General features: G+C 45.0%; 1 protein-coding gene across 4 annotated transcripts; it reads left to right on the forward strand.

Annotated features, from left to right (window-relative positions):
• Positions 1–34,236: 34,236 nt before the first annotated feature.
• On the forward strand, positions 34,237–119,846 carry LOC141145580 (cytochrome P450 2C14-like). 4 transcript variants are annotated; one of them, XM_073632404.1, is made up of 11 exons: positions 34,237–34,270; positions 60,361–60,544; positions 73,084–73,246; positions 77,995–78,135; positions 79,382–79,542; positions 102,021–102,194; positions 106,892–107,030; positions 107,654–107,841; positions 114,849–114,990; positions 115,696–115,779; positions 119,461–119,846. In XM_073632404.1, the coding sequence occupies exons 2-11, from the start codon at positions 60,365–60,367 to the stop codon at positions 119,655–119,657; spliced, it is 1,569 nt and encodes a 522-aa protein (XP_073488505.1). In that variant the 5' UTR covers positions 34,237–34,270; positions 60,361–60,364; the 3' UTR covers positions 119,658–119,846. The 4 variants fall into 4 exon arrangements, with proteins under 4 accessions (XP_073488505.1, XP_073488504.1, XP_073488506.1 ...); XM_073632403.1 differs by having other exon boundaries at positions 34,257–34,312; XM_073632405.1 differs by lacking the exon at positions 115,696–115,779 and having other exon boundaries at positions 34,257–34,312.
• The last annotated feature ends 24,333 nt before the right edge of the window (positions 119,847–144,179 follow it).

Below are 144,179 nucleotides of genomic sequence, written 5' to 3' on the forward strand. Positions count from 1 at the left end.
TTTGCTCTCCAAAACTTCCTCCAAAACATCTCCCAGGAACGCTCAGTCTGTGGCACTGAAATATGAGAAAATAAAAACTTGGACGTATTCACGATTCCGTCTGTAAAATGTTTATAAACGGAAATTATATTTATAGTTTGTATCTGATGGCAGACTATTGTCCTCTAAGAGGCCACAGCTGTGTTTTTTGGTGCAGGAAAATGCAATGTAGCTGTATTGTTAGCGTACTCTTCTAGCCTTCCTAATAGTGACCTGCCCTGTAGTTACACCCAAATAACTCACTAACCCAATGACCACAACAGACAGACGTCTGGACCTAGGAAAAGAAAAAAATCCCTCTATACCACAGACTTCTCCAAGAATTTTGAAGGCACGGGCAGGCAGCTATCTTCCTATTTCTTGGGCCTCTTCCATAGGCTAGGGTAGATTCTGTAGGCCAGACCAGTGGCTACCCTCCAGTTTCTTAAGCTTCTGCCACAGGCAAGGTTAGGATTCTTTAGACCTCTGCCACGGGCCCAGGACGATACTATAGGCCCAAATCTTTGGCAACCTTCCAGTTTCCCTAAGCTAAGTTGAGACTTTGTAGGCCTCTGCCATAGGCCAGGTTAGTTTCTGTAAATCCAAATTGTTGGCAACCTTCTAGTTTCTTTGGCCTCTGCCATATGCTAAGTTAGTACTCTTTAGGCTTCTTCCACAGGCCAGGGTAGATTCTGTAGGCCCAAATCGATGGCAACCTTCCAATTTCTTCAGCCTTTGCTACAGGCTATTAGTACTCTTTAGGTCTTTGCCACAGGTAAGAGTAGATTCTGTAGCCCCAGATAAGCGGGCTACCTCCCAGTTTCTCAGGCCTCTGCCACAGGCAAGGTTAGGACTCTTTAGGCCTCTGCCACAGCCCCAGGAGGTAGATTCTGTAGGCCAAAATCGTTAGCAACAGTTTCTTCAGCTACGTTGGGACTCTTTAGGCCTCTGCCATAGGCCAGAGTAGATTCTGGAGACCAAAATCGATGGCAAACTTCCAGTTTCTTAAAATAGGTTGGGACTCTTCAATCCTCTGCCATGGGCCAGGGTAGATTCTGTAGGCCCAAACTGTTGGCAACCTTCTAGTTTCTTTGGCCTCTGCCATAGACCAAATTAGTACTCTTTAGGCCTCTGCCAGAGGACAGGGTAGATTCTGTAGGCCCAAATCCATGGCAAACTTCCAGGTTCCTAAGCCTCTGCCACAAGCTAGGCTAGGATTCTTTAGGCCTCTGCCCCAGGTAAGAGTAGATTCTGTAGGCCCAGATCAGTGGTTACCTTCAAGTTTCTTTGGCCTCTGCCACAGGATAGGTTATGACTCTTTAGGCCTCTGCCACAGGAGAGTTTGGTTACTTTGGGCTCAGGTGGAGATAAAAAACCTTCTTGGCTCTACCTCCCTCCTCCATGTATTGTCCTTGTCACTTGTTATGAATTAAAGTGTCCCAGATGTGTGTATATTTTGTCTGTAGAAATAAACCTTTTTACCCTAAAACAGTGCTCATGAATTCCCCAACAGATATGTATAAAACGTGGGCAAATTACACAGTGCTTCACATATTGTATAATCAGTCCCTGTCTACCTTCCAATCTTCCAAGGTCTTTATCCCGTATGCATACACATACTGGGGCCAATGTAGACAGGAGCCAATTAACCTACCAGCATGTCTTTGGGTGCAGAAAGAAAACCATGCAAGCACCAGGAGAACATGCAAACTCCATGCAGGTAGTGTGCTGGTTGGGATCCGAACCAAGGACCCCAGTGCTGCAAGGAAGAAGTGCTAATCACGATGGCACTGTGATGGCATCCTTCTGAGTTTATAGCACCCATAAAAAATGATATATGTGTGCTTTCATGTTCTGATGTGCAGGGAAAAATCAATTGTTTATATCTGCGTTCTGCCTTCTATGGAATGACTGACCACAGGCACGGCAGCCTTTTTGTAATGGTGGGGGGTGGATTTTCGCAGGACTTAGGTAGCTGCAGCAACGAACAAGAATGAAGACTACTACACTACGCAGCTCGTTCACAGATTATTTTAAGTTTTGTAAAACAAAGGTTTTATATCGATAGGGAATTAATATGTATGGAAGAGCCCTGGGGCCATCATAAAAAAAAAAAAAAAAAAACTGAATTCTGACTTTGAAACTCAGAATTCTGAGATTGAAATTCAGAATTGTAAGTTAAAAAAAAAAAAAAAAAATTCTACAGAATTCTGAGATTAAAAGTCAGAATTCTGAGAAAAATTTTTTTTTTTTTTTTTTTTTTTCAAACTCACAATTCTGTATTTTTTTTTTTTTATGATGGGCCCCAGGGCTCTTCCATACATATGTATACAAAATCCATATGTGAAATAAAAATTGACCCCAAACCATTATGGTTTTATCTTTTATTTCTATAAAGTGCAACTTCACAAACTTGCACTAGATGTCGCTCTATTACACATTATATTATATGTGATCTGTATTTTCATGGGGCTCTGCTGGTTTTTGGAAATTGCTGCACAAGATCAAAGTGTTGTAGAGTTTATGTAAATGAGTGAAGAAATTGGGTGACATTGTTGCTGCCTTTGAGAGGAAAATTGATGGATCGATGGGCTGGCCATACACCGGTGGAATTTTGTTCAAAGTTAGTGGTGTCAATACGACGATCGTTCTTGACTGTAGTGAAGAGGAAAAACAAAGGAGAGGGATGGAAATTTTTTTTTTGGAACAAATGTAATTATAACAGTGAAAGTGGTTTTCGCTCGGGAAAAATCAAATTTATTACCATGTGCAATCTCTGTGTGTTGGATTGTCCCCGTCAGAGACACTTTATTAAATAGGAAAGCGCAAGTGTGTGTCAGAAGGCTTTTGCAGAAAGCAACAAATGCTGGACACCCAGCACGGAGAATTGCGGGGTCACCATAGAATGGTAGCATTTTTGCCTCCCATATCATTCGTATGGACACATGCTTAGATACTGAAACTTCGCAGTGGACAACGGGATCGTGGGAAGGGGGTATTAGCGGGAGTATGTGGCTCTTGAAGTATCTGTGTTCTTATCTCCTTGCCATTACAGCCATTTTTCTTCCAACCAGATCACCAACATTTGATCATTATAGGTGATATCTGATGCCAATCTGTGTGCCCACCACTGAGCAGAAGGATTCTCAGAGGGCGCAACCTACTGTGCTTTATCTCATCTTTTTCCGTAAGATGTATTATTATTATTATTGTTAATAATATTACGTAGCCCTGTGCTGCCTACATGCACTCAGTGTTTGTTTGCTCCCGGTAGTCCCTGCTGCCCCCTTCATACCCTCCTTCCCCCTGGTAGTGCTGTGTGATCAGAGGCAGCTTTTCATGTGATAATTAGACTCTCCTGACTGCAGTGCCGCCTCTAGGTACAGTCACATGTCAGCTATGCAAGGCATGAGATGATTGGAGGAAATCAAAGAAAAACAACTGGCCTAGCTGAGTGTACATGTTTATGTGACAGGCAAATAATGAGCCGTTTAAAGTCTAAAAAAAAAAAGTCTGTAAAAAATCTTTGCAAAAATTCTTGCAAATCATCTCATGTGCCTCCTGCCGGGTATAATTCATCTAGATAAACTTTCTAAACAAAGGGACAGTTTACTGTCCTACAGACTTTGGGGGGGGGGCAGCAGACTGTGGCCATCGGGAGTAGAAAATGTCCTGGCATCAGCGGGCGTAAACAAAGACCCATCATTGGTGTTAGCAAGAGGAATTGTGCTCCATCGTTGGTGTCATTGGGAGGAATTGTGCCTCATCATTGGAGTCATTGGGCCCCATTGTTGCTGTCATTGGGAGGAACTGTGCCCCATTGTTGCCCCAAGTCCTACAGACTTTGGGGGGGGGGTTTGGGCAGACTGTGGCCAACGGGAGTAGAAAATGTCCTGGCATTAGCGGGAGTAAACAAAGTCCCATCTTTGGTGTCAGTAAGAGGAATTGTGCTCCATCGTTGGTGTCATTGGGAGGAATTGTGCTCCATCGTTGGTGTCATTGGGAGGAATTGTGCTCCATCGTTGGAGTCATTGGGAGGAATTGTGCTCCATCATTGGTGTCATTGGGAGGAATTGTGCCTCATCGTTGGAGTCATTGGGAGGAACTGTGCCCCATTGTTGGTGTCATTGGGCCCCATTGTTGCTGTCATTGGGAGGAACTGTGCCCCATTGTTGCCCCAAGTCCTACAGACTTGGGGGGGGGGGCAGACTTTGGCCATCGGGAGTAGAAAATGTCCTGGCATCGGCGGGAGTAAACAAAGTCCCATCTTTGGTGTCAGTAAGAGGAATTGTGCTCCATCGTTGGTGTCATTGGGAAGAATTGTGCCTCATCGTTAGAGTCATTGGGAGGAACTGTGCCCCATTGTTGGTGTCATTGGGCCCCATTGTTGCTGTCATTGGGCGGAACTGTGCCCCATTGTTGCTGTCATTGTGCCCCATTGTTGGTGTCATTGGGAAGATCTGTGCCCTACCGTTGGAGGGATTGGGAGGAATTGTGCCTCATTGTTGGTGTCATTGGGGCCAATTGTGCCCGATTGTTGGTGCCTTTGGGCCCCATTGTTGGTGTTATTGGGAGGAACTGTGCCCGATCGTTGGTGACATTGGGCCCCATTGTTGGTGTTATTGGGAGGAACTGTGCCCGATCGTTGGTGACATTGGGCCCCATTGTTGGTGTTATTGGGAGGAACCGTGCCCCATCATCGGTGTCATTGGGAGGAATTGTGCCCCTTTGTTGGTGTCAGTGGATGAAATAGTGCTCCAAGGGCCAGATAAAAGCAAGCAAAGTGCCACACCCAGCCCCTAAGCCGCAGTGTGTAGACCGCTGACATGGATCAAACTTGTTTTGCACCATCATGTGAGGCCAGAGATAATACATTTAGAATCCTGAATCTGATTGCTCATGCATAATCGAAGGCCATTCCTCTACTTTCTATGGAAGCAGAGAAAGCCTTCAATTGGGTGGATTGGGAGTTTCTCAGTTTGGGCCACATAGGCCTTCTACATCACATGATGCAATAGATTCAAGCTCTATACTCACCCACAGCTGGGATCAAGATTAACTGCACTCCTTCCACCACATTCACCATTGCCAATGGTACCTGGCAGGACTGTCCCCTCTCCCCAATTATTTTTATCTTATCCCTAGAGCAGGGGTCTCCAAACTTTTTAAACAAAGGGCAAGTACACTCACCTTCAGAGTGTAGGGGACTGAGCTGAGGCCAGTGGGAGTAGAAAAAGGCCTGGTGTCAGTGGGAGTAAGCAATGCCCTATCATCAGTCAGTGGTAGGAATAGAGTCCCACTGCTGGTGTTATTTTGAGGAATTGTGACCCATTGTTGGTCTCATTGGGAGGAATTGTGCCCCCTTATTTGGTATCATTAAGAGGAGACATGCCTAATTGTTGGTGTCAGTGGATGGAATAGTGCTCCAGGGGCAGGATAAAAAACAAACAAAGGGCCGTATCCGGCCCCCCAGTTTGGAGACCAGACCAGTTTGGAGACCATTGCCCTTAGACACGTCAGATCACATTGAGATATCTAAGGGTTGAAGATCAGGAATACCACCCATAAAATGGCAGCCTACACTGATGACCTATTGTTTAGCAATAATAAATCCCCTTATAATACTCCCTTCCTTGAGACCTTCCACTCACTTTCCAAATACAAAATCAACTTAGAAAAATCAGAGACCTTAAATGTAACTCTGCTATCAGAACTGGAGGAATGCTTGAAACCTCAATAATGGTCTTCTTCCAGCTACCTACGAACATGCATCCCTGCAGATCTATCCTGTTTAGTTGAACTAAATGTCCTCCTTTCCTCTGTACCCGTCGGAAACTCTTTACTACTTGGGAAAAATCCATGATTATTGGTTCAGTAGATGCAATATCCAGACTGCTTTACCCACCACAAACCTTACCAGTACATTCCCCAACACTTACATAACACTAGTTGATCAGAATTTATTACATTTATATGGGCAGGAGATTCATCTTGAATCTTAACCACTTCGTATCCGGGCCATTTCTGACACTTCGCTCCTACCTCTGGAGAGCAAACTCTCAGAGACACATGTCTGCCCCTATCTAACCTCCAGTTGCCCCCTGACTCCTTCATACAAAAATAGGACATCTAAAGCAGTGGTTCTCAACCTCTGTCCTCAAGTACCCCCAACAGGCCATGTTTGCTGGTTTTCTTTTATCTTGCACAAGTGCTTTAAATCAGAGTCAATGGCTTGGTATTTTGGACAGCTATTTTATCTAAGAGAAATTCACAAAACTTGGCCTGTTGGGGGTACTTGAGGACTGAGGTTGAGAACCACTGACCTAAAGGACCTACTATAAATACATCCTCCTCTGGGGAACAGACAGAACACTTAATAGTCTTTTCCCACAAAGCCTCCGTTTGTATTAAGTATCAAGAACTAAATTGCAAGTTCCTGACCAGAGGGTATAGGACCCCCCTAAGTCGAATATACCTGAATGTAGATGACAAATGCTGGAGATGCGGCACTACCAAAGGCACCATCCCACACAATTTTTTTTTTTTTTGGATTGTCCTAATCTAGATAGATTTTGGCCTCACATCCATGAAGTTATCTTTTAATTTACAGCTTTTTTGTTACATCTCACGCTAGTTCCAAAATCTAGATACATAAAATATTTACTGAATCACCACCTTGCAGTGAAAGCATGCATCCCATGCGACCAGAAGCAATGTAGACCCTTGTCTATAGCTCAATGGTACATCTAGGTCCAAGTCGATAGCTCAGTGGTACATCTAGGCCCCTGTCGATAGCTCAATGGTACATCTAGGCCCCTGTCGATAGCTCAATGGTACATCTAGGCCCCTGTCGATAGCTCAATGGTACATCTAGGCCCCTGTCTATAGTTCAGTGGTACATCTAGGCCCCTGTCTATAGTTCAATGGTACATCTAGGCCCCTGTCTATAGTTCAATGGTACATCTAGGCCTCTGTTTATAGCTCAATGGTACATCTAGGTCCAAGTCTATAGCTCAACAGTACATTTAGGCCCCTGTCTATAGCTCAGTGGTACATCTAGGCCTCTGTCTATAGCTCAATGATACTCTAAGGTCGGGGCTCCATGTCTGAATGGATACACGTAGCTTTGACTCGGCTTGGGTGCCCCCTGTAGCAAGCTGCTGGCTGAGGGACACTCAAAGGAGGGATGGGCTAGGAGCAGCAAAGAGGGACCCGAGAAGAGGAGGATTGGGGGCTACTCTGTGCAAAACCAACTGCACAGAGAAGGTAAGTATAACATATTTGTTATTTTCTTTTTTTTTTTAAACGAGCCTTTACAATCACTTTGATGGAAGGTTGACTGCAATCTTTAAAGACAAGACAGAAACCTTTGGGAAAACTTGGTTTTATTGGATACAATACAAATTCCCCCTATAAAGCCAACTCAACCCTCCATATGCAGAACCGTTAAAAGTGCTTATACCCAGTAGGGCCCCCCAACCCTCTAAAAAACTTTTTTTCTGCTCATGCATGGAATCTACAAGTAAGAATTCACCACTCCTTTCCCACTCCCCTTCCTCAGACTGGTTACAGCCTACCCCCTTTTATCTGTGGCCTTATAGAGAAGGTAGGAGGTGTAGAATCCAAAGCTGTGAGTTGTGGACAGAACCAGGGGAAGGAACTTTTATGTACCTCAACATTTCTAATGCAACATGTGTCAATGCACTATGGTCCATTACTGTGATTTGTGCCCTGCTGCACTACATGTGCATTGCCTTATGCCCCGTACACACGGTCGGACATTGATCGGACATTCCGACAACAAAATCCATGGATTTTTTCTGACGGATGTTGGCTCAAACTTGTCTTGCATACACACGGTCACACAAAGTTGTCGGAGAATCCGATCGTTCTGAACGCGGTGACGTAAAACACGTACGTCGGGACTATAAACGGGGCAGTAGCCAATAGCTTTCGTTTCTTAATTTATTCTGAGCATGCGTGGCACTTTGTCCGTCGGATTTGTGTACACACGATCAGAATTTCCGACAACGGATTTTGTTGTCGGAAAATTTTATAGCCTGCTCTCAAACTTTGTGTGTCGGAAAATCCTATGGAAAATGTGTGATGGAGCCTACACACGGTCGGAATTTCCGACAACAAGGTCCTATCACACATTTTCCATCGGAAAATCCGACCGTGTGTATGGGGCATTAGTGTGTTGGGGTGCAATTCAAAATGAATGGCACTGCAGTGCATGTACCATGCGTTGCTGCGCATTGACTCAACATGGTCCTGCAATACATAGATATAAATGGGGCCCTAGAGCTATGAAACATCAGAACTTTAAAATGAAGCTGTAAGGGATTAGGAGGTGATGGTGTGTGTGTGTGTGTGTGTGTGTGTGTGTGTGTGTGTGTGGGGGGGGGGGATATAAATCCTATAAATCCCCTTTAATACAGTTTACTTAACTTCAATTTACTTTTTTAATCCCTTAAGAACATAAGAAATAGACATTCCCCTGTGAAGGGTTCTTACCTGAAAAATATTCAGTTGAACCCATAAAAGCCTTTTTTTTTTACCCCTCTTATAATAACATTTAAAAACAACAAATGCAATTATCTTAAGAAGCCGTTCTCAACCATTTGCACCAAAAAAGTATAAAGAATATTAAGATTGTTTTTCCACTCTATTTTATTGTAGATCATTAATTTCAGTAATTAATCATTAATTTAAAATGAAAAAAAATAAGAAACACCCCAAAAAAACTTTGGAAAACCCAGTGAGAAGAATGTTCCTTACATTGGTGATCAGTGGGAAGAATGTTCCTTACATTGGTGATCAGTGAGAAGAATGTTCCTTACATTGGTGATCAGTGGGAAGAATGTTCCTTACATTGGTGATCAGTGAGAAGAATGTTCCTTAAATTGGTGATCAGTGAGAAGAATGTTCCTTACATTGGTGATCAGTGGGAAGAATGTTCCTTAAATTGGTGATCAGTGAGAAGAATGTTCCTCACATTGGTGATCAGTGAGAAGAATGTTCCTTACATTGGTGATCAGTGAGAAGAATGTTCCTTACATTGGTGATCAGTGAGAAGAATGTCCCTTACATTGGTGATCAGTGGGAAGAATGTCCCTTACATTGGTGATCAGTGGGAAGAATGTTCCTTACATTGGTGATCAGTGAGAAGAATGTTCCTTACATTGGTGATCAGTGGGAAGAATGTTCCTTACATTGGTGATCAGTGGGAAGAATGTTCCTTAAATTGGTGATCAGTGAGAAGAATGTTCCTCACATTGGTGATCAGTGAGAAGAATGTTCCTTACATTGGTGATCAGTGAGAAGAATGCTCCTTACATTGGTGATCAGTGGGAAGAATGCTCCTTACATTGGTGGTCAGTGAGAAGAATGCTCCTTACATTGGTGATCAGTGGGAAGAATGCTCCTTACATTGGTGATCAGTGAGAAGAATGCTCCTTACAATTGGTGGTCAGTGAGACGATTGCTCCTTACATTGGTGGTCATACAGGCACCATTTTGGTGGGTTAGGCAGCCTATTCAAATGAACGGACTGCCTTACGCACCACACATTAACGTGATGACACTAATGCACCAGAATAGCGTGAATGGACCCTAAAGGCCCCTCTTGCTTCTCCAGTCTTCAACTCAAAGGCAGTTTGTCTAGATCAGCCATTCTCAACCAGGGTTCCGTGGAACCATTGGGTTTCTTCAGAGGTTGCTAGTGGTTCCTTGACCCATGGGCTGATTGACCCCTGCATAGTTCCAGGGTCAAGGCCAAATATTTTTTGTTGTCTGTACAGGTGGCATTTTGACCACCACTATCAGGGGGACATTTTCCCCTTTAACCACTAAAGAATTGGTTTTAGTAAGGGTTCCACAAAACCTGAAATTTTTTCCAAGGGCTCCACTGGTGGCTGATCTAGACTATATCAAGTCTGGCTTTTTTTTGTTTTGTTTTTATTTTTTGTTTTTTTTTTGGAGTATTTGTAACCATTCTAGACTTTTTTTTTTAACGATTTTCCAGTGTAAACGTCTTAATGAATAAATACAGTACTGTGCAAACGTTTTAGGCAGGTGTGAAAAAAATGCTGTAAATGAAGAATGCTTTCAGAAATAGAAGTGATAATAGTTTATTTTTTATCAATTAACAAAATGTAAATAAACAGAAGGGAAATCCAAATCAAATCAACATGTGGTGTGACCACACTTTGCCTTCAAACCAACATCAGTTCTTCTAGTGAAACATTGGTGGAGCTATACAACAACTCACATTAGAGCATTGTATTGGGCTTCAGCATCAGTCAGCAAGGGCTACCATCCAGAATGCATGGCACCGCATTATTATTTATTATTTCAGGTACTTATATAGCGCCATCAGTTTACGCAGCACTTTACATATACATTGTACACTCACATCAGTCCCTACCCTCAAGGCGCTTACAATCTCAGGTCCCTAACTCACATTCATATACTAGGGGCTGATTTAGACAGGAGCCAATGAACCTACCAGCATGTCTTTGGAGTGTGGGAGGAAACCGGAGTACCCGGAGGAAACCCACACAGGGAGAACATGCAAACTCCAGGCAGGTCATGTTGTGGTTGGGATCAAACCAATGCATGTAACGTGTCTTGCTGTGCCTAAACGCAAAGCCACAGTGTGAATTGGGGGGGCCCATATGATTTTGTTATGGGTCCCAAAAACATGAAGTTACATCCCTTGTGTATATTATCACCAACATTTTCTGAAAATGTAAAATTGATTTCATAAAGTGGCAAATTTTTGCTTAATTGTTTTTCTCTAATTTTAAAAGATGATGGATATTTTTAATGGACGGATTGCTGGGAGCAACTTCATAATGGATGAAACAGCTGTCAATATAGCTGTCAATATTTGTAATACAAGAGATCACACAGAGGCTTTCTATTGCTAGACTTTTGAGTTTATTTGTACATATATATTGAATTCTTCCTTGGGGTTTCTCAGGGGTCTCAAAACTACGGCCTGTAGGCCACAAGCAGCTGGCTAAAAGACATTATCTGACCCACAGCTGATGTGCACAGTCTCTGCTCTGATAGGGTCCCTGATGTAAGGGGGGGACTGTGCTGTAAGGAGGCATTATGATGGGCACTCTGATGTAGGGAGGACTCTGATGGGAGCATAGTGGGCTCTGATGGGGATCCTGATGTAATAGGGGGCTCTGATGGGGATCCTGATTAATAGGGGGCTCTGATGGAGACTTTGATGTGAGAGGGGATTCTGATGTGGACTCTGATGTGAGAGGGGATTCTTATGTGGACTCTGATGTGAGAGGGGATTCTTATGTGGACTCTGATGTGAGAGGGGATGCTGATGTGGACTCTGATGTGAGAGGGGATTCTTATGTGGACTCTGATGTGAGAGGGGATTCTTATGTGGACTCTGATGTGTGAGGGGATTCTGATGTGAACTTTGATGTGAGAGGGGATTCTGATGTGGACTCTGATGTGAGAGGGGATTCTGATGTGGACTCTGATGTGAGAGGGGATTCTGATGGGGACTCTGATGTGAGAGGGGATTCTGATGTGGACTCTGATGTGAGAGGGGATTCTGATGTGGACTCTGATGTGAGAGGGGATTCTGATGGGGACTCTGATGTGAGAGGGGATTCTGATGTAGACTCTGATTTGAGAGGGGATTCTGATGTGGACTCTGATGTGAGAGGGGATTCTAATGTGAACTCTGATGTGAGAGGGGATTCTGATGTGGACTCTGATGTGAGAGGGGATTCTGATGGGGACTCTGATGTGAGAGGGGATTCTGATGTGGACTCTGATGTGAGAGGGGATTCTGATGTGGACTCTGATGTGAGAGGGGATTCTGATGGGGACCCTAATATAGGAGGAGGCTCTGATGGGAACCCTGATCTAAAAAGGGACCCTGATTGGGACTCTAATGTAAGGGGGGACTGTGATAGAGACTTTGATGTAAAGGGGACTCTGATGGGGACCCTGGTGTAAGAGAGGGCTCTGATGGGGCCCTCGAGGAAAAGAGGGCTCTGATGGTGGCCCTGGTGTAAGAGAGGGCTCTGATGGGGACCCTGGTGTAAGAGAGGGCTCTGATGGGGACCCTGGTGTAAGAGAGGGCTCTGATGGGGACCCTGGTGTAAGAGAGGGCTCTGATGGGGACCCTGGTGTAAGAGAGGGCTCTGATGGGGGCCCTGGTGGAAAAGAGGGCTCTGATGGTGGCCCTGGTGTAAGAGAGGGCTCTAATGGGGACCCTGGTGTAAGAGAGGGCTCTGATGGGGACCCTGGTGTAAGAGAGGGCTCTGATGGGGGCCCTGGTGGAAAAGAGGGCTCTGATGGTGGCCCTGGTGTAAGAGAGGGCTCTGATGGGGACCCTGGTGTAAGAGAGGGCTCTGATGGGGACCCTGGTGTAAGAGAGGGCTCTGATGGGGACCCTGGTGTAAGAGAGGGCTCTGATGGGGACCCTGGTGTAAGAGGGCTCTGATGGGGACCCTGGTGTAAGAGAGGGCTCTGATGGGGGCCCTGGTGTAAGAGAGGGCTCTGATGGGGGCCCTGGTGGAAAAGAGGGCGCTGATGGGGACCCTGGTGTAAGGGGGGACTCTGATTAAGACATTGCTGTGAGAGGGTACACTGATGGGTACCCAGATAATGCCGGTGGCTATGATGAGGACCCTGCTGTAAGGGGGGGGGGACACTGATGGAAACTTTGATGTAGGAGGGGGCTCTGATCGAGGCCTTGATCTAAGGGGTAACTTTGATGGGTCTCTGGTGAGAAAAGTGCTGACTAAATGTATTTGTCTTTGACTTTCATTAATGGTTCAAATTTATTTGGGTTTTCACGGCTTTATTTTACTGCAGTTCTTTCTCTGTTCTGAATCACATTCTATTAATTACAAAAAAGCTTGAATAAAACATTCATTCACTTGCCCCCCATTGAGTTTTCTTCACACATAGAATATTTATAGGTTATAACAAAGGGGGATGCTCATTTCTTATGTATGAGGTTTGTAACGTAATAACGATTTCCATTCTTCTAAAGATTCCTGCGGGTGTATTCCTTATAGTCGGAATTCCTGGGCTTGTGTCTCCTGACAATGGGAGGTTGTGATGCTTGGGAGGGTGTGACGTTTGTACATTGAAATACATGCCTGCCTTCTGCTTAACATGCTCTGTTTATAAACAAACCAAGCTTATTCCTCAGTGGGCCACCACACACCTGTGGTCCCATTTACACTCATGCATTACATGTCCACAGGCATGCTTACATACCCTCCCTTGCCTCTTCATTACCCCACCCTCTCCTTCACCTTTGCTCCCTACAGACTGGAGCCTCTTCCAGGATCTTTCTACTCACCGGTGGCCTTTCTTGACGCCCTCTGTTGGGGAATTCTTCCCTGGTGGCCGCGCCTGGGGTGGCACTTTGGCCTTGCGGGTTGTGGACCAGGAGCAGGACATACCTCTACATCCAGTGGTGTTACGTCCCCCCCAGGACCTTCCCCCCCTTTTTAATATGTATGCAGCATTTGACACATGCCCTCCAAGCAATACTATATGGTTAGTAACCGTTGTGTTTGTTCATATATATTTTGTATACTCATATTTTAATCATTACCTTCTTGATACATTTATGTTCGTATATATCATTGATGATAACATCCTTACAATTGGTTCATAATTGTTTTTTCAATTTATAGACATACCCTTGCTCGCTGATTCCAATCTGATACCCCTGAGGAAGAGTATATCTCGAAACGCGTCGGGTACTCCCCGCATATGTGTTCCATGTGTTTTGGAGTTCTATGATTGTGAATTATCCTTTGCATTTTGTATTGCTTTTCTCTTGTATGTATCACGTATGCTGCACATTTTCCCCATGTACCACAGATCCATTTAAAGATCTATACTACTAATAAACACTCTATCATACAACTTTTGTTATCTCCCACACTCTTTATGACCTGTGAGTAGGTGTTCCCTCAAAAGTCCCGTAAGAGGATCAATTTCCATGTAGCTAGTTTAATTTGGGATGTGGGTTCACCTACCCCATAGACCAACTCAGCACCAACCCCTGTCCAATAAACAAACCAAGCTTCAGACCTCATTCACTATTGTTGGGGCTGTTGAGAAGTAGATGAAGGTTGGAGTCACACGGGGGATGAAGGGTTGATGGGAAAATATCAGGAGAACAATGTGGGCCTGATGAGTTACTTAAGGCTTCTATCATGTGCTAATCACTGTAAACAGGGTTCAGATTGAGAAGTGAGACTCCTCCAGGCAAGAAATGGGAAGTCACTTTCATATGTGTCATGGGACTGATAACCCTAATGCCCTGTACACACGGTCGGACTTTGTTTGGACATTCCGACAACAAAATCCTAGGATTTTTTCCGATGGATGTTGGCTCAAACTTGTCTTCCATACACACGGTCACACAAAGTTGTCGGAAAATCCGATCGTTCTGAACGCGGTGACGTAAAGCACGTACGTCGGGACCATAAACAGGGCAGTAGCCAATAGCTTTAATCCCTTTTATTTATTCTGAGCATGCATGGCACTTTGTCCGTCGGATTTGTGTACACACCGTTGGAATTTCCGACAACGGATTTTGTTGTCGGAAAATTTTATATCCTGCTCTCAAACTTTGTGTGTCGGAAAATCCGATGGAAAATGTGTGATGGAGCCCACACACGGTCGGAATTTCCGACAACAAGGTCCTATCACACATTTTCCGTCGGAAAATGCGACCGTGTGTACGGGGCATAACAGTAATAGTGTCAGGATCGTCACATTAGCCATCGATATTTCTTGTTCTTGTGTGATGGTGAACTGAGAATACTCACATTTATGCCCCGTACACATGATTTTCCGACAACAAAATCCATGTTTTTTTTTTTCCGACGGATGTTGGCTCAAACTTGTCTTGCATACACATGGTCACACAAATCTTGTCGGAAATCCCGAGCGTCAAGAACGCGGTGACGTACAACACGTACGAAGAGCCGAGAAAAATGAAGTTCAATAGCCGGGTGCGGCTCTACTGCTCGATTCCGAGCATGCGTGGAACTTTGTGCTTCGGAATTGTTTACAGGCGATGGGAAATTTACAACAACGGATTTTGTTGTCGTAAAATTTGAGAACCAGCTCTCAAATTTTGTGTGACGGAAATTCCCATGGAAAATGTCAGATGGAGACTACGCACGGTCGGAATTTCCGACAACAAGCCCTGATTGAACATTTTCCGTCGGAAAATCTTATCGTGTGTATGGGGCATAAAGTTCAACACATTTGTTACAATCTGATTGTACAATATCCTTTAGATCCACCAACAACTACAGTATTTACTGCAAGGCCCTGACTGATTGGATACAAATTGATTGGGTAGATCCTCATATTATAACGTTTTGGTAAAAGGGGATACTGGAGACCTATTTTTTTATATCAGATACATTACTATGCATGCAAAGTACTTGTGAGACCTGAACCATACCTAACTCCACCATGGTCGCCTGGCTCCTGGTGGTATCCTGTATGTTACCAATGGCCCCTGCGTAGGTGACCGCGTCTTACATTGACCTTTTTGGTTTTATTTGCTCTGCTGTCCTTGTTTTATTTTTGTTTTTCTTGTCTACTGGATATGTTAATAAAAAGATATTAAAAAAAAAAAGAAAAAAAGTTGATTGTACAAAGATTGTATGGTCATATTGTAACATATATAGTGATCCTAACAGTGGCCATTTTATAAGATTAATGATCAGTAATCCATAACTTCCCATAAGACTCTTTGACAGTTTATCTGAGTTATCAAATTCCAACTTCAACCAGAAGAAGTGAATATAAGGCTACTTTCACACTGAGGTGCTTTACAGGTGCTATAGCGCCTGAAAAGCGCCTGTAAAGCGCCTCTCCTGTCACTCACATGTGAAAGCCCGACCAACAGTGCGCTGGCAGGACGCTATACGCTATATACACCACTCCGAAAGCCCCCCCATTGAAATCAATGGGCAGCGCCGGCAAAGCGCCGCTGCAGTGGCTCTTTGCAAGTGCTTTAAACCCTTTTTCAGCCGCTAGTGAGGGTTAAAAGCGCCCCACTTGCGGTTGAAAAACGCCGCTAAAACGACGGTAGAGTGCCGCTAAAAATAGCGGCGATTTACCACCGACGCCCCCAGAACCTCAGTGTGAAAGTGCCCTAACAGAAAAAACTCTAAAGATCGTAAAAAGATGGTAAAAAAAGGCTGCGCTGCAAATGGAAAGTCCATACAATAGTTCTTGGATGGATGATATTAATTCAGTCAAGTGACGAACACCCAGGTGAATCAGAGTGATAACAAACGTGCCACCACCTGATGAAAAACCTGCTGACCAGCTGACAGGTAAAATCGGGCAATTGGCTTATACCCAGCCAGGGCCTTTCCTCATAAGGGTGATCCGCTGACGGACTGGAGGTTGGATGCAAGTTGAAATGGATAGGATACTCAAACTCCTCCTAGCAGCACAAGACCTTAACCAGACCACGAGACCCAGCCACATATAGAGGAAGAGAGACCATCCATAGCGTAATACTGTCACAATTTATAATTTATTAAAAAGTAATGCACTTACATGGGGTTAAAATATCACAGATTCAAATAGGGAGCTGGCCGGCTGTACACAAAATCCCGTCCTCCTAACGTAGGAGCGTTAGGAGGACGGGACACCTGTTTGCCTTTAGTAAGTCAACCCCATTGTGTCCAACTCTGGAGACCTCCTTTACAAAAAGATAATGTCAAGCTAGAACAGTCCAGAGATGGGCAACAACAACTATGAAAAATCTGAGGTATAAAACATATCAGGAGAGACTTCAGGAACCTAATATGTTCACCCTATAGGAATGAAGGAAATGATGGACATGACTGAAACCTTTAAATCCATGAAGGTGGTGAATAAGGTTCAGGAGGACAGAATTTTCAATATGAAACCAAGATCAAGAATGCGGGGACATGACCTGAAACTAAAGGAGGAAAGTTCAACACTAACCTTGGAAAGTATTATTTTACCGAGAAAAGTTGATGTTTGGAACAGACTTCCAGCAAAAGTAGTGAGTCAGTCAACAGTAAAGTAGGCCATACACGGTCGAATTTCGAACAAATTTTCTTTTCAAAATCAGAAAGTTTGTTTTTTTTGTGATCCGATGCCACCATTGATTTTCGAAATTCGGCCGACCAAGCCTTCAATTTCACCTCATGTTGCTACAGAAAAGAATTTTAGTGGCCGGGAATCTTCTTTTCTCTCCATAAATTTTCCTTTCTTATTACACTTCAAAACTGACCCCCATTACCCTTAAACCAATAAGTAGTATGTCATATTTAATTTTCATTAATATTAAATATGTAATCATCATTACGTAAGACTTCCTATTTAGTATCAATAATAATCACTTACTATGTATTCATAGTTTTTACCCTTTCAATATTCATTTGGTTATTAGTAATGAACCTTCCACGTTTAATAGAGTCCTAAATATTACTGAGTTTGTTTTTACTGAGAAAGATTTTTCAACACATTGCTCGAAATCATCATCTTAACATAAAAGAATTAATCTACTTCTAAATTATAATCTAGATTAATATAATATAATATAATATCTAAATATGTATATTGGTTTTATTATAAATAATCACAATCAATTTGCTTCTACAAAATATAATATATATTAATATCTAAATATTTATATTAGTTTTATTATATGTAATCACCTTATATTTGCTTCTTCAAAATATAATAATATAATCTAAAATAATGTTCTAAATATTTATATTGGTTTTATTATATCTATATATTCACCATCAATTTGCTTTTACCTAATATGATATATAATATAATTGAACATAATATTTTAAATATTTATATTGTTTTTATTATATATATATTCATCATTAATTTGCCTCTACAAGTTTATTAAATACAGGGAACTTCTAGAAAATGGGCACCACCTAGACAAAAAGGCTTAAAACCATCTGGAACAACAGGAACATCACCAGCAAATTTGAAACATTGAATTCAATTAATAAATCAAACAGACAGAAAAAAATATGCAAATGTATGTAAAAAAGGCAATTCTAATTTAATAAATATGCTCCTTAAAGTAGAACTATGGGCAAAACTTTTTTCTTTCATTTCGGATAGAGCAATGCCCCATACACACGTTCAGAAATTCTGCCAGCAAAAGTCGGATGTGAGCTTTTGGTCAGAAATCCCGACCGTGTGTATGCTCCATCGGACTTTTGCTGGCAGAATTCCAGCCAGCAAAAGCTTGAGAGCATGTTCTCTATTTTTCGGTCGGAAAAAGTTCCTATCCGAAAATGCGTTCGTCTGTATGCAATTCAGACGCGCAAAAAATCACGCATGCTCGGAAACAATTCGACGCATGCTCGGAAGCATTGAACTTCATTTTCTCGGCTTGTCGTAGTGTTGTACGTCACCGCGTTCTTGACGGTTGAAAGTTGAGAGAACTTTTGTGTGACCGTGTGCATGCAAGGCAAGCTTGAGCTGAATTCCGTTGGAAAAACCAATAAGGGAGGGTAATAACCCCTGTAAGATTTTTTTTTTCGCTATCTCTGTCCCTTTGCGGAGATTTCCCTACATTTCTTGTCCCATAGCCAAAGAGGAAGTGAGAGGATTTCTCTGCAAATTAAAGGAATTTTTTGGGGGACCCCCAGCTCACCAGAACTAGTGTCCAAATTGGAAGAGATCCCATCTATTAATTTTCTGGGGACAACCCACATTTTTTTTTTTTTTTACTTTCACTTTCAATGATAATGGTAAACAGGACAAATAGAGAGGGTGAATGTCCTTAACAGGAGCACAGACCACAATAAAAACTGACAGGGGCTGTAATCCCTCTACACTCTGTCTAAAACTAAAAAAAAAAAAGTTTTGCCTTTTAGTTATACTTTAAGTTATAAGATTCCCCCAACAAATTCATCTTTCTAAGTTTAAAAAAATAAAACTAATTACCAAAATGCAAAATGAGTGAATTAGACAAATAAAGTTATTAAAAAAATAATATAAAACTATTTTGACAATGAAAATTCTGAAGTTGAATATTTGGAACAATGAAGCCTTGAAAGTACCTCAAATTCAGGGCTGAAGGCGTTGATTGATTTTGATGGATAAAAAAAAGGCAACATTAAAATAGGCTATTTATGCCACAAAAAGTAATTCTGAGCTTGGTGATTGTGTCTATAATTTTATGCAAAACGTAGAAAATGTTACATTTTTAACAAATATTTGTTTTTTGAATTAGTAAAAAATCTAAATGATGCATGTGATATACAAAAAAATAAAACTCTATATCAACCAGTATACACACATGCTATATACAAAACTGAGTATATGTAAATTATATACGCACCATCAGCATATAGTCTACACAACATATACATAACAATCCCCCCCAACATCTCAACCCTGAAACCCTTTTATCAAATTGAGTATATATAACAGGGAGTTTGGGACTTTAAATGAAGCAATTTGAAATGCGGAGGATTAACATTGTAATTTTATTAATATTAGTAAATATATAGTAAAGGAATTTCATGTGTATATACAGACATACATATATAATTGGCACAAAATTATAGGCATATTAGAAGGAAAAGTATAAGCAATAGAATACATAATTAGACTGGATAAGTCATGATCAAAGTAATGTTAGTATAAAAGAGCTTATAGCCTATAGGTGCCAAGGATGGCATATCCAGTAACTGATAATAAAATTGCATAGCGAGATGATATAATCATGATATTAATAAATTGGTAACATCAAGGTAACAATGGATAGAATTCTGGCATCAATTGTAGCTCGACGCGTTTCGTGGATGATTTTGTCCACTCATCAGGAGCTGATGCATAGTAATCCTGTAGGATATATACAAAAAGTCAACCTCAATCCGTATAGAGAGGAATAAAACAAAACAAAAAATGCTGGAAAGATTTTGGCCAGACAAGCACTTACCAACCCTGACACTGAGCGTGGCACGTGGCAGATGGTATGGAGTGGGCCGGGGGCAACAAACCCCGTAGCGGGAGCTGAGGCAGCATGTAATGTCTGGATGACATCAGGTAATAAAATGACAATGTATAGGTAGTGAAGTGATCTCCATGTGGCAGCAATGATAAAAATGGATTGTCAAAGTAAAAATACCTGAGGATAAATGTTAAAAAATATAGTATATCAGTATTCATTCAAAACAGAATAGGTTATATTGAGTATTATATAGTATAAATAATGTATACAAAGATACTTGTATATGAAGATTACTGATGAGTAATACAATAGAAGTCATATAATAAAGGAGGTCTGATTGAGGGAATGAGTGTAACAATAATGATGGGGCATGGCTTGTCAAAAAAAAAAAAAAAAAAAAAAAAGATATCTGGGAATAAATATTGAAAATGGTGTATATTTGTATATTAATTAAAATAGAGCAAATTGCGTTGAGAAATAATATAAATGATGTGTCCAGAAATGCCCATGTATGGAAAGTGCTCGTAGATAATACCGTGAAGGTTATATAATAAAAAGGGGATCTGATAGAAGAAATAAATAGTGAAAAATCTGGGTATGTGTGAGTTAATGGGTAGGGGGAATGTAAAAAATTGTGTAAAAAAACTAGTACAAGAAACAAGGTGTAAAGTGCAACAGAGCGGAAAGCATGACAGTGAGGGTAAGCATAGACATGAAAGGGTTTACCTGATGCTGTATAACATGCACAGATAGTGAGATGAAATCAGCTAGTGTGCAGAGACCCCAAGGGGAGACTGGCCGTGTAAGCAGCTGGCTCCGATTGGGGGACCTATATATACATGCCGCCAACACCACGTGCGTGAGCCTGCGGGAGGAGGGGAGCGGCTTCCGCACCTGAGCTGGATGACTGCTCAGTGTTTGGCGCCACAAACCTCCCCCCAACGGTAATCACGCAGATGACGCTCCAGACGTCGGCGCGGTGACGTCATGATCAACGTCCCGTGTAAGACGCAGGGAACGTGGCGCCGATGCGCCGAGGGGTATCCATCCAGACCTCCTAAAGGGGAGGGGGAGGAAGGATCCACAGGGCGCATCGCAGCTCCCGCGCCGAGGAGAGACAAGCCCCAACGCAACACCACGCCAAATGGACATGCTGGCTCAGAGCAGTGGCAGAGCAGTGGGAAGTAGTGAATGACAAAACATAAAAATATTGATAATAATAACAAATAAAATTATATATAACAACCAGTGCTGGAAATGCCATCAATGCTAACATTGTGTAGAGTAAATGAAGGCATACATAATTTTATCAAATTGAATGAATGGTGAGGGGCCCTCTGCAGTAAGGGAGGTGTCGACTCTTATGGTTACAGGTGCATTTACATTATAAAGCCCAGGGTGGGGATCCCAGCACTATGTATACCTGGCTGCCCCCATACACACAACACACCTGACAAGCCATGGATTGCCCACAACATTCAAGGGACCCCCTCTACAACCAAGTCCCTGAGCCAGACAGCATAGACAGGATCCTGGCCGACATACAGAATTTTCTTAGGGAGGCCAACGGAGGCCCCGAAGAGCCCGACACCACTTATGAGATCGTCAGGAAGAAGAATTATCAACGCTACGCCCTACTCCTACTTGGCCATGATCATCTTGGTCATCCAGACTTCCCCCAAGAAGAAGCTCAAACTGTCCGAGGTAACCAACCTTCCATTATGGGGCTTCTTGGGGCTTTAGGGCAGCTAAGGGCAGAGGGAGGGGGTGATACTAAAACCAGCTCAGAATAAGGACTTGCTCAGGGGGAAACTCTTTATTTTCAGCAAAAATGTATACAATTATATGTGTATTTTTTTAATATAATTTAAGCTTCTGACTGCCTCTGTTATATCTGCAACATACAAAACTCAGATGACCACATGCTGAATTCCAGGAAAAACTTGTTTGTTTTCCACCTCAAATTTTTATGTATATAATATAGTAGCCCAAACATTCTTTTGATGAAGTGGGTCAGATTTTTGTTGCCTTTGTATAGTGCAATAAGCCTTAAGCTGTCCTTAAGTATAATATTCACAACAGTTCAGTTATACCAAGTTTTTTTTCCAAACAAAATATGGGAAGAAAATATAAAGAAAAAACAATGAATTCATATAAACATTCATAAAAAATACCTAAGATGGTTTATTTAGTTGTTTTATTGTTTGTATTTTTGTTGGTTATGCAATTTCTTTTGTGTGTTTTTCTTCCAAATTTGTGGGTTCTTTTTATTTTTTATCTTCCTTTTTTATTTTATTTTTATATTGTGTTTTGAGAATAATGTTGATACAACTGAACAGGTGTAAATTATATATGTAAGGACGGTGCAGCTAAGGCCTTCATTATTATTGCTCCTATTGGGCGTAACCAGTGCTTTGAGGGAAAATACAAAATATTGGGTTGTCACCAGAACAGGAATAGAAGGGAAACCTTTCAATGAGGACAATTCACCCTGTGGTAACTGTATAACTTAGGATTTACCTTCATCTCCCTTGAAGGCATGGGGAAAGGGAAATTTCTCCAAAGAGCCAATGACAACATTAGAAGAACCAATCCCTACTTCATGAAAATGTAATAAGTTTTGTTTTTAGATAATCCTTACTTTCCCAGTTATGCGCCCTTGTTTGAGAATTTGATTACAGTGTCCAGGGCAGTGATGTCCCTTTCATCCCCATACAGGGGCTGTCTGTTTTTATCACTGTCTGGAAAAACTTTCTGGACAGAAAACATGGAGGCTTCCAACACCAAACTTCTTCAGAAAGTGCTAGCTGCCTGCCCAGTTCAATACAAACACGCACAGAGTGTTCTGTCTTTACCCTTACATCACTTTCTACATGCCTCATTTAGGAAGTATTCTATGACAGATGGGCTCCTGGAATATTCAGGAGGTCTACAGTGAGGTCTCCTGGTGAGGGTCAAAGCTGAAAATGGAGCAATGTATTACTTATATAATGTAAGAGGTATTATGTATTGGGGCTTATGGTCATGCTTCATTCACTTACAACTATATTTTCTTCCTGGCAGATCCTCCAAGACATCAGCACCCTCTTTCCTTTCTTCAAGGGGGATTATCAGGGCTGGAAGGACTCTGTTCGACAGGACCTCTCCTCCAATGATTGCTTCCGAAAGGTAAGAACTTGGTGCTCCTGGGATGTGATGGTGGTGGTGGTGATGATGGGCTCTTAAGGTTTTAAACCTGCAGGATAGTCCTCATAACACAATATAATGTAATAATAGGAGAGTGTACTGAGCTATAATTTGGAGCCGTGGTGATAAACTTTTTCCAGTTTGCTGTAGTATTATGTAGTATGAGCTGGGCACATGCAGAGTTTATCAGTGGCCAAGACTGCACTTTTTACATCAAGTGTCATTTATGCATACATGTAATATACATGTAATATAAATATAGGAATTTATGAGATTCCTCTAGGCCAGTGGTTCTCAACACCAGGCTCTTGCCGTGGCCTCCCTCTTACCGGGCTTCCAGTCAGCTATAGATCCCTTAATCTCCCAGAGTGCCACCCCCTCCTCCCACAATGGCCCACACTGCCCCTCAACTTCTCATGGGCCCCCTAAGAGCCCTCCTGCCCCCAATAGTGCAGTGCCACCAACCTTCAACAGTGTCCCACAGTGCCCTCCAATCTCCTACAGTAAACCCCAAGCCGGCTACAGATCCCTTAACCTCCCAGAGTGCCACCCATCCTCCCACAGTGGCCCACAGTGCCCCTCAACCTCTCACAGTCCCCCCAGAGCCCCTGAGAGCCCTCCTGCCCCAATAGTGCAGTGCTACCAACCTCTAACAGTGTCCCTGAAAAGCCCCCCCGGCCTCCTAGAGACACCCTCAGCCTTGCCATCTACCCCCAGTTCCCTCCGGGAAACCTCATTCCCTACAAGGCCATCAAGTCCACGCAAATTTCCTTCAAGTTTTTATGGGACATAATTTGACACTTCATAAAGACCTCCAAGTGGGAACTTCCTTTAGGTTGTTCTTTTTATGTTCAAAAAGTTTTTTTTTTTTTTTTTAACTTCAAGGACTTTTTTTAATTTTTATTTTTTTAGGCTAGTGTTTTTATACATAGTCTCTGGAACTGTCTATTTGAAATGTTTGTGAACTGAGAATAGCAGCATAGCAAATACCATGAAAGGGAAAGTAGGGAAAGTAACAATTTTTCCCTTTCATTATTAATAAGCCCGCAGATTTAAGGAGACTTACATTATATTTTACCCAAACATAAAGATTATTTTGCTAATTATTTTTTTAGGTTCTCCTACTGTGGGCTCAGTGTCTCCAGTCCTGCTGAGTCACACAATGGGGGTCTGTTGTCACTGGGTAATGTGTGGAATTGGTTGGGGTTACAGACATTGCCCCAGGCTGACACACCCCGTATGACACAGTAGAGGGAACTTCATTTGCAATCAATATTTTCAAAGAAAATTCTTCATGCCAGAAACACAAAAACAGAGCCAGAGAACTATTGTATCCACTTTGTATGTGCTGCTGTCCACATCTCTGTTTTTATACCATCTTCACCCCCCCCACCTTTCCATTATCCCAGCTTGATTCTACATATTGCATCATTATATTCTTCCATATGGCCACTCCAAGGTAATGTCCCCTCAACCACAGGTCATTGCCACCACCCCTAATGCAAGTTTGGCCCATTCCTTTCAGGGCTGGAAGGGTACTGTCTATTCCCCCAGCGCAGAGCACTGTCCTTTCTCCTGGTGCAGGGAATTGCCCCTCCTGCAGCGACCCATGCCCCACTAATCGCCTCAAATTTTCAGATCACCAGAAGCACCACAGGAGGAGCAGAGACGACACTTCAAGGGGTTAATTTTTTGTATTTATTTACATAGAATTATATACAATTTTAATAAAAAAACAACTCCAGCTAAAACCTTAGCACACACTCGATAGAGAACCCAACAATTCCCTACTCTATATAAAGCAAAGAAGAGCTTTCTGGTTGGAGTTTTACTTTAGTTAAACCAATTTTCATCGCTGTTAGACTTTCATTATTTGCTAATTTTCTACATACCTTAACCAAATAAAATATATCAATTTTGAAAAATAGGGACAGATCCGGGAAAATTATTTTCCTGATCATTATAAATAGGTCACAGGGTTTTGTTACCCTTACCTCTGATAGATTTGCGTGAATCTGTTGTGCCAGCTTACACCTCTAACGTCTTCTCCCTCTTTGCAGGTCCTGAAAGATCTGCTGAAGCCGCAGGCTAAAGGCAACTACTGGACGGTGGATGTGGGCCTGCTTCCCGTCAATGCCATGAAGCAGCAGAATACAGCGGTCACCCGTCAGGAATCCTACCCTCACGACCTGGCTCCTTATATCCTGCATGGACTGCCCTACATACCTTTAGATTTTCATAACCCTCATCTTTCAAATGAAAATACAGCAGTCAGAGGAGAAGCAGAGGCTCAGTCCCCAGTAACAACCCAGCCCCCTAGTATACATCCCACCTCAATCCCTAAAATGATCTTATGGAACCTTCCACTATCATACCCAAAATACCCAAAATGCGTGGCCCCTAATGTGGTAGCCCCTCCCAGCATACACCCTCTCCTACTTTACTCCAACTTTCCCTCACTCTCTCTGTGTAATGACATGCCTTCCCCATACTCAAGCTTCACCTATCCAGATTGGATGGATGTCTACCCTCCCGATCTGAGACCTCAAATGCCTCCCGTGCCTAGACCCTCTGAAGCCAGGAATTCCCTGTCATATTTCCCTCCCAATCCAACAGTCTTTTATGTCCCTGTATATCCCCCACATGGGGGCTACATGTCACCACAAAACATGTATGGGCAGCATTTATCTCCGGCTGGGGCGTATCCATAATACAGACCCAACGGTTACTGATTGGCCAGGTGTTGAGACAAGGCTGGTTTTGGACTGTTCACTTTTGTTCCAAGGACTAGCTGCACTTGAATCCTTACCCAATTATGTTGGCACCCAGCTCGGCATGTGGCCCAGCAGAGGTGGCACCAAACAAGACATACAGTCCAAAGGCATTAGACCACATGTATATATCACAATCATTTTGTATTCACTTCAAATAAATTTGAATTTTTTTTTTACTGAAGTTTGGCATCAGTGTTGCAATTCTTTCATGAATGTCAAGATTAGAACTAATAATATACTCTGTAAAAAGTATATATCAACTGTATAGTTCTAGAAGGGTCAGTCCACCCAAAACATTTTTGTGACAGCTCTTTGGATCTCATATTGAGAGTTGACAGCAACAGAACCTTTTATCTGCTCCTTGTAAATGGGATAATGAGGGAATAACACACACCTGGCCATGGAACAGCTGAGCAGCCAATTGTCCCATTACTTTTGGTCCCCTAAAAAGTGGGAGGCACATATACAAACTTTTGTAATTCCTACACCGTTCACCTGATTTGGATGTAAATACCCTCAAATTAAAGCTGAAAGTCTGCAGTTAAAGCACATTTTGTTTGTTTCATTTCAAATCCATTGTGTTGGTGTATACAGCCAAAAAGATTAGAATTGTGTCGATGTCCCAATATTTATGGACCTGACTGTAGCCTTCAAAAAAAAAATTGTTAATTTGATAAGACAGGAACAAAGCCCAGTTCACGGCCAAAGATCTGATTTAACACCTATCTCTACAATATAAAAGATAAATCCAGACTCACCCTGGACTTTACCAGAGTGTACAACAATGATGAAGCAGTCTTCTCGTATTTCTATCGCCTCAAGTAATCTTCTTTTTTACTTTGAATGACTTGTTTATTTTTTAGTGTCTCCTAGAGAGACAAATATATCAGTGACTAGATCTGATAATCATGAATTTATTATTTGGCTCTAGAAGTCACTGACACTGCAAACTATTTTTAATCGTATTTTTTATTGGGTTTTCAAAAATTAACAAAAAGATTTGAAAATATAGTCATATAAAACAATGACAAGTGTAGAGTAAATACGTGAACTGGGGTCCAGCCCTGACCCCAGAACACTCAAATAGTAATAATGTAAAAGCTTTAGAAGAGTAAGACCCCTTTCGGACCATGCATGGGCAGGCTGATTGTACTCTAGTTGATTGATTGATCAACTTGAGTACAACCAGCATGTTGAGTTTTCATGTGATTATTGCCAGCCACTAGCAATAATCACTCCCTGCGCCCCCCCCCACTGGGGGAGCACAGTGGCTCCACAGGAGGGATTCCCATGGTTGCAGGAAAGAAAATCACACCGTCCATGACCGGCTTTAGTGTGTCTCCAATTTTGGCCATGAGATGTTTGGTTCGTCTAACATCCGCAATGATATCCAGAAGTTGAGACTGAGATGAAGTATCTCCACACAACCAATGTAAAGGGATAACCCTCTTGGCAGCAGTCAAAATATGTGAAATGTTTGAGGTGCTTACAGATATCAGGGAAGAATAAAGCTAGAAGATAATGAACCGGATCCAATGGGAGGGAATGATCAAGGACTGAAAAATGGATATCACATGGGCCAAAAAGAAGTGTATACGAGGACACCCAGAGCTACTGGTATATAGACCAGATACATATTCTCTCTCTCTCTCTCTTATATATATATATATATATATAGCGCCATTAATCATACTGAACATCCAGAGCCTCTGGTTTATACACCAGATACATCCTAAATATAGAACCATTTATCCAACTGTAGATTCAGGGACGCTGATTTTTAGGCCTGATATTTTCAAAATTTAGAACCATTTATCAGATTGTCCATCCAGAGCCTCTGGTTTATAGACTGGATACATCCTTAACCTCCCTGACGGTATTCCCGAGTGTGGCTCGGGGGTTAAATTTCAGCACCATTAGCGGTAAACCCGAGCCACACTTGGGATTGCATTGCAGGATCCTGGAGCGGTATACTTACCTTGTCCCCGGGATCCTGCGATGTCCCCCCACTGTGTCTGCGGGCTCTGTCCTCCTCCCGAAGCCTCTCTGTGCCAGGCTTCCTTCCCTGTGAGCGTCGCAATGCACAGGGGCGGAGCCTGGCGGCAAATTAAAAAAAATGTAAAAATCATAACACATACAGTACTGTAATCTTAGAGAATGCTTTGTCCAATGCCCTGCATGCAGTTTTATATTATATACACTGTTCTTTCTGCCTGGAAACTTGAGATTGTCCATAGCAACCAAAAAGTGTCCCTTTACGTCAAAAGTGGCTTTAGACCAGCTAGAAAACAGCAATAATAAATTAGAACACTTGCAGAATTAAGCGATAGTGAATAGTGGGGAAATTTATTTTATTAATACTATATTATTATTTTTTTAAATTATTTATTTATTATATTATAATTTATGATTTTGTGTTTCAAACTTCATCATACCCGGGATATCTACTAGACTCTTGGTGGACAGATCTAAGCATGTTATTGCTAAGAATTACAGACCTACAATATAAAACGCCAAATTTCTATGCAAAATAATTGTACCGCTTTGAGATGCAAAAATCTGAAATAATCATACCGCCAGGGAGGTTAATATACAGGCATGTATCTCACTGTATATCCGGAGCCTCTGGTTTATAGACCAGATACATCCTAAATATAGAGCCATTTTTTCAACTGTACATCCAGAGCCTCTGGTTTATAGACCAGATACATCCTAAATATAGAGCCATTTTTTCAACTGTACATCCAGAGCCTCTGGTTTATAGACCAGATACATACTAAATATAGAGCCATTTTTTCCAACTGTCCATCCAGAGCCTCTGGTTTATAGACCAGATACATCCTAAATATAGAGCCATTTATCCAACTTTACATCCAGAGCCTCTGGTTTATAGACCAGATACATCCTAAATATAGAGCCATTTATCCAACTGTCCATTCAGAGCCTCTGGTCTGCAGACCAGATACATCCCTAATATAGAGCCATTTATCCAACTGTACATCCAGAGCCTCTGGTTTATAGACCAGAAACATCCTAAACATAGAGCCATTTATCCAACTTTACATCCAGAGCCTCTGGTTTATACACCAGATACATCTTAAATATAGAGCCATTTATCCAACTGTCCATTCAGAGCCCCTGGTTTATAGACCAGATGCATCCTAAATATAGAGCCATTTATCCAACTGTCCATTCAGAGCCCCTGGTTTATAGACCAGATGCATCCTATATATAGAGCCATTTATCCAACTGTCCACCCAGAGCCCCTGGTTTATAGATCAGATATATCCTAAATATAGAGCCATTTATCCAACTGTCCATTCAGAGCCTCTGGTTTATAGACCAGATACATACTAAATATAGAGCCATTTTTTCCAACTGTACATCCAGTGCCTCAGGTTTATAGACCAGATACATCCTAAATATAGAGCCATTTATCCAACTTTACATCCAGAGCCTCTGGTTTATAGACCAGATACATCCTAAATATAGAGCCATTTATCCAACTGTCCATTCAGAGCCTCTGGTCTACAGACCAGATACATCCTTAATATAGAGCCATTTATACAACTGTACATCCAGAGCCTCTGGTTTATAGACCAGATGCATCCTAAATATAGAACCATTTATCCAACTGTCCATGCAAAGCCTATGGTTTATAGACAAGATAAATCCTAAATATAGATCCATTTATCCAACTGTCCATCCAGAGCCTCTGGTTTATAGACCAGATACATCCTAAATACAGAGCCATTTATCCAACTGTCCATCCAGAGCCTCTTTTTTATAGACCAGATACATCCTAAATACAGAGCCATTTATCCAACTGTCCATCCAGAGCCTCTTTTTTATAGACCAGATACATCCTAAATATAGAGCCATTTATCCAACTGTCCACCCAGAGACTCTGGTTTATAGACCAGATACATCCTAAATATAGAGCCATTTTTTCAACTGTAGATCCAGTGCCTCTGGTTTATAGACCAGATACATTCTAAATATAGAGCCATTTATCCAACTTTACATCCAGAGCCTCTGGTTTATAGAACAAATAAATCCTAAATATAGAGCCATTTATCCAACTGTCCATCCAGAGCCTCTGGTTTATAGACCAGATACATCCTAAATATAGAGCCATTTATCTGACTGTACACCCAAAGCCTCTGGTTTATAGACTAGATATATCCTATATATAGAGCCATTTTTCCAACTGTACATCCAGTGCCTCTGGTTTATAGACCAGATGCATACTAAATATCGATCCATTTATCCAACTGTACATCCAGTGCCTCTAGTTTATAGACCAGATGCATCCTATATATAGATCCATTTATCCAACTGTACATCCAGAGCCCCTGGTTTATAGACCAGATACATTCTAAATATAGAGCCATTTATCCAACTGTCCATCCAGAGCCTCTGGTTTATAGACCAGATACATCCTAAATATAGAGCCATTTATCCAACTGTCCATTCAGAGCCTCTGGTCTATAGACCAGATACATCCTTAATATAGAGCCATTTATCCAACTTTACATCCAGAGCCTCTGTTTTATAGACCAGATACATCCTAAATATAGAGCCATTTATCCAACTTTACATCCAGAGCCTCTGGTTTATAGACCAGATACATCCTAAATATAGAGCCATTTATCCAACGTTACATCCAGAGCCTCTGGTTTATAGATCAGTTACATCCTAAATATAGAACCATTTATCCAACTGTCCATTCAGAGCCTCTGGTTTATAGACCAGATGCATCCTAAATATAGAACCATTTATCCAACTGTCCATGCAAAGCCTCTGGTTTATAGACCAGATAAATCCTAAATATAGATCCATTTATCCAACTGTCCATCCAGAGCCTCTGGTTTATAGACCAGATACATCCTAAATATAGAGCCATTTATCCAACTGTTCATTCGGAGCCTCTTTTTTATAGACCAGATACATCCTAAATATAGAGCCATTTATCCAACTGTCCATCCAGAGCCTCTGGTTTATAGACCAGATACATCCTAAATATAGAATGATTTATCCAACTGTACATCCAGGGATGCTGGTTTTTAGACCTGATATTTTCAAAATATAGGACCATTTATCCATCTGTCCATCCAGAGCCTCTGCTTTATAGACCAGATACATCCTAAATATAGAGCCATTTATCTGACTGTACACCCAAAGCCTCTGGTTTATAGACTAGATATATCCTAAATATAGAGCCATTTTTCCAACTGTACATCCAGTGCCTCTGGTTTATAGACCAGATGCATACTAAATATAGATCCATTTATCCAACTGTACATCCAGTGCCTCTAGTTTATAGACCAGATGCATCCTATATATAGATCCATTTATCCAACTGTACATCCAGAGCCCCTGGTTTATAGACCAGATACATCCTAAATATAGAGCCATTTTTCCAACTGTACATCCAGAGCCTCTGGTTTATAGACCAGATACATCCTAAATACAGAGCCATTTATCCAACTGTCCATCCAGAGCCTCTGGTTTATAGACCAGATACATCCTAAATATAGAGCCATTTATCCAACTGTCCATTCAGAGCCTCTGGTTTATAGACCAGATACATCCTAAATATAGAACCATTTATCCAACTGTCCATCCAGAGCCTCTGGTCTATAGACCAGATACATCCTTAATACAGAGCCATTTATCCAACTGTCCATTCAGAACCTCTGGTTTATAGACCAGATACATCCTAAATAAAGAACCATTTATCCAACTGTCCATTCAGAGCCTCTGGTTTCTAGACCAGATACATCCTAAATATAGAGCCATTTATCCAACTGTCCTTCCAGAGCCTCTGGTTTATAGACCAGATACATCCTAAATATAGAACCATTTTTCCAACTGTCCATCCAGAGCCTCTGGTTTATAGATTATTATTATTATACAAGATTTATATAGTGCCAACAGTTTACGCAGCACTTTACAATGTATAAGGGGGACAACACAATTACAGTACAGTTCAATACAAAAAGGTATAGGAGGGCCCTGCTCGTAGAGCTTACATTCTAAAGGGAGGGGGTGGTGGTACAAAAGGTAATAGCTACAAAGAATGATTTGATGGGGGTGGCTCGGGGACAGTTATGTGGGTGTGGGATAGGCTTCCCTGAATAAATGAGTTTTCAGGAATCTCCTAAAGGTGGACAGGGTAGGGGCTGATCGGACATACTGGGGAAGGGCATTCCAGAGGATGGGAGAGGCTCTGGAGAAGTCCTGAAGGCGAGCATGGGAGGAGGTAACAAGGGAGCTAGAGAGCAGGAGGTCCTGGGAGGAGCGGAGGGGGCGATTTGGGCGATATCTGCAGATGAGGTTGGTGATGTAGATGGGGGCGATGTTGTGAATGGCCTTGTATGTTATGGTTAGCATTTTTTATTTTACACGGTGGGGTAGGGGAAGCCAGTGAAGGGATTGGCAGAGAGGAGCAGCAGTCACGGATCAATTAGTGAGGTGTATTAGTCTAGCAGCGGCATTCATAATAGACTGAATATAGATCAGATACATACTAAATATAGAGCAATTTATACACTAAACATCTGGAGATGCTGGTTTATAGACCAGATACTTCCTAAATATTGAACAATTTTTTTCCCTAATCATCTTCCAGGATATGAGAAGCTCTGCCTACCTAAAACAGGAAACACATCATCCACAATCAACAAAAAGACACAGTCACCTCCTTGCCTCAGTACTTGTGTTCCTCTGGCCCATCAGGAACATCAGAAGGGTTTGTAATTATCATTGTGGGTGCAGAGGCTCTAATGGATCTCTCCCTCACATTTGGTCAGGTTCTGAGTCCTTTTCTGAGTTTCTTCAGGAGTGAGGCAGGTAGGAGCCCTCAGTGGCTGGCTGAGCCCCTAATGTAAACTGCTGATTGTTGGGGATGGACCATGATTGCTGACCTCCCTAAATCCTTGGGGGGGTGGGGGCGATATGCATGGCTAAAGCAGATTCATGCTCTTCCTCTGTCAGGTCACCTTGAGGCTAGGTGACAGATGCACACCGTTGGGATCAGGAGTGCGCCACAAGGTAGTGGCCTTTTCGGCTGACTGCTGCGGATGGGAGTCAGGGTGGTAAGGAAGGCAGGTCAACTGGAACACCAACACGGATCCCACCGGGGTTAGCGCGTAAGATTCCTTGGGGCACGGAGTCTAAGAGCCAGCAGGTGTTCACCAGAGCCTCTAGTGGTGAGGATGGACGGGGCTGCAACTGGCTCCAGGTCGTGTCCCCCAGCTCACACCCACAGTAGGGTGCCCCCACAAAGACACAAGCCTAGAGTTCTGCGTCTAGCATGTTCTTCGGGGGTTAGTCTTGTCCGGCCCAGCTGCATAGATTCCTCAGCAGGCAGAGGATGCTCCACAGGGCAACGGGGGAAGAGTTCTGGCTGACTAGGACCTAGGGGGTGCTGGCGTCTTTTTTCTAGGGACCTCTCCTGGAAACGAATATCAATCTGATTGCACAAAGAAATTACATCGTCCAGACCGGCGGGGATGGCTCTTCCTGCTAATTCGTCCTTCACTCGGTCAGAGAGACCATGTACAAAGGTTGCGACCAGGGCCTCATTGTTCAAGCTCAATTCAGCTGTGAGGATACGGAACTGAAGCGCATATTGTCCCACTGAATAAGATTCTTGTCGAAGGCGTAAAAGGGCACTAAGAATCCTGAGCTGGCTCCTCGAAGATATTACGAAAGAGCTTCAAGAAGTCGGACAGGCTGGAAACCACTGGGTCATTCTTCTTCCACAGAGGGGCAGCCCAAGCTAAAGCTTCACCAGAGAGGAGCGATCCCACCAGGGTTAGAGCGTAAGATTCCATGGAGTCAGAGCCAGCAGGTGTTCACCAGAGCCTCTAGTGGTGAGGATGGACTGGGCTGCAACTGGCTCCAGGTCGCGACCCCCAGGGTCCCCCAGCTCACACCCACAGTAGGCAACAGGAGGATAGGGATAGTAAGGGAATAAGCCAAGGTCAGGGCCACAAGTAGACAAGGACAACAGAGTTCACGCCAAGGTTCAGGGTCAGAGGCAAACAGGGATAGTCGGGGAGACGCCAAAGGTCAGGGTCACGAGAAGACAGGAATAGTTGAGAACACGACAAGGTCGGTAACAGAAACAAGCATAGAGCACACAGCAGACAGGAAGCCAAAACACACAAAGGTTGATCAGCAGGGCTGGCCTGCAGTGCAGAGGTTAATATAGAGTTCTCTAATAGGAGCTGGGGTGGAGTCATGCTAGAGGAGAGATTATAAAAGCAGTCAGGTGAGAGTCAGCTAGTCTCTAGAAATTAACACATGGAGACAGGTAAGACAAAACTCTATTGCATAACCATGACATCCTCCCTGGGTGTCAGGTTGGAGCAGAGGCGTCCGGCATTTCTGATTACTTCAGATGGGTAACAAACTTCCAGTCGGTGGGCCAGGATGGAATGGGGCCCTCTATGTCGCAGGTCTCCCTGAATGGACAGAATTGTGGTGGGTTTATGGGTATACCTTGCTGCCGGCATCCATAGACACCAGGGAGGGAGTGCAGGCGGGTGGGGGATGGAGCAGTAGCTGGTCTTAGATCTTCCCAGGAGTATTGGTGTGATTTCCTTTGGTCAGCAGTGCTACACCATGCAGTCTGATTCTACCATAACAGCTGCTGTGAATCTGGCATATGGCTCCAAGGCAGGTTAGTTGGAGTTTGTTTTTCTCATAGATCTCCTTCTTACTTTATCCATAGTGTGGGGAGGCACAGTGTGGGGTACTCTTGGGAGCAGGTCCTCCTTTTTGGGAATTGACATGCTTCTTACATGCGCCTTGGTGTGTCATGTTGGATGCACCTTACACAAGTGTGGGGGGGGGGGCTCTGTTGGAGCGTGCCTCCTCAGTGGGAAATCTGTCCACCGATCCCCCACTGAGCAGGCGGATGGCTGGTCTGTGCCCGCTCTGATATGCAGACACAGACCGCTTTCCTCTATGTGCGGTTGCATGTAAACGGACCACCTGTGTTCCGATCTGATCCCCCATCTGTCTGTTTTTAGCATACAGGATTGGATCGGATGTCGGCGGCTGTCAACAGACACATGTCCGTTGAAACCGGCCGCTCAATAGAGGAGACTGGAGGGTCCACCTGAAAAAACTGACTGGCGACTTGATCGGTTCACCCCTGTGAAAGGGCCCTAACACGCCTCAAGCTGCAGTGGAGAGTGCCACCTAAAAACGTGGGGCGGTTCTGCTGAGATTGTCCAGCGATTAAATTGTGGCAAACCGCATCCCGTGAAGCTTGTCGCCCAAAAAAAGTTCAGGAGCTACTTTTGGGCAGCAAGCTTCACGCAATGCGGTTCGCCGCTATTGCAACCATGATTTATCACTCCGGAACTGCATCGTGTTTTTAGCTGCCATTGAAATATATGGCATCGGAAATTCTCATTGTGCGATTTGTCATTTTTACTAGAGTATTTTGAAATTACGGGCAGAATTTACGGCCATTCTGCCCGCGATTCAAAACGCCCAGGTGTGAATGTAACCTAAAGGATAAATTCACCTTTTGTAACCTGTTACACCCATATTCAGTATTCAGGGTGTAACGTAACATGCAGAGCCCCCCAAACACCCCCCCTTATGTTGAGGGCATATGGTATGGTTCAGGAGGGGGGCGCTCGCTCGTTTGTCCCATCCCTTTTCTAACCTGCTGGTCTGCATGCTCAGATAGGGGTCTGGCATGGATTTTGGGGGGGGGACCCCATGCCATTTAAAAAAAAAAAAAAAATGTTGTGGGAGGGGGTATGGATCTGGGGGGAGAGGGACCGCACATGTTTGTTTTTTCTTTTTTTTTTCTTTGTGTGAACCAGGGTTTAGGGATAAGACATTTGGCTGCTGAGACCTGACCGTGGTGTTCTTACGGAATGTCTCAGGACTTGTATATGACGTTCACAACCTATTACATTTATTTATGTGATATTTGTTATTCTAATCTTTTTGCAAAAGGTTCTGCTTGATTTTGTTTCTTGCATGAATACAGTTTAACATTGGCCTTGCGTGTTGTACGGGATACTTTCATTTTATGTATTTTGCTTGCATGATATTTAAGTTTAGTTCTTTATGCATGTATCACTTTGATTATATTCAGTGTGTGTCAGTATACACTATATTGTCAAAAATATTGGGACATCTGCCTTTACACAGAAGCCAATTTGTAAGGTCAGGCGGTGGCGTCACTAGGGTTGGTGTCACCTGGTGCGGTATAACATTGGTGTCATTCCCCCGGGCCAATAATTTTTTCCCCCCATATAACACTGCCCTGGGGACAGCAGACAATGGCATCATTGGCATTGACGATTTGATTCGGATTTCGGGAACTGACCTGCTGACGCTTTTGGGTTTATTTACTAAAGGCAAATCCACTTTGCACTGCAAGTGCACTTGGAAGTGCAGTCGCTGTAGATCTGAAGGGGACATGCAAGGAAAGTTTAAAACAGCATTTTTGCTTGTACATGATTGGATGATAAAATCAGCAGAGCTTCCCCTAATTGCAGATCTTCCCTTCAGATCTAAAGCGACTGTACTTCCAAGTGCACTTGTAGTGCAAAGTGGATTTGCCTTTAGTAAATCAACCCCTTTGTGTTGCTTGCTGGACGGGATCTGAAGGCTGCAGGGAAGATGGCAAGATGCTGTGTCCTGCCGACAAGGTGAGTTGCTTGCTGGACCGTGGGTGTGGTGGACGGTATCTGCTGGCTGCAGCCAGGGAAGACGGCAAGATGCTGCTGTGACCTTCTGCTTGCTGGACAGATCTGATGTGGGTCACTGTCTAGCTACACCTGGGCTGACGACACACCACACCCCCTTAACAGACCAGCTTAGGGTGGCTCAGCTACTATACATGGGTGGCGGACACAGCGGCATCCCCCCCATTCCTGGTTATCAAACCATCTCAGGGTGGGCGGCTCAGTCATCTACTATACCTATATACGTGGCCGGTACAAGGCAGGGGCGGAAGGGACACGTGCCCTGGGCTATACCATTTGCTATAGGAGGGGGGACGCAGTCCGCAGGTGAAGTTCTGCCACGGCCGCCGCCCACCAGTGTGTACTACAAATGACCTATGTCAGCGCCCAGCGGCACTGTACAAATTGCCGAGTTCGTGCGCTCCTGCATCCTCCCTTCCCTCAGCACAGCTTCACTGTTTCCTACTGTGTCACAGTTTACTCCACCTACGGAGGAGTCTCGTAGTCCCTAATACAGTGTTGCCAACCTAACAGATTGAAATTTACTGACCCGACATCCAAAATTTACTGGCGCAGCCAAGTTTTTACTGGCATTTCCAAAAGTTACAAAATTACAGTTTTAAGTACAAATTTCACTATTTAGGCTACAAACAAGTACAATATGTAATTAGCAATGTGATTTAAGGTAGCTAATATGGCAACAAACATATTTCTTATTTTATTTTCGATATAGTAAGTAACTCAGGAGAGCAAGAAATTAGAATGGGCGGCACACACAAGAAATTGACTTTCACAGTGATACTGACAGCAGTGTGCAGCAGTACAGATTACTGACACGACACGTCCCCTCCTGAGTCACAGTGACAGTTTCTCTCCAAGCCCGGTGGTCCCTCCAGTCCATACAGCACTGAGGCTCCTGGCCTGCCTTGCTCCCATCCCGCAGACCCACACACAAGGCTCTGGCCACTCTGCTTGGGTCCCTTGCACCATGACATCACAGGACATGCTCAGGTACCGCCTCCAGAGCTGCCCAAATACACTGTAGCAGGCACTCGTATGGTCTCGGCTGGCTCCGGGCCGAGCGTCACAGCCATATTTTTTACTGGCAACCTTTTCTTTTTACTGGCAGGAGAAAATTGACTGTTTTTTACTGGCTGCCAGTAAAAATACTGACAGCCCTAATACCGGGGGGAGCCACCAACCCTGACCTTGGGGGGGGGGGGGGGGGGCTGCTGCTGTACAGCTTTAAAGAAAATATATGTGTGTGTGTAAATGTGTATGTCTGTTTGTTTTTTTTATTTTTATTTTTTTGCTGTCGGAAAATTTAAAAAAAACCTTCTTTTACGGCAAAGACTCACTACATGCTTTTCTGCAGCTTCTTCATTGAAGTCTCTTGACCCTTTCCAAAAATGGTGCGGCTGAATAAAGCATAGATGTGAACGTGTCCCATAGAAAACCATGTTGAATGGACTGTAGTGCGTTTCTGCAAAAAGCACAAAAACGCACAGGTGTGAACCAGGCCTAACATAGGGCCAGTTTATTGTCCTTCAGACGTTTAAGGGGGCTGGGCTGTGGCCTGCAGGAGTGGAAATATTTCTGGCCGCAGTGGAAACAAACATCACCACGTTTGGTGTTAGGGGAAGTTATATTACCCCATTGTTGATGATATTGGGAGAAAAAGTGTTGTCGGGTAGTAGAATAGTAATTTGTATCAGTGGGAGGAATAGTGCTCCAAGGGCTGGATAAAGGCAAGCAAAAAAGGCCTGCAGTTTGGAGATCCCTTAGGTCTCTTGCACCCTACAGCTTGCAAAAGCTCAGTACAGCTCAAGAAGCCTAATAATTAACAGATGAACTCCCTGTGCCCGAAACTGATGGGGTTAGAGAACTTGGTTCCAATCATCTACCACTGGAGGAATTTTTGTTTTTTAAAAACACTTTTAAACATATACCTCATGCAATAACTTAGGAGTTTTCCTCATCATATCTTATTGTATTCATGTAGTTCTTCCTACAATGGAGGCCTTTATGGTATAGCATAATACATACCTCCCGACTCTCCCTGATTTCGAGGGACTGTCCCTGATTTGGAGCAATATCCCTCATTCCTCCTCATTTGCCCCTCATTTTGGTCTCTGATCTATGTAAATCTATATAAAATGCACTTTTTATCTATACAAAGAAAAATAAATTGGGATGCAGAATGTGAGTACGCCCCAGCCACCATCTTTTCCTCTAGGGAAAGAGGTTTTCGGACTTTCCCATTATCTTCCTAACAAACAGGTTAGTATCAGACCGCATCTATGAAACCTGTTGAACTAGTTAATAACACTAAACTGCATATGAGCGATTTACAAGGACAATCCGAGAATATACTAAAAAGGGGGAGTTTGGGACTTTAAATGAGATATATTGGTCACATGTCTTCATCCCTAAATCTGCGAAAAGAAAGGGGGGGTTTTGGGACTTTAAATGAGGCGAGTACACATGGCTAGAAGGTGAGTAGATATCAAAAACATGTTTTTATTGGTGAAACATGGACCATGGCAAAATGACATGCATGCAGCAATGAATAAAATTGTCAATCATATATTACAGACCATATATAGAAACAAACATTGGTAGCAACCAGCCAACCACTGTGTGGTATGGAACAAATCCTGGATGTAGTAAAATAAATTAAAATTACATGGTAGATGGAGAACTCCATCTGAGTAGGGGTGTCTGCATAAGAATAAGTACATCCAAATTAGATCAACGCGTTTCATGGGTAATACCACTCTTCAGGGGCAGGTGCATGCAAATCTATAAAAAACAAAACATGAGTAGACCAGTATGTTTCTATATAAGGTCTGTAATATGTGATTGACAATTTTATTCATTGCTGCATGTATCATGTCATTTTGCCATGTTCCTTGTTTCACCAATAAAAACATGTTTTTGATATCTACTCACCTTCTAGCCATGTGTACTCGCCTAATTTAAAGTCCCACCCCCCCCCCTTTCCTTAATAAGAGAATATACGTCTTGTATATAGGCATACAATGTCTCTATCCCCAAACAGATGCAATGACAATTTACACAACCAGTCATGCAAGGAGTTTAGACTATTTTATATAGAACATAGACCCTACAAAAGATAGTGCCCCCACAATCCTCAAGTTAAGGGCTTAGTGTTGTAATTGATGTGGCTTCATGTATTATGCATACCTCCCAACTTTTTGAGATGGGAATGAGGGACACCTATCAGCAAACGTATGCAGGCATAGGACACACCCCTTGCCACGCCCACTTAAAAGGAGAATTGTACAAAAAACAAACAAGATTGGTTAAACCCACAAGTGCTTTTTTTTTTTTTACCAGGACTATTTCTTTATATTGGGTTTTGGAATTTACAAATGCAGCAATTTAGAAATCAGATGAAAGGTTTAGCACTGGGAAACACTTTTTGATAGATAAAAAGTGCATTTTATAGACATCTATATAGATCCAGTGGCGTAGTGTGGGGGGTGCAGGGGGCGCCGTGGCCCCGGGCGCGATATTTAGGGGGGCACCAGTATGTGTCACTGGCTGCCTCCTCCTAATTTCTAATTCTGTGTCCCCGGGCTCCGGCCGCCATGTTAAGTGTCCGGCGCCCTGTGATTGGGTGTATGGGGGTCATGTGAGGCGTAGGGCTGGCCTGTCCTCGATCACTCCTGAAGTCCCGCCTCCGCACATGACCCCCCATATGCCCAATCACAGGGCGCTGGATACTGAACATGGCAGCAGGCAGAGCGCAGGGGAGAGAAGAAACAACGTGAGCCGCCGCTGTCTCCTCCTCCTCATCCGGATCGATGCAGCCAGGATAAGAAGGTGAGTGAGAGACTTGTTACTGGCCGGGGGGGGGGCGCGAGAGAGAGACTGTAGGCAGGACAGTGTAGTGTAGTATAGTATGGAGGTCAGTGTAGTGGTCACTATGGGGGGCAGTGTAGTGGACAGTATAGTGTAGTATAGTATAGTATACTGGTTAGTATAGTGGTCAGTATAGTGTAGTTTAGTATGGAGGTCAGTGTAGTGTAGTGGTCAGCGTAGTATGGTGGTCAGCGTAGTATGGTGGTCAGCGTAGTATGGTGGACAGCGTAGTATGGTGGACAGCGTAGTATGGTGGACAGCGTAGTATGGTGGTCAGCGTAGTATGGTGGTCAGTATAGTGTAGTTTAGTATGGAGGTCAGTGTAGTGTAGTGGTCAGTGTAGTGTAGTGGTCAGTGTAGTATAGTGGACAGTGTAGTATGGTGGTCAGTGTAGTATAGTGGACAGTGTAGTGGTTAGTATAGTGGACAGTGTAGTATAGTGGTCAGTATAGTGTAGTTTAGTATGGAGGTCAGTGTAGTGTAGTGGACAGTGTAGTATGGTGGTCAGTGTAGTATGGTGGTCAGTGTAGTGTAGTTTAGTATGGTGGACAGTGTAGTATGGTGGTCAGTGTAGTATGGTGGACAGTGTAGTGTAGTATGGTGGTCAGTATAGTGTAGTTTAGTATGGTGGACAGTGTAGTATGGTGGTCAGTGTAGTATGGTGGTCAGTGTAGTGTAGTATAGTGGACAGTGTAGTATGGTGGTCAGTATAGTGTAGTTTAGTATGGAGGTCAGTGTAGTGTAGTGGTCAGTGTAGTGTAGTGGTCAGTGTAGTATAGTGGACAGTGTAGTATGGTGGTCAGTGTAGTATAGTGGACAGTGTAGTGGTTAGTATAGTGTAGTTTAGTATGGTGGACAGTGTAGTATGGTGGTCAGTGTAGTATGGTGGACAGTGTAGTTTAGTATGGTGGACAGTGTAGTATGGTGGTCAGTGTAGTATGGTGGTCAGTGTAGTGTAGTATAGTGGACAGTGTAGTATGGTGGTCAGTATAGTTTAGTGTAGTGGACAGTGTAGTATGGTGGTCAGTGTAGTATAGTGGTCAGTGTAATATAGTGGTCAGTGTAGTATGGTGGTCAGTGTAGTGTAGTATAGTGGACAGTGTAGTATGGTGGTCAGTATAGTTTAGTGTGGTAGTCAGTGTAGTATAGTGTTCAGTGTAGTATAGTGTTCAGTGTAGTATAGTGTAGTATGGTGGATAGTGTAGTATGGTGGACAGTGTAGTATAGTGGACAGTGTAGTATAGTGGACAGTGTAGTATGGTGGTCAGTGTAGTATGGTGGTCAGTGTAGTATGGTGGTCAGTGTAGTGTAGTATGGTGGACAGTGTAGTGGTTAGTGTAGTGGACAGTGTAGTATAGTGGTCAGTGTAGTATAGTGGACAGTGTAGTGGTTAGTGTGGTGGTCAGTGTAGTATGGTGGTCAGTGTAGTATGGTTGTCAGTGTAGTATGGTGGTCAGTGTAGTATGGTGGACAGTGTAATATAGTGATCAATGTAATATAGTGGTCAGTGTAGTATGGTGGTCAGTGTAGTATGGTGGTCAGTGTAGTATGGTGGTCAGTGTAGTGTAGTATGGTGGACAGTGTAGTGGTTAGTGTAGTGGACAGTGTAGTATAGTGGTCAGTGTAGTATAGTGGACAGTGTAGTGGTTAGTGTGGTGGTCAGTGTAGTATGGTGGTCAGTGTAGTATAGTGGTCAGTGTAGTATAGTGGTCAGTGTAGTATGGTGGTCAGTGTAGTATAGTGGACAGTGTAGTGGTTCGTGTAGTGGTCAGTGTAGTATGGTGGTCAGCGTAGTATGGTGGTCAGCGTAGTATGTTGGTCAGTGTAGTATGTTGGTCAGTGTAGTATGTTGGTCAGCGTAGTATGTTGGTCAGCGTAGTATGTTGGTCAGCGTAGTATGTTGGTCAGCGTAGTGTGGTGGTCAGCGTAGTGTGGTGGTCAGCGTAGTGTGGTGGTCAGCGTGGTATGGTGGACAGCGTGGTATGGTGGACAGCGTGGTATGGTGGACAGCGTGGTATGGTGGACAGCGTAGTATGGTGGACAGCGTAGTATGGTGGACAGTATAGTGTAGTTTAGAGGTCAGTGTAGTGTGGTGGTCAGTGTAGTGTGGTGGTCAGTGTAGTGTAGTATGGTGGTCAGTGTAGTATGGTGGTCGGTATAGTGTAGTTTAGCATGGAGGTCAGTGTAGTATAGTAGACAGTGTAGTATGGTGGTCAGTATAGTGTAGTATAGTGGACAGTGTAGTGGTTAGTATGGTGGTCAGCGTAGTATGGTGGTCAGCGTAGTATGGTGGTCAGTGTAGTATTGTGGTCAGTATAGTGTAGTTTAGTATGGAGGTCAGTGTAGTGTAGTGGTCAGTGTAGTATGGTGGACAGTGTAGTATGGTGGTCAGTGTAGTGTAGTATGGTGGTCAGTGTAGTATGGTGGTCAGTATAGTGGTCAGTGTAGTATGGTGGTCAGTGTAGTATGGTGGTCAGTATAGTGTAGTTTAGTATGGTGGTCAGTGTAGTATGGTGGTCAGTGTAGTATGGTGGTCAGTGTAGTATGGTGGACAGTGTAGTGTAGTATGGTGGTCAGTATAGTGTAGTATGGTGGTCAGTATAGTGTAGTTTAGTATGGTGGACAGTGTAGTATGGTGGTCAGTGTAGTATGGTGGTCAGTGTAGTATGGTGGTCAGTGTAGTGTAGTATGGTGGTCAGTATAGTGTAGTATGGTGGTCAGTATAGTGTAGTTTAGTATGGTGGTCAGTGTAGTATGGTGGTCAGTGTAGTATGGTGGTCAGTGTAGTATAGTGGACAGTGTAGTATAGTGGACAGTGTAGTGGTTGGTATGGTGGTCAGCGTAGTATGGTGGTCAGTGTAGTATAGTGGTCAGTATAGTGTAGTTTAGTATGGAGGTCAGTGTAGTATGGTGGACAGTGTAGTATGGTGGTCAGTATAGTGTAGTTTAGTATGGTGGTCAGTGTAGTATGGTGGTCAGTGTAGTATGGTGGACAGTGTAGTGTTGTATGGTGGTCAGTGTAGTATGGTGGTCAGTGTAGTATGGTGGTCAGTGTAGTGGTTCGTGTAGTGGTCAGTATAGTATGTTGGTCAGTGTAGTATGGTGGTCAGTGTAGTATGGTGGTCAGTATAGTATGTTGGTCAGTGTAGTATGGTGGTCAGTATAGTATGGTGGTCAGTATAGTATGGTGGTCAGTGTAGTATGGTGGTCAGTGTAGTATGGTGGTCAGTGTAGTGTAGTATAGTGGACAGTGTAGTATGGTGGTCAGTATAGTGTAGTATAGTGGAGAGTGTAGTGGTTAGTATGGTGGTCAGTGTAGTATAGTGGTCAATGTAGTATGGTGGTCAGTGTAGTATGGTGGTCAGTGTAGTGTAGTATAGTGGACAGTGTAGTATGGTGGTCAGTATAGTTTAGTGTAGTGGACAGTGTAGTATGGTGGTCAGTGTAGTATAGTGGTCAGTGTAATATAGTGGACAGTGTAGTGGTTAGTGTAGTGGACAGTGTAGTATGGTGGTCAGTGTAGTATGGTGGTCAGTATAGTATGGTGGTCAGTGTAGTGTAGTATAGTGGACAGTGTAGTATGGTGGTCAGTATAGTGTAGTATAGTGGTCAGTGTAATATAGTGGACAGTGTAGTGGTTAGTGTAGTGGTTAGTGTAGTGGTCAGTGTAGTATGGTGGTCAGTGTAGTATAGTGGTCAGTGTAATATAGTGGACAGTGTAGTATGGTGGTCAATGTAGTGTAATATGGTGGTCAGTGTAGTATGGTGGTCAGTGTAGAGTAGTATAGTGGACAGTGTAGTATGGTGGTCAGTGTAGTATGGTGGTCAGTGTAGTGTAGTATAGTGGACAGTGTAGTATGGTGGTCAGTATAGTGTAGTATAGTGGTCAGTGTAGTATGGTGGTCAGTGTAGTATGGTGGTCAGTGTAGTGTAGTATAGTGGACAGTGTAGTATGGTGGTCAGTATAGTTTAGTGTAGTGGACAGTGTAGTATGGTGGTCAGTGTAGTATAGTGGTCAGTGTAATATAGTGGACAGTGTAGTGGTTAGTGTAGTGGTCAGTGTAGTATGGTGGTCAGTGTAGTATGGTGGTCAGTGTAGTGTAGTATGGTGGTCAGTGTAGTATGGTGGTCAGTGTAGTGTAGTATGGTGGTCAGTATAGTTTAGTGTGGTGGTCAGTGTAGTATAGTGGTTAGTGTAGTGGTCAGTGTAGTATGGTTGTCAGTGTAGTATGGTGGTCAGTGTAGTATGGTGGTCAGTGTAGTATGGTGGTCAGTGTAGTATGGTGGTCAGTGTAGTATAGTGGTCAGTGTAGTATGGTGGTCAGTGTAGTATGGTGGTCAGTGTAGTATAGTGGTCAGTGTAATATAGTGGACAGTGTAGTGGTTAGTGCAGTGGTCAGTGTAGTATGGTGGTCAGTGTAGTATGGTGGTCAGTGTAGTGTAGTATAGTGGACAGTGTAGTATGGTGGTCAGTATAGTGTAGTATAGTGGACAGTGTAGTGGTTAGTGTAGTGGTCAGTGTAGTATAGTGGTCAGTGTAGTATAGTGGTCAGTGTAGTATAGTGGACAGTGTAGTGGTTAGTGTAGTGGACAGTGTAGTATGGTGGTCAGTGTAGTATGGTGGTCAGTGTAGTATAGTGGTCAGTGTAATATAGTGGACAGTGTAGTATGGTGGTCAGTGTAGTGTAGTATGGTGGTCAGTGTAGTATAGTGGACAGTGTAGTGGTTAGTGTAGTGGACAGTATAGTATGGTGGTCAGTGTAGTATGGTGGACAGTGTAGTATGGTGGACAGTGTAGTATGGTGGACAGTGTAGTATGGTGGTCAGTGTAGTATGGTGGACAGTGTAGTGTAGTATGGTGGTCAGTATAGTGTAGTTTAGTATGGTGGTCAGTGTAGTATGGTGGTCAGTGTAGTGTAGTATAGTGGACAGTGTAGTATGGTGGTCAGTATAGTGTAGTATAGTGGACAGTGTAGTGGTTAGTATGGTGGTCAGTGTAGTATGGTGGTCAGTGTAGTATGGTGGTCAGTGTAGTGTAGTATAGTGGACAGTGTAGTATGGTGGTCAGTATAGTTTAGTGTAGTGGACAGTGTAGTATGGTGGTCAGTATAGTGTAGTTTAGTATGGAGGTCAGTGTAGTGGACAGTGTAGTATGGTGGTCAGTGTAGTATGGTGGTCAGTGTAGTGTAGTTTAGTATGGTGGAAAGTGTAGTATGGTGGACAGTGTAGTATGGTGGTCAGTATAGTGTAGTTTAGTATGGTGGTCAGTGTAGTATGGTGGACAGTGTAGTATGGTGGACAGTGTAGTGTGGTGGACAGTGTAGTATGGTGGTCAGTATAGTGTAGTTTAGTATGGTGGTCAGTGTAGTATGGTGGTCAGTGTAGTATGGTGGTCAGTGTAGTATGGTGGACAGTGTAGTGTTGTATGGTGGTCAGTGTAGTATGGTGGTCAGTGTAGTATGGTGGTCAGTGTAGTGGTTCGTGTAGTGGTCAGTATAGTATGTTGGTCAGTGTAGTATGGTGGTCAGTGTAGTATGGTGGTCAGTATAGTATGTTGGTCAGTGTAGTATGGTGGTCAGTATAGTATGGTGGTCAGTGTAGTATGGTGGTCAGTGTAGTATGGTGGTCAGTGTAGTGTAGTATAGTGGACAGTGTAGTATGGTGGTCAGTATAGTGTAGTATAGTGGAGAGTGTAGTGGTTAGTATGGTGGTCAGTGTAGTATAGTGGTCAATGTAGTATGGTGGTCAGTGTAGTATGGTGGTCAGTGTAGTGTAGTATAGTGGACAGTGTAGTATGGTGGTCAGTATAGTTTAGTGTAGTGGACAGTGTAGTATGGTGGTCAGTGTAGTATAGTGGTCAGTGTAATATAGTGGACAGTGTAGTGGTTAGTGTAGTGGACAGTGTAGTATGGTGGTCAGTGTAGTATGGTGGTCAGTATAGTATGGTGGTCAGTGTAGTGTAGTATAGTGGACAGTGTAGTATGGTGGTCAGTATAGTGTAGTATAGTGCTCAGTGTAATATAGTGGACAGTGTAGTGGTTAGTGTAGTGGTTAGTGTAGTGGTCAGTGTAGTATGGTGGTCAGTGTAGTATAGTGGTCAGTGTAATATAGTGGACAGTGTAGTATGGTGGTCAATGTAGTGTAATATGGTGGTCAGTGTAGTATGGTGGTCAGTGTAGAGTAGTATAGTGGACAGTGTAGTATGGTGGTCAGTGTAGTATGGTGGTCAGTGTAGTGTAGTATAGTGGACAGTGTAGTATGGTGGTCAGTATAGTGTAGTATGGTGGTCAGTGTAGTATGGTGGTCAGTGTAGTGTAGTATAGTGGACAGTGTAGTATGGTGGTCAGTATAGTTTAGTGTAGTGGACAGTGTAGTATGGTGGTCAGTGTAGTATAGTGGTCAGTGTAATATAGTGGACAGTGTAGTGGTTAGTGTAGTGGTCAGTGTAGTATGGTGGTCAGTGTAGTATGGTGGTCAGTGTAGTGTAGTGTAGTATGGTGGTCAGTGTAGTATGGTGGTCAGTGTAGTGTAGTATGGTGGTCAGTATAGTTTAGTGTGGTGGTCAGTGTAGTATAGTGGACAGTGTAGTGGTTAGTGTAGTGGTCAGTGTAGTATGGTGGTCAGTGTAGTATGGTGGTCAGTGTAGTATGGTGGTCAGTGTAGTATAGTGGTCAGTGTAGTATAGTGGTCAGTGTAGTATGGTGGTCAGTGTAGTATGGTGGTCAGTGTAGTATAGTGGTCAGTGTAATATAGTGGACAGTGTAGTGGTTAGTGCAGTGGTCAGTGTAGTATGGTGGTCAGTGTAGTATGGTGGTCAGTGTAGTGTAGTATAGTGGACAGTGTAGTATGGTGGTCAGTATAGTGTAGTATAGTGGACAGTGTAGTGGTTAGTGTAGTGGTCAGTGTAGTATAGTGGTCAGTGTAGTATAGTGGTCAGTGTAGTATAGTGGACAGTGTAGTGGTTAGTGTAGTGGACAGTGTAGTATGGTGGTCAGTGTAGTATGGTGGTCAGTGTAGTATAGTGGTCAGTGTAGTATAGTGGTCAGTGTAATATAGTGGACAGTGTAGTATGGTGGTCAGTGTAGTGTAGTATGGTGGTCAGTGTAGTATAGTGGACAGTGTAGTGGTTAGTGTAGTGGACAGTGTAGTATGGTGGACAGTGTAGTATGGTGGACAGTGTAGTATGGTGGTCAGTGTAGTATGGTGGACAGTGTAGTGTAGTATGGTGGTCAGTATAGTGTAGTTTAGTATGGTGGTCAGTGTAGTATGGTGGTCAGTGTAGTGTAGTATAGTGGACAGTGTAGTATGGTGGTCAGTATAGTGTAGTATAGTGGACAGTGTAGTGGTTAGTATGGTGGTCAGTGTAGTATGGTGGTCAGTGTAGTATGGTGGTCAGTGTAGTGTAGTATAGTGGACAGTGTAGTATGGTGGTCAGTATAGTTTAGTGTAGTGGACAGTGTAGTATGGTGGTCAGTATAGTGTAGTTTAGTATGGAGGTCAGTGTAGTGTAGTGGACAGTGTAGTATGGTGGTCAGTGTAGTATGGTGGTCAGTGTAGTGTAGTTTAGTATGGTGGACAGTGTAGTATGGTGGACAGTGTAGTATGGTGGTCAGTATAGTGTAGTTTAGTATGGTGGACAGTGTAGTATGGTGGACAGTGTAGTATGGTGGACAGTGTAGTGTAGTATGGTGGTCAGTATAGTGTAGTTTAGTATGGTGGACAGTGTAGTATGGTGGACAGTGTAGTATGGTGGTCAGTGTAGTGTAGTATAGTGGACAGTGTAGTATGGTGGTCAGTGTAGTGTAGTATAGTGGACAGTGTAGTGGTTAGTATGGTGGTCAGTGTAGTATGGTGGTCAGTGTAGTGTAGTATAGTGGACAGTGTAGTATGGTGGTCAGTATAGTTTAGTGTAGTGGACAGTGTAGTATGGTGGTCAGTATAGTGTAGTATAGTGGACAGTGTAGTGGTTAGTATGGTGGTCAGTGTAGTATGGTGGTCAGTGTAGTATGGTGGTCAGTGTAGTGTAGTATAGTGGACAGTGTAGTATGGTGGTCAGTATAGTTTAGTGTAGTGGACAGTGTAGTATGGTGGTCAGTATAGTGTAGTTTAGTATGGAGGTCAGTGTAGTGGACAGTGTAGTATGGTGGTCAGTGTAGTGTAGTTTAGTATGGTGGACAGTGTAGTATGGTGGACAGTGTAGTATGGTGGTCAGTATAGTGTAGTTTAGTATGGTGTTCAGTGTAGTATGGTGGACAGTGTAGTATGGTGGACAGTGTAGTGTGGTGGACAGTGTAGTATGGTGGTCAGTATAGTGTAGTTTAGTATGGTGGTCAGTGTAGTATGGTGGTCAGTGTAGTATGGTGGTCAGTGTAGTATGGTGGACAGTGTAGTGTTGTATGGTGGTCAGTGTAGTATGGTGGTCAGTGTAGTATGGTGGTCAGTGTAGTGGTTCGTGTAGTGGTCAGTATAGTATGTTGGTCAGTGTAGTATGGTGGTCAGTGTAGTATGGTGGTCAGTATAGTATGTTGGTCAGTGTAGTATGGTGGTCAGTATAGTATGGTGGTCAGTGTAGTATGGTGGTCAGTGTAGTGTAGTATAGTGGACAGTGTAGTATGGTGGTCAGTATAGTGTAGTATAGTGGAGAGTGTAGTGGTTAGTATGGTGGTCAGTGTAGTATAGTGGTCAATGTAGTATGGTGGTCAGTGTAGTATGGTGGTCAGTGTAGTGTAGTATAGTGGACAGTGTAGTATGGTGGTCAGTATAGTTTAGTGTAGTGGACAGTGTAGTATGGTGGTCAGTGTAGTATAGTGGTCAGTGTAATATAGTGGACAGTGTAGTGGACAGTGTAGTATGGTGGTCAGTGTAGTATGGTGGTCAGTATAGTATGGTGGTCAGTGTAGTGTAGTATAGTGGACAGTGTAGTATGGTGGTCAGTATAGTGTAGTATAGTGGTCAGTGTAATATAGTGGACAGTGTAGTGGTTAGTGTAGTGGTTAGTGTAGTGGTCAGTGTAGTATGGTGGTCAGTGTAGTATAGTGGTCAGTGTAATATAGTGGACAGTGTAGTATGGTGGTCAATGTAGTGTAATATGGTGGTCAGTGTAGTATGGTGGTCAGTGTAGAGTAGTATAGTGGACAGTGTAGTATGGTGGTCAGTGTAGTATGGTGGTCAGTGTAGTGTAGTATAGTGGACAGTGTAGTATGGTGGTCAGTATAGTGTAGTATGGTGGTCAGTGTAGTATGGTGGTCAGTGTAGTGTAGTATAGTGGACAGTGTAGTATGGTGGTCAGTATAGTTTAGTGTAGTGGACAGTGTAGTATGGTGGTCAGTGTAGTATAGTGGTCAGTGTAATATAGTGGACAGTGTAGTGGTTAGTGTAGTGGTCAGTGTAGTATGGTGGTCAGTGTAGTATGGTGGTCAGTGTAGTGTAGTATGGTGGTCAGTGTAGTATTGTGGTCAGTGTAGTGTAGTATGGTGGTCAGTATAGTTTAGTGTGGTGGTCAGTGTAGTATAGTGGACAGTGTAGTGGTTAGTGTAGTGGTCAGTGTAGTATGGTGGTCAGTGTAGTATGGTGGTCAGTGTAGTATAGTGGTCAGTGTAGTATAGTGGTCAGTGTAGTATGGTGGTCAGTGTAGTATGGTGGTCAGTGTAGTATAGTGGTCAGTGTAATATAGTGGACAGTGTAGTGGTTAGTGCAGTGGTCAGTGTAGTATGGTGGTCAGTGTAGTATGGTGGTCAGTGTAGTGTAGTATAGTGGACAGTGTAGTATGGTGGTCAGTATAGTGTAGTATAGTGGACAGTGTAGTGGTTAGTGTAGTGGTCAGTGTAGTATAGTGGTCAGTGTAGTATAGTGGTCAGTGTAGTATAGTGGACAGTGTAGTGGTTAGTGTAGTGGACAGTGTAGTATGGTGGTCAGTGTAGTATGGTGGTCAGTGTAGTATAGTGGTCAGTGTAATATAGTGGACAGTGTAGTATGGTGGTCAGTGTAGTGTAGTATGGTGGTCAGTGTAGTATAGTGGACAGTGTAGTGGTTAGTGTAGTGGACAGTGTAGTATGGTGGACAGTGTAGTATGGTGGACAGTGTAGTATGGTGGACAGTGTAGTATGGTGGTCAGTGTAGTATGGTGGACAGTGTAGTGTAGTATGGTGGTCAGTATAGTGTAGTTTAGTATGGTGGTCAGTGTAGTATGGTGGTCAGTGTAGTGTAGTATAGTGGACAGTGTAGTATGGTGGTCAGTATAGTGTAGTATAGTGGACAGTGTAGTGGTTAGTATGGTGGTCAGTGTAGTATGGTGGTCAGTGTAGTATGGTGGTCAGTGTAGTGTAGTATAGTGGACAGTGTAGTATGGTGGTCAGTATAGTTTAGTGTAGTGGACAGTGTAGTATGGTGGTCAGTATAGTGTAGTTTAGTATGGAGGTCAGTGTAGTGTAGTGGACAGTGTAGTATGGTGGTCAGTGTAGTATGGTGGTCAGTGTAGTGTAGTTTAGTATGGTGGACAGTGTAGTATGGTGGACAGTGTAGTATGGTGGTCAGTATAGTGTAGTTTAGTATGGTGGTCAGTGTAGTATGGTGGACAGTGTAGTATGGTGGACAGTGTAGTGTAGTATGGTGGTCAGTATAGTGTAGTTTAGTATGGTGGACAGTGTAGTATGGTGGACAGTGTAGTATGGTGGTCAGTGTAGTGTAGTATAGTGGACAGTGTAGTATGGTGGTCAGTGTAGTGTAGTATAGTGGACAGTGTAGTGGTTAGTATGGTGGTCAGTGTAGTATGGTGGTCAGTGTAGTGTAGTATAGTGGACAGTGTAGTATGGTGGTCAGTATAGTTTAGTGTAGTGGACAGTGTAGTATGGTGGTCAGTGTAATATAGTGGACAGTGTAGTATGGTGGTCAGTGTAGTATGGTGGTCAGTGTAGTATGGTGGTCAGTGTAGTGTAGTATGATGGTCAGTGTAGTATGGTGGTCAGTGTAGTGTAGTATAGTGGACAGTGTAGTATGGTGGTCAGTATAGTTTAGTGTCGTGGTCAGTGTAGTATAGTGGTCAGTGTAGTATAGTGGTCAGTGTAGTATAGTGGTCAGTGTAATATAGTGGACAGTGTAGTGGTCAGTGTAGTATGGTGGTCAGTGTAGTATAGTGGACAGTGTAGTATGGTGGACAGTATAGTGGTTAGTGTAGTGGTTAGTGTAGTGGACAGTGTAGTATGGTGGACAGTGTAGTATGGTGGTCAGTGTAGTATGGTGGTCAGTGTAGTATGGTGGTCAGTGTAGTATGGTGGTCAGTGTAGTATAGTGGATAGTGTAGTATAGTGGACAGTGTAGTGGTTAGTGTAGTGGACAGTGTAGTATAGTGGTCAGTGTAGTATAGTGGTCAGTGTAGTATAGTGGACAGTGTAGTGGTTAGTGTAGTGGACAGTGTAGTATGGTGTAATAAACTGTGTGTGTGTCACCGGCGCAAAACAACCCCTAATTGCTCAAACAATATTACATACTAACTGTTGAGGGTGCTGCATTCAAAATAACCCTTCATTTAGATGGGTAGGAAATGCTGGTTGATATGTGTGAATGCGCTACTCCCGTAATTTACCACCACCTGCAATGCTTTTTAACTATTACTCATAGATTTTTCATGTGCATGAAATTTTAAAACTTTAGATCAATAAACCATATAATCATTCAATACATATACATAAAACAAAAAGTCCTTCAAACGTGCTGCAAAATCTTGTAACCATTAACGTGACTGGCGTGCTCCTATGTTGCTTCAATATTCATATGTGATTGAGTGGGACCCTCCACCATTCAGATTGGCCACTCACCAGATACTTCACTAGAGGTACGCCTTTGGTTCATTCAAGGGATAACCACTCCACCTAGGCACCACTTCTCACCGGCTAAAACATGGACTCTAATGCTCCTCATATGAAAGCATAGGGACAAAAGGCGATCATAGCGCAATATGTTTGAACCATTTATTTTAAAATACAAAGTGTAAAATAATCACTCGCATTAAAAAGTGCCCTCGAGCCGGCACGAAGCTTATCCAGCAGTTACGGACGGGTAAATGGCTGTTAGCATGGTCCGCCTGGTGATAATGTGCGGCCTCCACGCTCGGCTTGCGCTCCAAGCCTCGTTACCGTTCTCGTCCGGTCACGTGATGCACAAAACTCTCCCAGCAGCCTCTACGCGTTTCGCATCATCAAATGCGTCATCAGGAAGCTCAAGCTTCCTGATGACGCATTTGATGATGCAAAACGCGTAAGCGTGGAGCGCAAGCCGAGCGTGGAGGCCGCACATTATCACCAGGCGGACCATGCTAACAGCCATTTACCCGTCCGTAACTACTGGATAAGCTTCGTGCCGGCTCGAGGGCACTTTTTAATGTGAATGATTATTTTACACTTTGTATTTTAAAATAAATGGTTCAAACATATTGCGCTATGATCGCCTTTTGTCCCTATGCTTTCATATGAGGAGCATTAGAGTCCATGTTTTAGCCGGTGAGAAGTGGTGCCTAGGTGGAGTGGTTATCCCTTGAATGAACCAAAGGCGTACCTCTAGTGAAGTATCTGGTGAGTGGCCAATCTGAATGGTGGAGGGTCCCACTCAGTCACATATGAATATTGAAGCAACATAGGAGCACGCCAGTCACGTTAATGGTTACAAGATTTTGCAGCACGTTTGAAGGACTTTTTGTTTTATGTATATGTATTGAATGATTATATGGTTTATTGATCTAAAGTTTTAAAATTTCATGCACATGAAAAATCTATGAGTAATAGTTAAAAAGCATTGCAGGTGGTGGTAAATTACGGGAGTAGCGCATTCACACATATCAACCAGTGTAGTATGGTGGTCAGTGTAGTATGGTGGTCAGTGTAGTATAGTGGTCAGTGTAATATAGTGGACAGTGTAGTATGGTGGTCAGTGTAGTATAGTGGACAGTGTAGTGGTTAGTGTAGTGGACAGTATAGTATGGTGGTCAGTGTAGTATGGTGGACAGTGTAGTATGGTGGACAGTGTAGTATGGTGGACAGTGTAGTGTAGTATGGTGGTCAGTATAGTGTAGTTTAGTATGGTGGACAGTGTAGTATGGTGGACAGTGTAGTATGGTGGTCAGTGTAGTGTAGTATAGTGGACAGTGTAGTATGGTGGTCAGTGTAGTGTAGTATAGTGGACAGTGTAGTGGTTAGTATGGTGGTCAGTGTAGTATGGTGGTCAGTGTAGTGTAGTATAGTGGACAGTGTAGTATGGTGGTCAGTATAGTTTAGTGTAGTGGACAGTGTAGTATGGTGGTCAGTGTAGTATAGTGGTCAGTGTAATATAGTGGACAGTGTAGTGGTTAGTGTAGTGGACAGTGTAGTATGGTGTTCAGTGTAGTATGGTGGTCAGTGTAGTGTAGTATGATGGTCAGTGTAGTATGGTGGTCAGTGTAGTGTAGTATAGTGGACAGTGTAGTATGGTGGTCAGTATAGTTTAGTGTCGTGGTCAGTGTAGTATAGTGGTCAGTGTAGTATAGTGGTCAGTGTAATATAGTGGACAGTGTAGTGGTTAGTGTAGTATGGTGGTTAGTGTAGTATGGTGGTTAGTGTAGTATGGTGGTCAGTGTAGTATGGTGGTCAGTGTAGTGTAATATGGTGGTCAGTGTAGTATAGTGGACAGTGTAGTATGGTGGTCAGTATAGTGTAGTATAGTGGACAGTGTAGTGGACAGTGTAGTATGGTGGTCAGTGTAGTATGGTGGTCAGTGTAGTGTAGTATAGTGGACAGTGTAGTATGGTGGTCAGTATAGTGTTGTATAGTGGACAGTGTAGTGGTTAGTGTAGTGGACAGTGTAGTATAGTGGTCAGTGTAGTATAGTGGTCAGTGTAGTATAGTGGACAGTGTAGTGGACAGTGTAGTATGGTGGTCAGTGTAGTATGGTGGTCAGTGTAGTATAGTGGTCAGTGTAGTATAGTGGACAGTGTAGTATGGTGGTCAGTGTAGTATGGTATGGTGGTCAGTGTAGTATGGTGGTCAGTGTAGTATGGTGGTCAGTGTAGTATGGTGGTCAGTGTAGTGGTTGGTGTAGTGGACAGTATAGTATGGTGGTCAGTATAGTATGGTGGTCAGTGTAGTATGGTGGACAGTGTAGTATGGTGGACAGTGTAGTATGGTGGTCAGTATAGTGTAGTATAGTGGACAGTGTAGTGGTTAGTGTAGTGGTCAGTGTAGTATAGTGGTCAGTGTAGTATAGTGGTCAGTGTAGTGGACAGAGTAGTATGGTGGTCAGTGTAGTATGGTGGTCAGTGTAGTATGGTGGTCAGTGTAGTATAGTGGTCAGTGTAGTATAGTGGTCAGTGTAATATAGTGGACAGTGTAGTATGGTGGTCAGTGTAGTGTAGTATGGTGGTCAGTGTAGTATGGTGGTCAGTTTAGTGTAGTATGGTGGTCAGTGTAGTATGGTGGTCAGTGTAGTATAGTGGACAGTGTAGTGGTTAGTGTAGTGGACAGTATAGTATGGTGGTCAGTGTAGTATGGTGGTCAGTGTAGTATGGTGGTCAGTGTAGTATGTTGGTCAGTATAGTTTTCAGTGTAGTATGGTGGTCAGTGTAGTATGGTGGTCAGTGTAGTATGTTGGTCAGAGTAGTATGGTGGTCAGCGTAGTATGGTGGTCAGCGTAGTATGTTGGTCAGCGTAGTATGTTGGTCAGCGTAGTATGTTGGTCAGCGTAGTATGTTGGTCAGCGTAGTGTAGTGGTCAGCGTAGTATGGTGGTCAGCGTAGTATGGTGGACAGCGTAGTATGGTGGACAGCGTAGTATGGTGGTCAGTATAGTGTAGTTTAGTATGGAGGTCAGTGTAGTGTGGTGGTCAGTGTAGTGTGGTGGTCAGTGTAGTGTGGTGGTCAGTGTAGTGTGGTGGTCAGTATAGTGTAGTGTAGTATGGTGGTCAGTGTAGTATGGTGGTCAGTGTAGTATGGTGGACAGTGTAGTGTAGTATGGTGGTCAGTATAGTGTAGTTTAGTATGGAGGTCAGTGTAGTGTAGTGGACAGTGTAGTGTGGTGGTCAGTGTAGTATGGTGGTCAGTATAGTGTAGTTTAGTATGGAGGTCAGTGTAGTGTAGTGGACAGTGTAGTGTGGTGGTCAGTGTAGTATGGTGGTCAGTATAGTGTAGTTTAGTATGGTGGTCAGTGTAGTATGGTGGTCAGTGTAGTATGGTGGTCGCCTGGTCGGTATAGTGTAGTTTAGTATGGAGGTCAGTGTAGTGTAGTGGTCAGTGTAGTGGTCAGTGTAGTATAGTGGACAGTGTAGTATGGTGGTCAGTATAGTGTAGTATAGTGGACAGTGTAGTGGTTAGTATAGTGGTCAGCGTAGTATGGTGGTCAGCGTAGTATGGTGGTCAGTATAGTGTAGTGTAGTATGGTGGACAGTGTAGTATGGTGGACAGTGTAGTATGGTGGTCAGTGTAGTATGGTGGTCAGTATAGTTTTCAGTGTAGTATGGTGGTCAGTGTAGTATGGTGGTCAGTATAGTGTAGTTTAGTATGGTGGTCCGTGTAGTATAGTGGTCAGTGTAGTATGGTGGTCAGTGTAGTATGGTGGACAGTGTAGTATGGTGGACAGTGTAGTATGGTGGACAGTGTAGTATGGTGGTCAGTGTAGTGTAGTATAGTGGACAGTGTAGTGTAGTATAGTGGACAGTGTAGTGTAGTATAGTGGACAGTGTATTGGTTAGTGTAGTGGTCAGTGTAGTATAGTGGTCAGTGTAGTATAGTGGTCAGTGTAGTATAGTGGTCAGTGTAATATAGTGTACAGTGTAGTATGGTGGTCAGTGTAGTATGGTGGTCAGTGTAGTATAGTGGACAGTGTAGTGGTCAGTGTAGTGTAGTATGGTGGTCAGTGTAATATAGTGGACAGTGTAGTATGGTGGTCAGTGTAGTGTAGTATAGTGGTCAGTGTAGTGTAGTATAGTGGACAGTGTAGTATGGTGGTCAGTGTAGTATGGTGGTCAGTGTAGTATGGTGGTCAGTACAGTGTAGTGTAGTGGTTAGTGTAGTGGACAGTATAGTATGGTGGTCAGTGTAGTATGGTGGAGAGTGTAGTATGGTGGACAGTGTAGTGTAGTATAGTGGACAGTGTAGTATGGTGGTCAGTATAGTGTAGTATGGTGGACAGTGTAGTATGGTGGACAGTGTAGTATGGTGGACAGTGTAGTATGGTGGTCAGTGTAGTGTAGTATAGTGGACAGTGTAGTGTAGTATAGTGGACAGTGTAGTGTAGTATAGTGGACAGTGTATTGGTTAGTGTAGTATAGTGGTCAGTGTAGTATAGTGGTCAGTGTAGTATAGTGGTCAGTGTAATATAGTGTACAGTGTAGTATGGTGGTCAGTGTAGTATGGTGGTCAGTGTAGTATAGTGGACAGTGTAGTGGTCAGTGTAGTGTAGTATGGTGGTCAGTGTAATATAGTGGACAGTGTAGTATGGTGGTCAGTGTAGTGTAGTATAGTGGTCAGTGTAGTGTAGTATAGTGGACAGTGTAGTATGGTGGTCAGTATAGTGGTTAGTATGGTGGTCAGTGTAGTATGGTGGTCAGTGTAGTATGGTGGTCAGTACAGTGTAGTGTAGTGGTTAGTGTAGTGGACAGTATAGTATGGTGGTCAGTGTAGTATGGTGGTCAGTGTAGTATGGTGGACAGTGTAGTATGGTGGACAGTGTAGTGTAGTATAGTGGACAGTGTAGTATGGTGGTCAGTATAGTGTAGTATGGTGGACAGTGTAGTATGGTGGTCAGTATAGTGTAGTATAGTGGTCAGTGTAGTATGGTGGTCAAGTGTAGTGTAGTGGACAGTGTAGTATGGTGGTCAGTGTAATGTAGTATGGTGGTCAGTGTAGTGTAGTATAGTGGACAGTGTAGTATGGTGGTCAGTATAGTTTAGTATAGTGGACAGTGTAGTATGGTGGTCAGTATAGTGTAGTATAGTGGACAGTGTAGTATGGTGGTCAGTATAGTGTAGTATAGTGGACAGTGTAGTATGGTGGTCAGTATAGTGTAGTATAGTGGTCAGTGTAGTATGGTGGTCAAGTGTAGTGTAGTGGACAGTGTAGTATAGTGGACAGTGTTGTATGGTGGTCAGTATAGTGTAGTATAGTGAACAGTGTAGTATGGTGGTCAGTATAGTGTAGTATGGTGGACAGTGTAGTATGGTGGACAGTGTAGTATGGTGGTCAGTATAGTGTAGTATAGTGGACAGTGTAGTATGGTGGTCAGTATAGTGTAGTATGGTGGTCAGTATAGTGTAGTATGGTGGACAGTGTAGTATGGTGGTCAGTATAGTGTAGTATAGTGGACAGTGTAGTATGGTGGTCAGTATAGTGTAGTATGGTGGACAGTGTAGTATGGTGGTCAGTATAGTGTAGTATAGTGGTCAGTGTAGTATGGTGTTCAAGTGTAGTGTAGTGGACAGTGTAGTATGGTGGTCAGTGTAATGTAGTATGGTGGTCAGTATAGTGTAGTATAGTGGACAGTGTAGTATGGTGGTCAGTATAGTGTAGTATGGTGGACAGTGTAGTATGGTGGTCAGTATAGTGTAGTATAGTGGACAGTGTAGTATGGTGGTCAGTATAGTGTAGTATAGTGGACAGTGTAGTATGGTGGTCAGTATAGTGTAGTATGGTGGACAGTGTAGTATAGTGGACAGTGTAGTATGGTGGTCAAGTGTAGTGTAGTGGACAGTGTAGTATGGTGGTCAGTGTAATGTAGTATGGTGGTCAGTATAGTGTAGTATAATGGACAGTGTTGTATGGTGGTCAGTATAGTGTAGTATAGTGGACAGTGTAGTATGGTGGTCAGTATATTGTAGTATGGTGGACAGTGTAGTATGGTGGTCAGTATAGTGTAGTATAGTGGACAGTGTAGTATGGTGGTCAGTATAGTGTAGTATAGTGGACAGTGTAGTATGGTGGTCAGTATAGTGTAGTATAGTGGACAGTGTAGTATGGTGGTCAGTATAGTGTAGTATGGTGGTCAGTATAGTGTAGTATGGTGGACAGTGTAGTATAGTGGACAGTGTAGTATGGTGGTCAGTATAGTGTAGTATGGTGGATAGTGTAGTATGGTGGTCAAGTGTAGTATAGTGGACAGTGTAGTATGGTGGTCAGTGTAATGTAGTATGGTGGTCAGTATAGTGGACAGTGTAGTATGGTGGTCAGTATAGTGTAGTATGGTGGACAGTGTAGTATGGTGGTCAGTATAGTGTAGTATAGTGGACAGTGTAGTATGGTGGTCAGTATAGTGTAGTATAGTGGACAGTGTAGTATGGTGGTCAGTATAGTGTAGTATGGTGGACAGTGTAGTATAGTGGACAGTGTAGTATGGTGGTCAGTATAGTGTAGTATGGTGGTCAGTATAGTGTAGTATGGTGGACAGTGTAGTATGGTGGTCAGTATAGTGTAATACAGTGGACAGTGTAGTATGGTGGTCAGTATAGTGTAGTACAGTGGACAGTGTAGTATGGTGGTCAGTATAGTGTAGTATAGTGGTCAGTGTAGTATGGTGGTCAAGTGTAGTATAGTGGTCAGTGTAATGTAGTATAATGGACAGTGTAGTATAGTGGTCAGTATAGTGGACAGTGTAGTGGTCAGTGTAGTGGTAAGTGTAATATAGTGGTCAGTATAGCATAGTGGTCAGTATAGTGGTCAGTGTAGTGGACAATGTAGTGTAGTGGTCAGTATAGGAATCCGGTAGGTCAGTACTATTGTATTTGAAGGGACTCAGGGATAGCTAAAAGTCTGCAGGTTGGGGGGGGGCGCAAATTACTTGCCTTGCCCCGGGTGCTGACAACCCACACTGCGCCACTGTATAGATCAGACCAAAATAAGGGACAAATGAGGAGGAATGAGGGACAGAGGGACATTGCTCCAAATCGGGGACAGTTGGGAGCTATGCCTTTTCCGTTATCCAGCCTCACCGGCTTGCCTCTACTTCCCTAAAGCCGCTCCAGCACTTTGTGAAATTAGCTTCTGACTGCTAAATATGATGTGGTTTAGCTATTCATACCCTGGGGAGTGGACACCATACTCCATTGAGGTCCAACCTTTAATCCAGCTTCTCCAGTCCATCAAGACATCTTCAGTTCCTCCCATGGTACTTGGATACCATTGTTACACAAGCTGGGTGTGAGGCCGAGGCCCCAGTCCAGCCAGAGCCACCCTCCTCAGACAGCTGGCCTAGGAAGATCTAACTGTTAACTACATCCCCCACCCCGAAAAGGCAGGAGGCCCAGGGGACAACTGCCTTCCCCAGGTCATCCCTAAATATTTATGCACTACTGGCAATAAACCTCCTAGTGGTTGGCCAGGAAGATACAAACATTCATAATTCTGATTGGTGCAGCCTCACGCTATTGTCAGTAGCAACTACTAGCAGCAGGCAGAAACAAACAATAACCAGAGCGCAGGAGAGACGTAAGGAAGTTGTACTATCCAGCTAAAGTGGACTACATCAAACACTACATTTAGGTACACTACAAAAAATGTCTGCTTTGTCGGTGTCCTTGTTGGAAGCATTGGAAAGGCAGGAAGTGTGGGAAAAACTCCCTAAGGGGGATACAGTTGGCAGGAATACAGAAAGGAGCTGACTATGGTCATTGTGAAAAGAACAGGATGAAACGAAGTAAAGAATTGACCAAAGTCATAGTCCATGTCTCAGTTAGTCAATGTGAAGAGGTGGGCTGTGCAATGCGAGGAATGTTGACTTCTCTCATAGACGGTTTCTGTCTCTTCCAGGAAGATGGGATTCTCTGCAATCCTCACTCTGTTGGTCAGTGTCCTCCTCACCCTCCACTTTGTCCTAACATGGTGGAGACAGCAGAGACGGTACAGGTCACTGCCCCCTGGACCCACCCCGCTGCCTTTCCTGGGAACCCCAAAGTATATGGATCGACGGACTAGTGATAAAAACTACACCTTGGTAAGGGACCGCTGGGATCTAACCAGCTTCTGAGAAACTGTACTTGTCGTTGTGCGAAATTTGTTTCCTGCACTCTATGTAGAACGATTGCCATCTACAGTATAGCAGCAGATTTGCACTGCTCCTTAGTGGTCATCCAGTGAAGTTCCAGGGTCCAGTACGGGCATTTATAAATAACCTTTTAGATAGCAAAGTTTATTCAAAAATCTGCAGAACAATAGAACGCTGTCATCACAATGACCTGGTTAAAGCAGAGTTCCAGTCTAGGGAACAAATACTGTAGCTGCTAACTTTTAATATAAGGTGACTTACCTGTCCAAGTGTAGCGCCCTGCACCTGAAGGGCAGATGCTATTCTTTTCAAATTTAAGTTAGTTGAAGATACAGTTCGGCTCAGCTTATTATTACTTAAAGTTACTGGTTTCTGTACCAGTTTGGCTGGACTGTGCAGATTTCCATCCGACCATGGGTGGTGCTGTTACCATTGGTCGATGTTGTAAATACAGTCTGGTAGGACACATTGAATACTCTTTGCCCAGAGACAGTTCGGTGGGAGTGGTTCATCCACCATGCATTCTGGGTAGGGGTATTTAAGGAGCAGACCCCATTTTTTAGAAGTGGTTTGCGCTTCCTGACCTCATGGCCCTCCTGGCCTGGGGGAATTGCTGCTGCCTAAAATTCTGCCTTGGGGTCGGCGGACCCAAGGCCCAGCTACTAGAAGAAGGCCCAAAGTTTTAGTGGGTTATTGGTCCATAGGATGGTCTCTTTGCTGTCTGGCCTGTGGGAAGAAGCAAGGGACTGTAGCAACCAGGGGAGGACTCTTCAGGAGAGGACCGAGCATAAGGCTGGTGTCTTGAGAAGAGCCTGGGAACTCAGTCGGAGACGCATCTGGGATTAAGCACAGCAATCAGTTTATTCAAGATTGTCAGGTCTGTGGCAAAGACCGTGTCAAGCACAGCAATCTGTTTATTCAAGATTGTCAGGTCTGTGGCAGAGACCGTTTCAAGCACAGCAATCAGTTTATTCAAGATTGTCAGGTCTGTGGCAGAGACCGTGTCAAGCACCGTAAGCAGTTTATTCACAATTGTCAGGTCTGTAGTAGAGACCTTGTCCGAGCATCGCATCGACTGCTAGGATGGTGAGAGAGACCTATCCGGTGGTTGCTAAATCCAGTTGTGGAGCTGCTGCTCGCTGGATATAGGAATTGCCTCTAACCGCAAAATTCAAGGTACCTGAATGCCTTTCACCCTCTACCCTGCTATTGCATATTTTGTTTCTTCAATAAAACTTGGAAAAAGTGTTGGAGCCAGTGTCTTCAAATCTAAGTGTTGGAGCCAGTGTCTTCAATTGAATATCTACTATGGGACCCCTATGATGAACACTGTGAAGATGGTAACGGTAAGCCCAAATCTATTCTGCAGCTCCTTCGGGGGTTAGTGCTTCATGTGGGGGCTCGAGTCCAGGAATTACTGTTACCTATCGCAACTAAAGGGACTTTTTGCCAAGGAATTAATGCAATAGAGGGTTTTGGACTTTGTCATTTTGTTTTTCTTTCAACACGGGGTCGGTTTCGGGTTAAGGTCCTGGGGTGCCAGCCATGGGCGGAGTCAAGAAAGCCCAGGAGTTGTGTGATCAGAAGAGCCAGTGGGAGGAGTTGTCCCAACTACTTGTTGAGTGAGAGACCGCGTGGTCTGGATAAACGTCAGAAGGAAGGTCTTGTTGAGTCGTCGCCATGTTCCGAATGCCAGGAATGCAGTCTTCTACAGGGCCCAGAATGTTCTCTGGAGGTACCACTACGAGTATCAGATTGCTGCAACACAGTTGCTGATGGACACAGGGATTCACTTACAACCGCATGGGCATTTCATCCTGAATACAACAAGAGATTCAGGGGCTCTGGGCATGCTGTGTAACAGATGCGAGGGACTAGTCACAAGTCCTCGACCGGTTGTTCGATGTCTGCACTGCAGAGAGTACCTGTCCACTGTGGAACAACCCACCGTGCCGCCCTGGGCCTACCGGATGGATTGGGCCACGGGCATCGCCACTGAAGAGACTGTTACATTTAATCTTGCAGTCAGGCCTACACTCTCAAAGCCTGCTACGCCGAGTGCTCCTGAGAGAGATGGTGCTGTAACTACCATTGAGGAACCGACAGTGGATATTGCTACTACCATCACTTCTACCATTACCGACCTTGCTGTTCCTACTCAAAAGAAGGTCGGGTACGTGAAAGCCTCCCGCGGCTGCGGTCGAGGTTTACCTCAGAGACTACCTTAACCAGATCCACAGAAGGAGACCACATCAAGAACGGGTGAGATCTCTGGGGACATTGTGCATGGGGGGGACTGTTTGCCAAAACATGCCTGAGGAAGAGTTGCGGGACTCAGAAATAGACTTTCTCAGATCTTTCAGGAGATGTTGATCTCTTTGAAACTATGTCTCAGGAGATGCTGTGGGTGAATAGTGACAATGTCGCCGCAACCTTTAACTTCTCTGACTGGGCAGCTTTGAATTTGGGGAGAACATCACCCCGGGTGGAAATCCCTACAACCACTAGCGAGATTTTGTCTAAAGATGCCGGTCTGTTTGGGTCAAATAAATCATCTCTTTGCCATGGTGCACAAATGCCCAGTTTTATGTGTGCCTTCTGGTCTGGGAAGTTTCCATTCTTTGCCAAAGCTTGCCCGATCTCAACGGCTGTTAAACAAGTGAGTGGCCACAGAATATAGACTTGAATTCCTGTACGTTCCCAGGGACATCATGCAAGAGATCGAGGGAAACAGAGAGAGCTGGTATAGTGAAGACATTTGGGACTTTTTAAAAGTATCAAAGCCCTTTAGGAAGCCAGAATGTTCTTTGGTGATGGATGATCGGTTTGCCGGATGCCTGTTGCATTGGAGCTATGGGAGGCACATATACATGGACAAAGTTGTACAAGGGAAAGCCGAGACTTTGCCTGATCCCCGTTTTTATTGATCGATTATGGTAACTGTTTCTGTTTGTGTCAGTCTAAGAAGAAAACTTCTATTTTCTTTTTCTTCAATGCAAGGACTATGGGGAATAGTTAGTTAGTGTCAGTTGATAGAGAAACTGCGTGTCAAGTTTTTCAAACTCTCAACACTTGCTTAAAAGGACTTGCAGCTTCTTGCAAGGAAGGTACTGACTTGTGTAGTTCTGTTTGTTTTGTTTAAGATTCAACCGGATCTTCTGGCAAACAGGAGATGAATGTGTTGCTGTATTTTCTAATTCGTGTGTGAGGCTGTTAACCATTTAATGTGTTATTACTTTACCCTTCTTCCCCTTTCTACTTGAATGTTGGGATTCAGGTATCTGACTTTCAGTATTGAGAGTCACATTTTTTTTCTGTGAGCGCTCACCTGATTGGGGCAGCTGGGGGAGGAGAGGACACAGGCAGTAAAAAGGAGATGGCTCCTCCCCAGCGTTCAGTGGCAGCGTGAGGAGCGAGATTGGCAAGTGTCCAGCATGTCGGAGGTGGACAGACTGTTCACCCATCTGCGGGCGGAAGCGGCATCATGGGGAGCAGAGTGGCTACAGGAGCAGCTGTCCATGGTGCTTGGAGATTGGGCCTCTGGAGCAGGTACAGGCGAGCAGGAGTCCACATGAGCTCAGAGGTCTTGGTCTCAGGAGCGTTTCTCCCCAGACTCCTCCCCCAGAGCTCAGCGTCACACCGGGAGCCCCTTCAGGACCACCCGCAAAGCATTCTGCTGTGCTTGTGATAAGTGGTCCTGGGAGGAATCCCTCTCATAAACGGAGCTTGGCGTGCCGGGCCTCTGGGAGTACTGGAGTCCCCCCTCAGCCCGATCCACAGCAAGAGCAAGACCATGCAGGCGCCGCCCCTGGCTATGAGTCAGTGGAGGTGGGGCCTCGGCACGGGAATCGTTCAGCAGCGGCCGCCGGGCCATCCACATCAGCAGCAGGCGGCTCTCCAGTGCCTAGTCGGCATCATCTGAGGACTGACACGAAGGATGCAGGGGGGAAGAGAGGGGAGTGCTCCAAAGGCCCAAGAAAAGCGAACAGAAAATCGGATGGATCCAGTGTGAGGAGGTGGGGCCTGCAGCCTCGCAGATTCTCAGCATCCAAGGACACATCCCCTGGAGGGCTGACGGTGAGAGAGGAAGAGGTGTCGGTTGAGAGATCTGAGGGCGAGCTGTCTGTGTCAGAAGAGGAGGAGCCTCGTGGATGTCCTGCAACGATGGAGGCGGGACCTTTGGCTGGTGGGACACTTCCTAGGCAGCCTGGTAAGTCCAATTTTGCTTCTTCTTGTTCTATTAGATCTGAGGGGGATAAGGGGGTGGTTTCAGGGAGTGGGCTTAGGTCCCTTAGGGAGTTGCCATACACGCAGGCAGGGTTGCCCAAGGGGTTTTCCCCGGCTAGTTCAGTCCACGACCATGCCCAGGCAAATACAGGGTTACAGGGGTTCCTGGCGGGTTTGAAGGAACTGGTCAAGAGGTTTGAACCTGGGACGAGCAGACAAGCCACCTCTGTGGTGGCCTGGGTCCCACCTGCGGGGGGGCAGCAGCGATGGGGGCTCCGGGGTCTGGGGTTCCCTCCCCCCCACCCCCTACTGTGGAGGGGGTGCCCGCCGTAGTGGAAACTGCGGCGACGGGACAGGCTGTGGCAGGTAAGTCGGCGGCGGGGGACAAGGCGGAGATGGCGGGGGAGGTCCCTAGCAAACAAGAGGCCGTTAGGCTGGCCGACTCAGCAAAATGCGAAGTCTATTTGTGTGTTTTGAGGGGCCCCTGGGAACGCACCTTAAAGCGGAGGTCCGGGAAAAAATTTGGAAAGGTGAGTATGTTGGAAAAATTCAATCTGGATAGGGTCAAGCCAGAGGAGCACAAGAAGGAGAATGAGGAAAGAGACGGTACAGGCTCATCCCGCGATCTTTCCCTAACTGGCTACAAGCTTTCGCCATTATGGCTAGTGTGATTGGTGAGAAGAACCCGGAAAACTGTTCGGTGCTCTTCTGTTATCTGGACGCAGTCGGGGAGGCATACAGAGTCTACAGGGGAACTGCATGGTTGAGGTACGACGAACAGTTCCGTCAGCAGAGGGCGATCCGCCTGTTCTTGTGGTGGGACCACAAGGACATTAGTTTGTGGATGCGACTTATGACATCGGCGAAGGCACCAAATCATTTTTTTTCAAGTGGGAACAGGTGGCTCATCCACCCCTGGATAATCGGCCACAAAGAAGGGAGTCTGTTGGCAGTATGAGGGTTCCTGCAAGTTTGGGGGGTCTTGCCGATACAAGCACGAATGGTCCGGCTGCAGAGGTGCTCATCCTTTGTCCCGATGCAGGGGAAGGGTCGTGCCGGTGAGTCTGTTAACAAAAGGGACAAGAACATGCAAGAACATATTTGGGGGACACACCATACAATGCGTTTAAATTCAAGATGGTGCTGCTATAAGACCTACAAACAGTACAAAATATTTTACAGCGCACACATACAAGAATGACATTTCCTGCAGGGCTAGTTAAAAATACCTGAACATATTCAAAAAAATATGGGGGTTTGTTCACACTATATGGTCATATAGTGCTAAGCCCACTTACTGCGACAAAGTACCCCGAATTAGTGGGTCCTACACTAGTAATAGAATGGAAGATCCTTTGTCTCAACCATGGGAGCTGAACTCCTCTATGTGGGAGCACTGAAGGGGATACATCCTAAACACTGGTGGCCACTAATAAGAGGTAATGAGGAGGGGGAGGGGTGCTCCAGCCCAAAAATTTTTTCTTGTTTTTTTCATTCTTGTATGTGTGTGCTGTAAAATATTTTGTACTGTTAACAAAAGGGATGACGCCAGTGAAGGTGGAAAGGATGCAGTTTTTCCTCGATAGATACCCGGAATAGGGAGGCGGCACGGTTGTTAGGCTCGGGTTTCTCCGAGGGATTTCCAATACTTTCTACCCTGGCCAGAGCACCACCAGTGTCCCGGAACTTGCGCTCGGCCTCGCAACATTCGGAAGTGGTTTCTGAGAAATTGCTGAAGAATGTTTCATTAGGCCACATGGGTGGCCCTTTCCCTTTATTACCTTTAGCAGATTTGGTCATCTCACCCTTAGGGATCGTGCGGAAGAAGGAGGCTAAATTTATTGGGCTCCTTTTAATTCACCACCTTTCCTTCCCGAAGGGAGGGTCAGTCAATGATGCGATTGACTCGGGGGTGTGCGCAGTATCTTACACTTCCTTTGATACGGCTGTTTTTTGGGTACGACTTTATGGGCAAAGGGCTATGATGGGCAAATCCGATACTGAGTCTGCATTTAGATTGCTTCCCGTTCATCCAGATAGCTTTCGTTTGCTTGGATGTCATTGGCAGGAGGAATTCTATGTGGATCACTGCCTGCCCATGGCTTGTTTTATTTCATGTGGACTATTTGAGACGTTCAGTTCCTTTGTGGAGTAGGTAGTTTGAGACGTCTCAGGGGTGAATTCCATCATCCATTGGATGATTTTCTTTGAGTGGGCCTGTCCTCCTCCGAGATCTGTGCTACTGGCTGCGTTGGAACACATGCTGCTCATTTTGGCATCCCCTTTGCCCCGGAAAAAACGGAAGGGCTGACTTCAGTGATTAGTTTCCTGGGCATTGTATCGGATTCTGACACCATGGAATGTCTCCTGCCGGAAGACAAGCTGGCGGCACTCAAGAGATTCAGGGACTCTTGGGATTGCACAAGGTTCAACTTCGGAAACTGCAGTCGTTGTTGGGTAAGTTGAATTTTGCGTGTCGCATCCTACTGATGGGGAGAGTATTTTGCCGGCGGCTGTCGGCAAGTACGGCGGGGGTCAATTCGCCCACTCATTTTGTGCGCCTTGTAAAGGAGCACAGGGAGGACTTGCGAGTGTGGCACTTTGTTCTTGGAATCTTTTAATGGGCGGGCATTGTGGATGTCCGGGCCGCTTAGTAACTTTGACCTGGAACTTTACATGGATGCGGCCGGCTGGACTGGATTTGGGGCCGCCTTTCAGGGCCGTTGGAGTGCAGGGCCCTGGCCGGAATCGTGGAAAGAGGTGGATTTTCTCCGTAATTTGGTATTGCTGGAATTGTTTCTGGTGGTTCTGGCCGTGGAGCTGTGGGGAGAGTTGTTCAGGGACCTGAAAGTGCGCTTTCATGGGGACAATCTTAGGGTGGTACAGGTCATTAACAATGTCTCGGCCTCGTCTCCGCCTGTGGTTCGGCTGCTCCAACACTTAATGTTGTGATGTCTGCAGTTAAATGTTTTTATTCATGCTGTGCACCTCCCGGGAGTTGAGAATGTCATAGCTGACGCTTTGTCTCGCTTTCAGTGGGACAGGTTCCTGAAGTTGGCGGCGGAGCGATGCGGGATTCCTTGTCCCGACTGGCTGTGGAGGATTGCCTCTTGGGATCGTCTCCGGATGGATCAGTCTGTGAGTGATGCGACGTGGGATACATATAGCAAGGTTTGGTGAGAATGGTTGTCTTTATTGCAACAGGCCGAGGTGGAGCAGGAGGGCCCGGAAGTGTGGTTGGTGGTTCTGTATTTTGTCTTGCGGAATCTTGAGGGGGGTGTCGGTGTTGGAGAGAAAATTGTCAGGATTGGCATTTTTATTCAAATTTCAGAGTTGCCGGGACTTCAGTAAAGATTTTTGCGTACAGCAAGCACTGAAGAGGTATCGGCGTTCTTAGAAGCGTAGGGACTCCAGGCACTCTGTTTAGTTTGAGCTTTTGGGGAAGGTTTTAGCCCAGTTGGTTTTTCTGTGTTTATCCGCCTTTGAAGTTTCCTTGTTCAAAACCTTCTCCCTGGCGTTCTTTGGTGCTTTTACGGATCGGCGAACTAGTTAGCCCTTCCAAGAGGGTACAGGGGGGTATGTGGGCTGCAGAGGTCACCTTTGGGGAGGATAGGTTATCCCTGGTTTTGCACAAGTCCAAAACGGATCAGGTGGGCAGGGACAGGAAGGTTCAGGTATTTTCGGTGCCAGGTTTGCCCTTTGGTGGAGGCGGTAAGGGAGTTTCATGCAGAGTCGCCCGGATTTGGCGTGGTCCTTTTTGATACATGCTCATGGGTCCCCTTTGTCCAGATTTCAATTAATTTCTGTTTTCAAAAAATGCTTAAGGGCGTTGGGTTTGGGGGAAAAGGAGGCTACTAGATAGGGGTTGGATGAAGAGGCGGTTAAGCGCATTGGTAGGTGGGAATCGCATCGGTTCAAGTTATACATTCGTCCTCACCTGTTGTCAGATTAATGGGGGAGGGGGAACTTATTGGGCATGTTTAGGTGGGTATGCATGTTTTCTGCGTGCATATTGGTTGTTATTTGTGGTATGTTTTTTTTTTTTTTTCTTTCAGGTGGCGTGCAGGGCCTAGTCTGGATATTGGGCCACTCATATGTGTTTTGGGGCGGCAACAAAAGCAGTTGTTTGGCCTGATGGGAGACAATTGGGCATTTCTAGGCAGGTAGCCTGTGTCCGGTGGTTGGGCGTACCGAGCATGCTGTGGAGCAGGATGGTCCCAGAAGTGCATCGATTTGCACGACTGGATAGGCCGCCGGACATTTTGGTGTTGCACGTCGGCGGTAATGATTTGGGCTTAAGGTCCATGTTGGACATTGCGTGGGATATCAAATTTGATTTCTTGTGGCTCCGCATGACCTTTCCGGAGATGCTTATTGTGTGGTCCGACATCATTGCTTGGACGATTTGGCGATTGGCTAGATTGGTGGAGCGGCTCAATAAGGCCCGGAAAAAGGTTAACAGGGACATTATCAGATTTGTGGTTAGGAATGGCGGGCTGGTTATCAGACATTTAAAGCTCAAAATGGATATTTGGCAATACCTACGGGGTACACCTCAATGCAGTGGGGATTGAGATGTGGGCACTGGGGTTGCAGGATGGTATCCAGAGAGCGTTGAGGGTGTGGAGGGGCACACAAGGGTAAGGTTTTCCCCTTGAGTTCTGTGGCGGGTTTTGGTCTATGCGGGTGAATGAAGAAACCTTGGATAAGGAGGGGTTCGGGACCCATCGGTGGTATGGGTCCCGCTGGTGGTATTCCAGTTAACTGGTGCACTGTGGTCAGTGGGTTGTCTCCGAGCTAGTATGTCAGCTGGAGGCCTATTAGTATATAAGAGGTACCGCAGTGCATTAGTAATTCATATTTTAGTTTGGGGTTCCTGCAAAGACCAACGTGAGTATTGACTGATGGTTTTTGGTTAACAGATGTTTTATACGGTTATGTTAATTTGAGTTGATTTTGTTAATAAAGAGGCTGCTACAGCCAATATTTACTCCAAATTGGTGTGGTCTCCATTAATGGGTTAATAAGGGTGCTTTGGAGTATGGGGTTGGTCGGGCAGGTATGGGGAAGTATGGATCATCTGTTATACAATGGTCAAGTGCTTTATAAGACTATATCCACATAGGTGTTATAAAACACCTTCCTTACCAGAAAATGTATTAAATAATGTGCCAGCAGTCCATAAACAGCCTCTTAATTGTCAGATCCTTATAAACATGCAGGAACAAAGTCCTCTCTTCATGCAAATTTGTGCCACTTGTGCTCCCCCTCCAGGTCTGCACTCACCAAAAATTCTTGACCCCCTTTTTACTCCAGGCTGCAGACGTGATCTCCTACAGATGATTTAGCACTGTGCAATAATCTGTGCAAAAATTGCAAAAAATTGCGACTGTGCAAAAAAAAAAAAAAAAACCCGCTAAAGATGCTGTGCAAAATTGTTAAGTGCAAGTATGAGCTTGTGTTCAAATAAATTAATACCAATGAATGCTCATGGCGCTGTGCAAAATACAAATATGAATCTGTGCACATAAGATGATTTCAGTGCTAAAAAAATATATAAATATCAATAATAAATTCCTATGCATATGCAATATATCATTGAGATGAGGGATCCCCTGAGGAAGTCACGTGGTGTGACGTAATGCATAGGAAGTGACCAGACCACACGAGAACTGGATGTGATGTAAGAAGCACCTGTAACGCCGTCCAAATAACAGATCTGCTGTTTTTTCACTACTCTGTTGTAAGTTTCCACTTGGCTTTTAAATAAATCAATCAGTTTATACATTCTACACTATGGGAGATTCTTCTTTATCCCCTGTACATATCCGTGCAAATATGAGCTTGTGCTCAAATATCAATGAACGCTCATGGCGCTGTGCAAAATACAAATATGAATCTGTGCACATAAGATGATTTCAGTGCTAAAAAATTATATAAATATCAATAATAAAATTCCTATGTATATGCAATATATCAATGACACACATGTAATTTATATAGATGAATGTAGCAATAATCCGTGTAATCTCTCTTTATCACACTGTTGACACAACAAATAGTGGTGCTGCAATAGTTCATGAAGTGAAGATAAATAAAGTCTATGATAAAACAAAGTGCAGACAGTGCTTCAATAAGTGCTCTTCAATAAAATCGCCGGTGTGTCACTCTTCGTGTGTATCACTCAGTGTTCACTAGACTCTTACCTCCATATGGATAGTGAAAAGCAGTGGAGATGGGTGTAGCTGGAGACCTTTCCAAGATGTTGTGATGGTAGATGGCCCTCTTCAGGTATTGTATATTAGATGGTGGCTCCGGCTTAGTCCATACGGGCGTTCATTCCCAACGGATATGTACAGGGGATAAAGCACAATCTCCTCTAGTGTAGAATGTATAAACTGATTGATTTATTTAAAAGCCGAGTGGAAACTTAAAACAGAGTAGTGAAAAAACAGCAGATCTGTAATTTGGATGGTGCTACAGGTGCCTCTTACAACACTTCCGGTTCTCGTGTGGTCCGGTCACTTCCTATGCATTACGTCACACCACGTGACTTCCTCAGGGGATCCCTCATCTCATCGATATATTGCATATGCATAGGAATTTATTATTGATATTTATATAATTTTTGTAGCACTGAAATCATCTTATGTGCACAGATTCATATTTGTATTTTGCACAGCGTCATGAGCGTTCATTGGTATTGATTTATTTGAACACAAGCTCATATTTGCACTTAGCAATTTTGCACAGCATCTTTAGCGTTTTTTTTTTCTTTTGCACAGTCGTATTTTTTAGCAATTTTTGCACAGATTATTGCACAGTGCTAAATCCTCTATTTATAATATTAAGTTGCGCTGATCACTTTATTTATTTTATACCAATTTAGTACACTCATACACTTTAGATCTAGCTGCAATTTATCAGAGTACTATATTATACATTCACTTTGATAGCGCAAAGGACCTTACTTACATTTATTAGTGATCTCCTACAGGCTCCCACTTGAATCTTCTCTCTCCCTCCTCCTCTCAAAACGACCATGTGGGACAAATTAAGAGAGGCAACTGTTAAACCGTTTTTTTATTAGCATAAACCATTAAACATACAATTATAAAAATCTAGGGCAGTGGGGCTTTAAGAAAGGATGCTTCACGGACCGGATATGACTCGAACAGGAGGTGACGTAGATGGCTCCGTCCAACACGTTTCATTGTAATGACAGATCAGCGTCATCAGGAGCATTCTGGACAGAGCTTTCTTAAAGCTCCATTGCCCTTGATTTTTGTAAGTGTATTTTGAATGGTTTATTGTGAAAAAAAGGTTTAACACTATGGAGAGTTGCCTCTCTTAATCTGTCCCACATGGTCCTATTGAGAGGAGGACAGAGAAGATTTAAGTGGGAGCCTGAAAGAGATCGTGTCTGCAGCCTGGAGCAAAAAGGTGTTGCGCCCCCCCCAAGCACTTTTGACTCTTGGAGATAAGGAGGTCAACAATTTTTGGTGAGTGCAGATCTGAAGGGGGAGCATGAGTGGCACAGATTTGCATGAAGAGAGCACTTTTTTCCCCCTGCATGTTTATAAGGATCTGGTGATTAAGAGACGGTGTATGGACTGTTGGCACGTTATTTAATATATTTGGTGAGGAAGGTATTTTATAACACCTATGTAGATATAGTCTTATGAAGCACTTTCCTTTAGGATTCATTGATATTTGTGAAGCATTATTCTTGTGCCTATAGTTTAAATAGGTGTTTATATATGCATCCTATATATGGGAGGTGTTTTGTAGTACTATTTACATTTTTCACTTGTCATTTCACAGAAGTTGGGGTTTTTGGGATATGTATACCACAGTACCCTTGGGGTACAAGAGGGGAGGTGTATTGTAGTTCTTTCTTCTGCCAATGACAGTCACACTGAGGCTCTTTCACAGGTGTGTGCTGGATCTCCCTCCCCTGCCACGTTTAAAATCTCTTGGCGTCAGGAAAACATGTCAGACGTGGCTCATGGAGATAAAAGGGGCAGGAGAGAAAAATGACATAGTGCTCTGAATTGAGACAAGTAAACACTATAGAGAGATGTTCTGTTCATATTTGACTTCCAAGGTTTACATCCGCTTTAAATAATGGGTTAAGCTGCTACATATCATTAGAAAATCTCACTGAGGCATGAGATGGGGCTCCTCTGTAAGCCTGTTCCCACAGCTGGAGAATTCCTGTCATTGTTGACCTGGCTTTCCATTTCTTTTAACTATGACAGCTCAGCCAAAGGTATGGCTCGATATTCACCATCTGGAAACTGACGGAGCCTGTGGTGGTCCTCTGTGGTTATGAGACAGTGAAGGATGCACTGCTGAAGCACGCTGAGGAGTTCAGTGGCCGCCCAATTATTCCCACGCTGTACATCCCTACCAAAGGATACGGTAAGCTTGTCTGGACACCTCTCAGTACACTATTCTGTACTACTCCTCCTGGACCTCTTTGCTGCCTTTGACACAGTGGACTACCCCCTCTTCCTCAAACTCCACTCCTTTTGGTCTTCATGACAGTACTCTTTGCTAGATCTCAACCTACCTATCCCACCGCACCTTTAGTGCCACTTACAACTCTACTTCCTCCTCTACTATTTCTTTCTCTGTCAGGGTCCCCCAAGCTTCTGTTCTTGGACCTCTCCTATTGTCAATCTACACCTCCTCCCTGGGTCAGTTGATTGCCTCCCATGGCTTTTACTACCACTTCTATGCCATTGACACCCAACTCTATCTCTCTACCCCTCAGCATACTTCATCGGTCTCCCCACGCATCACCAACTTACTAACAGGCATATCGGTCTGGATGTCACACCACTTCCTCAAACTCAATCTATTCAAAACCAAGCTCATGATATTTCCTCCCCCGTGTGCCACTTCCCCTGATTTCTCTGTCAAAATCAATGGCTCAAATATCAAACCGTCCTAGCATGCCAAGGTCCTAGGTGTAATCCTGGACTCTGAAAAGTGTATTGTAGGGAGCTGTGAGAATGCCATCATCCCAAGACCGGAAGCGGAGCGGACCCGCCAATTCCACAGCATCAGCATCTAAAGGGGGCTGAAGCGGAGGACACGGCATTCAGCATACAAGGGCTCATCCTTTCTACCCCCCCAGTGGCATTGCCTCTCTGGTCCTTTGGGGACATCTCGCTATTCCCACTCCAACTTTGGGGCGCATACAGGCGGCAACTTACCTCTTGATTTTATATTCCTTTTGGGCTTAGATTCTTGTGATGCTGGCCTTTACGACTTGGTCAGTACATATGCAGATGCCTATATTATACTTACCTTTGACTGTATATATGTATGTACATGATGAATTTATTAGTATTATCTATGTTTTACAATATGTAAGCATCTCCAAAGAAGAGTGAAAAATTCTGAATTCTTGAAACGCATCAGAAGTCTCACACCTCCTTTTATGTATTATTGTAGCACCCTGATGTTTAGGCAGCGTGGCTATTAAATTTATCTGCCAAGTGATAGTTGCCTTGGCCAATTGATAGGTCAATTGATTTCACCCTAATTCTGGAATTGCTGCACTTATCTCTTCTGTCACTAGATTGCCGGGTACCTGGTGACAGTAGATAAGACAAGAGCATTGCAAGGACAGATTAGTAATGAATGGGGTGCCTCAGCCAATGGACAGGGATTTTCTTGGGTCCCTTGGCCTGCTGGGAGAACCTATTTATTTGGGTGGAGTCAGGTGATCTGGGTTCTGTGCCACCTGGACGGCTGTCTGGGTGGAGGTGTGTTGTAATGGGTTGCTAGGCCATAAGCCTTGGGCCTATTCTGGGGACATCTGGCTGCTAGGCTGTCTGAGGGCCTATCCAGAAGCAAGAGAGCAGCACAGGGTTGGGACTGCGGCTTGCAGTCCAACCAGAAGTAACGGTTCCGCTGGCCGGGGAACCAGTTGTGGTCAGAGGTAGAAGGAAAGCTGTCGCCACTAAGGGACCAACCACCTTGTTACCGGGGACCACTGTGAGTAAGTTGAGGACAGTACCAGAGCAGGCTTCTCGCCAGCCGGGGACGGTGAAGAAGTGGGAAAACTTCAGCAAGTGCCAAGTCAGGGACCCAGCAGGACAGCAGAGGTGACGCCTGTGAAGTGCCAAGCCAGGGACCTAACGTGTCAGCAAGGGTGAAGCTTGAAGAGTATCTGAGTGCCAAGCCAGGAACCCAGCAGTGAAGCGCGGGTGACACTTGAGGAAGATACTGAGTGCTAGATTGGAAGAGCTCAGGGGATCCAGTGGCAGTGGATCAGTAAGTCTAGTGAAAGACTGAGGGCTCAGTGGAAGTGACGTTCTACAATAGGAGATTGTAGAAGAAGTGAAAGTTCATTGCAACCTGTTAGAAACTGTTACAAGATTTTTGCCATAGGAGACAGCATTCCTACACATGCTGATGCGGTGTCTGGCTAGATACCTTTCACTGCATGGCTGTCTACCTATAGAAGTCTCCAAATCTGCCAATTAACATTGCATCTACCTAAGGGTGTCCTGCCCCCAACCCTCTCTTCCACAGTTCTGTTTAAGAGACAATAAATCTCTTTGCATTCAAGGAGTGTCTGGTGCCCATCAATCTACCTTGCATTACACCCACCATGCCTTGTAACCCACTCTACACAGAAGGATGTCAGCTATCCCTAACTCTGGAGGTCACCATTAGGCCTAGAGAGGCCCGGGACTTTGCTACATTATATTCAGATCCTTCTGGATAATTCATGTTGCCTAAGTTTACATGCATCTAAGCTTTATTTTCCCTTTTGCAATGATTTTATCATGTTTTCAAAAAAAAATTTATATCTTTTTTTTAAATTGTGACCTTTTGGTCCTTTTGTCCGTATTGCCCATAATAGTACCATACCTCCTGGAGGGTTTTCCTTTTTCTAATCCTAGACTCTAAACTTTCCTTTCGGCCCCACATCCAATCACTTTCCAAAGCTTGCCGCCTCAACCTTGTGTAACATCTCCAAAATACGCCCCTTCCTAACCAATGACACTGCAAAGCTTCTAATCCAGTGGTCATCAACTCCTGTCCTCAGGGCCCACTAACAGGCCAGGTTTTATGTATTACCTTGGGGGAGATGCAGACTAGAATACTGCAATCACTGAGCAGCAAATGATATCACCTGTGATGTATTTCAGTTATCTTGCAAACCTGGCCTGTTAGTGGGCCCTGAGGGCAGGGTTGATGACCACTGCTCTAATCCACTCCCTTGTTATCTCTCGCCTCAGCTACTGCAACTCCCTCCTCATTGGTTTACCTTTAAATAGGCTATTCCCCCTTCAGTCCATCATGATTTCTGCTGCCAGACTCATCTACCTTACAAACCCCTCTCAGCCAATCCCCCCATAGGCTGCCACTTGCCAAACAAATTAAATTCAAGATACTACTTAACCACTTCCCGCCCGCCCTATGGCAGATTGACGTCCGGGAAGTGGTTCTGTTATCCTGACTGGACGTCATATGACGTCCAGCAGGATAACATGCCGCCGCGCGCCCACGGGGGCGCGCATCGCGGCGATCGGTGTGTCAGTCTGACACACCGCTACACCGATCCTGGTAAAGAGCCTCCGGCGGAGGCTCTTTACCACGTGATCAGCCGTGTCCAATCACGGCTGATCACGCTGTCAATAGGTAGAGCCGTTGATCTGCTCTTCCTCACTCGCGTCTGACAGACGCGAGTAGAGGAGAGCCGATCGGCGGCTCTCCTGGCAGGGGGGGTCTGTGCTGATTGTTTATCAGTGCAGCCCCCCTCAGATCACCACACTGGACCACCAGGGATCGCCACTAGGACCACCAGGGAAGGGGCAACATGTGGATGGCCAGGTATGTACCCCATGGCCATCCACGTGTGCCCAATCTGTGCCAATCAGTGCCCACAAATGGGCACTGATTGGCACCATTATGTTGCAGTGATGCCCAGCAATGCCACCCTTAGGGGCATCACTGCAAATAACCAGTGTCATCAGTGCCAACCATCAGTGTCCATCGGTGCCACCTGTCAGTGCCCACCTATCAGTGCCCATCAGTGCCAACTATCAGTGCCACCCATAAGTAACCATCAATGCCGCCTATGAGTGCCCATCGGTGCCGCCTATGAGTGCCCATCAGTGCCTCATACCAGTGCCACCTATCAGTGCCCATCAGTGCCACCTATCAGTGCCGCCTATCAGTGCCCGTCAGTGCCACCTCATCAGTGCCACCTCATTGGTGCCACTTAATCGGTGCCCATCAGTGCCGCCGTATCAGTGCCCATCATTGAAGAAGAAAACGTACTTGTTTACAAAAAGTTTTAACAGAAACAAAGAAAAACGTGTTTTCACTAGCCTAGTCTCAAAATACCAACCTAAATTGTTTTCTTCATTCTTCCCAAGACCTCCTGCTCTTTAGCTCCCTTGTCACCTCCTCCCACGTCCGCCCCCAGGACTTCTCTAGAGTCTCTCCTATCTTCTGGAACTCCCTACCACTCTCTTACTCTGTCCACTTTCGGATCCCTGAACACTCATCTCTTCAGAGAAACCTATCTGGCCTAACAACTGTACATTTATTTTCTCCATGAGGCCATCCCCCACAGTTCTTACCTCTTGCATCTCTTAACCCTCCCTCTTAAATTGTAAGCTCTAAGGAGCAGGGCTCTCTGATTCCTACAGTATTAAATTGTAACTGTACGGTCTACCCTCATGTTTTAATATGCTGCGCAAACTGTTGGCTCTATATAACTCCTGTATAATATTATTATTATTAATCGATTCTGAGCATTTTCAAGGGTACTAGGCAAGGGATTGTCAAATAAAAAATATGGGCAGCTGGGCACTGCCAGGGGGGCATGCACCAATCCAAAAAATATAATTTTTTTTGCTGCTGCATGACATTTCCTAGATGCTTCATTCTGTTTATAGCAACCAGGGATTTCCTACATTATCCCGCATGAGGGTCTGACACTGATGTTAAGGGTGGACCCTACAAAAAAAAAATCAGTATTAGTTTGCCCATGAAATGTATAACAGACCCTTATCATGACAGTATAACTGTCCCCTTCGGCTTTGTAATGAACGCTCCCATGTAGATGGTGGCTTGGCATGCCTTATAGTTGGTGCTGTACTTTATAACTTCTGACAATTATTAATTTTGTTCCCCAGCCTTTACTGGCCCCCGATGGCGTCCTCTGCGCCGCTTCGCCATTTCCTCTCTGAGGAACGTCGGGATGGGGAAAAAGACCATGGAATTCCGCCTGCTGAAGGAGGCAACTTATCTCACCCAGGCAGTTGCTGAGATGGAAGGTAGGAGTAGACCTTTTTTAGTTATTAGGCAGTTTTACTATAAAGATTTCAAAGTTTAAAAAAAAAATAAAAAAAAATAAAATGAAGCTTGCATGTTCAGAAAACATAAAAGGGGTGCTAAATATTTACGACAATGGTCAACAAACTGTGGCCCATGGGCTGGATGCTGCCGTTTGCCTTTTATCTGGCCCTTGGGACACTATTCCTCTCACTGACACCAGCGAAGAGGCAATGTTCTTTATTCAAAATAAATACAATCAGCGCAAATAATACTAAATGATGAATACAAATCAATTACGTGTTGCACAGCCAGACACTGGACAGTGATTTCACATCACCAAAATGTTAAATTAAAATAAATGCAGAGTAGCGCAACTACTGAGGAAGCCCAATCACAGGCTAATGCGTTTTATGGAGGAGCCGAGCCTGTGACGTCACAACGGCATTGCGCCGTACATGGTGGTGAGTCGGCTGGAGGGATTCTTTTAGCGCTATTCATTTTGCTATCTTGTAAGAGTCATTTTATTGCGGGGTATTTTAATAAAGACATGAGAGTACACTATGTCTATGCCGTTTTGCCTTCTATGACATGTGAGTGGAATTGGAGGAGCGCTTCGGGCAGTCGACTGGTCGACTGGTCTATTGGGAATTGAGGAGGAGACCAGATTTATTTGGGTTGGAGTGTGATGAGCGTGCTGCTCATTGTGTTGAGGTGAGCAGGCATTCTATCTGGTGAAGGATATGCACTGCACATGAAGAGTGAAGGCACTCTGGGGGTTTTTTACTAAAGGCAACTCCACTTTGCACTGCAAGTGCACTTGGAAGTGCAGTTGCTGTAGATCCGAGGGGGACATGCAAGGAAAATTAAAAAAAAAACAGCATTTTAGCTTGCACATGATTGGATGATAAAATCAGCAGAGCTTCACCTCATTTCAGATCCACCCCTTAGATTTAGAGCAGGGTTCTCAAACTGGCGGCCCTCCAGCTGTTCCAGAACTACAAGTCCCATCATGCCTCTGGGAGTCATGCTTGTAACCGTCAGCCTTGCAATGCCTCATGGGAATTGTAGTGCTGCAACAGCTGGAGGGCCACCAGTTTGAGACCCCTGATTTAGAGCAACTACACTTCCAAGTGCACTTGCAGTGCAAAGTGGATTTGCCTTTCGTAAATAACCCCCTCTGTGTTTTTAATTATATTTTTCACAGTATTTTTTACCCTTCTTTTTGATTTTTTCCCCTTATTTCAGGAGAACCATTCAATCCGCTACTGATCCTGGCCAGTGCTGTTGGGAATATTAGCAGTTCAGTGCTGTTTGGAGAACATTTTGACTACAAAGACCCTAAATTACATGAGTTGATATCTCACACCTCCCGATACCTGAAGAATTTTTCATCCCCGTTTCATGCGGCAAGTTGACGTCTGCGATTGATCTGTCTTTCTGTATTCCACTCGCACCTTCAATTATGTGGCCACTGGAGGGAACCAGTAGTGCATGTTCCTAGATTTTCTTAACTTATACTTGGTTAAAAATGTCAGTGTTGTGCTTCCTGTATTGTATTTTATCACCATAATCGGTTAGGGAATTCAATGATTTGCTACCTTTTAGGAACTTCTGGTGCAAACAACAGTTATAACATTTTAAGGTTAACGGTAAGGTTTATGTCGCGTACACACGATCGGAAATTCGTCCAGCAAAAGACCGATGAGAGCTTTTGGTCGATAAATGCGACCGTGTGTATACTCCATTGGACTTTCGCTGGCCGAATTCCAACCAGCAAAAGATTGAGAGCAGGTTCTCAATTTTTCGGTCGGAAAAAGTTCCTATCCGAAAATGCGATCCTCTGTAGCAATTCCGACGCGCAAAATTCCTACGCATGCTCGGAAACAATTCGATGCATGCTCGGAAGCATTGAACTTAATTTTCTCGGCTCGTCGTAGTGTTGTACGTCACCACGTTCTTGATGGTCGAAAGTTCAGCGAACTTTTGTGTGACCATGTGTATGCAAGGCAAGCTTGAGCGGAATCCCGTCTGAAAAGCCATCATATCTTTTTCCGACCAAAATCCCGATTGTGTGTACGCGGCATCAGAGTTTTTGGATGGGGTTATAGTATACGTAAACCAGCATCTAATTTTCTGTGTGTGTATATGTAATATATGTATATGTGTAATATATATATGTATGTGTGTGTGTGTATATATAAAAAAAAAACCTTTTTCGGTGAGTTACTTGGAGGTCCTGCCTGTAACAACTCTTATGCCGCGTACACTCGCGTCGGACTTTCGGATGGGGAAATGTTCAATGTGAGCTTGTTGTCGGAAAGTCCGACCGTGTGTATGCTCCATCAAACATTTGCTGTCGGAATTTCCATCCATAAACGTTTGAGAGCAGGTTCTCAAATTTTCCGCCAACTTCACTTTTGTTGTCGGAAAGTCTGATCGTGTGTACACAAGTCCGTCGCACAAAAGCTCACGCATGCTCGGAATTAAGCAGAAGGAACCGCACTGGCTGTTGAACGTCCTTTTTCTCGGCTCGTCGTACGTCTTGTACGTCACCGCGTTCTCAAGTTCGGAATTTTTGGGCCAACATTTGTGTGACCGTGTGTATGCAAGACAAGTTTGAGCCAACATCCTTCGGAAAAAAAAAATCCACGTTTTTGTTGTAAGAAAGTCCGATTGTGTGTACGGGGCATAACTGTTGTAGGCTGACAGTGCACAGACACTGCTAGCAATTTGGTTGGCCATTGGGCTGCCTATCTGGTAGACCTGACGAGAGGTCCAATAGCCAACAGAAAGATCCTCATGCAGCAGGCTGACAACACTGCTACCAAATTAGAGGCAGCGACTTAGTAGTGTTGTCAGCCTACAACAGGAAGTGCTGTTACTTGCAGGACCTCCAAGTAAGAAACTTGGCACCTGATTTCATCAAAAAATATTTGTTTAAGGAAACTATATACTGTGAGCACTTACCCCCGAAGGAGCTGCTGGTATTTGATTGGGCTTGTACTCTGATTTATCACTACCCCCCAGTGACTTGACTCAATCCCCTTGACACAGCTGTAGTGTAGGTGTGAAACTAGAAACAGAGTGACCCCACAGTGTACAATATAGCAATAGTGTACCTTTACCTTTGTCTGGGTATCTATTGCTCCACCTGTGGTAAGAAAAAGGAACAACACTGCACACCAATTGCGATTTAATCAGATTGTGTCTTTTACTGAACTTGTATAAGGCAATAATTACAATGACTGTATTGCCGCACAAACGTGATGTGGCAGCACAATGAGTATCCACAACAACTTTAACATGCAAAGACTTCTTAAATAACCCCTGTGCGCGTGTCTCCAAGTGGGACCAATGCTCAGAGTGATAATGCCTTAACCATGGGCAACTTCCCACTTCCAGCACGCTGTAATCAACACAACAGTGCAAAGGTGTCCACACCAACTTTACAATTACTAGGGAGCTCTCCCTACTTGAGAATACAGTTGCGTTCTTATAGTGACTAAATGCAAGGCCTTGCAATAACGAACGTGGTCTTTAATCTTCTGTCTTCTGCTAGCTATTGTGTTGGGGTAATTGTAATCCAAAAGGGTTTAACAAGCAAAGAATGATAGAAAGTAAATGTTGAAATAGTTCTTGTGATGTAATACACTTATATCTAACTCTGGCGTAACAGCTTCTAATCCACAAAGTGTAAAATCTCCGTAGTGCATAGGCTTGAGGCCTGTTTGAACTCAGTCTAGTGTGAAAGAACAAGTTCTGCGGGACTACAGGTCCCAACAAGCTGTGGTATGAAACTACATGTGCAAAAAAAAAAGTGCTTCAAGAATTATGGGCGGCAGCCCTCTCACCAAACTAGGCCTGGGAAGATGGGAACCCTCTGCTCCGGTTGTCTCAATCCTGCTTTAAGCCAGCTCCGTCACGCTGCTTCTCTCTTGCAAGATGACCCGGACTCTCGGATGGCTCCGTCAAACGTCTCTGGATCCTCCCCAATTTCAGTGCCACAACTTACTGGGCACACAGATATCGAACAGACGTCGTTGATTGTTCCACTCCGCAGAACCTAAAGGCCGTGCTCTTCGGAAGGCCTCTCCACAGATCCTTGCAGGCAGGCCACGCGTCCCGAAGAGAACAAAAATGGCCGCATGTGGCCTGTTATATGTAGCGCTGGTATTTTTTAATACAGACGCTATGTGTAAAAATGTAGTTATCTGAAGCTGTAGTTTAACTCTCACTGCAATTATTGTAAATTCTGGTTCTGTTTCAGCTTGGCTGGTTGTGTGTTTTTCCCCTTGGCCTGGCGCCCTATCATTTCAGCCAAGGTTGGAAATTACAACAAGCTGGAAGTATTGAATGCCTACTTGATCAGAAACAGTCAGTGGGTGTGGTCTGCCTGCTGTGCATTCTGGGAAAGGGTACTTAAGGGACAGACCCCGTGACGGGAGAAAGTTCCGACCTGATGGCCCTCCTGACCTAAGGTGTGTTGCTGCCGTCAAGTTTGTCTCAGGGCTGGCTGGCCCGAGGCGTAGCTACTGAAGGTAGGCCCAAAAGCCTTGGGGCCTACCGATCCAGGGATGGTCCTGTGCTATCTTGCCTGCGGGAAGAAGCCAAGCGACTGGAGAATCCAGGTGAGGACTTTTCAGGAGAGGACTGCGTAGTAAGCCCGATGCCTCTAGAAGAGTCTGGAGTCTCAGTTGGAGGATGCATCCCGGGTCACATACCATACAGTACTGAAAGTTCGGAAGAAGGGAACTATTACTGTGTGATCAAGTCTTTGATATTGCAACAAGTCGCTAATTACCCAATCCTGTGGCAGAGGATTGTGGTAGAGGATTGTGTAACAGTTGCACTGAATCTTAAAGTCTGTGGCAGAGACTATGATCGAGCATCACATCGGCTGCTAGGTCAGTGAGAGAAGCCTGTCTGGTGGTTGCTGAATCCAGTTGTGGAGCTGTTGCCCTCTGAAACAAAGAGTGTTCCTGATCTGCAATTTCAAGGTACAGCTGGGCCTTTCTTCTCCAAATCTGCTACCTCGATCATTCCTGAGGGGGATGGCGCTGTTACTGCTATCCGAGAACTAACAGTGGGCACTACTACTGCTGTCACTTCTACAACTACCCACTTTGCTGCACCTACTCAAAAGAAGGTGGGATACGTGAAAGCCTCCCGCGGCGTGGTCGAGGCCTACCCCAGAGACCACCTGAACCAGATCCAGAGAAAGAAGTTATCCCTGAGGAATCTGCAACAGGAATGGGTGAGAGATCTCAGGGGAATGTACATAAAGGGACTGCTTGCAAATATGTGTCTGCAGAGGAGTTACAGGACTCTGAAATAGACTCTCTCTCGGATGTCTTCGGAGATGATGACATGTTTGAAACCATGTTTCAGGAGATGCTATGGGCAAATGCTGATAATATTGCTTCAGCCTTTAAATTATCTGATTGGATAACAATGGACTCGAGGAGTACCACACCCAGAGTGGAACCCCCTGCAATTGTTAGGGAGACTGTCACTGAAAATATCAGTTTGTCTAGGCCAAAGAAACTGCCCGCGAGTATGGTGCACAAATCGCCAGTTTCCTGTGTACCTCCTGGGTTGGGAAGCACTCGATATCTGCCGAGGCTTGCCCGATCGCAACGGTTGCTGAACAAATGAGTAGCCACTGAGTATGGATTAGAACTCCCCTATGTTTCCAGAGAGATCATGAGGGAGATTGAGGAAAACAGAGAGAGCTGGTACCAAGAAGATGTTTGGGACCATCTAAAAATACCGAAGCTCTTCAGAAAACCAGGTTGTTCTTCAGGCATGGATGACCGTTTTAATGGATGTCTTCTACACTGGAGCTATGGGAGACACATTTACGCGGATAAAGTGGTCATTTGCAGGCCAGGCAAGGACAATGTTTTATACTTTATCACCATGGCGGATGCACAAGGAAAAGCTTTAACATTGCCTGATCCTCGCTTTTATTGGTGATTTGCTGCAGTGACTGCTCCACTGATGCTGGTTTTTGAAAAAAAAAAAGGAAGGATCTTTATGCTAAAAGACTGTGGGGATTATAGTTGGATAGTGTTAGCTAAATGCCATCTGTGAGTCAAGATATTCTACCTGCTATAACATTTGCATCAAGGACTTGTTATGATAGTTTCGGGCCACTAGGTAGTAGGAGTTTGCCCAACTACAGTCAGATTTTTGAAAAGGAAAAAAAGAAGAGAAGAGAAAATGTCTGGGAAAGAGAGGCTCATCTTCTAGGTCTAGGAGATGGAGCTCTGCTTCCTTTGTGATACATTGATGTGTGTTTTGTTTCAGGTTCAACTGGATCTTCTATCAAGCCTGGAGAGTGGGTGGTTTAGATAGAGAGTCAGATCTGTGGAACTATGTCACTGTAATTCTCCTGTGTGTATTACCGTTAAATATACAGTTATCGTTTTACCCTTCTCTTTCTCTTCCCTATCCCTATCCAAATTTAAATTCAGGTACTTGACGCTCAGGATTGAGAGTCTTTCTTTTTCAGACGATGAGGACATCGTCTATTGCAGCAGGGGGAGTATATAGCGCTGGTATTTTTAATACAGACGCTATATGTAAAAATTTAGTTGTCTGAAGCTGTAGTTTAACTCAGACTGCAATTATTGTAAATTCTGGTTCTGTTTCAGCTTGGCTAGTTGTGTGGTTTTCCTCTTGGCCTGGGGATGGCGCCCTATCATTTCGGCCAAGGTTGGAAATTGCAACAAGCTGGGTGTATTGAGTGCCTACTTGCTCGGAAACAGTCAGAGGGTGTGGTCTGCTTGCTGTGCGTTCTGGGAGAGGGTACTTAAGAGACAGACCCCGTGACTGGAGAAAGTTCTGACCTAATGGCCCTCCTGACCTAAGGTGTGTCGCTGCCGTCAAGTTTGTCTCGGGGCCGGCTGGCCCGAGGCGTAGATACTGAAGGTAGGCCCAAAAGCCTAGGGGCCTACCGATCCAGGGATGGTCCTGTGCTATCTTGCCTGCAGGAAGAAGCCAAGCGACTGGAGAATCCAGGGGAGGACTTTTCAGGAGAGGACTGCACAGTAAGGCTGGTGCCTCTAGAAGAGCCTGGAGTCTCAGTTGGAGGATGCATCCTGGGTCACATACCACACAGTAGGGAAAGTTCGGAAGAAGGGAACTAGTACTGTGTGATCAAGCCTTTGATATTGCAACAAGTCGCTAATTACCCAATCCTGTGGCAGAAGATTGTGTAACAGGTACACTGAATCTTAAAGTCTGAGGCAGAGACTATGATCGAGCATTACATCGGCTGCTAGGTCAGTGAGAGAGGCCTGTTCCGTGGTTGCTGAATCCAATTGTGGAGCTGTTACCCTCTGGATCAAAGAGTGTTCCTGATCTGCAATTTCAAGGTACCTGAATTCCCCCTAAACCTTCCACCCCTCTATTGCAATAGTTTGTTTTCTTGAATAAAACCTTGAAGAAAGAGACTGTGTGTTGGAGCTGAAATCACTAAAAAAAACTCTTTAATGGGACCCCTATGACAGATATGGTGAAACAGTAAGGGAACGGTAAGCCCAATCAAATACCAGCAGCTCCTTCGGGGGTAAGTGCTACATGTGGGGGCTCAAGTCCGGGATTTACCGTTACCTCTCGGAGCTAAAAAACTGTTCACCGGAACTTATGCAATAGAGGGTTCTGGACTGTGTCGTTGTTCTAAAAAGGGGTTAATTGCAAGGTTAGTACCTAGCCGCGTGAGCTGTGGGCAGAGTCAAGAAAGCCCGGTTTGCGTGACCAGAAGAGTCAGTGAGAGGAGTCCACCTCTCACCTGCTGCATGAGACACCACGTGCGTGTCTGAACTTTCAGAAGGAAGATCTGATTGTTGTAAGCTATGTTCCGAATGTCAGGAATGCAGTCTGCTATGGGACCCAGAATGTTCCCTGGGGGTACCACTACAAGTGTTAGGTTGCCTAGAATGTTGCTGATGGACACTAGTATTCGCCTGAAGCCACATGGGCGTTTCATACTCTACACGACGGGAGATGTCGAGGCCTTGGGTATGTTATGCAACAGGTGTGAAGGACTGGTCGCAAGTCCCCGTCCATTTGTTCGATGCCTACATTGCGGGGAGTACCTGTTTGCCGTAGAACAGTCCACCATGCCACCCCGTGCCTACCAGATGGACTGGGCCACGGGCATCGCCATAGAGGAGACCGATAAGTCTGGGGAAAGCAGGGGGGGGGAGAAGATATATATCTTGAGATCCTGCATGATAGTATTAACTTCTATTTCCCCATTCAACCCATTGGGCGCAAGGGTGTCTAAGATGTATATCCAAAAGGATTTGGGCCCAATGGGTTGAATGAGGAAATAGAAGTTAATACTATCATGTAGCATCTCACGATATATATCCTCTCCCCTGCTTTTCTCCTCCCCCTTTTGTTCCCTGTTCCTAGTTTCTTCTTACAGAAACCCTCTCCCCCTTCCTCCTCCCCCCCCCCTTACCCTCCCCTCCCTTTTCCCTTCCTAATAAATTTTTTCACATGCATCCACACAGTTCTTGGCATATACCCCTACATATATGAATTTATCTTGTATGCACATATACATGGGTTTATAAGTGCAGACACTTCCATCAATTGCCACCAGCAGTTCTATTATTAGTCATATTTCCCTCTTGGTGTAATGCACCTTTATTTATACATTTTTTTTACCCATATTATTCAATTAATTTATTATCATCCATCTTCCAGGCAGATGCCGTTGTTAAATGATACATTACTGTGTCCATATGATTGTGCCTCATGCAGTATGATACAATAATCTAGATCTTCAGGCACTGCTATTATTTATTTATGTTCTTTATTTATAGCCATCATCATTATCCTTAGTTCTTATAATCAGCCATGCTCTTTATATTCAGCCTTGTTATTTGTTTTCCTCTTGTCAGCTGCAGTGTGTTTTTGTCCCATTATGCAGAGTTATTTAAGTCTCCGTCCTTCCCCGTTCACTCTACACTTGATAAAGGAGCGCGCATGCCCAGTATGAGCTTCGCACATGCTCTGAAACGCGTGGTGGTCCTTTCTACTCTGGTGACGTCACACGCCCACAAGTGCCTTGCTGGATTACGGAACGTCCATCTAGCCCAGATGATTGTTTCTCCTTGCGGGGGTCCGCGGCCATCCCTCCGGAGCCACTCTGCTGCTTATCCGCGCTATGGACGTTGGGACTGATCCAGGAGCTGTTCCCCTTTGGAGTTGTTCCTTCCTTACTTCCTTGTAAGTGTGGATTACTTGTTTATTGTTACCAATAAATACCTGCACTCAGAGGCGCTTTCCTTTGTCTTTTTCTCCTGTCTACTATAGAGCTGACTTCGCTCTCCTGGAAAGCTTGCCCTTAGCGCTGGTTCCTATACAGAGATATTCAACTTTTTTAACCATAGTTTTTTAACTACAGGGACTATTTGTCATGGACTTTTTATATCTCCAGCAATTAGTTTTATCCCTATCCTTAGTTCACTGTATATCCCACTGCATTTTTATTGCATTATTTTTATTGCATTATCATTGGTCCTGTGCGCTGGCATATATGCATATATGTTTGTAAATATGTGTCCACAGAGGAGTTACGGGACTCTGAAATAGACTCTCTCTCGGATGTATTCGGAGATGACATGTTTGAAACCATGTTTCAGGAGATGCTATGGGCAAATGCTGATAATATTGCTTCAGCCTTAAACTTATCTGATTGGATAACAATGGACTCGGGGAGTACATCACCCAGAGTGGAAACCCCTGCAATTGTTAGCGAGACTGTCACTGAAAATATCAGTTTGTCTAGGCCAAAGAAACTGCCCGCGAGTATGGTGCACAAATCGCCAGTTTCCTGTGTACCTCCTGGGTTGGGAAGCACTCGATCTCTGCCGAGGCTTGCCCGATCGCAACGGTTGCTGAACAAACCAGTAGCCACTGACTATGGATTAGAATTCCCCTATGTTTCCAGAGAGATCATGAGGGAGATTGAGAAAAACAGAGAGAGCTGGTACCAAGAAGATGTTTGGGACTATCTAAAAGTACAGAAGCCTTTCAGAAAACCAGGTTGTTCTTCAGACATGGATGACCGTTTTAATGGATGTCTTCTACATTGGAGCTATGGGAGACACATTTACGCAGATAAAATGGTCATTTGCAGGCCTGGCAAGGACAATGTTTTATACTTTATCGCCACGGTGGATGCACAAGGAAAAGCTTTAACATTAGCTGATCCTCGCTTTTATTGGTGATTTGCTGCAGTGACTGCTCCACTGATGCTGGTTTTTGAAAAAAAAAGGAAGGATCTTTATGCTAAAAGACTGTGGGGATTATAGTTAGGTAGTGTTAGCTAAATGCCATCTGTGAGTCAAGATATTCTACCTGCTATAACATTTGCATCAAGGACTTGTTATGATAGTTTCGGGCCACTAGGTAGTAGGAGTTTGCCCAACTACAGTCAGATTTTTGAAAAGGAAAAAAGAAGAGAAGAGAAAATGTCTGGGAAAGAGAGGTTCATCTTCTAGGTCTAGGAGATGGAGCTCTGCTTCCTTTATGATACATTGATGTGTGTTTTGTTTCAGGTTCAACTGGATCTTCTATCAAGCCTGGAGAGTGGGTGGTTTAGATAGAGAGTCAGATCTGGGGAACTATGTCACTGTAATTCTCCTGTGTGTATTACTGTTAAATATACAGTTGTTGGAATGTGCTGCCTGGGAGAATCTTCCTCTGAATCTTCTGGGTCGCATTAGTCTCCTTAAGATGATGATACTGCCCAAACTTAACCATCTGTTTAGGAATTGCCCAGTCTGGGTCCCCGCCTCGTTTTTTAGGGAGATTGACCGTATAGTGGGTTCCTTTATTTGGTCGGGGAGAAACCCTAGGTTGGCACGTACTACGTTATGTTTACCTGCAGATTTGGGCGGACTTGCGCTCCCAAATTTCCAGTTATATTTTTGGGCAGCCATGTTGGTGACGGTACACTGGTGGTTCCAGGGTTCTAGATCCAATGTGGCAACCTGTCTCGAGGCGAATATTCTGGGTTCCCTGATGGACCTTCGGAATTTTCCCTATAGAGGACCCAAGGCATATTGTGAGATCCCTGGGCCTACTAGAGCAACTTGGAGAGTATGGGAGGTGGCTAGGCGCAGATACTTGAGACCTGGCCAATTGTCTTCAGCTCATCCCCTATGGGGGAACCCACGACTTAAACACTTCCGTATGATACCGGACCCACAGGTGTGGGCTAGATACGGTGTAACCTTGTTGGAACACGTAATGTCTGGGGGTCAACTGCTCCCCTTGCATGAGCTTACGGCTAAATTTGGACTGCCCCGTTGGATGGGGTTCCGGTACCTACAGCTGAGACATGCGGCCAGGGCTCAATTCCCGCAAACTCCCCTGTTACAGACGGACCCCATCGAAGATCTCCTATCTCCTGGAGACTTGTCTAAACCCCTATCCTCAATATATAATGCGTTGCTGGGAAGAGATTCCCCTAAGATTAATGAATTATGGGAAAGATGGCGGGCTGATATCCCGTCGCTGGATAGGGAGGGATGGGAGGACTGTCTAGAGTATGGCCCGAAATTAGTGATAGCTTCCAAGGACAAACTCATTCAAGTTAAATTTATACACAGGGTCTACTATACCCCACAGAGACTCCATCAAATATTTCCTGAGAGATACCCCATGTGTCCTAAATGCAAAGTCCATATAGGCACATTTATATATATGTTCTGGGAGTGCCCAGTTGTTGCACTATTTTGGACTAAGATTGTACGTGAAATCAACTCCAGATTGCAGACCTCTATTCCGCTCTTGCCGGCCATGGCGTTGTTGGGGATACATGATGATGAGCAGAGGCCATATCATCTTAAATTACTGATTTCCTTCCTTCTTTTCTATGCCAAAAAAGAAATACTTATGAAATGGATAGATTCTTCCCCTCCATCCTTTTCAGCCTGGGAGGCACAGATTGAGGCAGTAATCCCCATGTATAAAATGACATATATAAACCGTGGCTGTCCGTGGAAATTTGAAAAAGTTTGGGCTCCGTGGATGGCCTCGTAGAGAAACATTCAGTTCACTACGTTTATTTGCCCCAATAAGGAAGGGTTTTGGAGGGTGGAGGGTGGACGGTACTTGTTGAGAATGGTACTATTAACCTTATGTATTGGTTGCGGGTTTTGCATATTAAAAATTACAAATATGTAATCTACGTATGTAGTGTACTCTACTCTGTTGAATGGTATTCTGTAACTCTGATTATCTATTACAATAATAAAGCACCACTGTTTTTGTTAAAAAAAAAAATATACAGTTGTTATTGTTTTACCCTTCTCTTTCTCTTCCCTATCCAAATTTAAATTCAGGTACTTGACTCTCAGGATTGAGAGTCTTTCTTTTTCAGATGATGAGAACATCGTCTATTGCAGCAGGGGGAGTATGTAGAGCTGATATTTTTAATACAGATGCTATGTGTAAAAATGTAGTTGTCTGAAGCTGTAGTTTAACTTAGACTGCAATTATTGTAAATTCTGGTTCTGTTTCAGCTTGGCTAGTTGTGTGGTTTTTCCCTTGACCTGGGGATGGCGCCCTATCATTTCGGCCAAGGTTGGAAATTGCAACAAGCTGGGTGTATTGAGTGCCTACTTGCTCGGAAACAGTCAGTGGGTGTGGTCTGCCTGCTGTGCGTTCTGGGAGAGGGTACATAAGGGTCAGACCCTGTGACAGGTGAAAGTTCCGACCTGATGGCCCTCCTGGCCTAAGGTGTGTCGCTGCTGTCAAGTTTGTCTCGGGGCCGGCTGGCCCGAGGCGTAGCTACTGAAGGTAGGCCCAAAAGCCTTGGGGCCTACCGATCCAGGGATGGTCCTGTGCTATCTTGCCTGCGGGAAGAAGCCAAGCGACTGGAGAATCCAGGAGAGGACTGCGTAGTAAGCCCGGTGCCTCTAGAAGAGCCTGGAGTCTCAGTTGGAGGATGCATCCCGGGTCACATACCACACAGTGCTGAAAGTTCGGAAGAAGGGAACTAGTACTGTGTGATCAAGCCTTTGATATTGCAACAAGTCGCTAATTACCCAATCCTGTGGCAGAGGATTGTGTAACAGGTACACTGAATCTTAAAGTCTGTGGCAGAGACTATGATCGAGCATTACATCGGCTGCTAGGTCAGTGAGAGAGGCCTGTCCAGTGGTTGAGGAATCCAGTTGTGGAACTGTTACCCTCTGGATCAAAGAGTGTTCCTGATCTGCAATTTCAAGGTACCTGAATTCCCCTAAACCTTCCACCCCTCTATTGCAATAGTTTGTTTTCTTGAATAAAACATTGAAGAAAGAGACTGTGTGTTGGAGCTGAAATCACTAAAAAGAACTCTTTAATGGGACCCCTATGACGGATATGGTAAAACAGTAAAGGAACGGTAAGCCCAATCAATACCAGCAGCTCCTTCGGGGGTAAGTGCTACATATAACCTACCCAGCATGCAGTTCAGTACTAAGTGTTCATGGGTAGGTTGATTAGCCTTGTGGGTAGATAAGTCCCTTAGAATATAAACAAACAAGTCACTTCCTGCTTTAAGTTTCACAGCAAAATGAATAAACAAAGTCCCTTCTATATTTAGACTACTAGATGGTGCTAAGTACCAGCTTGTAACATTGTCCATAGCTTATCATTACATAATACTAACAGGAAAAACTTCCAGAGCTATATATATATATATATATATATATATATATATTCTCACAAAAGTGAGTAAACCCCTCACGTTTTTGTAAATATTTTATTCTATGTGACAACACTGAAGAAATTACACTTTGCTACAATGTAAAGTAGTGAGTGTACAGCTTGTATAACAGTGTAAATTTGCTGTCCCCTCCAAACAACTCAACACACAGCCATTAATGTCTAAACCGCTGGCAGCAAAAGTGAGTACACCCCTAAGTGAAAATATCTCCAAATTGGGCCCAATTAGCCATTTTCCCTCCCCGGTGTCATGTGACTCGTTAGTGTTATAAAGTCTCAAATGGGGAGCAGGTGTGGTAAATTTGGTGTTATTGCTCTCACTCTCTCATATTGGTCACTGGAAATTCAACGTGGCAAATCATGGCAAAGAACTCTCTGAGGATCTGAAAAAAGAATTGTTGCTCTACATAAAAATGGCCTAGGCTATAAGAAGATTGTCAAGACCCTGAAAATGAGCTGCAGCATGGTGGCCAAGACCATACAGCGGTTTAACAGAACAGGTTCCACTCAGAACAGGCCTCGCCATGGTCCACCAAAGAAGTTGAGTGCACGTGCTCAGCGTCATATCCAGAGGTTGTCTTTGGGAAATAGGCGTATTAGTGCTGCCAGCATTGCTGCTGAGGTTGAAGGGGTGGGGGGGTCAGCCTGTCAGTGCTCAGACCATACGCCGCACACTGCATCAAGTGGTCTGCATGGCTGTCGTCCCAGATGGAAGCCTCTTCTAAAGATGATGCACAAGATAGCCCACAAACAGTCTGCTGAAGACAAGCGAACTAAGGACATGAATTACTGGAACCATGTCCTGTGGTCTGATGAGACCAAGATAAATGTATTTGGTTCATATGGTGTCAAGCGTGTGTGGCGGCAACCAGATGAGGAGTACAAAGACAAGTGTGTCTTCCCTACAGTCAAGCATGGTGGTGGGAGTGTCATGGTCTGTGGCTGCATGGGTGCTGCCGGCACTGGGGAGCTACAGATCATTGAGGGAACCATGAATGCCAACATGTACTGTGACATACTGAAGCAGAGCATGATCCCCTCCCCTCAGAGACTGGGCCACAGGGCAGTATTCCAACATAACGACCCCAAGCACACCTCCAAGACGACCACTGCCTTGCAGAAGCATGTCTCCAGACCTAAACCCTATTAAGCATCTGTGGGACATCCTCAAACAGAAGGTGGAGAATCGCAAGGTCTCTTAACATCCACCAGCTCCGTGATGTCGTCATGGAGGAGTGGAAGAGGACTCCAGTGGCAACCTGTGAAGCTCTGGTGAACTCCATGCCCAAAAGGCACACTTTGGGCCCAATTTGGACATTTTCACTTAGAGGTGTGCTCACTTTTGTTGCCAGCGGTTTAGACATGGCTCTTTGAGTTATTTTAAGGAGACAGCAAATTTACACTGTTATACAAGCTGTACACTCACTACTTTACATTGTAGCAAAGTGTCATTTCTTCAGTGTTGTCACATGAAAAGATATAATAAAATATTTACAAAAATGTGAGGGGTGTACTCACTTTTGTGAGCTACTGTATATGCATGTGCGTGTGTGTGTGTGTGTATATATATATATATATATATATATATATATATATATATATATATATATATATATACATACATATATATACACACACACACACACACAATATTGTGCTCATAAGTTTACATACCCTGGCAGAATCTATGATTTCTTAGCCATTTTTCAGAGGATATGAATGATAAGACAAAAAATTTTGGTTAGTGTTTGGGTGAAGCCATTTATTAGTCAACTGTGTTTACTCTTTTTAAACCATAATCACAGCAGAAACTACCCAATTTACCCTGATCAAAAGTTAACATACCCCAATTCTTAATACTGTGTGTTGCCCCCTTTAACATCAATGACAGCTTGAAGTCTTTTGTGGTATTTGTGGATGAGACTCTTTATCTTCTCAGATCATAAAGCTGCTCATTCCTCTTGGCAAAAATCCTCCAGTTCCTGTAAATTCTTTGTCTGTCTTGCATGAACTGCACGTTTGAGATCTCCCCAGAGTGACTCAATAATATTGAGGTCAGGAGACTGAGATGGCCACTCCAGAACCTTCACTTTATTCTGCTGTAGCCAATGACAGGTCGACTTGGCCTTGTGTTTTGGATCATTGTCATGTTGGAATGCCCAAGTACGTCCCATGTGCAGCTTCCTGGCTGATGAATGCAAATGTTCCTCCAATATTTTTTGATAACATACTGCATTCATCTTGCCATCAATTTTGACCAAATTTCCTGTGCCTTTGTAGTTCACACATCCCCAAAACATCAGTGATCCACCACCGTGTTTCACATTAGGAATGGTGTACCTTTTCATCATAGGCCTTTTTGACTCCTTTCAAAATGTAGTGTTTATGGTTGTGGCCAAAAAAGCTCAAGTTTGGTCTCCTCACTCCAAATGACTTTGTGCCAGAAGGTATGAGGCTTGTCTCTGCTGTTTGGCGTATTGTAAGTGAGATACTTTGTGGCATTTGCGTAGTAATGGCTTTCTTCTAGCGACTCGACCATGCAGCCCATCTTTCTTCAAGTGCCTCCTTATTGTGCATCTTGAAACAGCCACACCACATGTTTTCAGAGAGTCCTGTATTTCACCTGAAATTATTTGTGGGTTTATCTTTGTATCCCGAACAATTTTCCTGGCAGTTGTGGCTGAAATTTTAGTTGGTCATCCTGTTCTGACCGTGGTTTGGTTTCAACAGAACCCCTCATTTTCAACTTCTTGATCAGAGTTTGAACACTGCTGATTGGCATTCTCAATTCCTTGGATAACTTTTTTATATCCCTTTCCTGTTTTATACAGTTCAACTACCATTTCTCGCAGATCGTTTGACAATTCTTTTGCTTTCCCTGTGACTCAGAATCCAGAAACATTAGTGCAGCACTGGATGAAAGATGCAAGAGTCTGTCAGGAGTCCAGAAACTCATTGACCTTTTATACACACACACTAATTACAAGTAGGGATGAGCTTCGAGTTCGAGTCGAACTCATGTTCGACTCGAACATTGGCTGTTCGCAAGTTCGCCGAACAGCGAACAATTTGGGGTGTTCGCGGCAAATTCGAATGCCGCGGAACACCCTTTAAAAGTCTATGGGAGAAATCAAAAGTGCTAATTTTAAAGGCTAATATGCAAGTTATTGTCATAAAAAGTGTTTGGGGACCTGGGTCCTGCCCCAGGGGACATGGATCAATGCAAAAAAATTTTTAAAAACAGCCGTTTTTTCAGGAGCAGTGATTTTAATAATGCTTAAAGTCAATCAATAAAAGTGTAATATCCCTTTAAATTTCGTACCTGGGGGGTGTCTATAGTATGCCTGTAAAGGGGCGCATGTTTCCTGTGTTTAGAACAATCTGACAGCAAAATGACATTTCGAAGGAAAAAACTCATTTAAAACTACCCGCGGCTATTGCATTGCCGACAATACACATAGAAGTTCATTGATAAAAACGGCATGGGAATTCCCCAAAGGGGAACCCCGAACCAAAATAAAAAAAAAAAAAAAGACGTGGGAGTCCCCCTAAATTCCATACCAGGCCCTCCAGGTCTGATATGGTTATTAAGGGGAACCCCGGCCAAAATAAAAAAAAAAAAATGACGTGGGGTTCCCCCTAAATTCCATACCAGACCCTTCAGGTCTGGTATGGATTTTAAGGGGAACCCCGCGCCAAAAAAAAAACAAAAAACGGCATGGGGTCCCCCCAAAAATCCATACCAGACCCTTATCCGAGCACGCAACCTGGCAGGCCGCAGGAAAAGAGGGGGGGACGAGAGTGCGGCCCCCCCCTCCCTCCTGAACCGTACCAGGCCACATGCCCTCAACATTGGGAGGGTGCTTTGGGGTAGCCCCCCAAAACACCTTGTCCCCATGTTGATGAGGACAAGGGCCTCATCCCCACAACCCTGGCCGGTGGTTGTGGGGGTCTGCGGGCGGGGGGCTTATCGGAATCTGGAAGCCCCCTTTAACAAGGTGACCCCCAGATCCCGGCCCCCCCCCTGTGTGAAATGGTAAGGGGGTACTTATACCCCTACCATTTCACGAAAAAAGTGTAAAAAATGTTAAAAATGACAAGAGACAGTTTTTGACAATTCCTTTATTTAAATGCTTCTTCTTTCTTCTATCTTCCTTCATCTTCTGGTTCTTCTGGCTCTTCTGGTTCTTCCTCCGGCGTTCTCGTCCAGCATCTCCTCCGCGGCGTCTTCTATCTTCTTCTCCTCGGGCCGCTCCGCACCCATGGCATGGGGGGGAGGCTCCCGCTCTTCTCTTCTTCTTTTCTTCTCTTCTTCTCTTCTTCATTTTCTTCTCCGGGCCGCTCCGCAATCCATGCTGGCATGGAGGGAGGCTCCCGCTGTGTGACGGCGCTCCTCGTCTGACAGTTCTTAAATAACGGGGGGGCGGGGCCACCCGGTGACCCCGCCCCCCTCTGACGCACGGGACATGACGGGACTTCCCTGTGGCATTCCCCGTGACGTCACAGGGAAGTCCCGTCAAGTCACCGTGCGTCAGAGTGGGGCGGGGTCACCGGGTGGCCCCGCCCCCCCGTTATTTAAGAACTGTCAGACGAGGAGCGCCGTCACACAGCGGGAGCCTCCCTCCATGCCAGCATGGATTGCGGAGCGGCCCGGAGAAGAAAATGAAGAAGAGAAGAAAAGAAGAAAAGAAGAAAAGAAGAAGAGAAGAGCGGGAGCCTCCCCCCCATGCCATGGGTGCGGAGCGGCCCGAGGAGAAGAAGATAGAAGACGCCACGGAGGAGATGCTGGACGAGAACGCCGGAGGAAGAACCAGAAGAGCCAGAAGAACCAGAAGATGAAGGAAGAAAGAAGAAGCATTTAAATAAAGGAATTGTCAAAAACTGTCTCTTGTCATTTTTAACATTTTTGACACTTTTTTCGTGAAATGGTAGGGGTACTTATGTACCCCCTTACCATTTCACACAGGGGGGGGGCCGGGATCTGGGGGTCACCTTGTTAAAGGGGGCTTCCAGATTCCGATAAGCCCCCCGCCCGCAGACCCCCACAACCACCGGCCAGGGTTGTGGGGATGAGGCCCTTGTCCTCATCAACATGGGGACAAGGTGTTTTGGGGGGCTACCCCAAAGCACCCTCCCAATGTTGAGGGCATGTGGCCTGGTACGGTTCAGGAGGGAGGGGGGGCCGCACTCTCGTCCCCCCCTCTTTTCCTGCGGCCTGCCAGGTTGCGTGCTCGGATAAGGGTCTGGTATGGATTTTTGGGGGGACCCCACACCGTTTTTTTTTTTTTTTTTGGCGCGGGGTTCCCCTTAAAATCCATACCAGACCTGAAGGGTCTGGTATGGAATTTAGGGGGAACCCCACGTCATTTTTTTTTTTCAATTTTGGCCGGGGTTCCCCTTAATATCCATACCAGACCTGAAGGGCCTGGTATGGAATTTAGGAGGACTCCCACGTCATTTTTTTTTTTAAATTTTGGTTTGGGGTTCCCCTTTGGGGAATTCCCATGCCGTTTTTATCAATGAACTTCTATGTGTATTGTCGGCAATGCAATAGCCGCGGGTAGTTTTAAATAAGTTTTTTCCTTCAAAATGTCATTTTGCTGTCAGACTGTTCTAAACACAGGAAACATGCGCCCCTTTACAGGCATACTATAGACACCCCCCAGGTACGAAATTTAAAGGGATATTACACTTTTATTGTTTGACTTTAAGCATTATTAAAATCACTGCTCCTGAAAAAACGGCCGTTTTTAAAACTTTTTTTTGCATTGATCCATGTCCCCTGGGGCAGGACCCAGGTCCCCAAACACTTTTTATGACAATAACTTGCATATAAGCCTTTAAAATTAGCACTTTTGTTTATTCATGTTCGTGTCCCATAGACTTTAACGGTGTTCGCGTGTTCGAACGAACTTTTTTCCTGTTCGCATGTTCTGGTGCGAACCGAACAGGGGGGTGTTCGGCTCATCCCTAATTACAAGCAAACAGATTACAGTGAGGATGGTTCCCTTTAATAGCCATTCAAACCCCTTTGTGTCAACTTGTGTACATGTTATCAGGCCAAAATCCCTAGGGTATGTAAACTTTTGATCAGGGTCATTTGGGTAGTTTCTGCTGTGATTATGGTTTAAAAAGAGTAAACACAGTTAATTGATAAATGGCTTCAGCCAAACACTAATCATGAGTGGAAAAAGTTTTTGTTATCATTCATATTCTCTGAAAAATGGCCAAGAAATCATAAATTCTGCCAGGGTGTGTAAACTTGTGCATGTGTGTATATATGTTTGTGTGTTTGTGTGTGTTTGTGTGTTTATGTGTGTGCATATGTATGTGTATGTGTATAGATAGCGCTTACCGCCTGAAGGAGCGGCTGATTATTATATCCGTAATTCCCGTTTACCACCTGACCCATCGCAGCCCATACAATCAGGAACAGTCCATGTTGCATTTTCCTCTTGCTTTTATTTAAGTAACATGAACTGGGATAGAAGAAGGGTTTTCTGAGATGCTCTTTTGGTTGCTTTGTAATCTTTTCTTTGCCTCTCATGCAAAGAACTAGAATCATTGCGGATAATAGGAAATCACTCTATGTGATTTCTTCATCAGGGAAGATGGAAGTAGATTTGATAGAGAATAATTGATAAAGAATCACTCTGAATAACTTCTTCATCTGCAGAACTTTTCAAGAACAGTCTGTATCTCTATATGTGTACTAGTAGCTTTACCACCACCTCTTTACCACTACTGCCCATCTACATGGTACTTCCAAGTTGAGCTAAAGAAAAGTCACTCTGAATAACTTCTACCGCTTGACTGATTGGAATCCCGGGGCATTGTTGAACCCAAAGTCACAGGCCATCACCACCTGTCTCATTGACTTGCGTTCCAACATCCCTCAGCCTCTGGTAGTACCCTTCCCTTGGGCTTTCACTCACGTGATCAATAGTCCATGTGCCACTCATAAACGATTGATCGCCCAGTTTCCTTCTGCTTAGTTGCTACTTCTTCTGCAATGATTCTTCCATCCCTTTCCTCCTTTCTGGCACGCTCCCTTTCCCCGCCGGGGCTGCCAACAACACCAGCGACTACATGCTGCACGGTGTCATCTACTCCTCTACAGGTGCCGGTTCCCCACCATCCTCACGGGGGGGGCTCCATTGGCTCCCTGGAGGGGGAACCTCTCCCCTCTGGGAACCAGGCTGGGCTTCTCTCCAAACTCGAACTCCTGACTCACCATGTGACCCGGCCTTTTATATGAGAGTCCCGCCTCCTGCCAAACAAATTAATAATTGGCCAGAACTCGCATCCAAACTACCTGTCACTCAGATCCCAAATAAACAAACAGGCCTGCTATATGTTACAAGCCTGCCTAAATTTACCTGAAATTGTAAGCTAACAAAAAGGTCACCTCCATAAAAGTAGGTGCCCGCTACATACCCCCCCACTTAAATCACAACTGTCCCCAGTTGTGGGGAATGAATTTAGAGTACCTCCTTAAGTTTAAAGAGGAAAGAGCATCTCATTACATCAAATAGAATGGGGAAAAGGAAAATAAACTTGAAACAGAAATAACATCGACATTACTATACACAATAACAACACAATATAGTGTTCACTTATACAATTTACATTTCCTGACTGTAGTTCCCTACAGCTAACACTCCATACCAGTGGAACCAAAGCACTACTATCGCAGGAGGAATACTCTGCTTACCACGGGACTTCATCTGTAAGATAGACAGCCGTCACATCTTCAATATACCTAAAAGAAGACACAACATTTCTAACTAATACTAACTACACATTACCAAAGAGAGGGGGTTATCATCCTCTAATGGGTAATCAAAAATATGCAATCTTTTATGGCATGTATGTTCCTGTTAGGGTCATCACTCCCTAAAAAGGAGTCTAACAGACTTCCTACAGAGCGCACCCTAAACAGACATGCTCGACAAATGAATCCATCTGCCCATTAGCAAATAAACTTTCTGTTTGGCTCTTAAACAAGAGTCCTTGTAGAAGTACTTGTGCAACAAAGGGACTTAGCAGAGACAGCACACCCTAGTGTCCATAACTTTGTCCTTGTTAGGCACCATGAATGTGAGTCTCTCCTGCTGGGAAAATTATTTGGGGAAAACCCACCCTAACCCATCTGCCATCCTGCAGTCAATATGGGTACTGAAATACATTTGTGAATACACTTTCAACAATCCTGCTCACAAATAGTACCTCGGGTCAGGCAACCTTTTTCGACTGTCCCCTTGTCCTCTCACCGAGAGAGTAGCTACGGGTGTTTTGTCCTGCCTTTACCACCAACACTCTATCCTTGTGAATCGCTCTTCCAAGTCTCCATTCACGGTGGATGTCTTTAAATCGGACCCAGACCTCACTGTCAGGTGTCCTTTTTGGTTTAGGAACATGGAGGTAATCCCAAACAAGATCGTCCTCCCATGCTTCCCGTGAACTTTCAACAATCTCCATAATCCGTTCAGGAACATCGTACAGGATAATCTAGGCCCCACTCCTGAGCCACTTTCCTTTGAACCTCTCTCTGAAATCTTGAAAGTCTTGGCAAATCTTTAGCCTTTCCTCTGCCAGGCAAAACACATGTGTCAGAAGCTCTACTGACCCACTGTTGATACGTGGCTGCCCTGGTAGGAAGGGTAGTATTTGAAACATTAAAAGGGGGTACTGGAGTTTTAGATGTACTGGATAACTTTCTGACACTCCTGTAGAAGCCTCCACTGAAGTAGAACTTTCCAGGAAACATTCTTCCTCAACACTTGACTAAAACTCTTCAGGGGATGACCATTCAAACAAATTGTCCATAGATCCATATTTTTTTGCTAAATCTGCGGTGATCCCCAATCTACAGCCCAGCCTCTGTCTGCCCTGTCCGGTCCCTCTCCCCTCCAGGAACCAGACTGGGCTTCTCTCCAAACTCTAACTCCTGACTCACCATGCGACCCGGCCTTTTATATGAGAGTCCCGCCTCCTGCCAAACAAATTAATGATTGGCCAGAACTCGCATACAAACTACCTGTCACTCAGATCCCAAATAAACAAACAGGCCTGCTATATGGTACAAGCCTGCCTAAATTTACCTGAAATTGTAAGCTAACAAAAAGGTCACCTACATAAAAGTAGGTGCCCGCTACATACACCCCCCAGTTAAATTAATTATATATATATATACATTTTAGGTTTAAAACTCCTCCAGTTTCCCATAGTTTTGTCTATCCCATAAAAAACGAATCCCCTTGGATCACAATTAACACTGTTTCTTGAAACCCTTTTTTATATTGTTATGGAGAGTTTCCCTGTCATTCTCCCCACATATTGTAACCCACATGGGCATTGTAATGTATAGGTTAAGTGGGTACTGTAACATCGTTGCTGTCTAAAGGCTTTTTTATAGTTGGGTTGCATAACCATTAGTCCCACGCCTGCTGGGGAAGAAGCACAGTGGGAGCCGAACCCCCACAGCTGCCAGGCATCTATACTATGTAACCACAGGGTGCAAATGAAGCACCTGCTGGTTACTTGACTGCTGTCATCTCACAAGGAGTGGAAGGGATGTTTCATCAGGTCCTTTCCCCCCCATGTTGCCCAATCTTCCCCACAACTGCAGAAAAGATCCATGTAGTGCTTGTGAAGTGGAGAACAGGTATGAGGTAGGGGGAGAGGATTAGATAAAGCATTCCCTCCTGTCCCTGTGAGATGACAGCTGTCAAGTAACTAGTGGGCGTTTCCGTAGCGTGCTTTCGTTTTTATAGTATAGATGTGGTGTTCGGCTCCTTCTCCAGCAAGCGTAGGGTTAACTGTCGTGTGGCTCCTTCCCCAGCCGAAAAAGTCAGAACTGGCATCTCTCCATGTTGTGCAATATGTGAGGGCACAGTGGGCCTTCTCCCTTGGGATCTGTGTGCATTGCACCCATGGATGTTACGACTCTGGGATTAGTGCATTTCTGGAAAATCTTTAGATATATTTCTGTAGCTTCAAGGTCTATAATGTATAAAACATTAGATATGTGCAAGTATTGCAGAGATGTACTGACTATACTGAATGTGTGGTGTGTGGTTTGGTTTGTTGTTTTTCTTTGCATCAGTCTGTAATTCTCAATGTTTTGTCTCCTCCTGGTTAGGTCTGCAACGCCTTCCCGTTCCTTCTCAAGCTGCCAACAGTATCAAAGATTGCCTTTAAGGAAAGCTCCTACCTGCAGAACTTTGTTCTAGATTACATTGAGGAGCACAAACGCACTCTGAAGCCCGAGGGCCCCCAAGATTTGATTGATTGTTTCTTGCTGAAGATGAAGGAGGTGTATACACGAAGTATCCTTGATAACCATTGGCTGTATTACCATAAACCAGCCAATCAGACACAGAACTGCTTTGAAGAATGGCTGTGTGAATGTAATGGGTTGTACTTGATTATGATTACGTTTTGCGTGCAATGGTCGATTTTAAAATTTCCTTCCATCTCTTTTCTTTTCCCTTTCTGCGCTTCTCTCCCTGCCCTTCCTTCTTCCCTTTGCCTTGCTTTCCTTTTTCCCTTTCATCTCTTCTCCCCTCCTCCTTGTGTCCTCTCCCTTTCCATTGCCTCTTCCCACTCCTCATTCCTCCCTGCTCTTCCTTGTGTTCTCTTTCCTTCCCTCTCCCCGTGTTTCCGTCTCTCCTCTGCCCCTTTCTTCTCTTCTCCCCTCCCCTCCTCATCCCATTCCATTGCCTCTTCCCACTCCTCATTCTGCCCTTCTCCTCCTCTCATCCCCTCCCTTTCTTTTTCCTTGCTGTTCCTTCTCTCTCCTTCTCACTTTCCCTTCCCACTCCTCATTACTCCCTGCCCCTCCTCACGTTCTCTTCCCTCTCTCCGCCCTTCCTTCATCTCTCCTCCTGCTTTCCTTTCCTCTTTCCCTTTCTTCTCTTCTCCCCTCCCCTTGCATCCTCTCCCTTTTCATTGCCTCTTCCCACTCCTCATTTTGCTCCTCCTCTCATCCCTCCCTTTTCTTCCCTCTTCCCAATCCTCATTTTTCGCTGCTCCTTTCTCTTCCCACTCCTCATTCCTCGCTCCTCTTCCTCTCCCTTTCCCTTTACACTCTCTTCAATCCTCCCTGCTCCTCTCCTTTTTCATTCTTCCTTTTTTTTTTAACTCTCTTCCATTCTCCAATTCTTAGTTTCCCTCTCAATTCCTTTCATTATCTCCACTCTGCATTCTGCCCCTCTTGTATCCCTCGCTTCTCTCCTCCTCATGTTTCCCATCTCTTCTATTTCTTTTCCTCCTCTCTGTTGCTCTCCTCTCCTTTTCTCTTCCATCCCCCTGTCTTCCTCCTCCTGCTTCTCTGCTCCTCCATTCCTTATCTCTCCTCCTCTTTACCCTCTCCAATCCTTCTATATCTTTTTTGTTCGTTTATTTTTCTTAGTTCTCCTCTCATCTTCCTGCTTTTTTAATTCCTTCCCATTCATCTCATCTCCTCTCCCAATTCCTCCCCTCCCCTCTTCTCCCCTTACCCCTACCCCCATCCCTGTGCATAATGAATTAGCAAAAGAATAATGCATATAAAAACACACACAAAATATGCATAAGCTCATGCATACTAAAACACTTTTCGGGCCGCTTCCCGGAGGCCTGGGAGTCTATTCTTTGCTCTACTGAAGAACTGCAGCCTATGGCCCAAACATTTCCAGCTTCTGGCACACTTTGGGGATTTTGGTTGCTCAACCCCAAACTGTGGGAGCTATAGTATGCAACAGGGAACTAAGCATGTGGGCAGGTGGCCGACTGTGTGCTTAGTTACCTTAGCTGCAAAGGTCAGGGGGAAGGGGGTTACAATTTTGCCACCTTCCCTGTGTGTGTTTACAGGCTTTTGCTGGGGTCCAACCTCCCTTCCATATGTTAAAAAAGGGAAGAGGTCTGGATCCCAGGGGCTCAGGACCAAGGCTGGGTTCACACTGTTGCGAATTGAATGTGGAGAAACCTGCATCCAATTCACATTACAGGAGATTGTGACCGGCTGTTTATGGAGCCAGTTCACACATCTCCACAGCAAGCTCCGGTGTGAATTGCACCGGAGTCCTGTGCGTCTTTTGGTCTGCGTAAGGTCTGACTTTGGGCTGAAATGGTGAATGGGGACGCACTGGACTCCTGCTGTGAGCCGGAGTGTGCAGCAGTGTGAGCCCACAAAGAGAAGACTGGACACGTGCAAGGGCTTGCTGGGACCTGTGGTCCACCATAGCACGCCGACTCATCAGGACACCCCAAGGACATGGACTTCTCCATTTAAGTTTTTCCAACTATGGACTATACCCAAAATTACTTCACCTGTTCAGGTACCCTGGGGCAGCCACAATTAGGTGTAGTTAGGATGAGGACGTTATTGCATTTTATACATGTTTTTCACTGAACTTTCAGTAAAAGTTTGAGCCTGGTTTGAAGACAGTCAAAGGGGTGCATGTCGGGTCTTGGCGTATTCCTAAGAACTTGGGTCTATAATAGCACTGTGGGGTATGCATAACACCATTACACAAAGTTAACCTACAAAGCTGAGAAGAGGAGGTAGTTGCCATAGGTAATTGCAAGAAAGAACTGCTACAGCAACTAGTCATCGGTGTGGTACCCGGTTAGGTGAAAGGCCCTCCAGTAGCGAGGGGTCGGTGACTCCCTCCCTAGCTGTCCATCTCCTCTGGTCACCGGGTGCAGACTAGCATTACGGAGATCTAAGGCCTGATCACTAGGTATAGGAAGGAAGCAGTTAAAGAGCATGCATTGGGGCCCGCTATGTGCTTGGTGGGACTCCATTCCATTACTGGGAGTGAGGTAGTGGAGGTACGCTGGACTGGTCGACAATGGCTCTGCATGTCCCTCCGAATGCAACACATACATCAGTACACATGTGTAGTTCTTTAGGATGAGACCTCTTATGGAAGAACACTGTACATTTTGCTGCTCACAAGTGGCTCATCTCTGAGTCGGGGACTGCCTTAATGGTTGAGTCTTCCCATGACCACAGTTTCCACCCAGTTCTGGGCATTGGTAAGCATGCCTTCGAGCGAGGTGTTTCCCCCTTGTGTACAGGCACAGCTAAACCCCGCCTTCAGGCCCATGACTTAAAGCAGGCCATAGCTTTTCAACAGATCAAAGAAATCGCCACCAAATAGGGAAGTATTAATATTTTTTTTTGCAGGGTACTATAATAATGTAATATACTGTATATGTTGACAAAATAAGACCCAAAATTCTTACCACACCACATGTTTTATCTACATCACTTCCTGACCCACCTAGAGTTTTACTGCCTCTTCTCTCTCCCACTTCTCTCTATTTGACCCTGCATCTCTAACTAAATTGGTCTCTAATATGAAATCCTCCACCTGCATACATGACCCCACCCACCCAGTTATTTAAATCCTGTTTTAGTTCTCTATGCCCCATTAATCTCAATATCATAAATGACTCCCTTAGCACCGGTTTTGTACCAACAATCCTCAAAACTGCCGCCATCACCAGGTACCAAAAAACCCAACATGGCTCTGGACAATTTAAAAAACTTTCGCCCAATATCTAACTTACCCTTCCTTGCCAAGATCCTTGAGCGGGCTGTGATATCTGTTATATAATCACCTGACTTTAATCAGTTTGAACTCTCTACAATTTGGTTTTTGGCAACTACGCAGCACAGAGACCGCTTTGGTCAATGTCACTAACAACCTTCTGTTAGCTTCTGATTCCGGGTCACTAACTATTCTTATTCTACTGGTTCTTAGTTCTGCCTTTGATACTGTAGACCACAATCTATTACTCACTCTCTCCTTTGAAACCATATTTGGAGTCTTAGAATTGGCTCTGAAATGGATTCAGCCATATCTCACTGATCGTTGTCACTTTGTTTCTCTAGGTGGATTTCAGTCTGAAGTTGGTCCAGTCAAGTACGGTGTTCCTCAGGGCTAATTTTTGGGTCCCTTACTTTTTAGCATTTACTGTACATGTTTCCACTTGGCCAAATGCTTAGATCACATGGGCTCAATTATCACTTCTATGCTGATGACGCTCAGATATAAATCCACGCTAAACCAGATTCTACATTGGCTGCTTCTTTCCTATCTAACTGTATTTGTGATACAAAAACTTGGGTGGCCCATAATTTCCTTCATTTAAATTGTGACAAGACTAAAGTCATGCTTATTGGCACCCCCCCATCAATTATGTAAAGCCAGTCCTGATAGCTTATATAGATGGCACTGTACTTGAGCTTCAGTCTAAAGTGAAAAAACTAGGGGTGATATTTAATGCTTTTTTAAACTTTGAGCCACATGTACAAAATGTTGTCAGAACTTCTTTTTTCCACTTGAGAAACATTGCTTGGCTGCATCCTATGCTATCATACACTGCAGCTGAAAAGCTGATCCATACATTTTGTGTTCTCCCGACATGACTACTGCAATGCTCTACTTGCTGGTGTACCAAATCCACTATAAATCAACTTAAATATGTTCTAAATTCTGCAGCCAGAGTCTTGACTAGGTCTGGTACAAGTGATCATACCTGGAGTCCTTGCACTGGCTACCCATCAGGTTTCGTATAGATCCTCTTGCTCACCTACAAGGTTTTTCGTGGCTTGGCACCCCATTATCTCTCTGAACTTTTTTCGACTTACTTTGTCCCACCCCCCTACTCACCTACACTCTATGGGAGAGAGAGCCTTCTCCTGCATTGCTCCAAAGCTCTGGAATTCACTTCCTAAGAATGTGAGAGAGTCATCTTCTCTAAACTCTTTTAAATCAAACCAAAAAACATTTTTCTTTAGACAAGCTTTCACTTAATTGTCCCTTTTTCCCTTATATTATGTTATCCTGTGTATTTCTTGTGTCTTCCTTGTAAAGCGCTTCGAGAAGCCACCTTTAAAGGTGCTATATAAAGTTTATTATTATGTGTAACTTTAATGCCCTTGCAGCCTGCTGTAATATTTGGCTCATGCTTGTTGCTCATTTCTCCTGATGTTAATTCCCCCATCTGTCTCCTCAGGTGGAGCATGAGGAGGACCCGGATTTTTGCGATAAGAGCCTGCAGGCAATGTTAGTGAGTCTGTTGGCAGGTTCTGAGACCACCGCTAAGACCCTGAAATTCTGCCTGGTCTTCTTGGCTCACTATTATGATGTTCAGGGTAAGATCAAATATAGAATGCAGAACACTCTGTTATGTTCATCTGTCCGATATTCCATCCCTTGCCCACTTCATCCAACACTACACCACATAAAAAAAGATGGCTGCAATTCGACTTCTCAATTGATTTTGTATGACCTAGAAGTGCTCTGAAAAGACATAAGTGAGGATTGAAAAAAAAAAAAAATTTATTTATACTTGCATTTTTGGTGGAACCCCCCAGGCCACATCATCCATTGACCACAAATTACTATGCTGCGCATCTTTAGTACAGCAAAATCCTGAGACCGTCTCCAGCCAACAACTGCACAGTGCTACAGGAGATGGCTAGTAATTTGCTGGCTGTGTGGAGACAGCTGATGGAGCTCTGAGTGCTGCCAAGTACTGGACAACTGAATAGGGCGAGTGGTACTTGTACTGTCTCTAATTATTCCATAATTGCCCAGCATAACAATAGTGTGCTCCCCTTACCTTTCCAGACTCCCAACTAGTACTGGCTAGTATTGGCCAACAAACTTCACGCTGGAAGCGCTCATTCTCAACATACATTTAAAAAAAAATGTTTATAATTCCCTAGAACATAGAGGTTTTAGGAAATCACAGGTAACTTCCTTTACATTTCAGCAAAGGTCCAACAGGAAATTGATGAGGTGACGCAATCATTGCATCTACCGGGGATTGAAGACAGACCACAGCTGCCGTACACCAATGCCGTCTTTCATGAAATGCAAAGAGTTTTAGACCTGGTGTCCACTACTCTTTTCCACGCCCTGACCAAAGACATCCAGTTCTGTGGGTACACCATCCCGAAGGTATACAACCACGATATATGCCAGACTGTGCAGATAAAAAAGGGAAATGGTGATGAGACTCAGCTAAAAATATAAAGGGTTAAATTAGATTAAATACATTTAGTTGTAGTGTATGGGTGTTTAGGCACGTGCCATATTTCTGCCATACCAAAATATGTCTGGTTTCTTGTATTGCACTCGGCCAGTTACTAGTTGGATGCCATGGTGTTGGTTCATTCTGAGTTTTTCTTTTAATATCTCCCTTAGCAGAATGCAATATAATGCTGTGTATAAAAGCCAGTAAGAACCCATTCTCCCTTCCTGCCTAGGCAACGGTATACTTCCTATTTATCCTTTGTTATGTTGTATACTCCTCATTTCTTCAACCTTTACTGTCAGATGAAGTTAAAATTTGTGGGAAAAACTAGGGCGTGACCGGATGCTGGAGTGAGAGGAGGTGTGTGTGTACTTCCCCCAGCCCGATGCCTCCGTGTCTACCTGAAACAACCCGGTGATTTGACCTGCCTGTATGAGCTTTCTCCCCCTGCAGCACTTGGCATCTGATCGGCTGCCTGGCTCTCCTGTCTCTGCCCGTGCCGGAGTGCGACGCCGGAGCAGCAGCGCAGCCGCCCGCGAGAGGACGTGGATCCGAGCCCTCGGGGTGGGGAGGAGAGGGTCGGGCTCTCTGCTCGATTGGTTAACCGGGCAGCGGCCTCGGCACCAGCGGGCGGAGGCGGCTGAGACGGCGTACGCTAACAGCATAAGGAGCCATCGCTAGTAGTGTCAACGTGCTGCCCAGCCGGCTGGCAGCACTAAGGTACCAGCTACTGTGTTTATTCAAAAGCAGACTATCTCTCCCCTCTCCCCGAGGGTTGGGTTACCGCCACGGATGGGGGGGTGAAGGCTCAGGCAGCCTGACATACGGATACACAGTGATCCTGTCTTTATTAGGGAGAATATACCTCCTGTTAACTGGTGGAGGGCTGTATCAAAAAGACAGACCCTAATCCATTGCCATAATTAAAAAAATCTTAACAGTGTTGTAATACCTGCTATTTTTAGGTTGGTCAATTACCCTAGCAGCAGCTAGAAGGACATTGCTGGGTCTGAGACAATACTGAGGGAAGAGAGAGGAGGAGGGGGGGAGGGGAAGAGAGGAAGGGGAAAAAAGAGGAGGAAAAGAGAAAAAAGAAAAAAGCGGTAGAGTATCAACTCCACGCGTGGTTAAACCCTCTTATATACCCCTCTGGCTCACACAATAAGTCATGACTAGGAAAAAGGGAGAGGAGCTGCAACAACAGGAGAATACTAGCTCCCAAATGACCCGCACTTCAAAAGAGAAGGGGAACCAGGCAGCAGCTGCAGCAGCGGCTAAACTTGAAAAATTTGCGCACCCCTCTACCTCATCTCCATCTAAAAGTACTCAGCAGCAGCAGGATAGACCACAAGCGGGAGGTTCAGGGGACAGGAAGAGTCTAGGAAAAGGACCAGCGGTAACGCACCCAATAAAAACGGCGAGCAGTAAAAGCTCTGCGGGCGAGCCCGCAGGATTAGCGACTAATAATGCTACTGCGCAAAACGCACCAGAAGAAGCTGAACCCACACTGAAAGATGTTCTATGCGCTGTCAATTCCTGTAAGGCCTCCCTAAGCGACCTGTGCGACCAGCTGACAGGGCTAAAGGAAGAGTTAATTATAGTAAGCCAAGAACTGCAAAGGACTATTGCCAGAACAACAACACTGGAGGAGAGAGTGAGTCAGGTTGAGGACGATCTAACCCCACTAAAGCAAGAGCTTAAGGCATTAAAAACGCAGATGGGTCTACATAAAGCAAAAATGGAGGAAATGGAAAACAGGTCCCGCAGAAACAACGTAAGGGTGGTAGGCCTACCGGAGCGGTGCGAGGGTCCCCACCCCGAGGAGTTTTTGGAGAAATGGCTCAGGGGAATATTCGGGACGGAAACCTTCTCTCACCTTTTTGCTATTGAAAGAGCCCACAGAGTGCCAACTAGGGCCCCACCATCAGGGGGATATCCCAGACCAATTATCATGAAGCTCATCAACTACAGAGATAAGGTAACCTTGATGCGTAGGGCCAGAGAGCTGGGAGATATTCTGCACAACGGAGCCAAGATTTTATTTTTCCCCGACTACTCCCCAGACCTCCAGAAACGAAGGGCTGAATTCAGGGACATTAAGCGTAACCTACGGAATTACAAAATAGAATATGCCCTGCTGTATCCTGCACGGCTACGTATCACTGCCCTAGGGGCTACCCATTTCTTCGACACAACAACAGGGGCAACAAAATGGCTGGAAGATAACAAAACGGACCTGCAGAGCTAGGGGTTGAATAAGGCTAGTTAAACTTGGAAAGGAAAGGTGGAAAATGTATCTTTTTTTTTTTATTTTCTATTTTATTTAGCTATTTTTTTTTTTTTTTCATTTGTTGTTTTCCTCACAGCAATTGGCAGACGACACGGGGGAGGGGGGAAGGGGGGGGCGTGATAGATGGAAGCACGGACAAATGATGTGATTTCACTAGTTATGAATGTTTTAAGTGTTGTTTTGAGGGCTTGGAAGAGGGTTGTGGGAGGGGGGGAGGGGGGTAAGAGCGTGGTAGTAAGTCACAATGCATTTTTCTGGTATATGAGAGGGGAGTTATTTCTAGAATGGTTGGGGGGGAGAAAAAAGGTCACAAGTGCAGCCCCTAGGGCTAGCCTAATTAGGCAGGAGGGGGGGTCACGAACAAGGGTGGTGAGGTGGGGGATGAATAAAGTTGAAGGGGGGGGAGGGGGGCTTGTAGCGAGATACAGGGTCGGGCAATGGGGTGCACGTAAGGCACACATAGTTAGGAGGGGGGTTTATAAAAGTAACGTACATTGGCACACGAGATTTGTATTTGCAACCAGGAAATGCAGAGGGGGGAGGGAGAGGGGTGAGCATATTGGTGGGAAGAGGTATCTCATTTTCCTGCAGGGAAGCCAGAATAGACGCGCTGGGACGCTACGTCTTTTTGAGTTGTGTTGTGGAAAATAGACCTCTGGTGTTAGCAAATATTTATATCCCGCCTCCGTTTAAAACAGAGACCATTTTGGATCTGTTGGAGTTTGTGGACAATAAGGCTGACGTACCGATAATATTGGTGGGGGATTTTAATGCAGTTCTGGATAATAAAATGGATCGGTTTCCGCCAGTGAATTGGGCGGAGAGATTATCAGAGGGGCGCCTAGGCCAACTTCTGAAAGAAATTGGGTGGTGCGACCTATGGAGATCTCACAATCCAAACACCCGGCAGCACTCCTGTTATTCATATTCCACTCTCTCGCGCATAGATATGGTATTAGGTAACAGTGAAGCTCTGCAATTAATAGGGAACATAGAGTATAAGCCGAGGGGAATTTCAGATCACTCTCCCTTGACCTTGACCTTGAACCTAAACACTAGACCTGGCCAGAAAAGGTGGACAATAAAGCCACTTTGGTTGGATTTAATAAGCAGCCCAGTAGAAGTAACCTCCAAATTAAAAGAATTTGTAACATTTAACTCAGGTACAGCACCAGCGGGGGTAGTGTGGGATACCCTAAAAGCATTCCTTAGGGGACTATTACACCAGCAGGTTGCCATAGTAAAGAAAACGTCAAGGTAATGGGAGGTGAGGGCTAGTAGGGAAGCCATGGAATCAGAAGCGCAATACGTGGCGGACCCAACCCCTGAAAAACAGGAGATTTGGCTCAACAGACAACAACAGTACAGAGAAGTAATTAATAGAAGAGTAGAGAATAAAAGACTTTTCCAGAAACAAAATTATTTCAGAGAAGGGGAGAAAGTAGGCCGGATGCTTGCACTTATAACTAAGTCTAATCTATCTCCATCGGCCATTTTCTCAATTAAGACACCGGCTGGAGAGATTACTTCTGATCCCGCCGTGGTCTTAGAGACTTTCTCTGCGTTCTATAGGGATCTGTACAGGTCGCGCCGGGGGTCGGACCGGCGCGATATGGACGGGTTTCTAGAAGGGGTGGATCTGCCCGTGCTCTCGGAAAGGGACAGGAGTGAGATGGAGTCTCCTCTGACCTTGGAGGAGTTGCAAAAGGCTGTCACGGAGCTGTCAGGCCAGAAATCTCCCGGTTCGGACGGATTGCCATTGGAGATCTATAGAAAGTACGGGGAGGTGCTGCTCCCGGAGCTCTTAAAAGCACTGGGGCAGTCGATCAAGGACGGGAGGTTGCCCTTATCAATGTCAGAGGCTGATATAATAGTGATACCAAAAGAGGGGAAAGACCAACTGGAAGTCACCTCATACAGACCGATATCATTACTGTGCTCAGATGCCAAGATCGTTGCAAGGGTGCTCGCATCCAGATTAAACAAATGTATTGCAAAACTTGTGCATCCAGACCAATCGGGGTTTATCCGCGGTCGGTCTACCAGTCCTAATATCAGAAGGGCCTATTTGAACCTCCAGGTACCAACAGAGAACGTAGGGTCTAGAGCTATATTGTCTTTGGACACCGCCAAGGCCTTCGATAGCCTGGAGTGGGAATATCTCTGGTGGGTGCTTGAGAGGTTTGGATTTGGCCCTGTATTTATCAGCTGGTTAAAGATCCTATATAAAAATCCAAAGGCAAGACTCAAGATAAATAATGATTACTCGGAAAGTTTTCCCCTCGAAAGAGGGACGAGACAGGGGTGCCCCTTGTCCCCTTTGCTGTATGTTTTGGCCATGGAGCCACTGGTGGGAGCAGTGAGATCATCATCCGAACTGCAGGGATTCCACAGAAAAGGGGAGGAAGAGCGAATAGCGCTTTTTGCGGACGATGTCCTATTTTTCCTGGGGGACACGACTTCCTCACTGGAGAAAGTGATGCATCTAGTGGAGGACTTTGGAAAGTTTTCAGGATTGACCATTAACTGGGAGAAATCATCGCTCCTGCCGGTTGATCCATTGGCCAATCCGACTTCGATGAGCTTGCCCCAATTGAAAGTTATGGAGAAAATTAAGTATCTCGGCGTTGTGTTATCCAAGGACCCCAGCGTGTTCATCGACGACAACTTGGTCCCCCTCCTATCAAAATTTAAAAAAAAATGTGATATCTGGAGTAGACTCCCCTTGTCTGTGGCGGGTCGGGCCAACCTGATTAAAATGGTCTGGTTGCCTCAGTTGTTGTACCTGCTCCACAACTCCCCAGTTTGGATTGGGGAGAAGTGGTTCCAAAAAATTCAATCCCTTTTCAGGGAATTAATATGGGAAAAAAGGGCAGGCCAGGATAGGTTTACAAAAACTGCAGTGTCCCGTCACGGAGGGGGGACTGGGGGTTCCCCATCCGTCCACCTATTTCCTGGCAGCCCAGTTACAACAACTTGGCGGATGCGCCATTGATGGAGGGGGAAGTAAGAGTGCCCAAATTATTTTACAGTGAAGCCCACATAGTTCACTAGTGGAAGCACTGGAGGCAGAGTCACTACAAGGAGAGATCCCGACACTTAAAATGATTACTAGGGTTTGGCAGACAACTAAGCGAATAATGGGGTATAAAGGAACCTCAGAATATTCACCAATCTGGAATAATAAGAACTTGCAGGAATTACTATCTGTCGACAGCAACAAGTTGTGGGAAAGGTGCGGGATAAGCCGGCTGATACAGCTATATGCGGGGGATACCCTGAAATCCTTTGAGGAACTGAGGCATGAGTACGGGTTGCCAAATCATGTATTCTATAGCTATCTACAGATTAGGCATGCCTTGAGCAAGCAGCTCGGCAGGCAACCCCCCACATGGTGTAGGATTCCACTACTACAAACAATAATTAAATCAGAGACCTCTAAGGGGTTAATCTCAGAGATATATACCCAATTAATAAAGCGAATAAATATGCAGGTAGGCTTCCCTGGGGGCAGGGACAGATGGGCGGCCGATGTGGGGGAGATAACGGACACAGAGTGGAAAAGGATCCTGGAACTTGGACCAGAGGTGTCGGTCTCACCTTCACAAAAAGCCTCCCATCTGATGCTGCTGCATAGATCTTACTACACACCAAAAAAGCTTTTTATGTTTGGCCGCAGAATCAACGACGAGTGCCCTAGATGCAGAAGAACAGGTGACCTAATTCATATGGTATGGAGGTGTCCAAAACTAGTCAGGTATTGGTCCGAGATCTTAAAGAAAGTAAATACAATGTTTAAAATTAATTTAGAGCTTGATCCCAAGACTTGTGTGCTGGGACATGTTAACAATGGGCTGAGAGACAGGAACACAGCGGTAGCAGTAGCAAGATGCCTGTTTCAAGCCAGGAAACTAATAGCACAGTCTTGGCAATCAAGAACCCCCCCAACTCTGGAAGATTGGATTGGAACCGTCAACTCCACAGTGTGGAGCGAAAGGACATTTTACATTAGGTCAGGCAACTACAATAAGTTTGTGAGATTGTGGAACCTGTGGGTCCAAGCAATGCCATGCCCGCAATCAGTGCTACTCTAGCGCTGAGAGTACTTGCCTTCTTAGTAATGGGGCGTGGCTGAGTTAGGAGTAGCTTAGAGACAAGAGAGAACAATGTACAGAATCGATGCTGTCCATTGGGTGTGCCCGGGAATCATGGGGGTCCAATAAGGGAGGGTCACAGGGGGGCGGGAGGGTGGGTTTAATCAAGGGAAAAGTAATAATACATAAATATGTATAATGGTAATAATAGGATATGCGGCCAACTGGCTTTGAGGTACAAGTTGTATAGTATGTGATCTGTAGTTCGGGACTATTGTTACTATTTTCACATTGAAACGCAAACTGTAACACACTACTTTAAAAGGGGAAAAAAAAAAAAAAAAAAACTCGAAAGGCCACAATGATGTGACTGGATTAGAGACATATATGAGTATCATTCTGAAAGCAGTCTCTGGATAAAGTTAACTGATGTGGCAAAAAAAAAAAAATTTGTGACTTGTCACAGACGTTCACATGATTTAATTGGGACTAAGACTGTAGAATGAATTTGTACTTGTGTATAAAAGTGCCTCTCTCTTTTTACCAGGGCACCATCGTCATCCCATTCCTGACATCAGTGCTTAATGACCCCTCTCAATGGGAGATGCCAGATCAGTTCAATCCCGGGCACTTCCTGGATGCGGAGGGCCAATTCCGTAATCGGGTGGCCTTCATGCCATTCTCAGCTGGTGAGATATCCACAACATTAATTTTGTTAGTTCCAGGCAAGGGTGAAGTAGACCATTTGTTCAATGTAATGCATAGAAATATTCTATCGCGCAAGTCTCTGCAGATCTTCCTTTTTGGAGAGTTCCTAGAGAAACCCAGTACCCTTGCTCATTCAGGAAAGCGACACCCTTCACCACCTTTTACTTCCACCTTCTTCTACTTCCACAGTGCTGTCCTGCCTATCCTTCCTCTGTCATAGTCCCGGCAGAACACCCATTGTTGAAGCTTAAGCTGATGTCACCCCTCAACCATGCAAAAGTGTTCATGCCTAGCGATTGGTCATTAGACCCAAATACTGCATCTCAGGTGCAGGTCACATGTTCCCTCATACTTGGAAGCACCTGGTATTTTGTGGGGGCAGCTGACAGGAGTGGTAGTGGAGGACAGTGAAGGTGAGTATAGGATTGTTGGGAGGTGGGCTTAAAAAAAAAAAAAAAAAAACTGTCACAAAGAGCAAGGCTCTCCTTAAACAAACACGTTAGTCAATACTGAAAAATCAGCCCTAGAAATCATACGTACAGAGCCCAACCCAGGTCTTTTGTTTCTCGTTTGGGGAATTATATAATGTTCCAAGATCTCTGCATAAATAATTCCCTTGTTGCCCTTGAGTTTTTTTTTTTTCTAAATTTTCATAGAAAAAATATTACTTTCTTTTTGAGGAACAGAGAAGATTCTGAAACTCCATCTATATTGTTGCAGTAAACCTGCCACCACGAAGGGAAAGGATAAGGAACGAAGAATTGTTCATGGTACTTTCAGGAAATGCTCCAGTCCTTACCATTCCAAAATGTTAAATGTATAACTGAAATCTCCAGCTTCTGCTTTCTATAAATTTCTGCTTAGAAGCATTTTGTTTGACTAAAAAAAAAAATCAGCTGACTATATAGAGCTGGCCAACCAAAATATCTAAAATCAGCAGTACACGATCTTCCATTTTATTATTTTACAATAGGAGCGTAAGGGACATGGGCAAAATGTAAGATTCAAACAATGATATAAAAAGGAGGCAGGATGTGGAGTGGGAAAAGCAAGGGGATGTGTAAGATCTTGTCATTGATGGGTGAATCTGTCATTCGTCTGATTTCCCTCATCAGTGTTTCATATTAGCCTCCATATAACCCAACCCCCCAGTCTGTGGTTTAAAGCAACCTCCATAGAATCCAATGAACTAGTCTGTAATCCATAGGGGCTGCCATAGATGCCAACACCACAGTCTGTGATTTATAGCAAGAAGGAAAAGAAAGGTGCCTCTAAGTGCAGTATGCAAAATTTAATAAGGTGCACAAAGGGTTAAAAGCACTTACAAGATCGTTGAGTGTTTAAACATGATAAAATCAGAAGTCCTCATCTGTGGCATGTGTCCACTCTCGGCACGGTGGTAGTGAGCAGTGTAGAGCATTCTCATACGTGCTGAAGAGAGGAGGCAGCAGGGAAGTCTGTGTTCCGGGTTCACTGCGGAACACACAAGGCTGATGGCATCTCCCCACTGAGGCCATTGTGTGTCCCATAGTGAACCCAAAACACAGGCTTCCCTGCTGCCTCCTCTCTACAGCACGTACAAGAACGCTTTACAGCTGCTGGACAGCTCTACACTGCTCTCTACCACCATGCCGAGATTGGACACATGCCACAGATGAGGACTCCTGATTGCATCATGTTTAACGCTCAACAATCTTGTAAGTGCCTTTAACCCTTTGTGCACTTCATTAAATTTTGCATACTGCACTTAGAGGCGCCCTTCTTTTCCTTTTTATATCTTCAGAGTTGCTTCTCCTCTAACCAAAGTGCTGCCAGCAGTGCCACCTCATCACTATCATCCCTCTGACCAGCTATGCACCTCCACCAGAGCGCCCTTATCTCCTCTCTGTGATTTATAGCAAAAATAAATAAAAAGACAATCCCGTGAGCTACCAATTCCTAAATGCTAAATGTAAATAAAATGCCTAAAGCTGCCAGCATTACACACGTCACATATATTGTGCAAAAAACAATCATAAATAAATATATACTGCGCTAAAAGGCATGTATAAGAAATGCACAGTAAATAATTGATCTCAAATTAAATAATGAACCAGTGAATTATAAATGTTAATACACATATATCATACTATGCATCTAGTTAAGTGCCTAGTGCATAACTGTGTATTACAAGCCAAAAAAAAATATATATATATATAATATATAATTATTATTATACGCAATTTATATAGCGCCAACAGTTTACGCAGCGCTTTACAATGTATAGGGTGGACAACACAATTACAGTACAGTTCAATACAAAAGGTAAAGGAGGGCCCGGCTCGTAGAGCTTACATTCTAAAGGGAGGAGGTGGTGGTACAAAAGGTAATAGCTGCAGAGAATGATTTTATGGGGGTGCACAAGATGCCTGCTGTGCCGCCCTGACCCCTCCCCAACGCGTATCAATGCAGGGGATTACGCATCTACTTCAGGGGGATAGTCCCTGCATCGATACGCGTTGGGGAGGGGTCAGGGCGGCACGGCAGGCATCTTGTGCACTGAGGAGGACGCCCGCATCATCCCGTTACCACCATCTTTTCTGCTTTATTTAATAAACGGTTCAAACTGTACTTGCAGTATCGAGTTTTTCCTGTTTCATATCCTGGTTGGTGTATGCTGAGGAATCCAAGAGCCCAATTCCATCATAGAGCCCAGAGGTGGTTCACATGCGTGTTTGGTCTAAAATGGTCTAAAAGCAGCTTCAGTATGTTCCTACAGTCAGGTCCATAAATATTAGGACATCAACACAATTCTAATCTTTTTGGCTCTATACACCACCACAATGGATTTAAAATGAAACAAACAAGATGTGCTTTAACTGCAGACTTGCAGCTTTAATTTGAGGGTATTTACATCCAAATCAAGTGAACGGTGTAGGAATTACAACAGTTTGTATATGTGCCTCCCACTTTTTAAGGGACCAAAAGTAATGGGACAGATTAACAATCATCCATCAAACTTTCACTTTTTAATACTTGGTTGCAAATCCTTTGCAGCCAATTACAGCCTGAAGTCTGGAACGCATAGACATCACCAGACGCTTGGTTTCATCCCTGGTGATGCTCTGCCAGGCCTCTACTGCAACTGTCTTCAGTTCCTGCTTGTTCTTGGGGCATTTTCCCTTCAGTTTTGTCTTCAGCAAGTGAAATGCATGCTCAATTGGATTCAGGTCAGGTGATTGACTTGGCCATTGCATAACATTCCACTTCTTTCCCTTAAAAAACTCTTTGGTTGCTTTCACAGTATGCTTTGGGTCATTGTCCAGCTGCACTGTGAAGCGCCGTCCAATGAGTTCTGAAGCATTTTGCTGAATATGAGCAGATAATATTGCCTGAAACACTTCAGAATTCATCCTGCTGCTTTTGTCAGCAGTCACATCATCAATAAATACAAGAGAACCAGTTCCATTGGCAGCCATACATGCCCACGCCATGACACTACCACCACCATGCTTCACTGATGAGGTGGTATGCTTTGGATCATGAGCAGTTCCTTTCCTTCTCCATATTCTTTTCTTCCCATCACTCTGGTTCAAGTTGATCTTGGTTTCATCTGTCCATAGGATGTTGTTCCAGAACTGTAAAGGCTTTTTTAGATGTTGTTTGGCAAACTCTAATCTGGCCTTCCTATTTTTGAGGCTCACCAATGATTTACATCTTGTGGTGAACCCTCGGTATTCACTCTGGGGAAGTCTTCTCTTGATTGTTGACTTTGACACATATACACCTACCTCCTGGAGAGTGTTCTTGATCTGGACAACTGTTGTGAAGGGTGTTTTCTTCACCAGGGAAAGAATTCTTCAGTCATCCACCACAGTTGTTTTCCGTGGTCTTCCAGGTCTTTTGGTGTTACTGAGCTCACCGATGCGTTCTTTCTTTTAAAGGATGTTCCAAACAGTTGATTTGGCCACACCTAATGTTTTTGCTATCTCTCTGATGGGTTTGTTTTGTTTTTCCAGCCTAATGATGAATTGCTTCACTGATAGTGAAGCTCTTTGGATCATATATTGAGAGTTGACAACAACAGATTCCAAATGCAAATAGCACACTTGAAATGAACTCTGGACCTTTTATCTGCTCCTTGTAAATGGGGTAATGAGGGAATAACACACACCTGGCCATGGAACAGCTGAGCAGCCAATTGTCCCTTTACTTTTGGTCTCTTAAAAAGTGGGAGGCACATATATAAACTGTTGTAATTCCTACACGGTTCACCTGATTTAGATGTAAATACCCTCAAATTAAGGCTGAAAGTCTGCAGTTAAAGCACATCTTGTTTGTTTCATTTCAAATCCATTGTGGTGGTGTATAGCGCCAAAAAGATTAGAATTGTGTCGATGTCCCAATATTTATAGACCTGACTGTATATGGATTTATATCTTTCCCTCAAATGTTCTTCAACTTTTTTGCAGGAAAGCGTGTTTGTCCCGGAGAGAGTTTGGCCCAAATGGAGCTCTTCCTTCTCCTCTCTGCTTTGCTCCAGAAATTCACCTTCAAGCTGCCCCCGGGATCTGAGCGTCAAGACTCCAAATGGCTGAATGCTAACAAACATGACATTATATACAATGCTCAGCTGTGTGCCGTGCCCCGAGCATTACCCAGCAAGTAACCTGCAACATTGTTATGAAAAGAGTATCTTGGGGATTCTTTGGGGTGGACCTCAATACACAAGTATATTAATATACAACAAAATTTAAAACTTTTGCATGCTTTATTATAATCTGTCTAAAAGGTTTAATTGAAAACACTATTTCATGTAGTAGGGCCCTGGCTCATGAATAAATAGTTAAAGAATGAACGCATATGTAGTGCTGTCAATACCAAGAAATGGCAAAGCTGCTAAACACTGTACTACTCAAGAAATACGTTGTAAGATTGATATATATTATATACTCATAATTATTTAATGTCCTCTCTTCTACCTATTGGCCAATATTATCAATCCAAGTTATGTGTACCAAACAAGTAAATGCCCCCAGAAGCCCAGAGTCAGGAGTACAAATGGCTCCATTCTACTAAATATGACATTATGTCAGCTGTGTCCTGAACATTACCCAGCAAGCATCCTGTAATATGCCAAATAAGATTTTCTGTAGGGGAACCTCTTCACATCTATCTAAACCGGGGATGGTGTGGAATATTCTTCCCATTAACCACTAATGTAAAGGTACCCATCTCGACTGGCCACCTAAGTAAGCGGGAATTTTCCCATGGGCCACTAATGCAGAGGAACCCTTCTTCATTCACATTTTCACTGACCACCAACGTAAGAGGTCATTTTTCCTCTGACCAGCAATGTAAGGGGGCCCTTCTCTACGGGCTACCAATGTAAAGAGGACATTTCTCCCACTGAGCACCAAAGTAAGGGGAGGCCTCTCCTCTGACTATCAATGTAAGGGGACATTTTTTTTTGCTATTATGTGTGCAGGTTGCTGATTGTAATCATTTGTGCACATGGAATGCTTCATGTAAAAAACAAAAAAAAACTAAAAGGTGGGCGCAAGGGAAAAGGATAACCAATATGAAATCCAAACTACAACCAGGCAGCTCACAAACTCGGGGAGCAAATGAGACTAAAGGCCCATACACACGATCAGACTTTTTGACAACAAACATGCAAATGATCTGTTTTAAGGCAACATCCGACCGTGTGTACGCTCCATCAGACAAACTTTTTCGGTTTTCATCAGACAAATGTTGGCTGTGCAAACAGACAAACTTTCCTGCAACAAAAGTCCTACGTCGGCTAGTCCGATCGTGTGTACACAAATCCATCGGACTTTAGTCCAAAGTACAAACACGCATGCTCAGAACCAATGCAAAAGATCAGACAACAATACAGAGGTTGACGAAAGGGTGGCGGTAAAGAGCTGAAAACCCACGTGATTTGGTGAAAGTTGGCTGAAAAAGTCCTGCCGTGTGTATGCATACCAAGTTCACGGCCAACGCCCTTTGGACAGAAATCCATGGAAAAGTTTGTTTGAAGTCCGATCGCGTGTACGAGGCTTTAGAAATCTAAAAACTCCCATGTTTTAGTCAATTAAACAGTGGAGAAGCTGGAGTATAGCAAGAATAAAAACAATCCAAAGCTTATTGCACAGATCAGATATTAACAGATTTACAGTAAGTCCCAATGGGGATATTACATGCATGCCCAGAAACGGATAGACTGGTTAGGGTGACTCACGGTCTTGTTCCCACTGCCAGAGCTCAAGTAGGAAAAAAGTGTCCCAAGCTGTGCCGGTGGAGAGGTGGATGTAAACTTCCTTCCACTCCAATGGGTTCCAGCGGCGGTGATTCACCTATCAGGTGCTGACTTCTTTCGGCTGCCTATTCACACAGCCATGACACCCTCTCCTCTGTGTCCTCGAGTGGCTTACATCCATCGCTCCACTGCACAACACTGGGACACTCTTCCTACTTGAGTGCCGGCACTGAGAACAAGACCGCAAGTCACCCCAACCAGTCTACCTGTTCCTGGGCATGCAAGTAATATCTAAATTGGGACTTAAATCTGGCAATATCTGATCTGTGCAATAAGCTTTGGATTGGTTTTTATTCTTGCTATACTTCAGCCTCCCCACTGTTTGAAAAAAAATAACAACATATTACAAAAAAAAAATTCTCCTTCTCCTTCTTTTTTCCTCCTCCCCCCTACCTTGGGCCAAACTAAATCAGTTACTAGCATATCCCTCCCCTTCATGAATCTTCCATACCAATTCTTCCTATTTTAGCTATCATTCCTTAACTAATCAATAGCTAGTGAATTGTCTATTGACCTTTGATATTTCCATCTGATCCGAAAATAAATGTTGTCAGCTCTGGTAGCATCAGCCCTGGTTCCACATTGGTCCTACATTTCATTAAATTTATTTGCTAAACCCCTGTTCTTATACATCTGCCATTCCTCATATGTTGGAGTTTTGGAGGATATCCATTTTCGTGCTATAAATAGCATCTTATTAATGGGTATCCTAGTTACTGGAGTGTATAATTCTTTATCTAATTGACCCAATAAGCATATTCTTGGATCAACCTGTACCTGTGTTTGATACACCCGATTAATAGTCTCTACCACATTTTGCCAATACCCGGACAGTTTATGGCTTTGTGGCTCATTCCATACCGCCCTGGAAGGAGAAATACTACAGTACTATCAGTAGTGGTAACAAGTAAATGTGGCCTGTTACACTCCTGGAGGATAACATTAGGTAAATATTGAGCAGTCTGTAAGGCCCCTTTCACACTTGTGTGACTTCGCCGCAACAGTGGATCCAACTTTGCCCTGCGACTTGAAGTCTGACTTCAATGAACAGTGATTAAGACTTTGATCCCCGACAATACCAGGCACTGTCTGGTATGAATCTTTAGGGGGAACGCTGATGTCTTCTAGCCCTCTCCGGTTCTTCTCCCTCTTTCCGCTGTATTTTGCCTCTGCTGGGTCTAGCCCCATGCAAATATAAGTAGTGGCACACTGTGCACCCGGCATTAGAGGGAGAGAGAGCATCAAGTCAACATCGGAAGAAGAACAGAGGGAGGAGACAGCGGAGAAGACCCAGCAAAAGAGCGAGAAGATAACGGAGAAGACCCAGCAGAGGCAGAACCAAGAAAGAAAAAATAACTGCGCTTCAAAAATGTATAAAATATATGCTGCAATGTCCTAAATGTGACACAAACACACAACGTAAATAGGAAAAAAAGGTGAATCGCACTAAACAAATTAATATGTGTGTGGCTGAAAGGTACCACAACCTTGAAAAAGTCAAAATCCTTATTTGTATAAATGTGATAGTATAACACACTGTGCAAACTTGGGGGAGTATACAGGCCCCCTTAAATACATATACAGATTATGCAATAATATATCAAAATTAGCGCAGAGAATCTTTGAACAGAAAAAATTCCGTGTATAATATATACAAATTAGAAATATAAATGTGAAATAATAAAGAAATAGTCCATATAGAAAAAAACACCCCAAAAAAGTGATAAAACAGTCCTGGATTGTTCAATAATATGGAATGCTAGGTGTATGGGTCCACCACCATAGATAAAGAGCCTGGCCGCTTACCAGAACCCCATGACCCCCCGTTACAGAGGGTCTAGATGGGCTGTGAGATCCTGCTATTCTGGAACTTCCAGGAGTCAGGATGGAGGCTGGAAAGGGACGTCTGGAACTGTGGTGGAGATGAATGGGTCCACAGGGAAGGACTTGGCCCTCAGCAGAGTAATATCATCATAGAGAGAAAAAGAGGAGGGCTCCCATAGTGTAAAATCAAACAATATTTATTTAAAAAAATAATAAACACTCACATGTAGAATAGGAAATAACATCCTCAGAAGAAGAACAGTCTGTGGCACCCCGGCCGGATGACCACAGATAGCCCGTCCTGCTGGATATACAACGACAGTGGGAGGTGACGCGATGTTGCCGCTCAGCCCTACGCTGCGTTTCGCAAAAAAATTGCGTCTTCCAGGGGCACGGAACGACCACAACATACAGGGATATACAATGTAATATTAACATAAAAGCACACACACAGGTTGGACTTGAAGGACTTGTCATTTTTCAACCTCACCTACTGTAACTATGTATTTATTTTTTTTTGTACACTTTTTTTGGTGAATGGGGGTGTTATCTGGGGGTCCGGGCTTCCAGATTCAGATAACGCAAACCCCTATGTTAAAGTGACACTAAAGGTTCAGGTTTTTTTTTTTTTTTTAAATAACAAACATATCATACTTACCTCCACTGTGCAGCTCGTTTTGCACACAGTGGTCCCCGAACATCCTCTTCTGGGGTTCCTTGGCGGCTCTCGTGGCTCCTCCCCACATCAGATAACCCCCTGGGAGAAGCGCTACCCCTGGGGGTTACCTTGTGGGCGCGCTCCCGAGCCCAGCATTCGGCGTCCATAGACGCTGAATGCAGGACTCGGTCCCGCCCCCTGGGGCCGCATCATTGGATTTGATTGACAGTAGAGGGAGCCAATGGCTGCGCTAGTATCGGTCTATCAAATCAAGAGCCGAGAACCCCGGTCAGAGAGAGAGCGCGTCCCCGTGGGACAAGTTCGAGGATTCAGGTAAGTAAAACGGGCGGGGGGGGCGGTCACTGATCATAGGATGCATTAAGGTGAAAAAACACGAACCTTTACAACCCCTTTACGGGCATATGGCCTGGTATGGTTCAGGAGGGGGGGTTCATCAGAGTACCCCAAAATGAAAAAGGCTCCACAAATCATAAAAAAAAACTTTCTACATATGCTAAAAATTGCTTACACTATGTGGAGCCTTTTTCATTTTGGGGTACTCCGATGACAATTGTGTCAGGAAGATTAATATGTCACTGCGGGAAGACCCTCTGAAGTCATAAAGGGCCCTGGCTGGGTATAGAACCACAAGCACTATTGACCTCTTGTGGTGAGAGGTCCATGTGAGCTGGTAAGCAAGTCTTTCAGCCTCTGGTGGTGGTGTTGATGCACAGATTCACATTTCAAGGTGGTGGATGGCAGTGATACTCACCAGGAATAACTACAGTTAGGTCCATAAATATTGGAACATTGACACAATTCTAATCTTTTTGGCTCTATACACCACCACAATGGATTTGAAATGAAACAAACAAGATGCGCTTTAACCGCGGATCAGGTGAACGGTGTAGGAGTTACAACCGTTTGTATATGTGCCTCCCACTTTTTAAGGGACCAAAAGTAATGAGACAATTGGCTGCTCAGCTGTTCCATGGCCAGGTGTGTGTAATCTAGAGGTCGACCGATATGGGTTTTTCTCTGGCCAATGCCGATACCGATATTTAGAAATTGGGGCGGCTGATGGCGGAGATATGATGCTGATTTTCGTGGCCGATATTTTAGGCCAATTTAAAAAAAAATAAAAACCTCACCCACTCCTCCCTGCTTGCTCCTGTCACTCTACCACACACTTGATGTCCTCAGTACAGATGGCACTGGTTGGCTGTGGCAGGTGGAACTGGTTGGCTTAGGCAAGTGGCACTGGCAGGTGGCACTGATTGGCACTGGCAGGTGGCATTGGCTGGCACTGGCAGGTGGCACTGGTTTGGAACTGGCAGGTGACACTGGTTTGGAACTGGCAGATGGCACTGGTTGGCACTGGCAGATGGCACTGGTTGGTGGCACTGGTTTGGAACTGACAGATGGCACTGGTTGGCACTGGCAGGTGGCACTGGTTGGCACTGGTTTGGAACTGACAGATGGCACTGGTTGGCAGTGGCAGGTAGCGCTGGCATGTGGCACTGATTGGCAGGTGGCACTGACAGATTACGCTGGCAGGTGGCACTGATTGGAAGTGGCACTGGTTGGCACTGATTTACAGTGGCACTGACAGGTGGCACTGGTTGGAGGAGGCACTGGTTGGCACTGGCAGGTGGCACTGATTGGCGGTAGCACTGGTTGGCACTGGCAGGCACTAGGTGGCACTGGCAGGTGGCACTGATTAGCAGTAGCACTGGTTGGCACTGGAAGGTGGCACTGGTTGGCACTGGAAGGTGGCACTGGTTGGCACTGGCAGGTGGCACTGATTGGAGGTGGCAGGTGGCACTGGCAGGCACTGGTTGGCAACACTGGCTGGCACAGGCAGGTGGCACTGACAGATGGCACTGATAGGTTTCACACTGAGCCGAGTGTAAACTGTGTGTGAAACTAACAGAGAGGAGCTGTCAGAATTGAGCTTAATGTCGGAGTGGGCGGGACCCGGCCGGGGTGGGTGGGAGCAGCTATCAAACAGCAGCCAATGATTGGGCTGCTTAAGAAAAGGGGCAGGGCCATATACACATAGCGGCCAGCCCAGATCCTATCCCACTGGCTGTGTTTGATAGCTGCTGGATCCTGCCCACCCCGGCCGGGTCCCGCCCACCCCCGACATCAACCTCAATTCTGACAGATCCCCTCTCTCTCTCCTCTGTGTTACCTGTCTGTTTCACACACTCAGCGGCACTGGCAAGCATCAAGCGCAGCGCTGAGTGTGGAGAGGGGAGGAGAAACGGCGACCAGTGTTAAATATCGGCCTAATTTAGATAATAATCGGCCCATGCCGATTTATCAAAAATGGCCAAATATTGGCCGGCCTATATATCGGTGGACCTCTAGTGTCATCCCCTCATTATCCCATTTACAAGAAGCAGATAAAAGGTCCAGAGTTCATTTCAAGTGTGCTATTTGCATTTGGAATCTGTTGCTGTCAACTCTCAATATGAGATCCAAAGAGCTGTCACTATCAGTGAAGCAAGCCATCATTAGGCTGAAAAAACAAAACAAACCCATCAGAGAGATAGCAAAAACTTTAGGTGTGGCCAAATCCACTGTTTGGAACATTATACTGCGGCAGGTCGGCTTGTTCCTGCGAAGCTCCGTACTGGTATGCACACCTCCCAACTTTTTGAGACGGGAATGAGGGACACCTATCAGCAAAAGTATGCAGGCATAGGACACACCCCTTGCCACGCCCCCTTAAAGGAGAATTGTACAAAAAAACAAGATCGGTTAAACCCACAAGGGCTTTTTTTACCACTACTATTCCTTTATATTGGCTTTTGGAATTTACAAATGCAGCAAATTAGAAATCAGATGAAAGGTTTAGCATTGGGAAATACTTTTTAATAGATAAAAAGTGCATTTTATATACATCTATATAGATCAGACCAAAATGAGGGACAAATGAGGAGGAATGAGGGACAGAGGGACATTTCTCCAAATCAGGGAGAGTCCCTCGAAATCAGGGACAGTTGGGAGCTATGCTGGTACGTCAGCTCCTTTTAAGAGCTATGGGGGGGGGGCTATCGCTCCACAGAGAGTAGGGTTGTCACCTTTTCTTCAGGGAAAACCCCAACACTTTAACGGCGCATGTCAATTTTTTTTTTGTAGTATTCACTATTGGATTGTAAAATACCTGAGAGTTGGGACACCCTTGTGTGCCCCAAGGAGAGTAGCAATGTGGCTCACGTAGCACTTAGATGGCTGTGCCACAAGTAAGAGTCTCACAGACATGTATAAACCTCACCACAATCATTTTGAGGTTGGGGGACCGTAAAACCATGTGGCTGAACAACCTTTTTACTACCTCCATCTGCTCCCCCTTTAGCTTCAGTGGCAGCAGTCTGGGTTGTATAAATGCTGTGGCTGCGGCAGAAAGTTTACCCCAAGGTGAATGGGGCCGTAATGCACCTGCCCTGCAAACGTGTGCATTGCACTTGTGGCGGCACAGTGATGCTGCATGTAAGGGGTTAAACAGATGCTGCTAAAAAATGCATGTGTTCTCTTCGCCGCCTGTGAAACTCATTTGAAAAGCAATCCAAGCATGGGTTGCTTTTTAGAGGAGTGGCAGCCCTTGCCACCATTCTGCCTGAGTTCTAAGAAAGTAGTTCTGGTCCTACAGGATTAGAGGTCAAAATTAAAAGTACATACATACATACATACACACACACAAGCATATAAAACATACAAACGCTCACATACTTACATACATACATATACTGATGAGTAGGGATGAGCCGAACACCCCCCTGTTCGGTTCGCACCAGAACATGCGAACAGGAAAAAAGTTCGTTCGAACACGCGAACACCGTTAAAGTCTATGGGACACGAACATGAATAAACAAAAGTGCTAATTTTAAAGGCTTATATGCAAGTTATTGTCATAAAAAGTGTTTGGGGACCTGGGTCCTGCCCCAGGGGACATGAATCAATGCAAAAAAAAGTTTTAAAAACGGCCGTTTTTTCAGGAGCAGTGATTTTAATAATGCTTAAAGTCAAACAATAAAAGTGTAATATCCCTTTAAATTTCGTACCTGGGGGGTGTCTATAGTATGCCTGTAAAGGGGCGCATGTTTCCTGTGTTTAGAACAGTCTGACAGCAAAATGACATTTTGAAGGAAAAAACTCATTTAAAACTACCCGCGGCTATTGCATTGCCGACAATACACATAGAAGTTCATTGATAAAAACGGCATGGGAATTCCCCAAAAGGGAACCCCGAACCAAAATTAAAAAAAAAAAATGACGTGGGAGTCCTCCTAAATTCCATACCAGGCCCTTCAGGTCTGGTATGGATATTAAGGGGAACCCCGGCCAAAATTAAAAAAAAAAAATGACGTGGGGTTCCCCCTAAATTCCATACCAGACCCTTCAGGTCTGGTATGGATTTTAAGGGGAACCCCGCGCCAAAAAAAAAAAAAAAAACGGCGTGGGGTCCCCCCAAATATCCATACCAGACCCTTATCCGAGCACGCAACCTGGCAGGCCGCAGGAAAAGAGGGGGGGACGAGAGTGCGGCCCCCCTCCCTCCTGAACCGTACCAGGCCACATGCCCTCAACATTGGGAGGGTGCTTTGGGGTAGCCCCCCAAAACACCTTGTCCCCATGTTGATGAGGACAAGGGCCTCATCCCCACAACCCTGGCCGGTGGTTGTGGGGGTCTGCGGGCGGGGGGCTTATCGGAATCTGGACAGATCCCGGCCCCCCCCCTGTGTGAAATGGTAAGGGGGTACATAAGTACCCCTACCATTTCACGAAAAAAGTGTCAAAAATGTTAAAAATGACAAGAGACAGTTTTTGACAATTCCTTTATTTAAATGCTTCTTCTTTCTTCTATCTTCCTTCATCTTCTGGTTCTTCTGGTTCTTCTGGCTCTTCTGGTTCTTCCTCCGGCGTTCTCGTCCAGCATCTCCTCCGCGGCGTCTTCTATCTTCTTCTCCTCGGGCCGCTCTGCACCCATGGCATGGGGGGGAGGCTCCCGCTCTTCTCTTCTTCTTTTCTTCTCTTCTTCTCTTCTTCATTTTCTTCTCCGGGCCGCTCCGCAATCCATGCTGGCATGGAGGGAGGCTCCCGCTGTGTGACGGCGCTCCTCGTCTGACAGTTCTTAAATAACGGGGGGGCGGGCCACCCGGTGACCCCACCCCACTCTGACGCACGGTGACTTGACGGGACTTCCCTGTGACGTCACGGGGAATGCCACAGGGAAGTCCCGTCATGTCCCGTGCGTCAGAGGGGGCGGGGTCACCGAGTGGCCCCGCCCCCCGTTATTTAAGAACTGTCAGACGAGGAGCGCCGTCACACAGCGGGAGCCTCCCTCCATGCCAGCATGGATTGCGGAGCGGCCCGGAGAAGAAAATGAAGAAGAGAAGAAAAGAAGAAGAGAAGAGCGGGAGCCTCCCCCCCATGCCATGGGTGCGGAGCGGCCCGAGGAGAAGAAGATAGAAGACGCCGCGGAGGAGATGCTGGACGAGAACGCCGGAGGAAGAACCAGAAGAGCCAGAAGAACCAGAAGATGAAGGAAGATAGAAGAAAGAAGAAGCATTTAAAAAAAGGAATTGTCAAAAACTGTCTCTTGTCATTTTTAACATTTTTGACACTTTTTTCGTGAAATGGTAGGGGTACCCCCTTACCATTTCACACAGGGGGGGGCCGGGATCTGGGGGTCACCTTGTTAAAGGGGGCTTCCAGATTCCGATAAGCCCCCCGCCCGCAGACCCCCACAACCACCGGCCAGGGTTGTGGGGATGAGGCCCTTGTCCTCATCAACATGGGGACAAGGTGTTTTGGGGGGCTACCCCAAAGCACCCTCCCAATGTTGAGGGCATGTGGCCTGGTACGGTTCAGGAGGGAGGGGGGGCCGCACTCTCGTCCCCCCCTCTTTTCCTGCGGCCTGCCAGGTTGCGTGCTCGGATAAGGGTCTGGTATGGATTTTTGGGGGGACCCCACGCCGTTTTTTTTTGTTTTTTTTTGGAGCGGGGTTCCCCTTAAAATCCATACCAGACCTGAAGGGTCTGGTATGGAATTTAGGGGGAACCCCACGTCATTTTTTTTTTTAAATTTTGGCCGGGGTTCCCCTTAATATCCATATCAGACCTGAAGGGCCTGGTATAGAATTTAGGGGGACTCCCACGTCATTTTTTTTTTTTAAATTTTGGTTCGGGGTTCCCCTTTGGGGAATTCCCATGCCGTTTTTATCAATGAACTTCTAAGTGTATTGTCGGCAATGCAATGCAATGCAATAGTTTTTTCCTTCAAAATGTCATTTTGCTGTCAGACTGTTCTAAACACAGGAAACATGCGCCCCTTTACAGGCATACTATAGACACCCCCCAGGTACGAAATTTAAAGGGATATTACACTTTTATTGATTGACTTTAAGCATTATTAAAATCACTGCTCCTGAAAAAACGGCCGTTTTTAAAACTTTTTTTTGCATTGATCCATGTCCCCTGGGGCAGGACCCAGGTCCCCAAACACTTTTTATGACAATAACTTGCATATTAGCCTTTAAAATTAGCACTTTTGATTTCTCCCATAGACTTTTAAAGGGTGTTCCGCGGCATTCGAATTTGCCGCGAACACCCCAAATTGTTCGCTGTTCGGCGAACTTGCGAACAGCCAATGTTCGAGTCGAACATGAGTTCGACTCGAACTCGAAGCTCATCCCTACTGATGAGAAGGGAATTAGAGGAGAGACAAGACAGTTGTCTTAGGAAGGGGGGCAAAAGTATAAATCTGGCCTTGTCAGTTGGCAAATACACAGATTCTCTGCGGTGTTCAGCACCCTCATGCAATCCTGGGCCGTGCCATTCTGCCGACAACCCCTGGGTAGCGCCATCCCACCAACAACCCCCGGGCAGCGCCATGCCGCCAACAACCCCTGGGCAGCGCCATGCCACCGACAACCCCTGGGTAGCGCCATGCCACCTACAACTCCTGGGTAGCGCTATTCCGCCAACAACCCCCGGGCAGCACCATGCCGCCGACAACCCCTGGGCAGCGCCATGCCGCCAACAACCCCTGGGCAGCGCCATGCCACCAACAACCCCTGGGCAGCGCCATGCCACCGACAACCCCTGGGCAGCACCATGCCGCCGACAACCCCTGGGCAGCGCCATGCCGCCAAAAACCCCTGGGCAGTGCTATGCCACCAAAAACCCCTGGGCACCGCCATGCCACCAACAACCCATGGGTAGCGCCATGACACCAACAACCCCTGGGCAGCGCCATGCTGCCAACAACCTTTGGGCAGCGCCATCCCGCCGACAACCCCTGGGCAGCGCCATGCTAGCAGCAACACCTGGATGTCTCAATGTCGCCAACGTTTGGGCACCTCCATATCGCCAATAACACCTGGACACCTCACCTCAATGAGGCCAAAAAACAGTGTTGTCAACCTACCAGATTGAAATTCACTGACACAGTACCCAAAATTTACTAGCACAGCCAAGTTTTTACTGGCATTTCCAAAAGTTGCAAAATTACAGTTTTAAGCGCAATTGAGTATTTAGGCTACAAACAAATACAATATGCAATTAGCAATATGATTTAAGGTAGATAATAAGGCAAAAAAACACATTTCTTATTTTATTTTCGATATGGTAAGTAAGTAGCTCAGGGACAGGAGACAGGAGGGCAAGAAATTAGAATGGGCGGCACACACACATAAAATTGACTCACTGTTATATAGTGACTGATCCTTTGGCCTCTTTTGCACACCTCACTCAAAGTCCCACTTCTCCCGTTTCCAGTATGCATAGGGATGGAGACCCATGTCTCATTTAAAGTCCCAACCTGTTCCAGTAAACCCGATATAGGGATGGAGGTGTGCTTTGAGACCTTGGACCAGTTCACTCACATGGACATTCGTCCACAGGACACTTGCCCTCAACCGTTGGCCTCCCACTGGGGGTTGTCTAGTATGACACATGTTCCTGTCATTTTTCCTTTCTTTGAGGTGCATGCATTGTTCTATGGGTGGTTTTATTTCCATCTTTACAGCAATATATTTTTTGTATTCTGTTCCAGCTTTTTCCCTTTGATGCAGTTTTGTAGTGTGCCCCCCACTGGAAGTCCATGTCACTTGGTCACCCCCTTGTCTCGGTTTCCGGGAGCTGCGACGCAGGTTGGGGTCCCTCCCCCTCCCCTCCTCTCTCCGTCATCCTTGCGGATGACGGGGGATCGGGGCGGGTTCCCCTCCCTGCGTCGGCGTCATTCCTCCACGCCGTACATGTGACCTCGGTCGCGCTGCCGGCGTTGTGTTTACATCCTGTGCGGACACGTGGACGGCGGCGTCCCCAGCAGCTGTGGGCGGCGAGTGCCGCTGTGCTGGGAGAGGCCTCGGTTCGCCTGGTGCCCGCACTGTTTGACGCTGGGGGGAGTTTCCCTGCTGGGGGGGAGGGGCGGCTGGTTGTACATAAGGGGCCCCCATTTCTTTGCCAGCTCACCACCAGGCAGCGTATCCATCACTGGGCAGATTATATACGGCCATTATCTACTACCTAGGTAAGAGGGTAGTATATGTTAACATTTTGGACAACCATTTTGGGATTGGGGGCCTGTGCTAGCCCTAGAGCATACCTCATATATGCATTACTCTCTATCACCACCACAGATTTTCTCCTCTCACCTCAACACCAGTGTGGATATATTACCATATGGGGATTCCTCTTGTGTGCGCCTGGCTTAGTCTCTCTCTCCCCTTGTCCTGGGGGCTCCCTCCTCAGCTCCCGGATCTGACTCAGTCGGTGGCCCGTGACTATGGAACCCATGGTGGTCACACTCTTTGGTCAAGTGAGTATACATCTGGGATTTTGGCTTTGCAGCCTCTCCTATATGCATACCCCATTTTTTCATCATGCACTATATTTTTTACTATTTGGATTTTTTGTTTTTTCTTGCTTTTAGATGTTGGTGCTTTATTGCCCCTGAAGAGTGTTTGATACGCGAAACGCGTCGGACCTACTACATGCACCATATCTCTCATTGAGTGTTATATAGCAATATTGTGACCCTGTGCATTTTATGGATGTTGTTAACCCTTTAACCATTTCTTGCCCTGCACCATTGGGGTTTTTATTATTCACTGTTACCATGTATATATGCAAGTACCTATGATGGTTTTATGTACAATTTGGAACTACACTGTGCCACCTGACTATTGTCAATCAATAAATGGTTTGTTATATAGTGACTGATCCTTTGGCCTCTTTTGCACACCTCACTCAAAGTCCCACTTCTCCCGTTTCCACAGTGACACTGACAGCAGTGTGCAGCAGCACAGATGACAATGACATCTCACTGACACAACACGTCCCCTCCTGAGTCACAGTGACAGTCTCTCTCCAAGCCAAGTGGTCCCTCCAGTCCACTCCAGTCTGAACAGCGTAGACGGTGCTGGTCCCAGCCCGCCATGCTCCCATACCGCAGACCCGCACACGAGGCTCTGGCCGCTCTGCTTGGCTCCATTGCACCATGACATCACATGACATGCTCAGGCACCGCCTCCGCCAGAGCCGCCCAATCACACTGTAGCAGGCACTCGGATGGTCTCAGCCGCCTCCGGACCAAGCCGAGCGTCACAGCCATATTTTTTTACTGGCAACCTTTTACTTTTACTGGCATTTACTGGCAGGAGAAAAATAACGGAGAAGACCCAGCAGAGGCAGAAGACAGCGAAAAGAGGAAGAAGAACTGGAGAGGGCTAGAAGACATCAGCGGAGAGCGGAGAAGACCCGGAGAAGGGAGAAGAAGCAGCAGAGGCAGAAGACATCAGCGGAGGAGACAGAAGACGTCGCCAGAAGAGCCGGAGAGGGGAGAACAAATCGGAAGTCCCCAGGGCTGCCTAATAAATTACTTTAAAAACCTGTGTTCTGTTTCATTTCTGACACTTTGCCCAAATCGTACGACAAGTTGTACAAGTGTGAAAGGGGCCTAAGGGTAAGGACAAATTGTTACATTTCCTGGGCCGCAAGTTTTTTTTCTTCAAAATATTTGTTAGTTTGACAGGGCTGTCAGTCCTTTATTTTTATGGATGGTTTGAAAAAAAAACAAACCCTGGGGGTTACCTTGTGGGCGCGCTCCCGAGCCCACCATAGATGCTGAATGCAGGACTCGGCCCCGCCCCCTGGCGGCCGCATTATTGGATTTGATTGACAGCAGAGGGAGCCAATGGCTGCGCTGCTATCAGTCTATCCAATCAAGAGCCGAGAACCCCGGTCAGAGAGAGAGCGCGTCCGAGGATTCAGGTAAGTAAAATGGGGGGGGGGGCGGTCACTGATCATAGGATGCATTAAGGTGAAAAAACACGAACCTTTACAACCCCTTTAAGGGCATATGGCCTGGTATGGTTCGGGAGCAGGGGGGGAGTTCATCAGAGTCACCCCAAAATACATATGCTAAAAATTGCTTACACTATGTGGAGCCTTTTTCATTTTGGGGTACTCCGATGACAATTGTGTCAGGAAGATTAATATGTCAATGCGGGAAGACCCTCTGAAGTCACAAAGGGCCCTGGCTGGGTATAGAACCACAAGCGCTATTGACATCTTGTGGTGAGAGGTCCATGTGAGCTGGTAAGCAAGTCTTTCAGCCTCTGGTGGTGGTGTTGGTGCACAGATTCACATTTCAAGGTGGTGGATGGCGGTGATACTCACCAGGAATAACTACAGTCAGGTCCATAAATATTGGGACATCGACACAATTCTAATCTTTTTGGCTCTATACACCACCACAATGGATTTGAAATGAAACAAAGAAGGTGTGCTTTAACTACAGACTTTCAGCTTTAATTTGAGGGTATTTACATCCGAATCAGGTGAATGGTGTAGGAATTACAACAGTTTGTATATGTGCCTCCCACTTTTTAAGGGACCAGAAGTAATGGGACAATTGGCTGCTCAGCTGTTCCATGGCCAGGTGTGTGTTTATTCCCTCATTATCCCATTTACAAGGAGCAGATAAAAGGTCCAGAGTTCATTTCAAGTGTGCTATTTGCATTTGGAATCTGTTGCTGTTAACTCTTAATATGAGATCCAAAGAGCTGTCACTATCAGTGAAGCTGAAAAAACAAAACAAACCCATCAGAGAGATAGCAAAAACTTTAGGTGTGGCCAAATCAACTGTTTGGAACATTATACTGCGGCAGGTCGACTTGTTTCTGCGAATCTCCGTACTGGTATGCATACCTCCTAACTTTTTGAGACGGGAATGAGGGACACCTATCAGCAAAAGTATGCAGGCATAGGACACACCCCTTGCCACGCCCCCTTAAAGGAGAATTGTACAAAAAAACAAGATTGGTTAAACCCACAAGGGCTTTTTTTTACCACTACTATTCCTTTATATTGGCTTTTGGAATTGACAAATGCAGCAATTTAGAAATCAGATGAAAGGTTTAGCATTGGGAAATACTTTTTGATAGATAAAAAGTGCATTTTATATACATCTATACAGATCAGATCAAAATGAGGGACAAATGAGGAGGAATGAGATGAGGGACAGAGGGACATTGCTCCAAATCAGGGACAGTCCTTCGAAATCAGGGACAGTTGGGAGCTATGCTGGTACGTCAGCTCCTTTTAAGAGCTATGGGGGGGGGGAGCTGATGCTCGTGGCCACCGGCCGCAATCACTCCACAGAGAGTAGGGTTGTCACCTTTTCTTCAGGGAAAACCCCAACACTTTAACGGCGCATGTCAATTTTTTTTTTTTTGTAGTATTCACTATTGGATTGTAAAATACCTGAGAGTTGGGACACCCTTGTGTGCCCCAAGGAGAGTAGCAATGTGGCTCACGTAGCACTTAGATGGCTGTGCCACAAGTAAGAGTCTCACAGACATGTATAAACCTCACCACAATCATTTTGAAGTTGGGGGACCGTAAAACCATGTGGCTGAACAACCTTTTTACTACCTCCATCTGCTCCCCCTTTAGCTTCAGTGGCAGCAGTCTGGGTTGTATAAATGCTGTGGCTGCGGCAGAAAGTTTACCCCAAGGTGAATGGGGCCGTAATGCACCTGCCCTGCAAACGTGTGCATTGCACTTGTGGCGGCACAGTGATGCTGCATGTAAGGGGTTAAACAGATGCTGCTAAAAAATGCATGTGTTCTCTTCACCGCCTGTGAAACTCATTTGAAAAGCAATCCAAGCATGGGTTGCTATTTAGAGGAGTGGCAGCCCTTGCCACCATTCTGAATGAGTTCTAAGAAAGTAGTTCTGGTCCTACAGGATTAGAGGTCAAAATTAAAAGTACATACATACATACATACACACAAGCATATAAAACATACAAACGCTCACATACTTACATACATACATATACTGATGAGAAGGGAATTAGAGGAGAGACAAGACAGTTGTCTTAGGAAGGGGGGCAAAAGTATAAATCCGGCCTTGTCAGTTGGCAAATACACAGCTTCTCTGCGGTGTTCAGCATCCTCATGCAATCCTGGGCCGTGCCATGCTGCCGACAACCCCTGGGTAGCGCCATCCCGCCAACAACCCCCGGGCAGCGCCATGCCGCCAACAACCTCTGGGCAGCGCCATGCCACCAACAACCCCTGGGTAGCGCCATGCCGTCAACGACCCCTGGGTAGCGCTATTCCGCCAACAACCCCCGGGCAGCACCATGCCGCCGACAACCCCTGGGCAGCGCCATGCCGCCAACAACCCCTGGGCAGCGCAATGCCACCAACAACCCCTGGGCAGCACCATGCCACCAACAACCCCTGGGCAGCACCATGCTGCCGACAACCCCTGGGCAACGCCATGCCGCCAAAAACCCCTGGGCAGTGCTATGCCGCCAACAACCCCTGGGCACCGCCATGCCACCAACAACCCATGGGTAGCGCCATGCCACATCAACCCCTGGGCAGCGCCATGCCACCAACAACCCCTGGGCAGCGCCATGCTGCCAATAACCTTTGGGCAGCGCCATCCCGCCGACAACCCCTGGGCAGCGCCATGCTAGCAGCAACACCTGGATGTCTGAATGTCGCCAACGTTTGGGCACCTCCATATCGCCAATAACACCTGGACACCTCACCTCAATGGGGCCAAAAAACAGTGTTGTCAACCTACCAGATTGAAATTCACTGACACAGTACCCAAAATTTACTGGCACAGCCAAGTTTTTACTGGCATTTTCAAAAGTTGCAAAATTACAGTTTTAAGCGCAATTGAGTATTTAGGCTACAAACAAATACAATATGCAATTAGCAATATGATTTAAGGTAGATAATAAGGCAAAAAAACATATTTCTTATTTTATTTTCGATATGGTAAGTAAGTAGCTCAGGGACAGGAGACAGGAGGGCAAGAAATTAGAATGGGCGGCACACACACATAAAATTGACTCCCACAGTGACACTGACAGCAGTGTGCAGCAGCACAGATGACAATGACATCTCACTGACACAACACGTCCCCTCCTGAGTCACAGTGACAGTCTCTCTCCAAGCCAAGTGGTCCCTCCAGTCCACTCCAGTCTGAACAGCGTAGACGGTGCTGGTCCCAGCCCGCCATGCTCCCATACCACAGACCCGCACATGAGGCTCTGGCTGCTCTGCTTGGCTCCATTGCACCATGACATCACATGACATGCTCAGGCACCGCCTCCGCCAGAGCCGCCCGATCACACTGTAGCAGGCACTCGGATGGTCTCAGCCGCCTCCGGACCAAGCCGAGCGTCACAGCCATATTTTTTTACTGGCAACCTTTTACTTTTACTGGCATTTACTGGCAGGAGAAAAATAACGGAGAAGACCCAGCAGAGGCAGAAGACAGCGGAAAGAGGAAGAAGAACTGGAGAGGGCTAGAAGACATCAGCGGAGAGCGGAGAAGACCTGGAGAAGGGAGAAGAAGCAGCAGAGGCAGAAGACATCAGCGGAGGAGACAGAAGACGTCGCCAGAAGAGCCGGAGAGGGGAGAACAAATCGGAAGTCCCCAGGGCTGCCTAATAAATTACTTTAAAAACCTGTGTTCTGTTTCATTTCTGACACTTTGCCCAAATCGTACGACAAGTTGTACAAGTGTGAAAGGGGCCTAAGGGTAAGGACAAATTGTTACATTTCCTGGGCCGCAAGTTTTTTTTCTTCAAAATATTTGTTAGTTTGACAGGGCTGTCAGTCCTTTATTTTTATGGATGGTTTGAAAAAAAAACAAACCCTGGGGGTTACCTTGTGGGCGCGCTCCCGAGCCCACCATAGATGCTGAATGCAGGACTCGGCCCCGCCCCCTGGTGGGCGCATTATTGGATTTGATTGACAGCAGAGGGAGCCAATGGCTGCGCTGCTATCAGTCTATCCAATCAAGAGCCGAGAACCCCGGTCAGAGAGAGAGCGCGTCCGAGGATTCAGGTAAGTAAAATGGGGGGGGGGGCGGTCACTGATCATAGGATGCATTAAGGTGAAAAAACACGAACCTTTACAACCCCTTTAAGGGCATATGGCCTGGTATGGTTCAGGAGCGGGGGGGGGGGGGAGTTCATCAGAGTCACCCCAAAATACATATGCTAAAAATTGCTTACACTATGTGGAGCCTTTTTCATTTTGGGGTACTCCGATGACAATTGTGTCAGGAAGATTAATATGTCAATGCGGGAAGACCCTCTGAAGTCACAAAGGGCCCTGGCTGGGTATAGAACCACAAGCGCTATTGACATCTTGTGGTGAGAGGTCCATGTGAGCTGGTAAGCAAGTCTTTCAGCCTCTGGTGGTGGTGTTGATGCACAGATTCACATTTCAAGGTGGTGGATGGCGGTGATACTCACCAGGAATAACTACAGTCAGGTCCATAAATATTGGGACATCGACACAATTCTAATCTTTTTGGCTCTATACACCACCACAATGGATTTGAAATGAAACAAAGAAGGTGTGCTTTAACTACAGACTTTCAGCTTTAATTTGAGGGTATTTACATCCGAATCAGGTGAATGGTGTAGGAATTACAACAGTTTGTATATGTGCCTCCCACTTTTTAAGGGACCAAAAGTAATAGGACAATTGGCTGCTCAGCTGTTCCATGGCCAGGTGTGTGTTTATTCCCTCATTATCCCATTTACAAGGAGCAGATAAAAGGTCCAGAGTTCATTTCAAGTGTGCTATTTGCATTTGGAATCTGTTGCTGTTAACTCTTAATATGAGATCCAAAGAGCTGTCACTATCAGTGAAGCTGAAAAAACAAAACAAACCCATCAGAGAGATAGCAAAAACTTTAGGTGTGGCCAAATCAACTGTTTGGAACATTATACTGCGGCAGGTCGACTTGTTTCTGCGAATCTCCGTACTGGTATGCATACCTCCCAACTTTTTGAGACGGGAATGAGGGACACCTATCAGCAAAAGTATGCAGGCATAGGACACACCCCTTGCCATGCCCCCTTAAAGGAGAATTGTACAAAAAAACAAGATTGGTTAAACCCACAAGGGCTTTTTTTTACCACTACTATTCCTTTATATTGGCTTTTGGAATTGACAAATGCAGCAATTTAGAAATCAGATGAAAGGTTTAGCGCTGGGGAACACTTTTTGATAGATAAAAAGTGCATTTTATATACATCTATACAGATCAGATCAAAATGAGGGACAAATGAGGAGGAATGAGATGAGGGACAGAGGGACATTGCTCCAAATCAGGGACAGTCCCTCAAAATCAGGGACAGTTGGGAGCTATGCTGGTACATCAGCTCTTTTTAAGAGCTATAGGAGGGGAGGGGAGCTGATGCGCGTGGTCACCGGCCACAGAGAGTAGGGTTGTCACCTTTTCTTCAGGCCAAACCCGAACACTTTAACGGCGCATGTCAATTTTTCTTTTATTTGTAGTATTCACTATTGGATTGTAAAATACCTGAGAGTTGGGACACCCTTGTGTGCCCCAAGGAGAGTAGCAATGTGGCTCACGTAGCACTTAGATGGCTGTGCCACAAGTAAGAGTCTCACAGACATGTATAAACCTCACCACAATCATTTTGAAGTTGGGGACAGTAAAACCATGTGGCTGAACAACCTTTTTACTACCTCCATCTGCTCCCCCTTTAGCTTCAGTGGCAGCAGTCTGGGTTGTATAAATGCTGTGGCTGCGGCAGAAAGTTTACCCCAAGGTGAATGGGGCCGTAATGCACCTGCCCTGCAAACGTGTGCATTGCACTTGTGGCGGCACAGTGATGCTGCATGTAAGGGGTTAAACAGATGCTGCTAAAAAATGCATGTGTTCTCTTCGCCGCCTGTGAAACTCATTTGAAAAGCAATCCAAGCATGGGTTGCTTTTTAGAGGAGTGGCAGCCCTTGCCACCATTCTGAATGAGTTGTAAGAAGGTAGCTCTGGGCCTACAGGATTAGAGGTCAAAACTAAAAGTACATACATACATACATACATACATACATACATACCCACAAGCATATAAACATACAAACGCTCACATACATACATATACTGATGAGAAGGGAATTAGAGGAGAGACAAGACAGTTGTCTTAGGAAGGGGGGCAAAAGTATAAATCTGGCCTTGTCAGTTGGCAAACACACAGCTTCTCTGCAGTGTTCAGCACCCTCATGCAATCCTGGGCTGCGCCATGCCGCCGACAACCCCTGGGCAGTGCCATGCCACGACAACCCCTGGGTAGCGCCATGCCGCCGACAACCCCTGGGTAGGGCCATGCTACCAGCAACACCTGGACAGGGCCAGAATGGGAATAAAAACCAGCCCTGGAAATAATTTCATACCAGCCCCATAGCATTATTATACCAGCCAACATCATTATTTTCTTGTTTATGAAAAGGAAAACCATGCATTTTAAAGCACATTTGAAGAGCATATTATATATAGATAAGACAGATGTGAAAGCACATCGGGCTAGGAATATACAGTGGGCACAGAAAGTATTCAGACCCCCTTAAATTTTTCACTCTTTGTTATATTGCAGCCATTTGCTAAAATCATTTAAGTTCATTTTTTTCCTCATTAATGTACACACAGCACCCCATATTGACAGAAAAACACAGAATTGTTGACATTTTTACAGATTTATTAAAAAAGAAAAACTGAAATATCACATGGTCCTAAGTATTCAGACCCTTTGCTCAGTATTTAGTAGAAGCCTCTTTTGATCTAATACAGCCATGAGTCTTTTTGGGAAAGATGCAACACGTTTTTCACACCTGGATTTGGGGATCCTCGGCCATTCCTCCTGGCAGATCCTCTCCAGTTCTGTCAGGTTGGATGGTAAACGTTGGTGGAGCCATTTTTAGGTCTCTCCAGAGGTGCTCAATTGGGTTTAAGTCAGGGCTCTGGCTGGGCCATTTAAGAACAGCCACAGAGTTGTTGTGAAGCCACTCCTTTGTTATTTTAGCTGTGTGCTTAGGGTCATTGCCTTGTTGGAAGGTAAACCTTCAGCCCAGTCTGAGGTCCTGAGCCCTCCGGAGAAGGTTTTCGTCCAGGATATCACTGTACTTGGCTGCATTCATCTTTCCCTTGATTGCAACCAGTTGTCCTTTCCCTGCAATGGAAAAACACGCCCACAGCATGATGCTGCCACCACCATGCTTCACTGTTGGGACTGTATTGGACAGGTGATGAGCAGTGCCTGGTTTTCTCCACACATACCGCTTAGAATTAAGGCCAAAATGTGTCTTGGTCTCATCAGACCAGAGAATCTTATTTCTCACCATCTTGGAGTCCTTCAGATGTTTTTTTTAGCAAACTCAATGTGGGCTTTCATGTGTCTTGCACTGAGGAGAGGCTTCCGTCTGCCATAAAGTCCCGACTGGTAGAGGGCTGCAGTGATGGTTGACGTTCTACAACTTTCTCCCATCTCCCGACTGCATCTCTGGAGCTCAGCCACAGTGATCTTTGGGTTCTTCTTTACCTCTCTCACCAAGGCTCTTCTCCCCCGATAGCTCAGTATGGCCAGACGGCCAGCTCTAGGAAGGGTTCTGGTCATCCCAAACGTCTTCCATTTAAGGATTATGGAGGCCACTGTGCTCTTAGGAACCTCAAATAGCAGCAAAAAATTTTTTGTAACATTGGCCAGATCTGTGCCTTGCCACAATTCTGTCTCTGAGCTCTTCAGGCAGTTCCTTTGATTTCATGATTCTCATTTGCTCTGACATGCACTGTGAGCTGTAAGGTCTTATATAGACAGGTGTGTGGCTTTCCTAATCAAGACCAATCAGTATAATCAAACACAGCTGGACTCAAATGAAGGTGTAGAACCATCTCAAGGATGATCAGAAGAAATGGACAGCACCTGAGTTAAATAATTGAGTGTCACAGCAAAGGGTCTGAATACTTAGGACCATGTGATATTTCAGTTTTTCTTTTTTAATAAATCTGCAAAAATATCAACAATTCTGTGTTTTTCTGTCAATATGGGGTGCTGTGTGTACATTAATGAGGAAAAAAAATGAACTTAAATGATTTTAGCAAATGGCTGCAATATAACAAAGAGTGAAAAATTTAAGGGGGTCTGAATACTTTCCGTCCCCACTGTATATATATATAAAACAGCAAATGTCCGTTAAAAGTAGTAAAAGTGAAGCAATCATCAAGGGGGACACCTGGGACTCTGGGAATGTGAGGGGGGGGAGGGAGACTCTGGTGACCTAAGACCACCTTCCACAGAAAATACATTAAGGTAAGAGGGGGGTTACTGATATAAGGGGAAAACCTTTATATCAGTGCCCCCTTACATTATTGTATTCAATTCCCCCTTACATCAGTGACCCCCCCTCAGACTGGCCTGGCGGTGCTGTCACTGACCTCCTCTCAGGTGCACCGTGTGGGGATCAGTCAGTCGGCTCCAGCTTGGTGGCTTTGGTTTTCCTATAGTCTCCTCTCCACAGTCCACACATGTCTGACTACTCCCATGACCCCCATCCTGGTCCCACTCTTGACTCCTCTCCAGACTTCCTCAGAGACTGCAGACATAATATAAGACAAAAGATGGTCAGAGGCTGTGGGCATGGTACAGGAGATGGTCAGAGGCTGTGGGCATGGTACAGGAGATGGTCATTACAGGAGATGGTTAGAGGCTGTGGGCAGCATGGTACAGGAGATATCAAGATGTCAGAGGCTGCGGACATGGTACAGCAGATGTCAGAGGCTGCAGGCATATTACAGGAGATGGTTGGAGACTGAGGACATGATACTAAAAATGTTAAGAGAATGTAGACATGATACAGGAGATGGTCAGAGACTGCAGACATGGTACAAGAGATGGTCAGAGACTGCAGACATGATACAAGAGATCAATGCAGCCTCACCAGTGCCCCTCAAATGCAGCTTCACTGTGCCCATCAATGCAGCCTCTGTGCCAGTCCATGCAGCCTCACTGTGCCCATCATTGCCGCCTTACTGTGCCCATCATTGCCGCCTCACTGTTCCCATCATTGCAGCCTCAGCATGCCCATCATTGCAGCCTCACATGCCCATCATTGCAGCCTCACCATGCCCATCATTGCAGCTTCACATGCCCATCATTGCAGCCTCCCCGTGCCCATCATTGCTGTCTTACTGTGCCCATCATTGCTGCCCTACTGTGCCCTCAATGCAGCCTCACCGTACTCTCATTGCCGCCTTACGGTGCCCTCATTGCAGCCTCACCATCATTGCAGCCTTACTGTGCCCATCAGTGCAGCCTCACCATGCCCTCATTGCAGCCTTACTGTGCCCATCATTGCTGCTTTACTATGCCCTCACTACAGCTTTACCATGCCCTCATTGCAGCCTCTCTGTGCCCTCATTGCCGCCTTACTGTGCCCTCATTGCAGCCTTACCATGCCCTCATAGCAGCCTTACTGTGCCCATCTCATTGCAGCCTTACTGTGCCCTCATTGCAGCCTCACCTTGCCCGCATTGCCGCCTTACTGTGCCCATCATTGCCACCTTACTGTGCCCTCATTGCAGCCCACTCTGCCCTCATTGCAGCCTTACTGTGCCAATCATTGCCGCCTTACCGTGCCCATCATTGCAGCCTCACATGCCCATCATTGCAGCCTCACCATGCCCATCATTTCCACCTTACTGTGCCCATCATTGCCGTCTTACTGTGCCCTCATTGCAGCCTCACCGTGCCCTTATGGCAGCCTTACTGTGTCCATCATTGCCAGCTTACCGTGCCCATCATTGCAGCCTCACCATGCCCATCATCGCCGCCTTACTGTGCCCTCATTGCAGCCTCACCATGCCCTCATTGCAGCTATACTGTGCCCATCATTGCCGCCTTACTGTGCCCTCATTGCAGCCTCACCATGCCCTCATTGCAGCCTTACTGTGCCCATCATTGCCGCCTTAACGTGCCCTCATTGCAGCCTCACCGTCGTTTCAGCCTTACTGTGCCCATAATTGCGG

This window comes from Aquarana catesbeiana, linkage group LG05 (assembly GCF_042186555.1).
Source record: "Aquarana catesbeiana isolate 2022-GZ linkage group LG05, ASM4218655v1, whole genome shotgun sequence".
NCBI classification, from domain to species: domain Eukaryota; kingdom Metazoa; phylum Chordata; class Amphibia; order Anura; family Ranidae; genus Aquarana; species Aquarana catesbeiana.

Excerpts from the sequence above, each read along its gene's own strand:
- LOC141145580 (XM_073632404.1), top strand. The coding sequence starts at position 60,365 with ATGGGATTCTCTGCAATCCTCACTCTGTTGGTCAGTGTCCTCCTCACC. Across the intron at positions 60,545-73,083 it reads GTGATAAAAACTACACCTTG|CTCAGCCAAAGGTATGGCTC; the intron begins GTAAGGGACCGC and ends TAACTATGACAG. Across the intron at positions 114,991-115,695 it reads CTTCATGCCATTCTCAGCTG|AGAAGATTCTGAAACTCCAT; the intron begins GTGAGATATCCA and ends TTTGAGGAACAG.